This window comes from Heterodontus francisci, chromosome 26, assembly GCF_036365525.1.
Source record: "Heterodontus francisci isolate sHetFra1 chromosome 26, sHetFra1.hap1, whole genome shotgun sequence".
Lineage (NCBI taxonomy): Eukaryota > Metazoa > Chordata > Chondrichthyes > Heterodontiformes > Heterodontidae > Heterodontus > Heterodontus francisci.
In genome coordinates this window covers 75,942,926-76,084,651 of record NC_090396.1, presented here as the reverse complement: position 1 = coordinate 76,084,651, position 141,726 = coordinate 75,942,926, and the positions used below count along the sequence as shown (strand labels likewise).

The window sequence follows — 141,726 nt, the reverse complement described above, 5'->3', positions numbered from 1 at the left end:
TACATACATTACCCCTCTACTCCTGATAACACTGCATGTGTATAATACAGAATACATACATTACCCCTTTACTCCTGATAACACTGCAAGTGTATAATACAGAATACATACATTACCCCTCTACTCCTGATAGCACTGCATGTGTATAATACAGAATACATACATTACCCCTTTACTCCTGATAACACTGCATGTGTATAATACAGAATACATACATTACCCCTTTACTCCTGATAACACTGCATGTGTATAATACAGAATACATACATTACCCCTTTACTCCTGATAACACTGCATGTGTATAATACAGAATACATACATTACCCCTTTAATCCTGATAACACTGCATGTGTATCATACAGTATACATACATTACCCCTTTACTCCTGATAGCACTGCATGTGTATAATACAGAATACATACATTACCCCTTTACTCCTGATAGCACTGCATGTGTATAATACAGAATACATACATTACCCCTTTACTCCTGATAACACTGCATGTGTATAATACAGAATACATACATTACCCCTTTACTCCTGATAACACTGCATGTGTATAATACAGAATACATACATTACCCCTTTACTCCTGATAACACTGCATGTGTATAATACAGAATACATATATTACCCCTTTACTCCTGATAACACTGCATGTGTATAATACAGAATACATACATTACCCCTCTACTCCTGATAACACTGCATGTGTATAATACAGAATACATACATTACCCCTTTACTCCTGATAACAATGCATGTGTATAATACAGAATACATACATTACCCCTCTACTCCTGATAACACTGCATGTGTATAATACAGAATACATACATTACCCCTTTACTCCTGATAACACTGCATGTGTATAATACAGAATACATACATTACCCCTCTACTCCTGATAACACTGCATGTGTATAATACAGAATACATACATTACCCCTTTACTCCTGATAACACTGCATGTGTATAATACAGAATACATACATTACCCCTTTACTCCTGATAACACTGCATGTGTATAATACAGAATACATACATTACCCCTTTACTCCTGATAACACTGCATGTGTATCATACAGAATACATACATTACCCCTTTACTCCTGATAGCACTGCATGTGTATAATACAGAATACATACATTACCCCTTTACTCCTGATAGCACTGCATGTGTATAATACAGAATACATACATTACCCCTTTACTCCTGATAACACTTTTTTTCTTTTGGGCCTCCTTATCTCGAGAGACAATGGATACGCGCCTGGAGGTGGTCAGTGGTTTGTGAAGCAGCACCTGGAGTGGCTATAAAGGCCAATTCTGGAGTGACAGGCTCTTCCACAGGTGCTGCAGAGAAATTTGTTTGTTGGGGCTGTTGCACAGTTGGCTCTCCCCTTGCGCCTCTGTCTTTTTTCCTGCCAACTACTAAGTCTCTTCGACTCGCCACAATTTAGCCCTGTCTTTATGGCTGCCCGCCAGCTCTGGCGAATGCTGGCAACTGACTCCCACGACTTGTGATCAATGTCACACGATTTCATGTCGCGTTTGCAGACGTCTTTATAACGGAGACATGGACGGCCGGTGGGTCTGATACCAGTGGCGAGCTCGCTGTACAATGTGTCTTTGGGGATCCTGCCATCTTCCATGCGGCTCACATGGCCAAGCCATCTCAAGCGCCGCTGACTCAGTAGTGTGTATAAGCTGGGGATGTTGGCCGCTTCAAGGACTTCTGTGTTGGAGATATAGTCCTGCCACCTGATGCCAAGTATTCTCCGAAGGCAGCGAAGATGGAATGAATTGAGACGTCGCTCTTGGCTGGCATACGTTGTCCAGGCCTCGCTGCCGTAGAGCAAGGTACTGAGGACACAGGCCTGATACACTCGGACTTTTGTGTTCCGTGTCAGTGCGCCATTTTCCCACACTCTCTTGGCCAGTCTGAACATAGCAGTGGAAGCCTTACCCATGCGCTTGTTGATTTCTGCATCTAGAGACAGGTTACTGGTGATAGTTGAGCCTAGGTAGGTGAACTCTTGAACCACTTCCAGAGCGTGGTCGCCAATATTGATGGATGGAGCATTTCTGACATCCTGCCCCATGATGTTCGTTTTCTTGAGGCTGATGGTTAGGCCAAATTCATTGCAGGCAGACGCAAACCTGTCGATGAGACTCTGCAGGCATTCTTCAGTGTGAGATGTTAAAGCAGCATCGTCAGCAAAGAGGAGTTCTCTGATGAGGACTTTCCGTACTTTGGACTTCGCTCTTAGACGGGCAAGGTTGAACAACCTGCCCCCTGATCTTGTGTGGAGGAAAATTCCTTCTTCAGAGGATTTGAACGCATGTGAAAGCAGCAGGGAGAAGAAAATCCCAAAAAGTGTGGGTGCGAGAACACAGCCCTGTTTCACACCACTCAGGATAGGAAAGGGCTCTGATGAGGAGCCACCATGTTGAATTGTGCCTTTCATATTGTCATGGAATGAGGTGATGATACTTAGTAGCTTTGGTGGACATCCGATCTTTTCTAGTAGTCTGAAGAGACCACGTCTGCTGACGAGGTCAAAGGCTTTGGTGAGATCAATGAAAGCAATGTAGAGGGGCATCTGCATAACACTGCATGTGTATAATACAGAATACATACATTACCCCTTTACTCCTGATAACACTGCATGTGTATAATACAGAATACATACATTACCCCTTTACTCCTGATAACACTGCATGTGTATAATACAGAATACATACATTACCCCTTTACTCCTGATAACACTGCATGTGTATAATACAGAATACATACATTACCCCTTTACTCCTGATAACACTGCATGTGTATAATACAGAATACATACATTACCCCTTTACTCCTGATAACACTGCATGTGTATAATACAGAATACATACATTACCCCTCTACTCCTGATAACAATGCATGTGTATAATACAGAATACATACATTACCTCTTTACTCCTGATAACACTGCATGTGTATAATACAGAATACATACATTACCCCTTTACTCCTGATAACAATGCCCCTGTCTACCATATTGATGAGTATATCACCCTTTCATCTACATATTATTAATAATGTTAAGGAATTTATTGATTATACAATCCCCTGACTCAATAGCTTAATGATGGAGGGGAAAGTGAATCCTTTTCTCCATCTGTATTAGCAAGGGATCACAATAATAACAGACATCAACTGGAGGAGGCAGGATACAGTAGCAAGCTGCACTCATTCATTGAGACAGCTAAATGCTGTGTGCTAGCTGGTGCCAAGTGAATCATGCAGGGAATCTCACATTTAAATACCGCAAGAAATCAACAAACTTGTGACATGTCACAAGCAACATTCAGCTCCTCTCGTCTCCTCCTGGCACTTTCTGTCAATGGTGCCGCTAACATGCACAGCCATGCAGCAGCCTGGAAGCTACCCGGCAAGTTTCATTACGTTGAAATACTGCACGTGCTCCGCCACACAAAAAAAAATTTAAAGGACCATGCATTGAAAAACTAGCAGGAGGCAACTACAAAACTTTAAAGGGAACAGTGTTCTCTGTTCAGTGCTGACTTAACAAGTTATTCTTCATGGCTCAATACGACATTGAGTGGCATTGAGTATTTTGAAAACCCTCCAAATCTGCCACAAAAACCTTTTTCCATCTTAGGATTTTCCTTTGGCTGATGAGCTTTTCTGTGTCTCCCTTCAGAATTTAAATCTTTAATTTCTAGGTCTTCAGTCTGAATTTCCTCCCCAACCTGGGTCAGTTTCCTGGGACCTAGGCAGTAGGGATTTTGTTTTCTGGGAGGGGGTCTCTCCTACATCCACATCGTGTAGGGTTAGGGTTGTGCACCCTGGTTTGTCCCTGCAGATCCCTTTAAACACTGTGAACAGCCTTGTTCAGTCTCTTCTCTTCTGTGTTTAAATAGGAGAGTATAGTGTCTAATTTCCCTAACATTTCAATGTTAGCTAACCGGACAGTAGGGGGTTCGATTTAGGAATCCTCCTGGCCTCCCTCTAACTCATCCTTACTGTCCCTGTCGCCCTCCTCTTTCCTGACTGCCTGACAGACTTGTACTTCCTGGCTGTGATACCGTTTTAACATATTGATGTGGCACAGCCTTTGCTTTTTCCTATGATCTGCGGTGTCAGTTATATAATTCACCTTGCTAATTCTCTTGACTACTCTGTACAGACTACTGAACCAGGCCTCAGTGGTTCTCCCTGTATTGGTAATAGTACAATCACATCGTCTCCAGGATGAAATATTCTGGCCTTGGCATGTTTATCCGCTTGCCTTTTCATTGTTGTCTGGGAGGTTTTTAGGTGTTACTGAGCCACCACACAGGCTCTTGTGAACCATTCTCAAAACATGGAGATGTAAACATAGAAACATAGAAAATAGGAGCAGGAGTAGGCCATTCAGCCCTTCGAGCCTGCTCTGCCATTCATTATGATCATGGTTGATCATCCAACTCAGTAACCTGTTCCCACTTTCCCCCCATATCCTTTGACCCCTTTCATCCCAAGAGCTATATCTAACTCCTTCTTGAAAACATACAATGTTTTGGCCTCAACTGCTTTCTGTGGTAGCGAATTCCACAGGCTCACCACTCTCTGGATGAAGAAACTTCTCCTCATCTCAGTCCTGAAAGGTTTATCCCGTATCCTTAGACAATGACCCCTGGTTCTGGACTTCCCCACCATCGGGAACATCCTTCCTGCATCTACCCTATCAAGACCTGTTAGAATTTTATAGGTTTCTATGAGATCCCCCTCACTCTTCTGAACTCCAGCGAATATAATGCTAACCGACTCAATCTCTCCTCATACGTCAGTCCCGCCATCCCAGGAATCAGTCTGGTAAACCTTCGCTGCACTCCCTCTATAGCAAGAACATCCTTCCTCAGATAAGGAGACCAAAACTGCACACAATATTCCAGGTGTGGCCTCACCAAGGCCCTGTATAATTGCAGCAAGACATCCCTGCTCCTGTACTCGAATCCTCTCGCTATGAAGGCCAACATACCATTTGCCTTTTTTACCACCTGTTGCACCTGCATGCTTACCTTCAGCGACTGGTGTACGAGAGCACCCAGGTCTCGTTGTATATTCCCCTCTCTCAGTTTATAGCCGTTCAGATAATAATCTGCCGTCCTGTTTTTGCTACCAAAGTGGATAACCTCATATTTATCCACATTATACTGCATCTGCCATGCATTTGCCCACTCACTCAACTTGTCCTAATCACCCTGAAGCCTCTCTGCATCCTCCTCACAACTCACCCTACCACCCCGTTTTGTGTCATCTGCAAATTTGGATATATTACATTAAGTTCCCTCATCTAAATCATTAATATATATTGTGAATAGCTGGGGTCCTAGCACCGATCCCTGTGGTGCCCCACTAGTCACTGCCTGTCATTCGGAAAAAGACCCATTTATTCCTACTCTCTGTTTCCTTTCTGCCAACCAATTTTCTATCCATCGCAATACACTACCCCCAATCCCATGTGCTTTAATTTTATACGCTAATCTCTTATATGGGACTTTGTCGACAGCCTTCTGAAAGTCCAAATAAACCACAGCCACTGGCTCCCCCTCATCAACTCTACTAGTTACATCCTCAAAGAATTCTAGTAGATTTTTCAAGCATGATTTTCCTTTTGTAAATCCATGCTGACTCTGTCCGATTCTACCACTGTTCTCCAAGTGCTCTGCTATAAAATCTTTGATCATGGACTCTAGAATTTTCCCCACTATCGACGTCAGGCTGACTGGTCTATAATTTCCTGCTTTCTCTCTACCTCCCTTTTTAAATAGTGGGGTTACATTAGCTACCCTCCAATCTGTAGGAACTGTTCCAGAGTCTATAGAATCTTGGAAGGTGACCACCAATGCATCCACTATTTCTAGGGCCACTTCCTCAAGTACTCTGGGATGCAGACCATCAGGCCCTGGGGATTTATCGGCCTTCAGTTCCATCAATTTCCCCAACACCATTTCTCTACTAATACTGATTTCCTTCAGTTCCTCCCTCTCACTAAACCCTGTGTTCTACAACATTTCTGGTATGATATTTGTGTCCTCCTTTGTGAAGACAGAACCAAAGTATGCATTTAGTTGGTCAGCCATTTCTTTGTTCCCCATAATAAATTCCCCTGTTTCTGACTGTAAGGGACCTACATTTGTCTTCACCAATCTTTTTCTCTTCACATCCCTATGGAAACTTTTACAGTCAGTTTTTATGTTCCCTGCAAGCTTACTCTCATACTCTATTTTCCCCTTCTTAATCAATCCCTTGGTCCTCCTTTGCTGAATTCTAAACTGCTCCCAATCCTCAGGTCTGTTGTTTTTTCTGACGAATTTATATACCTCTTCCTTGGATCTAATGCTACCTCTAATTTCCCTTGTTAGCCATGGTTTGGCTACCTTTCCCATTTTACTTCTGCGCCAGACAGGAATAAACAATTGTTGTAGTTCATTCATGCACTCTTCGAATGTTTGCCATTGCCTATCCAACGTCATCTCTTTAAGTAACGTTTCCCAATCCATAGTCTATCAGGGAAGGTTTGTCCCTGGGTCCCAAAAACCTCTCCTTGATTAGTTTTAGAGGACCTCTCACCTCATATCCTTGAGCTAGTTCAAAAGGACTAAAGTCTGTGGACCCATTGGGTGAGTGTCTGGTAGCAAACAAAATAAATCCCAGCCCTTTGTCCCAGTCATGGGGGTACTCAGAGCAGTGTGCCCTGATCATTGTCTTTAGGGTCTGGTGGTACTGCTCCAAAGCCCCTTGTGACTGTGGGTGGTAGGCTGAGGACTTTAGCTGAGTTATGCCATGACCTTTTGAAAAATACAGGACATAAAATTTGTGCCCTGATCCGACTGGATCTTAGCAAGCAGCCCATATCAGGTGAAGAATTGGGTTAGCCCCTCCACCACTACCTAGGCAGAGATAGTTCTTAAGGGAATGGCCTCTGGAAATTGGGTAGCCTCATCCATAATGTGAGAAGATACTGGTAGCCCCTTTTTGTTTTCGGAAGGGGCCCCACACAATCTACCAACACTCTGCTGAACGGTTCCCCAAAAGCCGGTATGGGAATTAGGGGTGCAGGTTTTATTGCAGGTTGAGGCTTCCCCACAACTTGGCACTTGTGGCAAGTCTTACAGAACTCCACTACATCCTGTGGAGTTGCCAGTGAAAATGCTGTCTGATGCGGGCTTGGGTTTTTCTGATACCGACCTGTCCAGCCACTGGAATCTGGTGGGCTATTCTCAATATTTACCTACGGTAACTTGGCAGCACCACTACCTGGTGAACCACTGTCCACTCTTCATCTGCAAGTCTGTGATGTGGTCTCCATTTCCTCATCAGCACCTCATCCTTTAAATAGTAGCACTCTGAAACTAGTTCTGCTTCAGCTTCAGTCTGGGCAGTCTGTGCAAACTTTTTTAACCCTGGGTTGGCTTGCTGAGTCTCAAACAAGGAAGTCCTGTTTAACCCATCCCTTGGGTCCTCTAACTTCCCAAAGAAGGTTAAGATAACCAGACAGTACGGTCATCTGTTGGCAGTGCCAGTTCAGCCTCCTCTGACGGAACTTGTTTGGCCATGGACCGGGTCACCACGCAGTCAGGAAAAATTCCAGAGACCTTCTCCTGTAACTGCTGTCTCCCTGACCTCAATCAGTCTCTAAAACCACTGGGGAAGCTACCACCTTCGCCCCCACCAGATCATTACCCAGGTCAACCCTATCCGCTAGTAAACTAGGGACAATCCCCACAGTTACCGGTCCTGAAACATGGTCAGATTCCAGGTTCAAGGAGTATAGTAAATAAAGCCGATGAGCTGAGGGCACAGACAGACACATGGCGGCACAATATCATTGCTATAACGGAAACTTGGTTTAAAGAGGGGCAAGAATGGCAGCTCAACATCCCTGGATATAGAGTTTTCAGGCAGGATCGAGAGGGGGTTAAAAAAGGAGGGGGTGTAGCATTATTGGTTAAAGAATCAATAACAGCTGTGAGGAGGGATGATATGCAAAATGAATCATCAAATGAAGCCATATGGGTTGAGCTGAGAAATAAAAAAGGGGCAGCCACACTACTAGGTGTGTACTTTTGACCCCCAAATTGTGAGAGGGAGATAGAGGAACAAATATGTAGGCAAATTTCTGAGTGCAAAAACAATAGGGCAATAATAGTTAGGGATTTCAACTACGATACAAACAGTATGAAGAGCACAGAGGGCACAAAATTCCTGAACTGCATTCAAGAGAACTTTTTTAGCCAGCACGTATCAAACCCAATGAGAGGGGGCACAATTCTAGATTTAGTCTTCGGTAATGAAGCTGAGACAGTGGATGAAGTAACAGTGGGTGACCAATTTGGAAATAGTGACCTAAATACAGTTAGTTTTAGCATAATAGAGTCATAGACTCGTACAGCATAGAAACAGGCCCTTCGGCCCACAGCGTCCATGCCGACCATAATGCCTATCTATATTAATCCCACCTGCCTGCATTAATTCCATATCCCTCAATGCCTTGCTCATTCAAGTACCTGTCCAGATGCCTCTTAAATGTCGCTACTGTTCCTGCCTCCACCACCTCCTCAGGCAGCTCATTCCAGATACCCACTATTCTTTGTGTGAAAAATTTACCCCTTTGATCCCTTTTAAACCTCACCTTAAATCTATGCCCTCTAGTTTTAGTCACCCCTTCCATGGGAAACAGGCTATCTACCCTATCTATGCCTCTCATAATTTTATATACCTCTATCATGTCCCCTCTCAGCCTCCTTCACTCCAGGGAAAACAGACCCAGCCTATCCAATCTCTCTTTATAACTCAAGCCCTCCAAACCAGGCAATATCCTGGTGAATCTTTTCTGCACCCTCTCTAGCTTAATCACATCTTTCCTGTAGTGCGGCGACCAGAACTGCACACAGTACTCCAAATGCAGCCTAACCAACATCATGTACAACTGTAACATGACGTCCCAACTCTTGTACTCAATGCCTCGGCCGATGAAGGCAAGCATGCCATACGCCTTCTTCACCACCCTGTCTACCTGTGTTGCCACTTTCAGGGAACTATGTACTTGCACCCCAAGGTCTCTCTGCTCAACAACACTCCCCAGGGCCCTGCCATTCACTGTATATGTCCTGCCCTGGTTTAACTTCCCAAAATGCATCACTTCTCACTTGTCTGCGTTAAATTCCATTTGCCAATCCCTTGCCCACTTTCCCAGTTGATCTATATCCTGTTGTAACCTTAGACAACCTTCTTCACTGTCAACTATATCACCAATTTTGGTGTCATCTACAAACTTACTAATCATGCCCCTTACATTCACATCTAAGTCATTAATATATATGACAAACAACAGAGGGCCCAGCACCGATCCCTGCGGCATACCACTGGTCACGGCCTCCAATCTGAAAAACAACCCTCCACTACCACCCTCTGCCTCCTATCACCAAGCCAATTTTGTATCCAATTTGCTAGCTCACCCTGGATCCCATGTGTTCGAACCTTCTGGACCAGCCTACCATGTGGGACCTTGTCAAAGGCCTTGCTAAAGTCCATGTAGACAACGTCCATCGCCCTGCCCTCGTCAATCCTCTTGGTCACCTCCTCGAAAAACTCAATCAAATTCGTGAACATGATTTCCCATGCACAAAGCCATGCTGACTATCCCTAATCAGACCATGCCTTTCCAGATGCATATAAATCCTGACTCTCAGAATCCCTTCCAATCACTTTCCCACCACTGATGTAAGGCCTTTAGTTCCCTGGCTTATCCCTGCTGCCCTTCTTAAATAAAGGCACAACATTAGCTATCCTCCAGTCTTTTGGTACCTCACCCGTGGCGAACGATGATACAAAAATCTCTGCCAGGTCCCCAGCAATCTCCTCCCTTGCTTCCCATAACATCCTGGGATACACCTGGTCAGGCCCTGGCGATTTATCCACCTTAATGCACTTCAAAACCTCCAACACCTCCTCCTTTGTAATGTTGATATGCTCCAGGATATCGCTGTTCCCTCCCTTGAACTCACTAGCTTCCATGACCTTCTCCACGGTAAATATGACGAGAAATATTCATTTAAGACCTCGCCCATTTCCCGTGGCTCCACTCATAGATTGCCACACTGATCCTTAAGGGGACCTACTCTCTCCCTAGCTACCCTTTTACTCTTAATATACTTACAGAATCTTTTAGGATTTTCCTTTATCTTATCTGCCAGGGAAATCTCATGGCCCCTTTTCGCCCTCCTAATTTCCCTCTTAAGTGTAGTCCTACATCCCCTATACTCCTCAAGGGACTCACTCAATCCCAGCTGCCTATACCTGACATATGCCTCCTTCTTTGTCCTGACCAGACCTTCAATATCCCTCGTCAACCAAGGTTCCCTAAACTTGCCAGCCTGGCCCTTCCATCTTACAGGAACATGCCGGCCCTGAACTCTTCCTATCTCACTTTTAAAAGCCTCCCACTTGCCAGACGTCCCTTTACCTGTAAACAGCCTTTCCCATTCAACTTTTGAGAGTTCCTGTCTGATGCCATCGAAATTAGCCTTCCCCCAATTTAGGACTTCAACCTGAGGACCAGTCCTATCCTTTTCCATAACTATCTTGAAGCTAATAGAGTTATGGTTACTGGTCCCAAAGTGCTCCCCACTGACACAGCAACCACTTGCCCATCCTCATTTCCTAAGAGGAGGTCGAGTGTAGCCCCTTCTCTAGTGGGGCCATCCACATAATCATGGAAAAGGACAAAGATAAAACAGGAGTAAAAGTTCTAAATTGGGGGAAGGCAAATCTTATGAACCTGAGAGGTGATTACTTGAAGGAAAGTCAGTGGCAAACGAGTGGGAGGCATTCAAAAGCGAGAATCTACAGGCACAGTGTAGACAGGTCCCCACAAAGAATAAGAGTGATACTGCTAAATCTAGAGCCCCCTGGTTATCTAGAAGCTTACAGGATAAGATAAAGCAGAAAAAGAAAGCTTATGACAGTCACAAAAAACTTAATACTTTAGAAAGCCTAGAGGAGTATAGAAAGTGCAGGGGGGAGTAAAGAAGGAAATTAGGAAAGCAAAGAGAGGATATGAAAAATTATTGGCAGGTAAAATCAAGGAAAACCCAAAGATGTTTTATCAGTACATTAAGAGCAAGAAGATAACTAAGGAAAGGGTAGGGCCTATCAGAGATGTACAAGATAACTTATGCATGGATGCAGAAGCTGTGGGCAGGGTTCTTAATGAGTACTTTGTCTCGGTCTTCACAAAGGAGAGGGATGGTGAAGACATTGTAGTTAAAGAGAAGTGCGAAATATTAGATACGATAAGCATAATGAGAGAGGAAGTACTAGAGGGTCTGACAGCCTTGAAAGTGGATAAACCGCCAGGGCCGGATGGATTGCATCCCAGGTTGTTAAAGGAAGCTAGGGAGGAAATAGTGGATGTGCTGAGGATCATCTTCAAATCCTCACTAGATACAGGCGAGGTATCAGAAGATTGAAGGTCTGTGAACGTTGCACCATTGTTTAAAAAGAGTGTGAGGGATAGGCCAAATAATTATAGGCCAGTCAGTCTGACCTCGGTGGTGGGCAATTTATTAGAATCAATTCTGAGAGATAGGATAAACTGTCACTTAGAAAGACATGGATTAATCAGGGAGAGTCAGCATGGATTTGTTAAGGGAAGGTCATGTCTTACCAACGTAATTGAATATTTTGAGGAAGTAAAAAGGAAGATTGATGAGGGTAGGGCAGTGGATGTGATCTACATGGATTTTAGTAAGGCATTTGACAAGGTCCCACATGGCAGACTGGTCAGAAAAGTAAAAGCCCATGGGATACAGGGGAATATGGCGTGTTGGATCGAAAATTAGTTCAGTGATAGGAAACAAAGGGTAATGGTCAATGGATGTTTTTGTGAATGGAAAGCTGTTTCCAGTGGCATTCCACAGGGCTCAGTGTTGGGTCCCTTGCTGTTTGTGGTATATATTAATAATTTGGACTTAAATGTGGGAGGCATGATTGGGAAATTTGCTGATGACATACAAATTGGCCATGTAGTTTATAGTGAAGAGGATAGCTGTAGACTCCAGAATGATATCAATAGTTTGGTTGAGTTGGCAGAAAAGTGGCAAAAAGAATTCAACACGGAGAAGTGTGAGGTAATGCATTTGGGGAGGGCAAATAAAGCGAGGGACTATACAATAAGCGGGAGGATATTGAGAGGGGTAGAAGAAGTGAGAGACCTTGGAGTACATGTCCACAGGTCCCTGAAGGTGGCAGGACAGGTAGATAGAGTGGTGAAGAAGGCATATGGAATGCTTTCCTTTATTGGCCGAGGTATAGAATACAAAAGCAGGGATGTAATGCTGGAACTGTATAAAACACTGGTTAGGCCACAGCTGGAGTATTGTGTACAGTTCTGGTCACCACTTTACAGGAACGGCATAAGTGCTCTGGAGAGAGTACAGAGGAGATTTACGAGAATGTTGCCGCTATGAGGAAAGATTGGATAGGCTGGGGTTGTTTTCCTTAGAACGGAGGAGGCTGAGGGGCGACTTAATTGAGGTGTACAAAATTATGAGGGGCCTAGATAGAGTAGACAGGAAGGACCTGTTTCACCTAGCGGGGAGGTCAATTACCAGGGGGCACAAATTTAAGGTGATTGGTAGAAGGATTAGAGGGGACATGCGGAAAAACGTTTTCACTTAGAGGGCGGTGGGCATCTGGAATTCACTGCCAGGAACGGTGGTGGAGGCAGAAACCCTCAACTCATTTAAAAGGTACCTGGACATGCACCTGAAGTGCTGTAAACTGCAAGGCTATAGACCAGGTGCTGGAAAGTGGGATTAGATTGGTTGGCTAGTTTTTCAGCCAGCGCAGACATGATGGGCTGAATGGCCTCCTTCTGTGCTGTAACTTTTCTATGTTTCTGTGGTTCTATGGTAGGTTTATTCCAGCTGCTTTCAGAGGGTTCGGAATATTTGGCGGCCCGCCTCCGGTACTAGCTTGTATTCACTCAGGATAGTACTTTTAATCATCTCATAATCTGATGAACTCTCAGCAGGCAAAAATAAATAAACCTCGTGGGCTTTTCCTGTTAGTTTTCTCTGCAATAACAGCATCCAGCTCTCAACTGGTCACTTCAACTCTTTTGCAAGCTTTTCAAAAGAGATAAAAATGCTTCCACATCCCCCTCATTGGACTTTGGTATCAACTGGGAGAACTTTGAGAGCTCAGCACCCGATCCTGAGCTAGGGGTAACTCCCTCACTGGGTACATTGGGTCTTCCCCTATTCAATTCGAGCTGCCTTAACTCCCTTTGGACAGCTCTTTCTTTTTCCCTTTCCTAATACTCTCTCCTCTTTCTGCAAAGCTATTTCTTTCTCTCTTTCCTGGAATTCTAATCCTAGTCTCCTCTGTTCTAGTTGTACCTTAGCTAATGTGACTTTGTCTGTTTCAGATTCTATGCCCGTCTCCCGTTCTTCAATGTCAATTTTAAAATGGATGGCCACAAGTTTTAGGATTTTAGGCTTGCTAGCTTTTGGATGGATAGTAATCTCTAATTGCCCAGCTATATTCCTCAACTGACAGAAACCAGGTTTCTGATAAGGAGCTTAGTTTAGTTTAGAGATACAGCACTGAAACAGGCCCTTCGGCCCACCGAGTCTGTGCCGACCATCAACCACCCATTTATACTAATCCTACACTAATCCCATATTCCTACCACATCCCCACAATTCTCCTACCACCTACCTACACTAGGGGAAATTTACACATCCCCACCTGTCCCTATATTTCCCTACCACGTACCTATACTAGGGGCAATTGCTAATGGCCAATTTACCTATCAACCTGCAAGTCTTTGGCATGTGGGAGGAAACCGGAGCACCTGGAGGAAACCCACGCAAACACAGGGAGAACTTGCAAACTCCACACAGGCAGTACCTGGAATTGAACCCGGGTCACTGGAGCTGTGAGGCTGCAGTGCTAACCACTGTGCCACCCAAATAGCTTAATAGACGTATATACTGGGCAGACACAGGAAGAGACAGAGATTTCCAGTGAAGAAGGAAGACCCTACCTAGAATACCATCTAAAGTCGATCTGTAGGCAATATAATAAAACAGGATCTGGCCAAAGTGAACTGGGAGCAGCTACTTGTAGCAAAGTCTACATCAGGCCAGTGGGAGTCATTCAAAAAGGAAACAGTGAGAGTTCAGGGCCAACATGTTCCCGTAAAGGTGAAGGGTAGGACCAACAAGTCCAGGGAACTCTGGATGTCAAGGGATATAGAGGATTGGATAAGGAAAAAAAAGGAGACTTATGGCAGATTCAGAGTGCTAAAAACAGTGGAGGCTTTAGAGGAGTGTAGAAAGTGTAGGGGAGTACTTAAAAAAGTAATTAGGAAAGCAAAGACGGGGCATGAAGAAACACTGGCAGGCAAGAGAAAGGAAAATCCCAAGGCATTTTATACATATATTAAGGGCACGAGGATAACCAGGGAAAGAGTAGGGCCCATTAGGGACCAAAGAGGCAATCTGTGTGTGGAGCCGGAGGACACAGGTGAGGTTTTAAATTATGACTTTTCATTTGTGCTAACTATGGAGAAGGATGATGTAGATGCAGATATCAGGGAGGGGGATTGTGATCTCCTAGAACAAATTAGCATTGAAAGGGAGGAGGTATTAGCGGTTTTAACGGGCTTAAAAGTGGATAAACCCCCAGGCCCAGATGAGATGTATCCCAAGCTTTTATGTGAGGCAAGGGAGGAGATAGTAGGGGCTCTGACACAAATTTTCAAATCCTCTCTGGCCACAGGAGAGGTGCCAGAAGACTGGAGGACAGCGAATGTGGTACCGTTATTCAAGAAGGGAGCAGGATAAACCAGGTAATCACAGGCCAGTGAGTCTAACATCAGTAATAGGGAAACTATTGGAAAAATTCTGAAGGACAGGATTAATCTCCACTTGGAGAGGCAAGGATAAATCAAGGATAGTCAGCATGGCTTTGTCAGGGGAGATCATGTCTAACAAATTTGATTGAATTTTTTGAGGAGGTGACTAGGTGTGTAGATGAGGGTAAAGCAGTTGATGTCGTCTACATGGACTTCAGTAAGGCTTTTGATGAGGTCCCGCATGAGAGATTGGTCAAGAAGGAAAGAGCCCATGGGATCCAGGGCTATTTGGCAAATTGGATCCAAAATTGGGTTAGTGGCAGGAGGCAGAGGGTGAAGTTCGAGGGTTATTTTTGCGATTGGAAGCCTCTCACCCAGTGGTGTACCACAGGGATCGGTGCTGGGACCCTTGCTGTTTGCAGTGTACATTAATAATTTAGACGTGAATATAGGAGGTATGATCAGTAAGTTCGCAGATGACATGAAAATTGGTGGTGTTGTAAATAGTGAGGAGGAAAGCCTTAGGTTACAAGACGATATAGATGGGCTGGTAAGATGGGCGGAGCAGTGGCAAATGGAATTTAATCCTGAGAAGTGTGAGGTGATGCATTTTGGGAGGACTAACAAGGCAAGCTGTAGACCCAGTTTAGAGGGGATTTGAGGAAAAATCTTTTCACCCAGAGAGTGGTTGGAATCTGGAACACACTGTCTGAAGGTGTGGTAGAGGCAGGAACCCTCACAACATTTAAGAAGTATTTAGATGAGCACTTGAAACACCATAGCATACAAGGCTATGGGCCAAGTGCTGGAAAATGGGATTAGAATAGATAAGTGCTTGATGGCCTGCATAGACACGATGGGCCGAAGGGCCTGTTTCTGTGCTATATAACTCTATAACCCTTCAACAAATAGGGTTTTTAACCTGGCCCAAGTTACTTCACTCTGCTCTAGGAAGGTACTGGCCTCAAATGTGGACGTTTTAGTACTCTAGCACTGAAAACCACAAGAAAACCTGTACTGAAATTTTTAAATTATTGCTAGGGATCAATTTGGTTTTCTGCTTCCAATTTCTCATTTGTCTTTGGGTCAGATCCCAGATGTGAGCCCCCAAATTTCTGTTACGGTCAAATGAGGAGGAGTTGAAGGGCTTCCCTCTTTTCCCTCTCCTTGTTTGACAACAACAGGTTTAATTCTTTCTTAAAGTGGATGTACTGGCCAATTCAGTCGATGTTTGATTACTTACTTGTTATGATCATAACAAGAACCAAGCGGACAGGTTTTGTTGAGTTAACAAAGAAATAGGTTAATTTTACTGTACCTAAACCGAACTAACAAAATAATCAACAATGCACCAAATTTCACTCACATGCACACTCTGGAGGTTTACACACACACAAACAGGTTACAGAGTGGGGAAAGGTAGATTGATTGAGTTAGACTCCATGGGAAAAAAGGTATACAGTCTTTGGAGTTTGGTGATTTGGTTGGCTTCTAGCTGAATTCAGTGGTCTTGAGGCTTTTAGTTTGAAGAGGTAGATGACAGGTTTGGTGGGTCTCCTTGCAGACAGTGATGCGGATAATTTCCACCAATGGGGTTGCTGATTGTAGCCGGAGTATGCAAAGATGGTCAGTCAACAGGCAGGATTTGAAAGCTTTCAAGCTGGAATGGAAAGAGAGAGAGAGACCCCCGCTTAAGATCTGCTCATGGCAGAGTCCAGTTGCTTCTCCTCTGCTGCAGAGAAAAAACACCAGCTTAAAAATCACAGATGGGGAGGGGCTTGTCACATGACAGTCACTCAGTCATTCAAACATAGCAGTTAGCAGTATTTCTCTGCTTGCTGAAAAGAACAGATAGTTCCTTTAAACTTCCTGCGTCTTGGTACTTGCTGGAGACTGAGCAGACATTTTGTCTTCCTCCTCACAGTCCTTTGCAATGTAGGATACGGTGTAGCAAACGAGGTGATCATCTTAAGCTGCCAGCAGTCACCCTGTTTTAAATGTTCTTTCTAAATTTCTTCAAAAAAAAATTCAGATCTCCAGTCAGTGGACCAAAGAAAATTATCATTCAACAAAACACATTGGTGTAACTGTAGTAAGAGGCAGACTGGATCCTATTAGTGACAAAGAGGGTGATATATGCTTAGAAGCGCAGGGCAAGGCTAGAATCCTTAATGAGTACCTTGTATTGTTGTTTACTAAGGAAGAGGATGCTGACAAAATAACAGTAGAAGTAGAGATGGTAGCGGTAATGGATGGGGTGAAAATTTATAGGAAGGATGTAACTGGAAAGTCTGGCTATGCTTAGAGTAGATAAACCACCTGATCTGGATGGCTTGCATTCCAGATGCTAAAGGAAGTGGGGATGGAGGTAGCGGAAGGGCTTGCCATAATCTTCCAATCTTCCCTGGATACTGGGGTGATGCCAGAGGATTGAAGATTGGCAAATGTGACACCCTTATTCAAGAAAGCGTGTAAGGACCTTCCTAGTAATTACAGGCCAGTTAGTTTAATATCAGTGGTGTGTAAGGTTTTAGAAACAATAATCACAGAAAAAAATCAACAGGCAGTTGAAGAGCTTTAGCTAATAAAGGAGAGCCAGGCGGATTTGTAAAAGGCAGATTGTGCTTGACTAATCTAATTTTTGATGAAGGAACAGAGAAGGTTGATGAAGGGAATGCAAAGGATGTTATCGATATGGATTTTAAGAAAGCGTTTGATAAAGTATCCCCTAAAAAGCTGCTGAACAAAATTGAGGCTCATGGAATTGGAGGGTCAGTGTCTTGAGGACAGAAAACAGCGAGTCATGGTAAATGGTTGTTTTTCAGATTGGAGGATGGTAGACAGTGGGATTCCCCAAGGGTCAGTCCTGGGACCACTTCCTTTTTTTGATATATATCAATGATTTGGATATTGGAGTACAGAGTAAAATTTCAAAATTTGCCAATGATGGCAAACCTTTGGGTGTGGCAAACAGTGAGGATGATACGAATAAGGAGATAACAGCATAGATGGTGGTGTAGTGGCAACGTCATTGAACTAGGACTAGGCTAATACCTTGGGGACAAAGGTTCAAATCCCTCCATGGCAACTGGTGGAATTTAAATACAATTAATAAATTCAATTTAATAAAAATCTGGCATTGAAAGCTAGTTTCAGTAATGGTGTCATGAAACTATCATTGATTGTCACAAAAACCTATCTGGTTCACTAATGTCCTTCAGGGAAGGAAATCTGCTGTCCTTACCTGGTCTGGCCTACATGTGACTCCAGGCCCACAGCAATGTGGTTGACTCTTATATAAAAGCAAAATACTGCAGATGCTGGAAATCTGAAATAAAAACAAGAAATGCTGGAAATACTCAGCAGGTCTGGCAGCATCTGTGGAGAGAGAAGCAGAGTTAATGTTTCAGGTCAGTGACCCTTCTTCAGAATGTGGTTGACTCTTAATTGCCCTCTGAAATGGCCTAGCAAGCCACTCAGTTCAAGGGCAATTAGGGATGGGCAACAAATGCTGGATGTGCCAGTAACATCCACATCCCATGAAAGAATGAAAAAAAAATCAACTGCAACAGGACATAGATAAGCTAGCAGAATGGGCAGACAAGTAGCAGATGGAATTTAATACAAAGTGTGAGGTGATGTATTTTGGCAGAAGGGATAGGGAGAGTTAATATAGACTTAATGGAACAGTTTTAAAGTGTGTACAGGGTCCATGTGCACAGATCTTTGAAGGTGGCAAGACATATTGAGAGAGTGGTTAGCAAAGCATATGGGATCTCGGGCACCATCAATAGAGGCATTGAGTACAAATATCAGGGAAGTTATGCTGAACCTCTATAAATCTCTGATTAGGTCCCAACTGGAGTACTGTGTCCAGTTCTGGTCACCGCACTTTAGGAAGGATGTGAGGGTCCTTGTGAGGGTGCAGAGGCGATTTACCAGAATGGTTCCAGGGATGGAGGATTTTAGTTACAAGGTTAGGTTGGAGAAGCTGGGTTTGTTCTCCTTGGAGCAAAGGAGATTGAGGGGAGATTTGTTGGAGGTGTACAAGATTATGACAGGTTTAGCTAAGGTAGATAAAGAAAAGCTGTTCCCATTAGCTGATGGTACAAGGACTAGGGGACACAGATGTAAGTTTTTGGGCAAGAGATGCAGGGGGGAATGTGAGGAAGAACTTTTTTTTACGCAGCGAGTGGTAATGATCTGGAACTCACTGCATACGAGGGTGGTGCAAGCAGAGATGATGAATGATTTTGAAAGGAAATTGGATGGGCACTTGAGGGAAATGAATTTGCAGGGTTATGGGGATAGAACAGGGGAAAGGGACTGACTGGATCGCTCTACAGAGAGCTGGCATGGACTTGATGGGTCAAATGGCCTCCTTTTGTGTCATAATGTCTCTATGACTCTATCAAAGCTGCAGGCCAATAGACAGATTAATGTGGCTCCATTCTTGGATGGATGAAGTTAAGAACCTTGAACAACTACTAATATTAGAGATCCATCTACCTTATCATAGTTAGCCATTAGTAATATATGATTGAGATCCTATCCATAATCAAACTAATTAAAATCTGGCCTGTCTATTTAATAATATTATGGGAAAATGTTCATGGCCTAGAAAGAGTTTCACACCATGCCCATTTTACATGCATTAAATAGGCAATAAAGCATCAGATATGGCAGGCAGCATATTGTGCATATTCTCCACTAAAAGTCCACCGTATTGGTAAACACAGAAAAAGAGACATCCAGGAACTGCACCTAAAACAAGCGTCAGGCCCTTTGCATGAGTAAATATGGAATCTAATGCCTGCTTGAGGCACCCTTTGCAAGATTAGTCTGTCCTGGCTGTGTTCAGGAAAACACAATTTACATGTGATCTAACCAGCAGGCCCTCTAAGGAGGCCACCATCAAAAAGGTAAGTTTGTTAAAAAAAAATACTTACCCGAATGAGAGCTGGCAGGAGCAGGCGTACTCCACTGCTTGAATACAGTGCTGAGAACTGGTGCCAGCTCCTCCCTCTTACTCAGCTTCCCCGATCCCCCCAACCCATAGAGTCCCACTGGAATATTTCATCCATTTTGGGCAAGATTAGGCAGAAATTGAGCACCCAGGGACAGCCATTGGTGCCAGGCCACTGCAATACTATGTGCCTTAGTCAGTCTCTGGGCTGAAGGAAAGTAGGCCCAGGGGATTTGATATTGGGAGTGGGTGGAACCCAGAGTGACAGTGGCCCAGGCTGGGCTTTGTGAAGCCTGGAGAAGTACTCTTGTTCCTCCCTGTCCCAAAAAGAAATAATACCCCATCTGCTGGCTTCTCTCCTCCTGGACCACTAGCTGATTCTGGATACAAAATGCATAGCATGTTATACTCCAGAAGCCAAGTTGGTGCAGGATAAAACTGGACTAATCTTTACACACTGTTATAAGCAAGTACGTCCTAACCCCAACAATCACAGTTTCAGATGAGTCCATTTGTAGGACCCAAGTGAATCCCCAGTTAATGCCCATCAACTGCACACAATTAAACACAATTAATATACATAAAGTATAGCACAGCCTCTGACCAGAACGGTCCTAAAGTGACATACAGGGTCCTATGTCATTGAACCTTGATTTGTATTTTAAACGTGTCTACTGCCTGACCCAGATGGGTGCTCCAGTCACCCAGCAGTAAGCCCAGCATTAATGCCCAGGGGTAAACCCAGTGGTAAGCCCAGTGGTAGGTCCAGTGGTAAACCCAGTGGTAAGTCCAGTGGTAAATCAAGCGGTAAGTCCAGTGGTAAGCCCAGGGTTAAGCCCAGCCGTAAGCCCAGCAGTAAGTCCAATGTTAAGTCTAACATTAAGTCCAGTGGTAAGTCCAGCGGTAAGTCCAGCGGTAAACCCAGCGGTAAACCCAGTGGTAAGTCCAGTGTTAAGTCCAGTGGCAAGTCCAGCGTTAAGTCCAGTGGTAAGTCCTGTGTTAAGTCCAGTGGCAAGTCCAGCGTTAAGTCCTGTGTTAAGTCCAGTGGCAAGTCCAGCGTTAAGTCCTGTGTTAAGTCCAATGGCAAGTCCAGCGTTAAGTCCAGTGGTAAGTCCTGTGTTAAGTCCAGCGGTAAGTCCAGCGGTAAGTCCAGCGGTAAGTCCAGCGGTAAGTCCAGCGGTAAGTCCAGCGGTAAGTCCAGCGGTAAGTCCAGTGGTAAGTCCAGTGTTAAGTCCAGTGACAAGTCCAGCGTTAAGTCCAGCGTTAAGTCCAGTGGTAAGTCCTGTGTTAAGTCCAGTGGCAAGTCCAGCGTTAAGTCCTGTGTTAAGTCCAGTGGCAAGTCCAGTGGCAAGTCCAGTGGCAAGTCCAGTGGCAAGTCCAGTGGCAAGTCCAGCATGAAGTCCAGTGGTAAATCCTGTGTTAAGTCCAGTGGGAAGTCCTGTGGGAAGTCCTGTGTTAAGTCCTGTGTTAAGTCCTGTGTTAAGTCCAGTGGCAAGTCCAGCGTTAAGTCCAGTGGTAAGTCCTGTGTTAAGTCCAGTGGCAAGTCCAGTGGCAAGTCCAGTGGCAAGTCCAGTGGCAAGTCCAGTGGCAAGTCCAGTGGCAAGTCCAGCGTTAAGTCCAGCGTTAAGTCCAGTGGTAAGTCCAGTGGTAAGTCCAGTGGTAAGTCCAGCGATAAGTCCAGCGATAAGTCCAGCGTTAAGTCCAGCGGTAAGTCCAGCGGTAAGTCCAGCGGTAAGTCCAGCGGTAAGCCCAATGGGAAGTCCAGCAGTAAGCCCAGCATTAAGTCCAGTAGTAAGTCTAGCTGTAAGCCCAAGTGGTAACTCCAGCGGTAAGCTCAGCATTAAGTCCAGCATTAAGTCCAGTGGCAAGCCCAGCGTTAAGTCCAGCATTAAATCCAGCGGTAAGCTCAGCATTAAGTCCAGCATTAAGTCCAGTGGCAAGCCCAGCGTTAAGTCCAGCATTAAATCCAGCGGTAAGCCCAGCATTAAGTCCAGTGGTAAACCAAGTGGTAACTCCAGCGGTAAGCCAAGCGTTAGGTCCAGTGGTAAACCAAGTGGTAAGCCCAGTGGTAAGCCAAGCTGTAAGTCCAGTGGTAAACCTGGCAGTATGCCCAGCATTAAGCCCAGGTGAGGGCAACTTGCTACTGTGATGGTAGGGACCAGGAATTAAGTCACTCCCCACCATTTTTGGCTCTCTACCGCTCCAAGTCTGCCTCAAAATCTAACCCATAATCTTCAACTAATATAAGTCACATATTGCAAATTCCAATATAACATTTGTTAACTATTATTATGGAGTTAGCGACATCAATCCAACGTACTGCACTTCATACCTCGAAGATTCCTCCTTTCTCTCAATATCTCCAAGATCCCACCTGCTCTTTAATGTCCATCATATCATCCTCTACCCCTATCCCATATCTCCCGTGTGCTTCAATCTTCTGCAACTTAGCCAAAATCAGCTTCAACCCAAAAATCCAACACATAAATTATTATAAATAAAAACAGAAAATGCTGGAAATACTCAGCAGATCAGGCAGCAGAGAGAGAAACAGAGTTAGTGGGCTGCATTTTCGCCACAGAGGTTGGAAATATGGGATGGGTTTATTTTCGGTCAGAAAACTGCCTCTGGTGGGAAATTGATTAAGGTTCAGATTTTCCTGTGGGGAAGCCCTTATTTGGTATGGAGATGGGTTTCCTGGCCACTTAGAGCCAGTGGGGGGTGGCAACGGAGGCTGGTCAGATGAAGTATGGGACTCATTTAAACTTCCCAAAGCAGCTATCACTGAGGCTGCTGGTCGCCCTGAGGGAGAGACATGCGCTTTGTACCAAAGCCTTGCACAGCACCAGAGGGAAGTGAGATGTCAGAAGAGAGCAGGAAGCCTGGCACCCATGGCAGGCCTAATCCTCGCTTCATCGATGCCGACCTGGATCTAACGCTGGAGGCTGTGAGGGAGAGGAGGGAGGTCCTCTTCCTTGAGGATGGCAGGAGGAGGCCACCTTGTTATGCAGGAGGGACACCTCTCTGTTCAGTGCTAGCTCCCTGCACCTTCTCTTCTTCCTCCTCTAACCTCCTGCTCCTGTGCTAATGAAATGTTTCCTTCCAGGGCCTCACCATCCTCAAGATCCACAACTCTCTGGAGGGCCATGTAATGGAGGGTGGAGCAGACCACCACAATGACCAAGAACTTTGCAGGAGGGTATTGGAGGGCACCACCCAAACAGTCCAGGCACTGGAATCACATCTTCAGAAACCCGATAACCGACTCAATAGTTGTCCCAATGAAAAGGTGGCATTGGTTGTATCGCCTCAGTGTCTCTGTTTGGGGCTCCCGTAGAGGGGTCAGTAGCCATGTTTTCAAAGGATATCCCTTGTCCCCTAGCATCCATCCACGCACTTTGGGGGTGGGAGTGAAGATCTGAGGCACCCTGGACTGCCAGAGGATGAAGGAGTCCTGGCAACTGCCAGGAAAGTGAGTGCACACATGGAGGAAGCTCTTGTTGTGGTCACAGACCAGTTGGACATTGAAGGAGTGGAAGGCCTTCCTCTTGATTAAATCTGTGTGGGCAGTTGCTGGGTGCCTTGACAGCCAAATGGGTGCAATTGATGATGCTCGTCACCTAGGGAATCCAGCAATGGTGATGAAATCCACCATTGCACTCTGTTCCCGCAAGGCCATGTCAGTCATGAAATGAATGCAGCTGATCCTTGAAAAGAGCCAGAAGTGAAGATGTTCAGGACCACAATAAGTTTGACAGCTACTGGCATGGCACGGCAAGCAGTTCTGCGAGGTGTGAGGCCTTTGGCAACGAGGGCCCAGATGTCAGTGACCATCTGCCTGGAGAGTTGCCATCTCACTGGGTTTTAGGCATCTCCAGGTAGTTCCATCTTCGACGGTGGAACCTGTGGTTAGGATATGGCCTCCGTTGCCTTCCTGCCCCTCTTTCCTCTTCTGTGCCCTCCTTACGCTCGGGGTTCCACCTTTGAGGGTGTTGTCCTTCATCGCCACTGGACCCAAGATCTGACAGTTGTCATGCAGGCCCCCACCTACCAAGAATGAGGCATATTAATTTCGTCACATGGACATAAATTTCAAATTGTTGCTGGGAAGAAGAGAAAGCCTGTTACAAGGACTGCCAGACCTTGGCTGGAAAAAACATTTACATACTAACAGACATTGAAGGCAGTGAAGCGCATTCCATTCCCTGCTAAGATGATACAATACACAGAGCCAAGACGTTGTCAGACCAGTTAGTCACATGACTAACCTGCTTGGCAATCTGGGTGTTTTCTGAATTGTACAGTTTGAACTGAGAGTCTGCAGAAAGCAGAATGGTCCTGGACTGAGAAGAACTCTCCTGGCTGGCTCACCACAGCCTCTCTCTCCTGTCTGCTCCCGTCTCTTTCTCACCAGCTTCTGAATCCACTGAAGACACATGACCCCCACGACAGAAAAGTCTCCTACGTCGAACAAGGTTTAAGAAGAATACTGGACCCCAACAAAAAGTAAGATCTACCTACAATCAAGGACTCTACAGTGAGCTCGAAGAACCAAATCAAAAACTCTTCAGATATTGCCTCAAACCTTTCCACTTTATTTCTTCTATTTTCTTTCTGTCTCTATCTGCATGTGTTTATCGCATATGCATGCTAGCGTGGGCGCGTCATGCATCCATAGACGTTAACCGAATTAGAGTTTAAGTTTAAGTTCAATAAAATTTCACTTTTCTTTTTTAAACCTGAGAAAACCTGTTGTGCTGGTGGTGATGAGCTGCCTTCTTGAACCGCTGCAGTCCATGTGGGGTAGGTACACCCACAGTGCTGTTAGGAAGGGAGTTCCAGGATTTTGACCCAGCGACAGTGAAGGAACGGCGATATAGTTCCAAGTCAGGATGGTGTGTGACTTGGAGGGGAACTTGCAGGTGGTGTTCCCATGCATTTGCTGCCCTTTCCTTCTAGTTGGTAGAGGTCGCGGGTTTGGAAGGTGCTGTCTAAGGAGCCTTGGTGCATTGCTGCAGTGCATCTTGTAGATGGTACACACTGCTGCCACTGTGCGTCAGTGGTGGGGGGAGTGATTATTTGTAGATGGGGCGCCAATCAAGTGGGCTGCTTTGTCCTGGATGGTGTCGAGCTTCTTGAGTATTGTTGGAGCTGCACCCATCCAGGCAAGTGGAGAGTATTCCATCACACTCTTGACTTGTGCCTTGTAGATGGTGGACAGGCTTTGGGGAGTCAGGAGGTGAGTTACTCGCCGCAGGACTCCTCGCCTCTGACCTGGTCTTGTAGCCACGGTATTTATATGGCTACTCCAGTTCAGTTTCTGGTCAATGATAGCCCCTAGGATGTTGATCGTGGGGGATTCAGCGATGGTAATGCCATTGAATGTCATGGGGAGATGGCTAGATTCTCTCTTGTTGGAGATGGTCATTGCCTGGCACTTGTGTGGCGCAAATGTTACTTGCCACTTATCAGCCCAAACCTGGATATTGTCCAGGTCTTGCTGCACTTCTACACGGACTGCTTCAGTATCTGAGGAGTCATGAATGGTACTGAACATTGTGCAATCATCAGTGAACATCCCCACTTCTGACCTTATGATTGAAGGAAGGTCATTGATGAAGCAGCTGAAGATGGTTGGGCCTAGGACACTACCCTGAGGAACTCCTGCAGTGATGTTCTGGAGCTCAGTTGATTGACCTCCAACAACCACAACCATCCTCCTTTGCGCTAGGTATGACTCCAACCAGCCGAGGGTTTTCCCCCTGATTCCCACTGACTCCAGTTTTGCTAGGGCTCCTTGATGCCATACTCGGTCAAATACTGCCTTGATGTCAAGGGCAGTCACTCTTACCTCACCTCTTGAGTTCAGCTCTTTTGTCCATGTTTGAACCAAGGCTGTAATGAGGTCAGGAGCAGAGTGGCCCTGGTGGAACCCAAACTGAGCGTCACTGAGCAGGTTATTGCTAAGCAAGTGCCGCTTGATAGCACTGTTGATGACACCTTCCATCACTTTACTGATGATTGAGAGTAGGCTGATGGGGCGGTAATTGATGGGGCTTTTTGTGTACAGGACATGCCTGGGCAATTTTCCACATTGCAGGGTAGATGCCAGTATTGTAGCTGTACTGGAACAGCTTGGCTAGGGGCGCGGCAAGTTCTGGAGCACAGGTCTTCAGTACTATTGCCGGAATATTGTCAGGACCCATAGCTTTTGCAGTATCCAGTGCTTTCAGTTGTTTCTTGACATCACGTGCAGTGAATCGAATTGGCTGAAGTCAGGCATCTGTGATGCTGGGGACTTCAGGAGGAAGTCGAGATGGATCATCAACTCGGCACTTCTGGCTGAAGATTGTTGCAAATGCTTCAGCCTTATCTTTCGCACTGATGTGCTGGGCTCCCCCATCATTGGGGATATTTGTGGAGCCACCTCCTCCAGTTAGTTGTTTAATTGTCCACCACCATTCACGGTTGGATGCGGTAGGACTGCAAAGCTTAGATCTGATCCGTTGGTCATTGGATCACTTAGCTCTGTCTATCGCATGCTGCTTACGCAGTTTGGCACGCAGATAGTCCTGTGTTGTAGCTTCACCAGGTTGACACCTCATTTTGAGGTATGCCTGGTGCTGCTCCTGGCATGCCCTCCAGCACTCTTCATTGAACCAGGGTTGGTCTCCTGGCTTGATGGTAATGATAGAGTGGGGGATATGCCGGGCCATGAGGTTACAGATTGTGGCTGAGTACAGTTCTGCTGCTGCTGATGGCCCACAGCGTCTCATGGATGCCCAGTTTTGCATTGCTAGATCTGTTTGAAATCTATCCCACACAAACGATGGAGGGTATCCTCAATGCGAAGGTGGGACTTCGTCTCCACAACGACTGTGCGGTGGTCACTCCTACCAACACTGTCATGGACAGATGCATCTGCGGCAGGCAGATTGGTGAAAACGAGGTCAAGTATGTTTTCCCCTCTTGTTTGTTCCCTCACCACCTGCTGCATACCCAGTCTAGCAGATATGTCCTTTAGGACTCGGCCAGCTCGGTCAGTAGTGGTGCTACCAAGCCACTCTTGGTGATGGACATTGAAGTCCCTCACCCAGAGTACATTCTGTGCCCTCACCACCCTTAGTGCTTCCTCCAAGTGCTGTTAAACATGGAGGAGTACTGACTCATCAGCTGAGGGAGGGCAGTATTTGAGAGATACAGCACTGAAACAGGCCCTTCGGCCCTCCGAGTCTGTGCCGACCAAGAACCACCCATTTATACTAACCCTTCAGTAATCCCATATTCCCTACCACCTACCTACACTAGGGGCAATTTACAATGGCCAATTTACCTATCACCCTGCAAGTCTTTGGCGGTGGGAGGAAACCGGAGCACCCGGCGAAAACCCACGCGGTCACAGGGAGAACTTGCAAACTCCGCACAGGCAGTACCCAGAATTGAACCCGGGTCCCTGGAGCTGTGAGGCTGCGGTGCTAACCACTGCGCCACTGTGCCGCCCACCGTAGGTGGTAATCAGCAGGAGGCTTCCTTGCCCATGTTTGACCTGATGCCATGAGACTTCATGGGGTCCAGAGTCAATGTTGAGGACTCCCAGGGCAACTCCCTCCCTACTGTATACCACTGTGCCACCACCGCTGCTGGGTCTGTCCTGTCAGTGGGACAGGACATACGCGGGGATGGTGATGGCAGTGTCTGGGACATTGTCTGTCAGGTATGATTCTGTGAGTATGACTATGTCAGGCTGTTACTTGACTAGTCTGTGGGACAGCTCTCCCAACTTTGGCACAAGCCCCCAGATGTTAGTAAGGAGGACTTTGCAGGGTCAACAGGGCTGGGTTTGCCGTTGTTGTTTCCGGTGCCTAAGTCGATGCCGCGTGGTCCGTCCGGTTTCATTCCTTTTTATTGACTTTGTAGCAGTTTGATACAACTGAGTGGCTTGCTAGGCGATTTCAGAGGGCATGTAAGAGTTAACCACATTGCTGTGGGTCTGCAGTCACATGTAGGCCAGACCAGGTAAGGACAGTAGATTTCCTTCAAAGGACATTAGTGAACCAGATGGGTTTTTACAACAATCGACAATGGTTTCATGGCCATCATTAGACTAGCTTTTTTTAATTCCAGATTTATTAATTGAATTCAAATTCCACCTTCTGCTGTGGTGGGATTCGAACCCATGTCCCCAGAGAAATACCCTGGGTCTCTGGGTTACTAGTCCAGTGACAATACCACTATGCCATCGCCTCAGTGTATCTGAGTCACTGAGCAGTGCTGCTTCTGTCAAACAAGTTAGACATAGACATTTCGCAACAGATGGAGCCCACTCAATCCATTGTAGCTGTGCTGATGCTAGTTCCATATCAGAGCTATCTAGATTAGATTAGAGATACAGCACTGAAACAGGCCCTTCGGCCCACCGAGTCTGTGCCGAACATCAACCACCCATTTATACTAATCCTACACTAATCCCATATTCCTACCAAACATCCCCACCTGTCCCTATATTTCCCTACCACCTACCTATACTAGTGACAATTTATAATGGCCAATTTACCTATCAACCTGCAAGTCTTTTGGCTTGTGGGAGGAAACCGGAGCACCCGGAGAAAACCCACGCAGACACAGGGAGAACTTGCAAACTCCACACAGGCAGTACCCGGAATCGAACCCGGGTCCCTGGAGCTGTGAGGCTGCGGTGCTAACCACTGCGCCACTGTGCCGCATCTACTTCAATGCTAGTTCCCTACATCTTTTATATTTGACTCTTTCAACAATTTGTCCAATTTTGTCTTAAATGTCACAATTCACTGAGCTTCAATATTGCTTGCAGTAATATATTCCAAATTCTAACACTTCCTTGCATGAAAAAGTCTTAATCTCTCACTTTATACTTTTAATTCTAAATATCAATACAGCTTTTGGTCTGGAAGCAGTGGAAATCATGTTTTGCACACAAACAAAAAGGAACAGGAGCAGCAAGTCGGCTTCTTAGATATAGTCAAAGGAAAAGAGCTTTCTACATAAAGATTTCATGAATCGTTGGATTGTACAATGTTAAACGGAGGAGCCTTTTATTCTAGGAAATATATTGCCCAGCAAAGATACTGCTGCATATGAATGCTTCAGGAAGCTGATCCAGAGCAACTAACTGCATCCCAAGTGCTGACTACTGTGTGTTATTGGCCCAATTACCCTTTCAAGCTAAGCACAGTTATTTTTGAGTCTCGACCAGTTTGAACTGCAGCTGCTCCTTTCCGCAATTCAGGAATTTTCTCCTCTGTCATCCCCACTTCTTCAACAGCCCTTGTGTAATTAAATCTCCAACATTTTCATTGAGAGCCTGGGGTGAAAGATCCATAATGCAGAACACCACCAAGGTTGAGAATAATAGGAGAGAAAATGAGGCAAATCAGGAAATTATGTGTATATATATATTCACATATTCAGTCCTGAGTACCGATGAGAGAGAGGGTCCCTCTGGAAAATACACCGAGAGTCATGACCGGAATGTCCTGGCTGACTCAGCTGTGCTGGGATGGAGAAAAAGGGAAAAGACGGCAATAGTGGTAGGGGAGTCTATGTTTAGAGGAACAGATAGGTGTTTCTGTGGTCGCAGACGTGATTCCAGGATGGTATGTTGCCTCCCTGGTGCAAGGGTCTTGGATATCACTGAGTGGCTACAAAGTATTCTGGAGGGTGAGGGTGCACAGCCGGAGGTCATGGTCCACGTTGGTACCAATGACATAGGTAGAAAGAGGGATAAGGTCCTGCAAAAAGAATTTAGGGAGCTAGGCAGAAGATTAAAAAGTAGGACCTCAAAGGTTGTAATCTCTGGGTTTCTTCCAGTGCCACGGGCTAGTGAGTATATGAATAGGAGGTTAGAGCAGATGAATGCATGGTTGGGGAGATGGTGCAGGAGGGAGAGCTTTAGCTTCCTAGATCATTGGGCCTGTTTCTGGCGAAGGTGGGATCTGTAGAAGATGGATGGGTTGCACCTGAACGGGAATGGGACCAACATCCTTGCTGAGGGTTTGCTAGTGCTGTTGTGGGGGGGGAGGGGGCGCAGTTTAAACTAATTTGGCAGGGGGATGGGATACAGAGTGGAGGTACAGTAAGGGGTGATGTACAATCAAATATAAGCGTGAAGCTAAGTCAGTCTGCAGGGCAGAGTAAATGTAGACTTGTTAAGTCTCAAGCGAATAATGCAAGGCTGGATTGTATCTATTTTAAGGCAAGGAGTCTTACTAGTAAGGCAGATGAATTGAGGGCATTGATTAACGTATGGGAATATGACATTATTGTTATCACTGAGACATGGTTGAGGGAAGGGCAGGACTGGCAGCTCAATATTCCAGGATATAGAATCTTCAGATGTGATAGAGGAGGGGATAAAAGTGGAGGTGGCAGTGCACTGTTGATCAAGGAGTCAATTACTGCAGTAAGGAGGGATAATATCTTAGAAAGTTCCTCAAATGAGGCCATATGGGTAGAACTTAAAAACAAAAATGAGGCTATCACTTGGCTGGGGGTGTACTACAGGCCTCCAAACAGTCAGGCAGTGATAGAGGAGCAGATATGCAGGCAAGTCTCAGAGAGATGCATAAGTAATAGGGTAATAATAGTAGGGGATCTCAACTTCCCCTATATTAAAGGGGATAGTATTAGTGCAAAAAGCTTAAAGGGGGCGGAATTTTTCAAGTGCATTCAGGAGAGCTTTTTGAGCCAGTACGTAGAGAGTCCTACAAGAGGAGGGGCGGTACTGGACTTAACCCTTGGGAATGAAGCCAGACAAGTGGTAGAAGTGTCAGTGGGGGGGCATTTTGGGGATAGTGACCATAACTCTAAGATTTAAGGTTGTTATGGAAAAGGACATAGAGGGACTGTAAATAAGAGAACTGAATTGGGGAAGGCAGATTTCAATATGATAAAACAGGATCTGGCCAAAGTGAACTGGGAGCAGCTTCTTATAGGAAAGTCTATATCAGACCAGTGATAGTCATTTAGAGGGGAAATTGTGAGGGTTCAGGTGCAGCATGTTCCTGTAAAGGTGAAGAGTAGGAGCAACAGGTCAAGGGAACCCTGGATGTCAAGGGATATAGAGAATTGGATAAGAAAAAAAAGGAGGCGTATGGCAGATTCAGAGTGCTGAAAACAGCGGAGGCCCTAGAGGAGTATAGAAAGTATAGGGGGGTACTTAGAAAAGTAATTAGGAGAGCGAAGAAGGGGCATGAAAAAACACTGGCAGACAAGATAAAGGAAAATCCCAAGGTGTTTTATAAGTATGTTAGGGGCAAGAAGATAACCAGGGAAAAAGTGGGGCCCATTAGGGATCAAAGAGGCAATCTGTGTGTGGAGCTGGAGGACAGAGGGGAGGTTTTGAACGATTACTTTTCATCTGTGTTCACTATGGAGAGGGACAATGTAGGTGTAGTGATCAGGGAGGGGGATTGTGATATACTTGATCAAATTAGCATTGAAAAGGGGGAAGTATTAGCTGTATTAGCGAGCTTAAAGGTGGATAAATCCCCAGGCCCAGATGAGATATATCCCAGGCTGCTACGTGAGGCAAGGGAGGAGATAGCGGGGGCTCTGATACAGATGTTTAGATCCTCTCTGGCCACAGGAGATGTACCTGAGGACTGGAGGACAGCGAATGCGGTACCATTATTCAAGAAGGATAGCAGGGATAAACCAGTTAATTATAGACCAGTGAGTCTAATGTCAGTGGTAGGGAAACTATTGGAAAAAATTCTGAGGGACAGGATTAATCTCCACTTGGAGAGGCAGGGATTAATCAGGGATAGTCAGCATGGCTTTGTCGGGGGAGATCGTGTCTAACAAATTTTATTCTATTTTTTGAGGGGGTGACTAGAGGTGTAAATGAGGGTAAAGCAATTGATGTAGTCTACATGGACGTCAGTAAGGCTTTTGATAAGGTCCCGCACGGGAGATTGGTTAAGAAAGTAAGAGCCCATGGGATCCAGGGTAATTTGGCAAATTGTATTCAAAATTGGCTTAGTGGCAGAAGGCAGAGGGTGATGGTCGAGGGTTGTTTTTGTGAGTGGAAGCCTGTGACCAGTGGGGTACCGCAGTGATCGGTGCTGGGACCCTTACTGTTTGTAGTGTACATTAATGCTTTAGATGTGAATATAGGAGGTTCAGTAAGTTTGCAGACAACACTAAAATTGGTGGTGTTGTAAATAGTGAGGAGGAAAGCCTTAGATTACAGGATGATATAGATGGGCTGGTAAGATGGGCAGAGCTGTGGCAAATGGAGTTTAATCCTGAGAAGTGTGAGGTGATACACTTTGGGAGGTCTAACAAGGCAATGGAATATACGATGGATGGTAGGATCCTAGGGAGAACAGAGGGTCAGAGGGACCTTGGGGTGCTTGTCCATAGATCACTGAAGGCAGCAGCACAGGTAAATAAGGTGGTTAGGAAGGCATATGGGATACTTGTCTTTATTAGCCGAGGCATAGAATATAAGAGCAGGGAGGTTATGATGGAGCTGTATAAAACACTAGTTAGGCCACAGCTGGAGTACTGTGTACAGTTCTGGGCACCACACTATAGGAAGGATGTGATTGCAATGGAGAGGGTGCAGAGGAGATTCACCAGGATGTGGGAAGGTCGGCACAGACTCGGTGGGCCAAAGGGCCTGTTTCAGTGCTGTATCTCTAAACTAAACTAAACCAAACTAAACATGTTGCCTGGACTAGAGCTTTTCAGTTATGAAGAGAGACTGGATAGGCTGGGGTTGTTTTCCTTGGAGCGGAGAAGGCTGAGGGGGAACCTGATTGAGGTATACAAAATTATGAGGGGCATTGATAGGATAGACAGGAAGAAACTTTTTCCCTTAGCAGAGAGGTCAATAACCAGGGTATATAGATTTATGGTAAGGGGCAGAAGGTTTAGAGGGGATTTGAGGAAGAATTGTTTTCACCCAGAGGGTGGTTGGAATCTGGAACACACTGTTGTAAGTGGTGGTAGAGGCAGGAACACTCACGACATTTAAGAAGTATTTAGATGAACACTCTAACGCCAAAGCATATAAGGCTACGGGCCAAGTGCGGGGAAATAGGATTAGTTTGGACGGGTGCTTTATGGTCGGCGCAGGCACTTTGGGCCGAAGGGCCTGTTTCTATGCTGTAAAACTCTATGTCTCTATGATTCTATATCTCTTGGCATTTCTTCACGGATGAAGATTTTGGGAAGGTTGCAGTCATCGGTTGCAGACCTGCTGGTGGCTAGTCAGGCCTATCCGTGACCGGCAGATTCTCCCACAATGGGTACAAGTGAAGGTGTCGTCACTTCTGGGGGCAAATGAATCTATCCATCTCCTCCTTTTCTCTTTCATGCTGGTTCTTCGCTCAGTCTCAAAGATGTCTGTAGCCCTCCTAATGTAGCATCTCCAGGCATCATGATCTATGGCCTGCGCTTCCCACTGGCGATGGTCGAGTCCTTGAAACGTTTGCATGGGACCCTTCTGTTCCTTTTACCAGTGGTCAGCTCTCCATACAACACGATCTTTGGCAGGCGACCGTCGCCCATCCGGGCAACGTGACCCGCCCAACACAGTTGGCTTTGCAGGAGGGTGGCCTCGAAGCTGGTGATGTTGGCTGTTTCCAGGACTTCAATGTTTGTGATGCGGTCCTGCCAGCAGATCTTGAGGATGCTGCGGAGGCAGCGCTGTAGAAGGCGTACATGACTGCTGTATAGGACCCATGACTCGATGCCATACAGAAGGGTGGTGAGGACGATGGCTTTGTACATTTTGAGTTTGGTCTGTGTTCTGAGGCTGTGATTGCTCCACACTCGTTTGTGGAGTCTGCCGAATGTACTGTTTGCTTTCGAGAGCCCGTTGTCCATTTCCTTGTCTATGGTGGCATCAAATAAGATGACACCCCCCAAATAAGTAAATTGCTTGGCAGTATTCAGCTCGGTTCCCTCGCTGCCAATGCTTGGTGGCCTATATTCTTCTTGGGGTGCAGCCTGATGCAGGACTTCAGTTTTATTTAAACTGATTTTTAGTCCGAAGAGTTGTGCTGCCTTGGAAAAATGTGTCATTATATGTTGCAAATCTGACTGACTGTGGGCCAGGAGAGCATAGTCATCGGCGAAAAGAACGAAAAGAAGTTCACAGATGAGTTTTATTTGTGTCTTTGTGTGAACCTGAAGACGCCCGAGGTTGAAAAGGCCTCCCTCAGTGCGGAAGCATACGTAAACTCCCTCCTTAAGGTCTTACGTTGCCTGCTGCAGCATCATGCTGAAAGGGATGGTGAATAAGGTCAGGGCCAGCACACATCTCTGCTTCACGCCATTGGAGATACGGAAGGGACTTGAGAGGTCGCTGTTTTGTTTGACTTGTCTGTACTGATTTTCATGAAACTGCTTCACCAGGAACCTGGGTGGGCATCCAAGTTTTTCAAGGATTTTCCAAAGTCCATCTCTGCTCACAGTGTCGAATGCCTTGGTGAGATCTAAGGAAGTGACATACAGGCCTTTGTTTTGCTCACAACATTTTTCTTGTAATTGCCTGAGTGCAAATACCATGCCTGTGATGTCTCTGTTTGCTCTGAAACCACACTGGCTCTCTGGGAGGTTTTCTTCCGCAATGGTAGGCACAAGCCTGTTCAGAAGTATTCTAGCCAGGATCTTCCCAGCAATAGAAAGGAGGGTGATCCCATGATAGTTAGAGCAGTCTGATTTTTCTCCTTTGTTTTTGTACAAACTGATGATAACAGCATCACAAAGATCCCGTGGAATGCTGTCCTGGTCCCAGCAGGCTGTGAAAAACTCATGGAGCTTGGTGTATGGGGCAGGGCCACCATGCTTCAAGGCTTCGCGTGGAATTCCATCGACTTCGGAGACTTTGTTGTTCTTCATCTGGTTGATGGCGGTCGCAGTTTCCCGCCCATAGTTGGATTCTCATCCAGTTGTTCTTTGACAGGCCGTTGTGGGATGCGATTGATAGCAGTATCATGCACTGTGCACTTGGCACTGTAGAGAGTTTCAAAGTGCTCCGACCAGCAATCCAGGACTGACTCCTTATCGGTGTGGAGGGTCTTACCATCGGTGCTCTTCAAGGGGTTTTGGATTTGATGTGCTGGTCCATAGACAAATTTTAGTGCTTCATACAAACTTCTTATGTCGCCAGTATCAGCGTACAGTTGAGTTTTATTCCCACAAGTGTGATCCACCAGTCGTTTTGGATGTTCCTCAGTTTACATTGAAGGGTGCTGCACGCTTGACAGTAGGCTGTCTTTTTCTCTTGGCTGGCCAGGTGAGCCTGATGAGCTGACCTTTTTATTTTTAGCAGATCTCGAATTTCCTTGTCATTTTCATCAAACCAGTCCCTATTCTTCTTGGTGCTGGGTCCAATGACCTTGTTGGAAGTATCCAGTACTGCAGCTTTGATGTGTGTTCCCAGAGTTCTTCTGGAATGGAATGTATATATATATATATATATTTATATATAATACCACCTTACCACCTTTCACAGCCTTAGGACATCCCAAAACACTTTACAGCAATTGAAGTACATTTTTTGATGTGCAGTCACTGTTGTAATGTAGGAAACACAGCAGCCAATTTGAACACAGCAAGTAACAATGTGATAACGACCAGATAATCTGTTTTTGTGATTGAGAGATAAATATTGGCCAATATTGGCCAGGAGAACTCCCCTGCTGTCCAACAAAAGCAACTTGTATTTATATAGCATCTTTAATGTAATAAAACATTCCAAGGCATTGCACAGGAGCGTAATCAAGAAAATAGAGTAAGTTTTGATTTTAAAAATCCGTGGTTTGTAAGAGGATAAGAAAACTGAAGGAGTGTTAGTTTTTCACTTCGATGACGAGTAAAACCAGACGGGGTGTAAAATGAATGTCCAACCTGAACCTGATTAATTCCTACCTGGTTGAGTAGGTTAAAATAGGGGCTAAAGAAAAGATAGAAGAGTAGGAGATGACGCAGTGAGCTCAGAGATGAAAAGGCGGCCATGAAGTGGGAAATTCATGATCTACACAATAAGAGATGAAGACTCAAGTTCATGCACATGTTTTTATTCAAGTAATGAACACTCAAATTCATCTCCCTCTTGCCTTAGTATCAAGTCTGTATCCCCCCAACATTCCATCCACTTCTATTCCAAGCCAATGTTCTTATGCTTCCTTTCATTTGTATATTAACAGTTAAGTACAGCTAGGGTAACTGTGACCATGTGCCTCATGAAACTGACCCTGTGAAACACAAAAAACCTGCAGATCCTGTGCTGCTGAGCCACGGAGTCAAGGCCAAAGCCTTCTCATAACACACCACATTCTCCAGCAACAAAAAGCAATAAACTGCAGATGTTGAAATTAAAACCAAAACAAAAAATACTGGAAATGTTCAGCAGGTCAGTGAGTGTCTGTGAGTCGAGTCCATTCCAAGTGGTTGCTTCTTAGTGCCCTCTAAAATGGGCAAGCAGAACAGTGACCAACACCACCTTCTCACGGCATCACACATGGGTAATAAACGTGGCCTTACCAGAATTGCCCACATCTTCAGGGTGACGCAGTTAGACTCATGGCTTAGCTTTTATCATCAGGTTCAGTCGCGTAAGAATTGGGCTCTGATATTAAGGACTACCACAGCAACCTGTGAAGTTAATAAATCAGGCAATTTGTAAAAGTGACCATATGGTTTGTTAATGTCTGTCCAGGAAGAGAACCTGTCACCGCACAACTAACCCCTTCCCCCTCCCCCGTCCTCCCCGCTCTCCCTCTCCCCCTCCCACCCCTCCCCCATCCTCCCCCTCCCCTCCCCTCCCCCATCCTCCTCCTCCTCCTCCATCCTCCCCCTACCTCCTCTCCCCTCCCCCCCTCCCCTCCCAGGTTTCCCTTGATTTCCAGGGCAGCTATTCCCAACTCTCCTCCGGCACTCAGCATTTATATCTTTTTCTGGATTAAGGCTGTGTTAAGGTCTGGCGCTAAGTGGTTTTGGCAGAGCATCAATGAGCTGAGATTGCCTTAATCGTATATGAAAAAGAAAAGATTTATAGTACTGCAACAGTAGTAGACTCGCCAACTTTAAGGGCATTTAAGTGGTCATTGGATAGACATATGGATGAAAATGGAATAGTGTAGGTCAGATGGTTTCACAGGTCGGCGCAACATCGAGGGCCGAAGGGCCTGTACTGCGCTGTAATGTTCTAATTCTAATATTTATATAGTGCCTTCCAGCTAATTAGGAATTTTGGAAATGTAGTCACTTTGGAAGTGTAGTCACTGTTGTACTGTTGGAAATGTGGCCACCAATTTGCACACAAAGGTTTCACAAACAGCAATGTGATGATGAATGATGAACAGATTTAGTGATGTTGGTTGAGAGATAAAACTTGGCCAGGACACAGGGGAGCAAGGTTCCGTGTAACCAGCGTGAGCATGCAGTTGTGTAAGCAGCTCACAAGTTGTCCCCTTTAAGATACTATGCATGCACAACTGTGCAAATAATGTAAAGGTGCTGTGAAGAGGCCAGGCACAATGAAAAAAATTTAGATGGGCTGTTGCCCAGGAGAATTCTCCTGCACTTCTTCGAAAAGTGCTGTGACATTTGTTTACATCCACCTGAGGAGGGCAGATGGGGCCTGGGTTTAACATCTCATCCAAAAGAGAGCACCCCCAACTGTGCAGCATTCCCTTAGTACTGCACTGGGAGTGTCAGCCTGGATTATGGGCGAAAGTCTCACAGTGGGACTTGAATCCATAACCTTCTGATTCAAAGGTGAGTGCTACCTAATGAGCCACAGCTGACACCTAGGTCTATACAATGCCTAAGTCATTACCAATGGGCCCATCGATTTTCTGTTTATTATTGAACTTTTACAGTAATTGTTTAAGACTGGGTGGCTCTAAGGGCATGACGTGTCAACCATGTAATGGGGGACTGCAGTTACATGTAGGCCAGACTGTGTAGAGGAAGTATGGGGTTGCAGGCCCCTACCCTGAAGTACATTAGTGAATCAACTGGTCCTGGGATGCTATTCCAGTACCTCAATCACAAGACTCCTGTACCTCCAAGTTACTGACCTTCACTGAAAACCTAAAAGCAAATGGGCTTCTTTCCTGACCAGTTCTACAAAAGTGTAGCAAAATCAGTAAACTGCTAATATTGAAAGGGATTGCATAGGGAAGGAGCAGAAAGGCGTGAAATGGAGTAGAGCAGGACCAGCCTCCCACCTTCCTGTCCTTGCATCGTTCTCGAAAAGTAGCATGAAGTTAACAGCATCCCCTCACCTTAAATGCTCATGAGTTCTCATCCTACCCGACTCCAGCCTACATTATTGTCAGTTGATGGAGCAAATAATATCACAGAGTGGTGGGATCAGGTTTAACGCCCCTACTCTCCTGCACTGTTATTGTAGGCTTCTGCTGAGTGTTAACTGTTACTTTAGCAAGGTGAAGTTAACTGTTTAACTGTAGAGAATTGCTATTTATTCAGCAGAGCATAGGTTAATAAGGTATTTACGAGATTCTAAATGCGAATCTGTAGATCTGACAGACTGGTTTCTGTGTAATAGGGACAGTTTACTCCTGTGCGGTCTGGAATTTAAATAACTAAATACCAGCTGAGCTCTTCAATCCCCTCAAGCTATATGTGGCATTCTGTAATTACACAGGGGAGGCCAATCACTAAACAGACTTCCTACAATTGCTTAATGATCCCTCCCAGTTGGGATCATTAAAATGATACAGCACAGAAACAAGCCGTTCTGTCAATCAAGTCGGCACCAGTGTTTTTCTCGACATATAATTCCACTCTCTCGCTCACTCCCCATAAAACTCTTTTACAGTCCTCTTTTTCAAGCAAATATCTAATCCCTTTTCAAATAATCTATGGGCTGTGTTTCAACAATAGTTTGTGGCAAAGAATTCTTATCTTGCTGTTAGGTATCAGCCTTGGCTCAGTTGTCACCGAGCTAGAAGAACATAGGTGCAAATTTCACCCCAGAGGCTGAGTATATAATCTAGGTTGATACTTCAATCCAGCTCTGAGAGAATGAATGGTGAGAGAATGCCTTATTTCAGATGAGACTTTCAACCATGTGCCACCTCAGATGAATGTGAAAGATTCCACGGCACTATTTGAAGAAGAGCAAGGGATTTCTCCCAGTGCCCTGCTAAATAGTTATCACTTAACCAACATCAGGAGAGCAGATTATCTGATCATTTATCTAATTGCTGTTTGTGGAACCTTGCAGATTGTCTGCTGTGTTTCCTACAACAGAGTTACTTCATAAATGCTTCATTAGCTGTAGAGCACTTTAGGACATCCTGAGATCATGTAAGGCAATGTACAAGTGCAAGTTATTTCCTTTAAATCCATTAATGGCCTTGCTCAACAAAAACTTTAGCATAACTTTAACAATAGCATCTTTAATGTCATAAAAATTCCAAAGCACTTCAAAAGAGCATTATCAAACAAAATTTGACACCAAGCTACATAAGGAGATATTAGGACAGATGATCAAACATTTGGTCAAACAGGCAGCCCTGTTTTGCCATGTTTCCAACTGTTTATGCACCACACTCTGAAATTCCATTCTAAACCTCTTCCTTGTCATTTAAGACCCTCCTTTATACCTACCACTTTGACCAGCTATTGGTCACTGTTCCCAATATCTTTTTTTGTCTGATTACACACCTGTGAAGATCCTTGGAACATTTTTCTACATTAAAGGCACCTTTTATGTATTTATTCAATCACGGGATGTGAGTGTTGCTAGAAAGGCCAGCATTTATTGCCAAGCCCTAATTGCCTTTGAGAAGGTGAACCGCTGCAGTCCATGTGGTGTAGATACAAACATATGAATTAGGAGCAGGAGTAGGCCACTCAGTAAGTTTATGGCTGAACTGATTACTCCACATTTCCACCTACCCCTGATAACTTTCCACCCCCTTGCTTATCAAGAATCTATCTACAGAATCTATCTACAATCTAAGGGTCAGTGACCCTTCTTCGGAACTGACAAATATTAAAAATGTCACAGGTTATAAGCAACTATTGCTTATAACCTGTGACATTTTTAATATTTGTCAGTTCCGAAGAAGGGTCACTGACCTGAAACGTTAACTCTGCTTCTCTTTCCACAGATGCTGCCAGACCTGCTGAGTGGTTCCAGCATTTCTTGTTTTTATTTTAAAATTATAATCCTTGTTTTCAGATCCCTCCATTGCCTCACCCCCTCCCTATCTCTGTAATCTCCTCCAGCCCCACAACCCTCTGAGATATCTGAACTCATTTAATTCTGGCCAATAGTGCATCCCCCATTTTACTATCTTCACCACTGATGGTTGCCTAGGTTCTAAGTTTTGGAATACCCTCCTTACAACTCCCACCTCACTTTACTCCATTAAGACACTCCTTAAAACCTAACTCTTTGACCAAGCTTTTGGTTTTCTGACCTAATGAGTGGCTAGGTGTCATATTTTGTTTCATAATGCTTCTGTGAAGCACCTTGGGACGTTTTATTATGTTAAAGGTGCTGTATAAATATAAGTTGCTTTTGCTTACAAGACAGTGAGATGAATTAAAAGAGAACAGATAAATAAAGGGAAGCAGTGAGTGAGTTGATACCTGAGTCCTCCAACAGCAATGGCTCCATCACCAAGATGGCGGCAGCACAGACTGGCTGTTGCTGGCGCGCATGCTCGGTACTGCCGCCGCCGCCGCGGCGCAGGCGCGCCCGGTGCCCGATCTGGACATGCGCAGTGCCGGTGGAACAGCTACCGAAGCCGGGGAGCCGTGTCTGGATGGGTCTCATCTTCAGAAGGTGGGCAGGCGGGGCGTCCGGGCCTGGAGTCGCCATGGGACATTTCAACCCCATCTCTCCGATCAGGTAGGAGTTTCCGATCGTCCGCGCGAACCCCGGCAAGCGGCTGTTCCCGCTCGCTGCCTCCTCAGAGTGGCGGTTAGGAGAGGGAGGGGAGTGGGATGGGATGGGATGGGGGAGGGGAGGAGAGGAGGGGGGTGGGATGGAGAGGGAGAGGGGGGGGTGAGAGGGGGAGGGGGGTGGGATGGAGAGGGAGAGGGGGGGGGATGGAGAGGGAGAGGGGGGGTGAGAGGGGGAGGGGGGTGGGATGGAGAGGGAGAGGGGGGGTGAGAGGGGGAGGGGGGTGGGATTGAGAGGGGGAGGGGGGTGGGATGGAGAGGGAGAGGGGGGGTGAGAGGGGGAGGGGGGTGGGATGGAGAGGGAGAGGGGGGGTGAGAGGGGGAGGGGGGTGAGAGGGGGAGGGGGGTGGGATGGAGAGGGAGAGGGGGGGTGAGAGGGGGAGGGGGGTGGGATGGAGAGGGAGAGGGGGGGTGAGAGGGGGAGGGGGGTGAGAGGGGGAGGGGGGTGGGATGGAGAGGGAGAGGGGGGGTGAGAGGGGGAGGGGGGTGGGATGGAGAGGGAGAGGGGGGGTGAGAGGGGGAGGGGGGTGGGATGGAGAGGGAGAGGGGGGGTGAGAGGGGGAGGGGGGTGGGATGGAGAGGGAGAGGGGGGGTGAGAGGGGGAGGGGGGTGGGATGGAGAGGGAGAGGGGGGGTGAGAGGGGGAGGGGGGTGAGAGGGGGAGGGGGGTGGGATGGAGAGGGAGAGGGGGGGTGAGAGGGGGAGGGGGGTGGGATGGAGAGGGAGAGGGGGGGTGAGAGGGGGAGGGGGGTGGGATGGAGAGGGAGAGGGGGGGTGAGAGGGGGAGGGGGGTGGGATGGAGAGGGAGAGGGGGGGTGAGAGGGGGAGGGGGGTGGGATGGAGAGGGAGAGGGGGGGTGAGAGGGGGAGGGGGGTGGGATGGAGAGGGAGAGGGGGGGTGAGAGGGGGAGGGGGGTGGGATGGAGAGGGAGAGGGGGGGTGAGAGGGGGAGGGGGGTGGGATGGAGAGGGAGAGGGGGGGTGAGAGGGGGAGGGGGGTGGGATGGAGAGGGAGAGGGGGGGTGAGAGGGGGAGGGGGGTGGGATGGAGAGGGAGAGGGGGGGTGAGAGGGGGAGGGGGGTGGGATGGAGAGGGAGAGGGGGGGTGAGAGGGGGAGGGGGGTGGGATGGAGAGGGAGAGGGGGGGTGAGAGGGGGAGGGGGGTGAGAGGGGGAGGGGGGTGGGATGGAGAGGGAGAGGGGGGGTGAGAGGGGGAGGGGGGTGGGATGGAGAGGGAGAGGGGGGGTGAGAGGGGGAGGGGGGTGGGATGGAGAGGGAGAGGGGGGGTGAGAGGGGGAGGGGGGTGGGATGGAGAGGGAGGAGGGGGGTGAGAGGGAGAGGGGGGGTGAGAGGGAGAGGGGGGGTGAGAGGGGGAGGGGGGTGAGAGGGGGAGGGGGGTGGGATGGAGAGGGAGGGGGGTGGGATGGAGAGGGGGAGGGGGGTGGGATGGAGAGGGAGAGGGGGGGTGGGATGGAGAGGGAGAGGGGGGGTGGGATGGAGAGGGAGAGGGGGGTGGGATGGAGAGGGAGAGGGGGGGTGAGAGGGGGGTGAGAGGGAGAGGGGGGGTGAGAGGGAGAGGGGGAGGGGGGTGAGAGGGGGAGGGGGGTGAGAGGGGGAGGGGGGTGAGAGGGGGAGGGGGGTGGGATGGAGAGGGAGAGGGGGGGTGGGATGGAGAGGGAGAGGGGGGGTGAGAGGGGGAGGGGGGTGGGATGGAGAGGGAGAGGGGGGGTGGGATGGAGAGGGAGAGGGGGGTGGGATGGAGAGGGGGGGAGAGGGGAGGGGGGGAGAGGAGAGGGGGGAGGGATGGAGAGGGGGAGGGGGGTGAGAGGGGGAGGGGGAGGGGGGTGAGAGGGGGAGGGAGAGGGGGGGTGAGAGGGGGAGGGAGAGGGGGGGTGAGAGGGGGAGGGAGAGGGGGGGTGGGATGGAGAGGGAGAGGGGGGGTGGGATGGAGGGAGAGGGGGGGTGGGATGGAGAGGGAGAGGGGGGGTGAGAGGGAGAGGGAGAGGGGGGGTGGGATGGAGAGGGAGAGGGGGGGTGGGATGGAGAGGGAGAGGGGGGTGGGATGGAGAGGGGGGGAGAGGGGGGTGGGATGGAGAGGGGGGGAGAGGGGGGTGGGATGGAGAGGGGGGGAGAGGGGGGTGGGATGGAGAGGGGGGGAGAGGGGGGTGGGATGGAGAGGGGGGTGGGATGGAGAGGGGGAGGGATGGAGAGGGAGAGGGGGGGTGGGATGGAGAGGGGGGGAGAGGAGAGGGGGGTGGGATGGAGAGGGGGAGGGATGGAGAGGGGATGATGGGATGGAGAGGGGATGATGGGATGGAGAGGGGATGATGGGATGGAGAGGGGATGATGGGATGGAGAGGGGATGATGGGATGGAGAGGGGATGATGGGATGGAGAGGGGATGATGGGATGGAGAGGGGGATGATGGGATGGAGAGGGGGAGGGGATGATGGGATGGAGAGGGGGAGGGGATGATGGGATGGAGAGGGGGAGGGGATGATGGGATGGAGAGGGGGAGGGGAGGAGGAGAGGAGAGGGGGGTGGGATGGAGAGGGGGGTGGGAAGGGGAGGAGGAGAGGGGGGGTGGGAGGAGGAGAGGGGGGGTGGGAGGAGGAGAGGGGGGGTGGGAGGAGGAGAGGGGGGGTGGGAGGAGGAGAGGGAGGAGGAGTGGGAGGAGGAGAGGGAGAGGAGAGGGGGGGTGGGAGGAGGAGAGGGGGAGGAGAGGGGGGAAGGGAGAGAGGGGGGACGGTGGGGAGAGAGGAGGGAGGGGAAGGTGAAGGTGAAGGTGATAAATTTTGAACAGAGCTAGCAACTCAAAGCTGTGAGGTGCTGTGGGTCATCAGCAGCAGCAGAATTGTATTCAGCCACAATTTGTAACCTCATGGCCCAGCATATCCCCCACTCTACCATTACCATCAAGCTAGGTGATCAATCCCGGTTCAATGAAGAGTGCAGGAGGGCATGCCAGGACCAAGCATTCCGAAACGAGAGATGTCAGCCTTGTGAAGCTACAAGATAAGTACTTGCATGCTAAACAGAGGAAGCAGCATGCTATAGACAGATCTAAGCAATCCCACAACCATCGGGTCAGATCTAAGCTCTGCGGTCCTGCCACATCCAGTCGCGAATATTGGTGGACAATTAAACAACTAACAGGAGGAGGAGGCTCCACAAATATCCCATCCATAATGATGGGGGAGCCCAGCACATCCATGCAAAAGACAAGGCTGTAGCATTTGCATCCATCTTCAGATAGAAGTGCCGAGTGGATGATCCACCTCAGCCTCCTCCTGAGGTTCCTTGCATGACAGATGCCAGTCTTCAGTCAATCCAATTCACTCCACGTGATATCAAGAAACAGCTTAAGACACTGGATACTGGCAAAGTCTATGGCCACTGACAACATTCTGGCAATAGCACTGAAGACTTGTTTTTTTTTTATTATTCATTCATGAATGTGGGCATCTCTGGCTAGCATTTATTGCCCATCCCTAATTGCCCTTAAGGGGTGGTGAGGAGCTTTCTTGAACAGCAGCATTTGGAGTAGGTACACCCACAGTGCTGTTAGGGAGGGAGTTCCAGGATTTTGGCCCAGTGACAATGAAGGAACAGCGATATGGTTCCAAGTCAGGATGGTGTGTGGCTTGGAGGGGAACTTGCAAGTAGTGGTGTTCCCATGCATTTGCTAACCTTGTCCTTCTAGGTGGTAGAGGTGGTGGGTTTGGAGCCTTGGTGCGTTACTGCAGTGCATCTTGCAGATGGTACACATTGTGCTTTGGTGGTGGAGGGAGTGAATGTTTGTGGATGGGGCGTCAATCAAGCGGGCTGCTTTGTCCTGGATGGTGTCGAGCTTGATGTTCAATGCCATTACTGTCACTGAATCCCCCATACCATTGACCAGAAACTGAACTGGACCAGCCACATAATGCAGGTCAGAGGCTGGGAATTCTACGGAGTAACACACCTCCTGACTCCCCAAAGCCTGTTCATCATCTACAAGTCAGGAGTGTGATGGAATAATCTCCACTTGCCTGGATGGGTGCAGCTCCAACAACACTCAAGAAGCTCGACACCATCCAGGACAAAGCAGTCCGCTTGATTGGCACCCTCTCCACCAGCTTCAGCATTCACTCCCTCCACCACTGCAGCAGCAGTGTGTACCATCTACAAGATGCACAACAGCAACGCAGCAAGGCTCCATATACAGCACCTTCCAAACCCACAATCTCCACCAACTAGGACAAGGGCAGCAGATGCATGGGAACATCACCACCTGCAAGTTCCCCTCCAAGTCACACACCATCCTGACTTGGAACTATATCGCCGTTCCTTCACTGTCGCTGGGTTAAAATCCTGGAACTCCCTAACAGCACTATTGATGTATCTACACCTCAACGACTGCAGCGGTTCAAGAAGGCAGCTCACCACCACCTTCTCAAGGGCAATTAGGGATGGGAAATAAATACTGGCCTTGCCAGCAACACCCACATCCCACGAATAGATAAAAAATGAATGAATAAAAAAAAAGTATAGATTCTTCAGTGAAACATGTTAAAGCCATGTGATTAGATGATATCACCTCCCAAAGTTTGAAGTAATTTATGGAACATTGAGCTTCATTTTTCAATTAATTTACGGCCCTTTTTCATTTATGATACAAGGCATCTGCAAACAGAAGCTAAGCACGCTTTCCATTTGCTACGTGTTACGTGACAGTACTACTGGTGTTTGTGGGCGTGCTTTAAGTGTGTGGTATCCTGCTGAGGCCTGTTTTCATCACCTAAAGAGGAACTGTACTCATTCAATTTACAATCTTAAATGTTGGAGGCAGAGAGTGGTTAACATTACTGACGCTTTGCAATCCATTCACTTTTATAGTCTGGGAGCTTATGTTTCATGTAGAATTGATCCCTTGTGTCCCAGTATGCTGAAGAGGGAATTCCTCAAAAGATATCTGCATCAATTTATATTTTATATGTTATATACACACGTGTACACATGTATTGTGTGTCCAGAATAAAACCTTTTTTACCTGTGAAAATTTCTCTGCAGTTACCTGAATGTGTGACTTATCCTCAGTTTTTTTTTTACAGGATATCAGTATGAAGGCAAATAATTACCTTTACCTGCTCGAAGGAGAACAGAGAAGGTTAATTAGTTTCAGAAACCACCTCTCTTATGCTCACCATTGGTCTACTTTGGAACCATTTGTATATTTCTTTAGGAATGATGAAGGAGTTACTGTTTTGGTTGTTACCTTAGTGTCTCCTACAGAGCAAATCGTCGCAGGGGCAGGCAATGGTCTAGCGATGAGGTCACTGCACTAGTAATCTGGAGGCCCAGGTTAATGCCTTGTGTGTGGGTTCAAATCCCACCATGGCAGCTATGGAATTTAAATTCAATTAATTAATAAAAATCTGGAATTGACAGCTAACCTCCGAAATAGTTTCATGGCACCATGTCATTAAAAACCCATTATGTAAGGAAGGAAATCTGCCGTCCTTACCTGGTCTGCCCTATATGTGACTTCAGACCCATGGCAATGTGGTTGAGTTTTAACTGCCCTCTGAAATGGCCTAGCAAGCCACTCAATTGTAAAGGGCAGTTAGGGATGGGTGACCAATACTGGCCTTGGCAGTGAAGCCCACGTCCCATGAAAAGAATTTTTAAAAACTGTATTTGTCCAACTGACTGCGATTGGTTGCAATGTGTTCAGTTGCCTCGTTCCTACTCTAGAATTGCTGATCTAAATCCCTCCTTTTTTGAAAAAAAAACCCCCCACTCAAGGACAGAGGAGGGAATCTATGTGTGGAGCCAGAGGAAATGGGCGAGGTACTAAATGAGTACTTTGCATCAGTATTCACCAAAGAGGACTTGGTGGATGATGAGCCTAGGGAAGGGAGTGTAGATAGTCTGTCATCTCATTATCAAAAAGGAGGAGGCGTTGGGTGTCTTGCAAAGCATTAAGGTAGATAAGTCCCCAGGGCCTGATGGGATCTACCCCAGAATACTAAGGGAGGCAAGAGAAGAAATTGCTGGGGCCTTGACAGAAATCTTTACATCCTCATTGGCTACAGGTGAGGTCCCAGAGGACTGGAGAATAGTCAATGTTGTTCCTTTGTTTAAGAAGGGTAGCAAAGATAATCCAGGAAATTATAGGCCAGTGAACCTTACATCAGTGGTAGGGAAATTATTAGAGAGGATTCTTCGGGACAGGATTTACTCCCATTTGGAAACAAACAAACTTATTAGCGAGAGGCAGCATGGTTTTGTGAAGGGGAGGTCGTGTCTCACTAATTTGATTGTGATTTTTGAGGAAGTGACAAAGATGATTGATGAAGGAAGGGCAGTGGATGTTATCAATATGGACTTCAGTAAAGCTTTGACAAGGTCCCTCATGGCAGACTGGTACAAAAGGTGAAGTCACACGGGATCAGAGGTGAGCTGGCAAGATGGATACAGAACTGGCTGAGTCACAGAAGACAGAGGGTAGCAGTGGAAGGGTGCTTTTCTGAATGGAGGGCTGTGACTAGTGGTGTTCCGCAGGGATCAGTGCTGGCACCTTTGCTCTTTGTAGTATATATAAATGATTTGGAGGAAAATGTAGCTGGTCTGATTAATATGTTTGCGGATGACACAAAGGTTGGCGGAGTTGCGGATAATGATGAGGATTGTCAGAGGATACAGCAGGATATAGATCGGTTAGAGACTTGGGCGGAGAAATGGCAGATGGAGTTTAATCCGGACAAATGTGAGGTAATGCATTTTGGAAGATCTAATGCAGGTGGGAAGTATACAGTAAATGGCAGAATCCTTAGGAGTATTGACAGGCAGAGAGATCTGGGCGTACAGGTCCACAGGTCACTGAAAGTGGCAACACAGGTGGATAAGGTAGTCAAGAAGGCATACGGCATGCTTGCCTTCATCGGTCGGGGCATAGAGTATAAAAATTGGCAAGTCATGCTGCAGCCGTACAGAACTTTAGTTAGGCCACACTTAGAATATTGTGTGCAATTCTGGTCGCCACACTGCCAGAAGGACATGGAGGCTTTGGAGAGGGTACAGAAGAGGTTTACCAGGATGTTGCCTGGTCTGGAGGGCATTAGCTATGAGGAGAGGTTGGATAAACTCGGATTGTTTTCACTGGAACGACGGAGGTGGAGGGGTGACATGATAGAGGTTTACAAAGTTATGAGCGGCATGGACAGAGTGGATAGTCAGAAGCTTTTTCACAGGGTGGAAGAGTCAGTTACTGGGGGACATAGGTTTAAGGTGAGGGGGGCAAAGTTTAGAGGGGATGTGCGAGGCAAGTTCTTTACACAGAGGGTGGTGAGTGCCTGGAACCTGCTGCCGGGGGAGGTGGTGGAAGCAGGTACGGCAATGACGTTTAAGAGGCATCTTGACAAATGCATGAATAGGAAGGGAATAGAGGGATACGGTCCCCGGAAATGCAGAAGGTTTTAGTTTAGGCAGGCATCAAGATCGGCGCAGGCTTGGAGGGCCGAATGGCCTGTTCCTGTGCTGTACTCTTCTTTGTTCCGACACACCTCTTTCACCAAACTCGTGGTTGCCCTCCTCATTTCTCTCTTTCTGACCTAGTGTCAATGTTCCTTATACATATTTGTGAAATGCTTTGTGGCGTTTCTTTACATTAAAAGTTTATAAAATATAGGTTCATAGCGGTGTTGTTGGGGATGGGGTTGGGATGAGAATAAGAATGTGCATGGGGGAAGAGGGCATCAAGGTTTCAGTGCTATGGTGGCATGCAAATGCAATTTAACGAATTGGGAGTTGCGGGAAAGATGAGCACAAGATTGGAAAGTAACACCGTTCAAAGACGTTGGAGAGGAAAGGGCGATTAGAGATGGGATAGCATTTGCAAGGATAGGCTGAGGGAGATTGAAGGATGGGTATTTTGAGGTAGTGGTGCTAGTGAGGGTACTATTAGAAAGTTTAAGGTGGTATTGCACTAAGGCCCGGCGCTCTGGAATGGTGAGATGCCGAATTGTTACCAGTGTCGCCCCCCCCCCCCCCCCCCCATTAAGCTCCTGTGTTTCCTGATCTCTCGGGGTGATGGGGTGTGGAGACAGTGGCAGCTTTGTGTCTAGACCCTCACTGCCACTACCACTATGACAGGCTGACCCAGTCAGAAAAAAAAACACATGAATCTTGTCCAAGAATGTTATTGTGCAATTAAATATTTACTTTTAAAAATCAAGGGGAGGGAATATGTTCAGAAAACCCTGTTCTTCAGTTTGGTAACATTCAGTGATGATGAGTGGAAAAATCACAACATAGCACTTAATAGTTTTTGCAAAAAAGGGAGTGTATTGCCAGTATTCGCTTTGTGCCACAAAGGTTAATTCCCTCATGGAAAGGTTGTTTCTGTCAACAAATAAGCTTAATGAATGCAAGAGGGATGTGTTAATTAATTGTTACAAGGTGGATATCACACAGATCACAAAAGCGCATCTCATTAACAAGTTGCAAAGCAGTTGGCATCGATTCCTGTAAATGAGCCTCGGTGATTACTGGTGCCATTTGGAAGGGGAGGGTGAAAATCTTGTGAGCTGTTGGCTGTTGTCTCGGGGATTTGGTTGTCTTCACTTGAGCAAAGCTGGTACCAATGATGGGTTTAAATACAGGGCATGTACAGCACGGGGTTAGATACAGAGTAAGGGCGGCGCAGTGGTTAACACCGCAGCCTCACAGCTCCACCGACCCAGGTTCGGTTCTGGCTACTGCATGTGTGGAGTTTGCAAGTTCTCCCTGTGACCACGTGGGTTTCCGTCGGGTGCTTCGGTTTCCTCCAACAGTCAAAGACTTACAGGTTGATAGGTAAATTGGCCATTGTTAATTGCTGCTAGTATAGGTAGGTGGTAGGAGAATGATGGGGATGTGGTAGGGAATATGGGATTAATGTAGGATTAATATAAATGGGTGGTTGTTGGTCGGCACAGACTCAGTGGGCCGAAGGGCCTGTTTCAGTGCTGTATCTCTCTCTGACTCTAAAGCTCCCTCTGCACTGTCCCATCAAACACTCCCAGGTCAGGTGCAGCACGGGGTTAGTTACAGAGTTGGTGGGCAGCCATAAAGGCGGGGCTCAAGAGTGACGAGTCGAAGAGACTTAGCTGTTGGCAGGAAAAAAGACAGAAGAGCAAGGAGAGAACCAACTGTGTAACAGCCCTGACAACCAATTTTATCTGCAGCGCCTGTGAAAGAGTCTGCCACTCTAGAATTGGCCTTTAAAACCACTCCAGGCGCTGCTTCACAAACCACTGACCACCTCCAGGTGCTTATCCATTGTCTCGCGAGACAAGGAGGCCAAAGAAAAAGAAGAAAGCTCTCTCCACTATTCTCCTCATCTCTCTAGATCTTGTGCTGATGATCTTAAATCCACAATGTAACTTTTTATGCAAAATTGTCAGTACACAGCAAGTTCTAAAATCAGTGTGATGATCAGTTGAAGTGTGTGGTGTTGGTTGAGAGTAATGTTAGCCAAGATATCACCTCTTACAATAATGCCATGAGATTTTAAACACCGCCTGAGCAGGCAGATGGAGCTTCAGTTTAACATCTCATCTGATAGCCTCGACGATGCAGGTGTATCCGGACTTCACCGAAGAGCTCGGGTCCTGGAGAGGGGCTCCCAATCTTCTAACTTGGACATGAGAGTGCTACCAAATGAACTAAGCTGACTCTGACAGAAATAGAAATAAAAATGGAGTTGAGCAGACAAGCTAAGAGGATGGCAAAACAAGCTTGAGGGGCTGGATGGCCTGCTCTTATCTGACTGTACACAGTAGGTCAATTAGTACATGTAGTACAAAATAGGTTGATGTTACTGGTCGGACTCTTCAGAACTCTATACATAGAGAAGTATTTGGACATTGAAGGTGTCTCTACTGTGTGAGAGAAGGGTTAATAAGCAGGTGGAACTTTGGTATTTGGATTTTAAGATTAAAGATCTAGTGGTTAATCCTTGTTTTAATATGTTCATGAAATTACACTTTGAATATCAGACTCTGTTTGTCAGTTTCTATTCACAGGGCAGTTGCATTAGTTTGAAGAGAAGAGGATAATTCTTGATGCATATCTTGGCTTTGCGGGCAGCTGAAGGGAGATTTGTTTCTTTTATCAAATCATGGGTGAGGGAGGTTTGAGTTTTTTGAATGAATGTTTGTCACTGTGACAGTTGGACTGAATAGACATTCAGCATGTGAGCTTATTGTTTCACTCAGGGTAACACGGGTCCATGGCCTTCAGTCTGACAGGAACACCTTTCTGCAGAGAGGAGGGTGGTTGGAAAAGATTATTCCTTGGTTACAGGATTGGGACGAGCTGAGACCTGGCTGAAGCAGTTACCCACCCCCTCCACTGTGGGTTGTTTCATGGCAGGAGGGAGCCTCTGGGTGTTAATGAAACCCTATAGAATGATATAGTAGAATGCCCGCACACATCCTCTCTGATTTCTTGAGAGGTTTTTAAAAGATTGTGTAATTCCTGACTTGATATTGAGTAGAACTTGTCTGAATTTGGGATGGGAGGGGGAGGAGAGGGTGAAAGAGTTCAGAAAGGCTATGTTTGATTGTTTATAGGCTCAGCATTGCTTTTTGGGACAGTCTGACCACACTACCATACTGATACATGTAGGGTGTGGTGGTGAGTTCCTCCCATGAACTGTTCCTCTGCACCTGGGCCTGGCTTGTTAACTGTCAAATTATTTTATCCTAGATGAATGGGTGACCTTGCTGAATACATTTTCTTTATTTGAAATTACATTTTGAATAATTTGCCTATAGATGGGTGATGTCTTTCTGAAGCTTCTGTGGGCTTTCATTGCAAAGTGCATGAGGGGGGATAGTAAATACATTTTTATTCTTTCATGGGATGTGAGCATTGCTGGCAATTTGTTTCTTATCCCTAATTTCCCATGAGAAGTGAGAAGGTGGTAGTGATCTGTCTTGAATCGCTGCAGTCTACATTGTGTAGGTACATCCACAGTGCTGTTAGTTCCAGAATTCTGACCCAGTGACAGTGAAGGAACGGCGATTATAGTTCCAAGTCAGGATGGCGTGTGGGTTGGAGGGGAACTTGCAGGCGGTGGTGTTGGGTAGTTGTTGTAGTTATGTGTACATAGAGAGTAACACCTCTTGAATAGTCGAAGCAATTTGATTAAGGTTGGGCAGGAGGGGGAAGAGGGGTGTCCTGCCCATATTAAACCCTGGTCCTGTTAATTTGGAGTTGCTGTCTTTGGCTATGTCGCTTTGACCTATCTCCCTCATCCATTGTCCTAGGAGGTGATTTGAGTGGTGGGTTCCAGGGAGAGGCCATGCATCCTGATTCTCATAGGGACGTGTCCCATTGATGTATAATTCTTGATTGTTGTGAGAAGTACTGTAAATAGCCCACACAGTGTAGCTATTGTCCTCCATTTACAGCAGCGACTGAGCTGCAGCTTTGTGAATTAGCTGCTTTGTCTACTAATCAATAGGGCCCCATCGTTCTTTAACAGTTGATTCAAATAAACACTTTTTTTAAAAAGCATTTAAAGAAGAAAGTTCTGGCAGTTGCTGCTGCTTTTCCAGTTTGAAAGAAACTCTCTGCTGTTCACTGGTTTTTACTCTGTGGAAGTGTGGAATCATAGAATTTCTACTTCTCTCCTTGACACCCATTCTGGTGGTTGCAATGTTATACTGTTGAGCTTCAATAAGCATTAATGTTGGTGGCACAATCTAGAATGTAGCACAGTCACTGCAGTTCAGAGACACTTTCATGTTGTGCCGATCATGGCAATGGTAAACACCCTCTTGGCATTTCTTCGTGGATGAAGATTTTGGGAAGGTTGTACTCATCGGTTGCAGACCTGCTGATGGCTAGTCAGGCCTATCTGTGACCTGCAGATTCTCCCACAGCGGGTACAAATGAAGGTGTAGCCGTTGCTGGGGGCAATTGGAACTATCCTTCTCCTTTTCTCTTTCATGCTGGTTCTTCGCTCAGTCTCAAAGGTGTCTGTAGCCCTCTTGATGTGACACCTCCAGGCATAACGATCTATGGCCTGCGCTTCCCACTGGTGATGGTCGATGTGGCACACAGAGAGGGACTTCTTCAGGGAGTCCTTGAAAGTTTGCATGGGGGCCCTCTGTTCCTTTTACCCATGGTCAGCTCCATACAGCACGATCTTGGGAAGGCGACTGTCGTAAATGGTAAAACACCAAGCTCTACATTACCATCATACACTCTGTCCTCCCAAACGTGGCTCTGACCTTTCAAGCTCTATAATATAAGGGTGAAGTATTGGTGAGTAAGGGCTCAGTGGCAGTGGAAATACTTTGCAGTGAGGAATGAATCCCAACCCTTGTCCCCAAACCCTACTCTTTGGAAGAAATGGACCAACACAGGAGGCATATAAGCTAATGACAGTGCCTTAACTGAAGCCAGGCAGCAACGGCTAGCACGTCCAAAAGGGTAATGAAGGTGACCCCCACCAATCCACTCACCAAATCTACACAACCATGATAAAATGCATCTGATCCACCATGCATCTCTCTCAAACATTGGTGCTGCATCACAATAGATTGACTCATGAGAACTTTATAATGCTGATAATATTTGAGCAGTCCAAGGATCTTACGAAAATGGCACTTGAAACCCATAAAAGTTTAGGTAACACCTCGATTATAAACTTATCATCCTTTATTTTCAAATCGCTCCATGGCTTTACCCCTCCTTATCTCTAACTTACGACAACCCTCTGCGCTCCTCCAATTCTAGGCTTGTATGCATCCCTGATATTATTCACTACACCATTGGTGGCTGCACCTTCAGCTGCCTAGGCCTGAAGCTTTGGAATTCCCTCCCTAAATCTCTCCACCTCTACTTCTCCTTTAAGATGCTGCTTTAAACTTACCTCTTTGACCAAATTTTTGGTCATTTGTCCTCGTATCTTCTAATGAAGAAGCATCTATGAAGTATCTTGGAAAGTTCTACTATGTAAATGCTAAGCTATATAAAATGCTACATGTGCAATATAAATACAAGTAGTTGGTGTAACTGTTTGCAGTTGTACTGTGGTTTTCTACCTTCTACAAATTCCTATGTAAGGAGCATGGTTCATAGTTTGAGGTCAGAGTAATTGGTTTTATCTGATAAAATTTACAGGAAACACTCAGTTATTGCCTCCGTATTCAAGGATAACAGAGTATGTGAGCAGAAATTATAACTTTTTAAAAATAGTAACTCAAACAGAGCGATAAGATTGCAGTCGAGAGTCGTGACAACCCTGTGATATACTGACCGATACTCAACGATCACAAGTGAGTTTTCACAGAGAGCTGAATAGAACTGTGGAATGCAATTCTTCAAAACATTGGTTAAAAATCCCATGTTGATAAAGCAGAATTTAATTTATTCCATCATCATAAATCAATGGCCCTGGATGTGTTTTGCTTCAGTAAAGCTCCAACTTTAACTGAATGCATGTAGCATTCATAACAAGATAGTTGAATTGATGGTACAAATAGAAATAAATGGTATGGTAGCCATTACAGAGACGTTGTAAGGTGACCAAGGCTGGGAACTGAATGTTCAGGGGTACTTGATGTTTCAGAAGGATAGGCAGAAAGGAAAAGGTGATGGGGTAGCTTTGTTATTAAAAGATGAGAGGTCAGTACAGTAGTGAGAAATGATCTTGGCTTAAATGTTCCATCCCAGGCAACATCCTGGTGAATCGCCTCTGCACCCCCTCCAGTGCAATCACATCCTTCCTATAATGTGGCGACCAGAATTGCACACAGTACTCCTGCTGTGGCCTTACCAAAGTTCTATACAACTCCAACATGACCTCCCTGCTTTTGTAATCTATGCCTCGATTGATAAAGGCAAGTGTCCCATATGCCTTTTTCACCACCCTATTAACCTGCCCTTCTGCCTTCAGAGATCTATGGACAAACACGCCAAGGTCCCTTTGTTCCTCGGAACTTCCCAGTGTCAGGCCATGCATTGAATACTTCTGTGTCACATTACTCCTTCCAAAGTGTATCACCTCACACTTTTCAGCGTTAAATTCCATCTGCCACTTTTCTGCCCATTTGACCATCCCATCTACATCTTCCTGTAACCTAAGACACTCAACCACACTGTTAACCACTCGGCCAATCTTTGTGTCATCCGCGAACTTACTGATCCTACCCCCCACATAGTCATCTATGTCGTTTATCTAAACGACAAACAATAGGGGACCCAGCACAGATCCCTGTGGTACGCCACTGGACACTGGCTTCCAGTCACTAAAACAGCCGTCTGTCATCACTCTCTGTCTCCTACAGCTAAGCCAATTTTGAATCCACCTTATCAAGCTACCTTGTATCACATGTGCATTTGCTTTCTTGATAAGTCTCCCATGTGGGACCTTGTCAAAGGCTTTGCTGAAATCCGTGTAAACTACATCAACTGCACTACCCTCATCTGCACACCTGATCACATGCTCAAAAAATTCAATCAAATTTGTTAGGCATGACGAGGACACCCAGGTCCCTTTGTACATCTACACTTTCTAATTGCTTACCATTTAAGAAATAGTCTGCACATCTATTCCTCCTACCAAAGTGGATAACCTCACGTTTTTCCGCATTATATTTCATCAGTCACGTTCTTGGCCACACACTAAGTCTGTCCAAATCCCCCTGAAGCCGCTTTGCATCTTCCTCACAACGCATATTCCCACCTAGTTTTGTGTCATCCGCGAACTTGGACATATTACATTTGGTCCCCACATTCAAATCATTGATCTATATTGTGAGCAGCTGGGGCCCAAGCACAGATCCCTGTGGTACCCCACTAGTCACAGCCTGTTAATGCGAGAATGACCAGTTTATTCCTACACTCTGCTTTCTGCCTGTTAACCAATCCTTAATATATGCCAGTATATTACCCACTATCCCATGTGCTTTAATTTTGCTTACCAACTTCCTGTGGGAGACTTTATCAAAAGCCTTCTGAAAATCCAACTTTACTATGTCCACGACTCCCCTTTATCAATTCTGTTAGTAATGTTCGCAAAAAACTCCCAACAGGTCCGTCAAACATGATTTCCCATTCATAAATCCATGTTGACTATGTCCAATCAGATCATTATTATCAAAGTGTCCATTTATCATATCCTTTAGAATAGATTCTAGCATTTTCCCAATGACTGATGTAAGGCTAACAGGTCTGTAATTCCCTGTTTTCTCTCTCCCTCCCTTATTAAATCGTGGTGCGACATTTTCCTTAAGGAAGTTAAGGATGGTATCAAATTGGGCATACAATGTTGTGAAGATTAGGGATAGGCCAGAAGAGTGGGAAAATTTTAGAAACCAGCAAAAAAGGACTAAAAAAAGAGGGGGAAAATAGATAAACTAACAAGAAATATATAAATAGACAGTAAGAGCTACTATAAGTTTATAAAAAGGAAGCGAGTAGCTAAAGTAAGTATTGGTCCATTACAGAATGGACTGGAGAATTAATAAGAAACAAGAAAATGTCAGAGACTTTGAATTTATTTAGTATCTGTCTTCATGGTAGAAACACTAAAAGCATCCCAAGAATAGAAGATTGGAGGGCAAAAGGGAGGGTGGAACTTGAAACAGTCACAATCACTAGAGAAAAAGTACTTGGAAAACTAATGGGACTAAAGGGTGACAAGTCCCATGGACCTGATGAGCTGCATCCTAGGATCTTAAAAGAAGTGCTACATTGTTTGTAATCTTTCAAAATGCCCTAGATTCTGTAAAGGTCCCTGCGGATTGGAAAATCACAAATGTAATGCCCCTATTCAAGAAAGGAGGGAGACAGAAAGCAGGCAACTATAGACCAGTTAGTCTAACATCTGTCATTTGGATAATGCTGGAATCCATTATTAAGGAAGTAATAGGACATTTAGAAAATCGTAAACAAGCAGCATCAGCATGGTTTTATGAAAGGGAAATAGCATTTGACAAATTAGAGGTCTTGGGTCATTTTTAGTTTGGGAAACTGCAACTAGTGGGGTGCCTTAGGGATCGGTGCTGGAGCTTCAAATATTTGCAAGGTATACGAGGTCAATCATCTGAGCTCCAGGACATCTCTGCAGGAGTTCCTCAGGGTAGTGTCCTAGGCCCAACCATTTTCAGCTGCTTCATCAATGACCTTCCTTCAATCATAAGGTCAGAAGTGGGGATGTTCGCGGATGATTGCACAATGTTCAGCACCATTCGCGACTCCTCAGATACTGAAGCAGTCCGTGTAGAAATACAGCAAGACCTGGACAATATCCAGGCTTGGGCTGATAAGTGACAAGTAACATTCGCACCACACAAGTGCCAGGCAATGACCATCTCCAACAAGAGAGAAGCTAACCATCTCCCCTTGACATTCAATGGCATTACCATCGCTGAATCCCCCACTATCAACATCCTAGGGGTTACCATTGACCAGAAACTGAACTGTGGAGTAGCCATATAAATACCGTGGCTACAAGAGCAGGTCAGAGGCTAGGAATCCTGCGGCGAGTAACTCACCTCCTGACTCCCCAAAGCCTGTACACCATCTACAAGGCTCAAGTCAGGAGTGTGATGGAATACTCTCCACTTGCCTGGATGGGTGCAGCTCCAACAACACTCAAGAACCTCGACACCATCCAGGACAAAGCTGACCGCTTGATTGGCACCCCATCCACAAACATTCACTCCCTCCACCACCGATGCACAGTGGCAGCAGTGTGTACCATCTACAAGATGCACTGCAGCAATGCACCAAGGCTCCTTAGACAGCACCTTCCAAACCCGCGACCTCTACCAACTAGAAGGACAAGGGCAGCAAATACATGGGAACACCACCACCTGCAAGTTCCCCTCCAAGTCACACACCATCCTGACTTGGAACTATATCGCCATTCCTTCACTGTCGCTGGGTCAAAATCCTGGAACTTCCTTCCTAACAGCACTGTGGGTGTACCTACACCACATGGACTGCAGCGGTTCAAGAAGACAGCTCACCACCACCTTCTCAAGGGCAATTAGGGATGGTCAATAAATGCTGGCCTGGCCAGCGACGCCCACATCCCATGAATGAATAAAAAAAAACGAATGACTTGGAAGAAGGGACCGAGTTTATTGTCGCCAAATCTGCTGATAATATGGGACAGGTGGGAAAACAAGTTGTGAGGAGAACAGAGCCTGTAAAGCAATATAGATAGGTTGTGAGTGGGTAAAAATTTGGAAAATGGTATATAATGTGGGAAAAATGTGAGGTTATCCACTTTGGTAGAAAGAATAGAAAAGCAAAATATTTAAATAGAGAGAGACTACAGAACACTGTGGTACAGAGGGATCTGGGTGTCATACACAAAATATTAGCATACAGGTGCAGCAAGTAATTAGGAAGACAAATGAAATGTTGGCCTTTATTGCAAGGGGTTTGGAGTATAAAAGTAGGGAACTTGAACTGCAACTTTACAGGGCGTTGGTGAGACAGCACCTAGAGTATTGCGTAGTTTTGGTTTGCTTATTGTTACGACAGGTGGGAGATGACTAGGTTGTTTTCCCCTTTTTTCACCTCTCAACTGACCGAAGACAGCGTTTTTCTTTTGGGGAAAAAAAAAGTATAAACCCCCTAAGTGTTTTAATGGTCAACAACAGACAAATGACAGGTTTTCTTGTGAGTTTCTCAGGAAGATAAATGTTTATTATGCAATACCCGAAAAATATATGCAACTTCCCTCTCCCTCTTTCACACATACACAAGCTGAGGTAGAGATTCATAAAAGTGCTTCCAATTTTTTGTTAAATGTTTTTTGAGGGCTCTTTTTAAAGTGTGGAAATGGATTTATTTTGGAAGACTGAAGATTTCATAGATGCTGGACTTTGTTTTTTTTTGTTGCAAGTTAAGTGAAAGAGCACTGAGAGGAGTTGTTTGAAAACAATCTTTACTGGATGTCATATGCCTTAAGCTCAATAAACAACAGAAACCTTGGTGATTTGGGGGAGATGTTTACAGACAAGTGACATGTCAAGATTTATGAGGGTCAGGAGTTGGTTTGGCTTCTGAGATATTGTTTTGGTTCAGTTGGGGTGTGGACAGTGTTGAAAAGCAGTTGGTTTTTGAACCCCTCTCAGTACTGTAGAAACCCAGTGTGTCAACTCTTTCTCTCCCTCTTTGAAAAAACCCTGCAAATCCAGAGTGTGATAACTGAAACCCCTGATGTCACATTTCTCCTGGAAAGCCTATCAGACTATTTTTTGATATCCCTAGAACGAACTGCTTTTGAAGAGATCCTGGTGACCCATCTCTGTATTCCCGGATGCCAGACCAAAAGGGATAACTGACATCCTTACATATTTTTTCTTCAAGAATAAGCAAGTATTTGGCCAAAGTATTCCTTTTTTATGTATATTTGTTTTGTAAAATAACTCTGCAGAGAAAACGTCTTCATTTTTCTTTAATCAGTGTGAGTGTGGCATTTAAAAAAGGAACTTTCATATTACAGTCTGTTATGCTTTGCTTCGTTAATAGATAAGTCTTATTTTATAATCTGATAATTTTGCTGCTTATTAAAGAAACCTGATTGGTGTATTGTATTCTGGGATAAAGAGTATGATTGACCGTAACTGGGTAAATATTTAAAATAGATGTTGTTACTTGTGGAGAAGTGGAACTAGAAAAGACAGTGCACTCTTTCTGCCTCGGTCGTAACAAGAGATAAAAAGATAATGTGCATTAGAGTTCGCTGTAAAACTTGCTTGAAGAGAAACGGAAACTCAGAAGATTCAGGGGAACAATGTGCTGTTGTAATCTTCTCTGGTTATCTTTCAGTTATAGTTCAATTGTGAAAGCCTGGTTCAATTTCTCAGGTAGGGAAATGATGATCTTAGGTCAACTCCGGTCTCTGTCTACATGTAGTCTTAGATGGAGATCTTAAACAGTATCCTTCCTCTTCGTTGGTAAAAGATAGAATTCTCAATTTTGAACTGAACTGAATTAAAAGCAACATTGATTCTGAAATGAATTAGACTGACAGATTCCGCTCTGATTCTTCCATGCCATGCTGCTGCTACACTCTTGCGCCTCAAGTCTGTTTGGGATCCATTTTTGTTTACAATTTTGTTTTCCTGCGTGAGCATGACACCTCAGTGTTATGACCTTGGTAGAGACTGTTTACTTTAAAACGAGATATGAACTCCCCAAACTAATTAAAGAATTACATGATGAGATTTTACGTTTTAAGACTTTACTATAACTAAACAGTACTTAGTAGGTAGCTAATACACTAAATTACAGAGGAAGGTATTTCCCATTAATTTATTAACACAGTCGAAAACCCCACACCACATTTATACTTTTCACAATGTTCTCAGCACAAAGGTACCCTTGCAGTTAAAAGTCCCAAACTCCTCCCAATTGCAATAAGTTGGATCTTCCAGTGTCCTTAACAAAGCCAGTGCCCTCCTCGCTCACTTCTTGAGAGGACACTCGACTGGTCTTTTGTTAATAAGGCAATCTCTCGTGACCCTGTTGGTCTTTTCTCCTCTGCAAACCACGAGCCTTTGAACTGGGTTAAAATCTTAGCCTTTCGCTCTCTGTGTTCTGAGGGCAGTTGTTTTCTCTTTTTCTCTCTCTCTCTCTCTCTGTCTCAGGTTGTGCAGCTCCTGCTCGTTTCTTCAAGTCTTCCCCTCTTCCTTACAGTCCACAGACTTAGGAAAGCCTGTTGAATTGTCCAGAATCAAAATAGTCACTTGCCTTTTACAATATTCAGAGTCCGTAAGTCTGGCCATAGCAAAACCACCTGGGCCTTCCTTTGTTTCCAGGTGTTAGTAATTAAAACTCGAACTTGCATTTTGAGCTCCTGGCTTCCAGTTTACGATCTGAGAATCTGGGAGAGTGAAACCCATTGTCAAGCAGGTGTTACAACTTTGTAATAAAAGCAAAATACTGCAGATGTTGGAAATCTGAAATAAAAACAAGAAATGCTGGAACCACTCAGCAGGTCTGGCAGCATCTGTGGAAAGAGAAGCAGAGTTAACGTTTCGGTCAGTGACCCTTCTTCGGAACTTTGTACTTTGCTTTCAAAAGGGTCTTTGATCTGGGTTCCTTGTTTGCATGGTAACCAAGATCCTTGGCTTGTTTCTGGGCAGACTTGGTGTGAAGTCACATGCTTCCTCTGACTCCATTTTACAATGCATTAAAAATCGCAGTTTTTAAAAACATACTCATTCTACAAAGTCCAGCATTCATAACATTATTTAAAGAGAGATGTACTTGCATTGAAGGCAGTTCAGAGAAGGTTGAGGAGGTTTGGCCTTTACTCATTGGAGTTTAGAAGAATGAGAGGTGATCTTATTGAAACATATAAGATTCTGAGGGGACTTGACAGGGTGGATGCTGAGAGGATGTTTCCCCTAGTGGGGGAATGTAGAACTAGGGGGCACAGTTTCAGAATAAGGGGTTTCCCATTGAAGATGCAGATGCGGAGGAATTTTTTCTAAGCGTCGTGAATCTTTTGAATTCTCTACCCCAGCGAGCAGTGAAGGCTGGATCATTGAATAAGTTCAAGGCTGAGATAGACAGATTTTTGAACAATGGGGGGTCAAGGGTTATGGGAACAGGCAGGAAAGTGGAGTTGAAACCGAGATTAGATGGGCCATGATCTTATCGAATGACCAATCAGGTTCGAGGGGTCAAATGGCCTACTTTTCCTATTTCTTATGTTCTTACGAACGTTCAGAAGTACTGCGCATATGCAAATCTTCAGCGGTCCCTGTGATAGAATAGGTTGATAGCTCGGTTTATGCTGTACTGTTGAAGGTTGGTAGGAAGAAGGATGATTTGATTTTTCAGAGCAGTGTAACTCTCTCTAATTTAAGCACATTATACTTTTGGGCAAAACTTGTATTTTCTGTGTGTCTGTTGCACTCTTGTTCTTGATGCCTTGTCTTAATTTTTTGATATAAGATGACAGATTGTGTAACATGCTGTATCGCACCAATTCATATAAAACCAGGTGGCATTGATCATGGACAAGGACAATTTTAGAATTTTTTTCTTTCTGTGACTATCTACTCTCCTAATTCTTTGTTTCCCTTTTTCCTCCTTTATTCCCATTCTTTTTATTTTGTGTTCTCGTTCTCTCTCTTTCTCTCATTCACTCAATCCTTCATCTTCAATTACAGTCCTCAACTCACCTCTTACAATGCCTGTGTTCATGTGAATGCCTGTCACCCACTACTAAATTTAAAAAAAAAATTCTAAAGTAATTTTCCCATACAGTCCTTTTGAATTTAGATTATTTGATTTCTATTCAAGTACTGTTTTGTAAGGCATTTCTTAATGTCAATTCTTAACCTGCCTTGGAACTGCAGGTGACTACAAGAAAGTTGATTAGGATTGGAGGACTGACCTTTCTGTAGTTGGAGCTTTGACTTCACTTCATTTAAAACCAATTTTATTTTTTTAAATGCACCTAAAAGAGATTCCTGCATTTATATAATACCTTGTCCCATAATCAAACATCTCAAAGTGCTTTACGCAGTGAATTTGCTTCAATACGGCTCATATCTGGACTATTCCAGAAGAAATGGGAATCTATGGGAAGGCTCTTTTATTACATTCAGTGCACCTTAAGGAAATGAGAACTCCTGAGTAAACACAGCTGTTTCTGTCCGAAACACATGGAGTGTTTAACATACTGCGACCAGCAACTTTGAAATTGGGTGTTAATGCAAATAGATAATGATTTTCACTTTTTGACTGACAGAAGTGACTACCTCTTTTAAAGGTGGACGTTTTAAATTGTGGGGACTGTCACTCTTCCCCACCCCACCAACTCTCCATCACCCCCCCGCCCCCCCCCCCCGCCCCACCTTATCTGATTTTCCACTCTCTCCCAATACTTGTTTCAGTTTCTTTCTCAATCTCAATCTCTCTCTCTCCTTTTTTCCTTTAGTTCTAATTGCTCTCCCAACCAAGATCAACTAACAGATTGGTAATCAAACTGGGATCGTCCTGCACTTTTTGACTGAATTCCATGATTAGGGGCGTATTTAGCCACTGGTCCATAGCCTGTGGTACTTGTTGACCATTCGGGGATTTAGTTCCTGGCTGTCTAATAATTTCACCCAGATGAAAATTTCATAAGTGTGTATTGTTGCAGTGGAAGCTAAAATACAGCCAGTCAGATTTATTTATAAAAATTCAGTGTTTGATGTTAGGCTGATCTTGTGACTTACAGGTTAGGCATGCGGAACCGGTATCCAGGCAACATCACTGTGTACTGTGTGAGCCTGGGCTTGTTCCTCTAAATGAGCTTGGACGTATTGTTGCCCAAGATGATCATCCCACAGTCACGCAACTGCTGCAACACATAAATACTTTACAAAAACTGACACCAATGTGAAACCGCCTCTGTTTCCAGTAAGAACACTAATCAGCGACCAATTGAGCGTGATGCAGAAAGAGGCAGGCAACACCTGACTACCGGGCATCTATTCTATATATAAACCTCCTGAACTCCTCGATTAGATTCCAGCCTGTAACTTACTCCCGGGTATCTGTTGTTCTATGTATTAACCCCTGAATCTCTCAATTAAATTGCAGTCTAGAGGGCAGCTCCTGTTGCAGAAGTTTATGCTTTATTCACAAACGGTAATAAAGTCTCAGTAGTTTATTAACCGTGAGCAGGCACTTTTAGTTTCCGAAGAAGGGTCACTGACCCGAAACGTTAACTCTGCTTCTCTTTCCACAGATGCTGCCAGACCTGCTGAGTGATTCCAGCATTTCTTGTTTTTGTCTTAGTTTCACTGTTTGGCTGGTTCTGATTCTGCAATGCTCTTTGGCGCTGATTACTGTAGGATAAGGAGGTGAAGATTAGCCCGTGAAAGAAAACCCATACTTTCAGAAAGAATTTGCATTTATATATTGCCTTTTACGGTATCCAAAAATACTTTTTGAAGTGAAATCGCTGTTGTAACGCAGGGAAATGGGACAGCTTCCTTTCACACACAACAGCATTGAGATAATGACCAGATTTTTTCTTAGTGATGTTGGTTGAAGGGAGCAGTTTGGTCCATTGGGATTTGTACAGTGCCACTGAGTAGGAATTGTTGGGATATTCTGCTTGGGTTAGATCGGGATTTTAACTCGAGTTGATGGTGCACTAAATGCAGAGTTTACTCATCAACATGTTGAAAGATTTGTTTGGTAACAAAATAGTTCTGAATGGAAGGACTGTTGTGGGTGGTGGTGATCATCTAGATTTACCTTCAATGGGCGTTGACTTTTTTAAAAAAAAAATAGATATCTAACCAGGAAGTCGTCTTTTAATTCTCATGCATTTACATCCTAACCCTACCAGTTTAACAGCTAACTGGATAGAAGTGCAGTTTAACTGGTAAATTAGAAGTGGGACAAGGCCTGAGATTGTGTGTTCCTGCATTTTAAAGGGACTAGATTGCAGTGTAGGCAGAGCAGCTGCTTTCTTGCGGAAAGGTTCTCTCCAGTTCCAGCATAGATCGTTATGGGGAGGAAACCTGTATGGTCGAAGTAAGATATCTAGCCATTAACTTGGCTTGTGCAAGTCGCTCACTGGTTTGAGTGAGGTATCGAACTCTGTCTATCGGTACACATTAGATGTGTAATTTCAGTACAGTTTTTGATTCCAGTTTGTATTTTTGTGAGGGAGCTTTATGATGATGAATTCAAACTTAACAATCTAAGCTACACCTGAGAATTCAGTACTTGTTTGACTGTTTTAATTCCTGGACTAATAAACTCTCTTTCTTTCTTTGTAGGTTTATGAATAACCGACCTCCAGCTAATTCCCGGTACCAGCCCACTGCCTATGAACATGCTGCAAACTGTTACACACATGCAGTAAGTTTTCCTACTCTTTTTTGCAGGGTGGTGGGGATGGAATGGGGTGGGTGGGGGAGAGGTGGTTGGCGGAATCTCGCAGGCACCAAGACAATGATTCGTCAACCTGATGAAAGGTCATAGACCTGAAAAGTTCACTCTGCTTCTCTCTCCACAGATGTTGCCTGACCTGCTGAATATTTCCATCACTTTGTTTTTATTTCAGATTCATCAGCTTTTTCTATTTGAGGTCATTGAATGCTATGAATTTTTTTCTTCCCCTTCCCCCTTGAAAGCATGTCTCTGGCTGGGCTACAGTTCCATGGGCACTGCCCACCCCACCCCCCAACCCCAGTATCTCATGGAAGTGGCCGTTTTGTTACATGTGTTGCTAGAATCTGGGTGTTAGTGAACCACTCAGCTTGAAGAAACATTCTTAGCCCTTTACACTGTCAAGTTTAGAAGAATGAGAGGTGATTTCATTGAAGCATAAAATTCTTCAAGGGCTTGAGTTTGTAAATGCTGGGAATCTGTCTGCCCTGGCTGGAAAGTCTAGAACACGGGGGGCATTGTCTCAAGATAAGCAGCCGGCCATTTAGGACTGAGATGAGGAGAAGTTTCTTTGCTCTGAGAGTTGTGAATTTATGTAATTGGCTACCCCAGAAAGCTGTGGCTGCTCAGTCATTGAGTATATTCAAGACTGAGGCAGATTGATTTTTGGAATCTGAGAATCAAGGGATATGGAGATAGGATGAGAAAGTGGAGTTAAGGTAGATCAGCTGTGATCTTATTGAATGGCCCACTCCTGCTCCTATTTCTTTTGTTCTTAGTCTGACGCATTTCCTCTTTGCACTGTAGTTGCAATATGGATTACTGGCAAAAATTGTAACTCAGTACTTCATACCTTTCGCGTTATCTTTTTTGTCATTATTACACTCTGTATAAAAAAAATTTATATACCAATTTCCACAAAGCATTTTATAGCTAATTAAATATTTTTGAAGTGTAGTTGCTATTTTAATGTAGTACATGTGAACAGCAACTGCAGTGTGATGATAAAATTCATTTGTTTTAGTGATGTTGATTAAGGGGATGTACGAGGACTGGGGAGAACGCCTTTGCTGTTCTTCGAAAAGTGCCATAGGGATCTTTCACATTCATCTGAGAGGGCTGGCAGAGTCTTGGTTTCACGTCTCATCCAAAACACGACACCTCCAACAGTTTCAGCACTACCTCAGAACTGTACTGGCAGCATCAGCCTGGCTTTAGTGCTGAAGTCTCTGCGGTGCAGCTTCTCATCTAGAGGTGTAAGTGCTACCCACAGAGCCATGGTTGGTGCTTTGTTCTTTGGATATAATACCCGAAATGCAGCAGTCAAAACTAAGTAAAGCTGATGCTAGATTTCAACAAAGTGTTAAGCTATTGGCATGCACTCCTAAATTGTTTAATGATGGCTGTGTTTTTGGCCAGGCACTGCTAATTTCCCCAATATTGTGTAGAATCAGTTCTGACAGGTGTAATATCATTTCACTGGCTGGTGTGTGTTTGGCACAAACACTTGAGCTAACCACAACCAAAACAGGGATTGGTTCCGACCCCTGGTGTTATTGTAGGAGACAGGCAAGCTGTTTGAGGTGCAGGTCGACGGTCCCTTTTTTATGGTGTTGTGTATTGCCTGCGAGTGCACTAGCGCCACTTTGCTTGGCCAATGACTTTATAGTTGTCAAGGGATCTAAAGTAAAGGAAGCATGTAGGGAGCAGGGCTACGACAGTGATTCAGTCTCAGTTCTACTGACACTCCTGAATAGACACATGTTCAGGCTTGTGATATTGCCCAAGCTGTGAATCTGAGCTGAACAGAAAATGCTGGAAACAGTCAGGAGGTCTGGCACAGACCTTCTGTGGAGAGAGACAGTTAACATTTCAGGTCGATGGCCTTTCACCAGGACTGGAAGAAGATAGCGATTTAGCAGAGCCAGGAAAAAGGGGACAAACAACAAAAGGGAGAGGCCTGTGATAAGGTGGCGGCAGGGGTGATTCAGTAACAAAACTGCTGATGTTGCGAGGCAAAAGATGATCGAGGCAAGTACAAAAACAAAAGTTGGATCCAGGGAAGGTATAAATGCTTACAGCAGAGGGGGAAGGAAGCCTGGAAAATCTCCCAAAGCTCCTGCCATGTAGCTGACTATCAAGTGCCTGTTATCCTATAATGAATCAATGAGAAACCTGAAGCCTTTTGAGAGTTTTGGGGCAATACTGGTGACTCCTAATAACGTCCCTGTGAAATTCTGCCTTTAACTACCCAATTCGATTCACTCCGCGTGATATCAAGAAACGACTGAAGGCACTGGATACTGCAAAAGCTATGGGCCCTGACAACATTCTGGCAATAGTACTGAAGACCTGTGCTCCAGAACTAGCCACGCCCCTAGCCAAGCTGTTCCAGTACAGCTACAACACTGGCATCTACCCAGCAATGTGGAAAATTGCCCAGGTATGTCCAAAAAGCAGGACGTATATCGTTGTGGAGGCTCAGTCGTTGAGTATGTTCAAGACTGAGATCAATAGATTTCGACATATAAAAAACATCAAGGGATATGGGGGTAGTGCAGGAAAATGGTGTTGAGGTAGAAGATCAGCCATGATGTCATTGAATGGAGGAGCAGGCTCGAAGGGCTGAATTGGCTACTCCTGCTCCTGTTTCTTATGAATGCAACCCGGCCAATTAATGCCCCATCAGCCTACTGTTGATCATCAGTAAAGTGATGGAAGGTGTCGCGACAGTGCTATCAAGCTGCACTTGCTTAGCAGTAACCTGCTCAGTGACACTCAGTTTGGGTTCCGCCAGGGCCACTCAGCTCCAGACCTCATTACAGCCTTGGTTCCAACGTGGACAAAAAAGCTGAACTCAAGAGGTGAGGTGAGAGTGACTGCCCTAGACATTAAGGCAGCATTTGACCAAGTATGGCATCAAGGAGCCCTAGCAAAACTGGAGTCAATGGGAATCAGGGGGAAAGCTCTCCACTGGTTGGAGTCATACTTAGCGCAAAGGAAGATGTTTGTGGTTGTTGGAGGTCAATCATCTCAGTCCCAGGATATCACTGCAGGAGTTCCTCAGGGTAGTGTCCTCGGCCCAAACATCTTCAGCTGCTTCATCAATGACCTTCCTGCAATCATAAGGTCAGAAGTGGGGATGTTCGCTGATGGTTTCACAATGTTCAACACCATTCGCGATTCCTCAAATACTGAAGCAGTCCATGTAGAAATGCAGCAAGACCTGGACAATATCCAGGCTTTGGGCTGATAAGTGGCAAGTAACGTTCGTGCCACACAGGTGCCAGGCAATGACCATCTCCAACAAGAGAGAATCTAACCATCTCCCATTTGACATTTAATGGCATTACCATTGCTGAATCCCCCACGATCAACATCCTGGGGGTTACCATTGACCAGAAACTGAACTGGAGTAGCCATATAAATACCATGGCTACAAGAGCAGGTCAGAGGCTGAGGTGAATAACTCACCTCCTGACTTTCCAAAGCCTGTCCACCATCTACAAGGCACAAGTCAGGAGTGTGATGGAACACTCTCCACTTGCCTGGATGGGTGCAGCTCCAACAACACTCAAGAAGCTTGACACCGTCTAGGACAAAGCAGCCCGCTTGATCGGCACACCATCCACAAACAATCACTCCCTCCACCACCGACGCACACTGGCAGCAGTGTGTACCATCTGCAAGATGCATTGCAGCAACACACCAAGGCTCCTTAGAGAGCACCTTCTAAATCCGTGACCTCTACCACCTAGAATAACAAGGGCAGCAAATGCATGGGAACACCACCACCTGCGAGTTCCCCTCCAAGTCACACACCATCCTGACTTGGAACTATATCGCCGTTCCTTCACTGTTGCTGAGTCAAAATCCTGGAACTCCCTCCCTAACAGCACTGTGGGTGTACCTACCCCACATTGACTGCAGCAGTTTAAGAAGGCAGCTCACCACCACCTTCTCAAGGGCAATTAGGGATGGGCAATAAATGCTGGCCTGGCCAGCGACGCCCACATCCCATGAATGACATTTTTTAAAAAACCTTGAAGGTGGCAGGACCATTTCTGTTTCAAGAAAGTTTATTGAAGTAAATCTCTCCATTGCACTATGCACCGCACTCCCATCCCCCAACAACGACTCCTTCAAAACCCTCCTTTAAAAACCCCCCTGTTTGACCAAGATTTCCGTCACTGTTCCTAATGTCGTCTCCTTTGGCTCGTTGCTGGTTTTTGTCTGCTTGAGTCTTGGGATGTTTTCCCATATTAATGGTGCTATATAAATGCAGTTCTTGTAAGTGTTCTCTGTGAGGTCCAGTGGCTGGAACAGGTAAATGTGACACTGACCCATGCAGACAGCAGCTTCCAACCCTGCTCTCTCTAAATCCTCAATCAACATCACCTAAAACAGATTATCTGGTCATTGACATTGCTGTTTGTGGGATCATGCTGTGTACAAATTGGCTGCCACGTTTCCTACGTAATAGTGATTACACTTCAAAAAGCACTTCACTGGCTGTAAAACGCTTTGGAAATCCTGAAGTTGTGAAAGACACTATATAAAAGCAAGTCTTCCTTTTCATTATTCAAGCTGAGTGTTTGTAGCTCAATCGATCGATCAAGCTGAGCTGAATTTTGTCTACACCTCATATCCACACATTGTGCACCTTCCAACAGGGGTTACCAAACGGTGATTAGCCAAGTCCCTGACTCTTTATGCTTCTCTGATGCCCACCCCCAACTCTAACCATGATACACCAAGGCCAATCACTGCACCCCCCCCCCCCCCCCCCTTCTATTCTGGTTAATATCAACTAACTTAGCATGGACCATGGCTTGGGTCTTTCTGCCCTCCCAAATTCAGGTGGTTTATGCAGTAGCACAGTCCCTGGTCGTGTAACTCAGTAGCATAGTCACACACTATGCTGTGTCACACAGGTCCCCTGACATTCTCAAATGCAGTCAAGTGTAGGTTCCTTAGTGGGTTCCTGTTGGAGATTCCCATTTCTGAAGGAGAAAGAATTGCAGATGTCAAGGAATGTGTGTGTGTTTCTGCCACAGGGGCATCAGCATGTTGGGCTGGGTGGGGGAAAAGAAGCCGTGAGAGATGTTGGAAAAAGGCTAAGGAGCCACTGAATTGGAGTGTGTTTCTTCCCAGTTCCTCATTTTTCCAGCAATTGTCGGCAGCACGCTACTTCATCGATTGTCGGATGACCGGTGGAAAAAGATCACAGCCTGGATGTATGGCGTGGGTCTGTGTGCATTGTTCATCGTTTCCACTGTTTTCCACATCATTGCATGGAAGAAGAGCCACCTGAGGTAATACGTAGTAACATTTTACTCCCCTCTCCTGCAGGGGTTGGCTTTTGCATGGGGTGAAGTTTCATGGTCACAGACCATCCTGCAGTATCTCCTGTAGATGTCTTGAGTTCAGAAAGTCAACAAGCCGTTTGGCTGAGAATGTGACAACTGAGCCTGATCTAGTCCTCAACTGAGGCTCTCACTCCTAGCAGGAGTCCCAGATAGTGATCAAAAGGAGGGAGCCTGTCTGATTTCTCCCTCCCTAACTCGGGTGCTGAGATGAATTTGAAGTGTCCCATCTGTTGCCCTGACTGGCATGTGCTAAATCACCACAGTAGGGTAGGGCATGGAACTGCTAACATTTTTAATACTAATTGGGATGGTCAATGTAACTGATCTGATTAATGTACTGGGGCCCTTTAAACAACGGACTTTTAAAAATCTGGGCACAATTCAATATCAAGAGGGAAATAATGAATTGTGCAACTCACCTCTACAAACCTGGGTAGGCGTCTGCTTCTGGTGACTGCACTAAATGTTAGTTGCAATAATTCTGTTTTGTAAGTTGAATGCTTGTGTATCATCTCAAACCCATTCCCCCCTCCCTCCTATCTATATGTGTGTGTGTGTGTCCTCTTTCTCACACTCTCTCTCTCTCTCTCTCTCTCTCTCTCTCTCTCTCTCTCTCATATTTATTTGCAACTCAAATGGGTTGGACCAGATTTCTGGTTGGTTTCCTTGGAGGACAAGATGCACCCAACAGTTTGTCTGAAATGTGTAAGCTGATCCTGCCTGCTGTAGAGTGATTCAGTGTTCTCTGCAAGGTGTAATTTGATCCAACCATTGTCAGACAGGCAGGCTTCAGAACTCCCAGTGCTGCTCTGATGTGATTGAACGGTGTGACTGAGGAAGGTGTGAAAATGGTGGTATCAGCAATCCATCGTACCGAGGGTGATTCTTCTTTGTGGATGGCTGGGTGGAAGTGAGATGTCAGTGTTGGAACCATAGAAAAATTATGGCACAGAAGGAGGCCATTCAGCCCGTCATGTCCGTGCCGGCCAAGAAAACTAGCCACCCAATCTAATCCCACTTTCCAGCATAGCCTTGCCGGTTACAGCACTTTAGGTGCAGGTCCAGGTACCTTTATAAAAAAATTTTAAAAATTGAGGGTTTCTGCCTCCACCACCGATCCGGGCAGTGAATTCCAGACACCCATCACCCTCTGGGTGAAAAAGTTTTTCCTCATGTCCCCTCTAATCCTTCTACCAATCACCTTAAATCTGTGCCCCCTGGTAATTGACCTCTCTGCTAGGGGAAACAGGTCCTTCCTGTCTACTCTATCTAGGCCCCTCATAATTTTGTACACCTCAATTAAGTCACCCCTCGGCCTCCTCTGTTCTTAAAAAAAAAACAACCCCAGCCGATCCAATCATACCTCGTAGCTGCAACTTTCAAGCCCTGGCAACGTTCTTGTAAATCTCCTCTGTACTCTCTCCAGAGCAATGATGCCCTTTCTGTAATGTGGTGACCAGAACTGTACACAATACTCCAGCTGTGGCCTAACCATCACCAGGTGGCTAGCTCTCCCGCAGTGAGGGCATCAGTTGTTGGCCAGCAAAGGTGGTGGTGGATTATTGGCTCAAGCAGCTGCCCTCTCTTTCCGTCTCTTTCATGGTTCCTTCTCAGTAGCTGCTCTTGTTGGTTGAAAGGTCTTGACTCTATTTTCGATAATTGATCACCATTTTGATCACGATTGGACATCATCTTCCCATGTGTTCATGTTAATAGAGGAGGCCTTCATGGAGCCTTTGAGATTGTCTTTGAAGTGTTTCCTTTAGCACCCATGTGAACAGTCTCATTAGTGTAGCTCTGATTAGAGTACCTGTTTGGGCAGTCTTGAGTTGGGCATTCTGATGACATGTTCCATCCACCTCAGCTGATGTAAGATTATCATGACCTCGATACGTGGCATATCTGTGTTTTGGAGGATGCTCATGTTGTTCTTCTGTCCTCCCACTTGATTGGCAAAATTCTTCTACATCAGCGTTGATGTTCTAAGGCCCTGATATGGCGTCTGTAAGTTGTCCCAGTTTCAGCACCTTAGAGAAGCATGGGGCGAACCACTGCCCGATAGACTTTAATTTTAGTGTCAGGTCTGATATCATGATTCTCAAAAACTCAATTTACATAATTTACCATAGCCTGAGCTAGGACATTGGATTTGCTGGTGTACCTCTTCATCAATGTCAGCTTTTTGGGATAGATAGCTTCCAAGATATGGAAAGTGAGGGACATTTTCCATTATTTCACCATGAATCTCAGTTGAAGGCATTGGATTTGATACATTTGGTGTGGGTTGGTCGAGGACTTTGGTCTTCCTGGTGTTTAGGGTAAGTCCCATGTTCTCGTAGGCTTTGGTGAATATGGCAACTATCTGTTATAGTTCCTCAGAGTGAGCACTAAATTGTCTGTCTTCAGCATACTGTAGTTCTATTACAGAACTGGTTGTTGTCTTGGTTTTGGCCTTTAGCTAGTTGACATTGGAGTTTACCTTCAGTGCGATAAGTTATTACCACATTTGGCTATGGGGGAGAGTGTGGCAGGAACCTGTCACTAGTAAACTGCTGTGTTGCTGCAATGAATGGTACATGGTAGAAAGTATAAAGTGGAGCTGTAGTTAGCTGTTTGAAAATCCTCTGTTACCTAATGTCCTGCAGCTATACTTCGAGTTGTCCTTGTCTGGTAAAATAAAAGAGTTATACCCTAATTAGAGGGATCATTACTTCTTTGGAGTTTCATGTTTTTCCTTCTGGAAATGATGATTTAATTAGAATGAAGGGACCAAGGTCAAGGCTCTAACTTTTAAAGCAGAAACGTTAATTAAAATCCAACATCATGGTGTGACCAAGGCACAGCCACAGCAGCGAGCAGTGTTTCTAGTCTGGCATATGCAGCAAGGCCTTCCATCGCCCTCCACCACAGCCTGACCAGCCACCAGTGCATTCCCAGGCGAGAATCCGTTCCTTCCATGCCTGGCCTACAGGAAGGGTTTCTCCAGGTCAGGCGGCCAGCGCAAGTACCAGCACATACCTCACTCCAACCACGTGGCATCCACCAAGGCATGCATCCAGGCCCTGCTGCTTCATCTGAGAGGCCTGCACGAGCCTGACCAAGCACAGAGGAGTCTGCACCGGCCAGCAACCCTTCCACTCTGAGGAATTCGGCAGGCTCTTCCACTTGTCTATCCACCAACAACACATGTGCCTACTCAGGACAGGGAACAAGCAGCTCCAGGCTCACCATTCCAGTGTACTTTGGCAGTGCCTGCGCCCTGTTTCCTCTCCAGTCAGCTTATTGGAATCAGAGCTCATGCACAACCAATTGAATGTGCTTGTGCAGTCCCAAAATAGTCTTCAGAGTCCCCCATATGGGAGCACGCAAGCAAACAAGTACTCTGCTGTCTCTGTCGCGCGCCCCGTCTCTCTGTCGCGCGCCCCGTCTCTCTGTCGCGCGCCCCGTCTCTCTGTCGCGCGCCCCGTCTCTCTGTCGCGCGCCCCGTCTCTCTGTCGCGCGCCCCGTCTCTCTGTCGCGCGCCCCGTCTCTCTGTCGCGCGCCCCGTCTCTCTGTCGCGCGCCCCGTCTCTCTGTCGCGCGCCCCGTCTCTCTGTCGCGCGCCCCGTCTCTCTGTCGCGCGCCCCGTCTCTCTGTCGCGCGCCCCGTCTCTCTGTCGCGCGCCCCGTCTCTCTGTCGCGCGCCCCGTCTCTCTGTCGCGCGCCCCGTCTCTCTGTCGCGCGCCCCGTCTCTCTGTCGCGCGCCCCGTCTCTCTGTCGCGCGCCCCGTCTCTCTGTCGCGCGCCCCGTCTCTCTGTCGCGCGCCCCGTCTCTCTGTCGCGCGCCCCGTCTCTCTGTCGCGCGCCCCGTCTCTCTGTCGCGCGCCCCGTCTCTCTGTCGCGCGCCCCGTCTCTCTGTCGCGCGCCCCGTCTCTCTGTCGCGCGCCCCGTCTCTCTGTCGCGCGCCCCGTCTCTCTGTCGCGCGCCCCGTCTCTCTGTCGCGCGCCCCGTCTCTCTGTCGCGCGCCCCGTCTCTCTGTCGCGCGCCCCGTCTCTCTGTCATTGTTCTACAAAGAACAAAGAAAATTACAGCAGAGGAACAGGCCCTTCGGCCCTCCAAGCCTGCGCCGATCCAGATCCTCTATCTAAACATGACGCCTATTTTCTAAGGGTCTGTATCTCTTTACTTCCTGCCCATTCATGTATCTGTTTAGATACATCTTAAAAGACGCTATCATGCCCGTGTCTACCACCTCCGCTGGCAATGCGTTCCATGCACCCACCACCCTCTGCGTAAAGAACTTTCCACGCATATCCCCCCCTAAACTTTTCCCCTCTCACTTTGAACTCGTGACCCCTAGTAATTGAATCCCCCACTCTGGGGGAAAAAGCTTCTTGCTATCCACCCTGTCTATACCTCTCATGATTTTGTACACCTCAATCAGGTCCCCCCTCAACCTCCGTCTTTCTAATGAAAATAATCCTAATCTACTCGACCTCTCTTCATAGCTAGCACCCTCCATACCAGGCAACATCCTGGTGAACCTCCTCTGCACCCTCTCCAAAGCATCCACATCCTTTTGGTAATGTGGCGACCAGAACTGCACGCAGTATTCCAAATGTGGCCGAACCACAGTCCTATACAACTGTAACATGACCTGCCAACTCTTGTACTCAATACCCCGTCCGATGAAGGAAAGCATGCCGTATGCCTTCTTGACCACTCTATTGACCTGCGTTGCCACCTTCAGGGAACAATGGACCTGGACACCCAAATCTCTCTGGACATCAATTTTCCCCTGGACTTTTCCATTTACTGTATAGTTCACTCTTGAATTGGATCTTCCAAAATGCATCACCTCGCATTTTCCCTGATTGAACTCCATCTGCCATTTCTCTGCCCAACTCTCCAGTCTATCTATATTCTGCTGTATTCTCTGACAGTCCCCTTCACTATCTGCTACTCCACCAATCTTAGTGTTGTCTGCAAACTTGCTAATCAGACCACCTATACTTTCCTCCAAATCATTTATGTATATCACAAACAACAGTGGTCCCAGCACGGATCCCTGTGGAACACCACTGGTCACACGTCTCCATTTTGAGAAACTCCCTTCTACTGCTACTCTGTCTCTTGTTGCCCAGCCAGTTCTTTATCCATCTAGCTAGTACACCTTGGACCCCATGCCCCTTCACTTTCTCCATCAGCCTGCCATGGGGAACCTTATCAAACGCCTTACTGAAGTCCATGTATATGACATCTATAGCCCTTCCCTCATCAATCAACTTTGTCACTTCCTCAAAGAATTCTATTAAGTTGGTTCTTCTGAACTTTCCTCTCCAGTTCCTTCTAAAGTCTAAACGCTCTTAATTTAACAACTTTTCTTCCTTCCTTACATGTTTTAAGACTTTCTCATTCTTACGTAGACCCTCAAAACTAAATTTCCTTACCTCCTCTCTTTCTCCTACAATCTACAGATTTCTAAAACCCAAACTTGACCACCTGATTATTACTTGCTGATTTACCTCGTCTTCTGGTCTCTAACTTTGCTGTGTCCTGCACTCTGACTGTAGCCCATTTACTATAGTTTCCACACTATATTAAATCAAAATTGTTAATGATTTACTTTGCAAGCTGATGCATTCAAATTTATGAAACTTATTTGTTTCCATTCTGATTGCCCTGCCTGGTGTGCAAGATTGTGCTTGGCTTGTGTTTGCGTGGCTGGTGTGGGAATGATTGTGGATGTTAATCTTTTTGTCCCATTTGACAGAACAATGGAGCAGTGCTTCCACATGTGTGACCGAATTGTCATCTACTTCTTCATCGCATCTTCCTATGCACCGTGGTGAGTATCTTAACCTCTTTTGCAATGAATAAAGATTGATTTTCCATCCAGGTCCAGAACATGGGGAGACAGCACAGAAATGACTAGTCAGTGAAAAATGCAGAGGAGTTGGCCCACATCACATTCAGCCCCCATAGAACTGGATTGATCCAGCAGTCCACAGACTCCTGTGGAATGGTTGAGGCATCTTTCTAGCAGCAAGTGTTACTTTGCTGCTGGTGATAATTGTGATTAAAAAGGCACAAACTATACTGAACTCTTCACTAACCATGCTGGACACTTGGCCAGTGTTAGTGCTGAAATCAAGAGGGAGATGTGTGTCCAACCAGAAAACTCATTGGTGTCGATTTTGTTCCCCTTAGTTCGAGCTCTCACGGTGCTGTCAGCCTGTCATACCCTGTCTGACACAGTGGCTAACAGCTGACTTGAAGTGCGGCAGGATTCATACTGGTTCACTTTCCAGTTGCATCGAGTTAGCCGTGTGGCAGTCTGGGTGCTTCATTTTACCTCAGTGCCCCTAGATCAGAGAGTGAAATCTGCCAGGCTGCCAGTTCCTGAGGGATTTCCTGTCTCTGCGCCCAGTGAGGATAGGAATGGACTTAGCTCTGGTCTGCACAGATGGAAAGCAAGCTGGCAATGCTGAAGGTCAAAAGAGAAGAATAGACATGAGGGTAAAGTACTGGAGGACAGCCAGCAACAGTGGAACCTCAACAAGAGACAATGCTTTAAGGAGAGGAAGTGAACAGTGAACCTTCACATGCTGTATGTTATTGAACACATCCTCGATCTGAAATCCCTCTAACATCTTTTTTTTTTTGCAGGTTAAATCTCCGAGAGCTTGGGCCCTTGGCGTCTCACATGCGTTGGTTTATTTGGATCATGGCAGCTGCTGGTACCATCTATGTCTTTTTATACCATGAACAGTAAGCAATTTCTCAGGAAGCTCGACTCCATTCAGGACAAAGCAACCCACTTGATCAGCACCCAATCTGCCATCTTCAACATTCACTCCCTCCACCACTGGCGTACTGTGGCTGCACTGTCTACCATCTACAAGAGACACTGCAGCAACTTGCCAAGGTTTCTTTGACAGCATCTCCCAAACCTATGACCTTCATCGCTTAGAAGGATAAAGGCAGCAGGGATATGGGAACATCTCAAAGTTCCCCTCCAAGTCACACACAACCCTGACTTGGAACTATATCGCCGTTCCTTCACTGTCGTTGGGTCAAAATCCTGGAATTCCCTCCCTAACAGCACTGTGGGTCAACCCGCACCAGATGGACTGCAGTGGCTCACCACCGTCTTCTCAGACGCAGTTACGGATGGGCAACAAATGCTGGCATTGCCAGCAATTCTCACACCCAAAGAATAACTATTTTAATAAAAAGCCGCCCTCTTTATCTGCTTAGTTTAAAATTGTGTTAGTGATAAACTGAAAACGTGAACCAACGTTTAATTGAAGTATATTTTATTCAAACATTTGTGTTTTTTTTACACAGGTATAAGATTATTGAGCTGCTGTTTTACTTGACAATGGGATTTTCTCCAGCTGTGGTGGTTGCATCTATGGTAGGTGACTTGAATAATTCTCTCCATTCCCCAGTGTTTAACTCGCCAACTCAAACATTTCAAGATTATTGAACCTCCACAGAAGTAAAAATGTTTGAATCTTTACAAACTATAAAATCACTACGCCAACAAGCTTGATCCATTTTGATTAATGTGAATCCCACCTACCCACCTCTTCCTGCTCTCTTTCCTGAGGGAAATCTAATTGTCCCATGAATCCAGATGTTCTCTATTCTGTTCCCTTCAGTGAATTTCCCACGTAACAGCACGATTTAATCAATTCTGTACAGTTACGCAGTGGGTAGTCTTTATCCTGAATAAACAGTGACTCTGTACAGTTACACAGTGAGTGATCCTAACTCTGAATAAACAGTGACTCTGTACAGTTACACAGTGAGTGATCCTAACTCTGAATAAACAGTGACTCTGTACAGTTACACAGTGAGTGATCCTCACCCTGAATAAACAGTGACTCTGTACAGTTACACAGTGAGTGATCCTAACTCTGAATAAACAGTGACTCTGTACAGTTACACAGTGAGTGATCCTAACTCTGAATAAACAGTGACTCTGTACAGTTACACAGTGAGTGATCCTCACCCTGAATAAACAGTGACTCTGTACAGTTACACAGTGAGTGATCCTAACTCTGAATAAACAGTGACTCTGTACAGTTACACAGTGAGTGATCCTCACCCTGAATAAACAGTGACTCTGTACAGTTACACAGTGAGTGATCCTAACTCTGAATAAACAGTGACTCTGTACAGTTACACAGTGAGTGATCCTCACCCTGAATAAACAGTGACTCTGTACAGTTACACAGTGAGTGACCCTCACCCTGAATAAACAATGACTCTGTACAGTTACACAGTGAGTGACCCTCACCCTGAATAAACAGTGACTCTGTACAGTTACACAGTGAGTGATCCTCACCCTGAATAAACAGTGACTCTGTACAGTTACACAGTGAGTGATCCTAACTCTGAATAAACAGTGACTCTGTACAGTTACACAGTGAGTGATCCTCACCCTGAATAAACAGTGACTCTGTACAGTTACACAGTGAGTGATCCTAACTCTGAATAAATAGTGACTCTGTACAGTTACACAGTGAGTGATCCTAACTCTGAATAAACAGTGACTCTGTACAGTTACACAGTGAGTGATCCTCACCCTGAATAAACAGTGACTCTGTACAGTTACACAGTGAGTGATCCTAACTCTGAATAAACAGTGACTCTGTACAGTTACACAGTGAGTGATCCTCACCCTGAATAAACAGTGACTCTGTACAGTTACACAGTGAGTGATCCTAACTCTGAATAAACAGTGACTCTGTACAGTTACACAGTGAGTGATCCTCACCCTGAATAAACAGTGACTCTGTACAGTTACACAGTGAGTGATCCTAACTCTGAATAAATAGTGACTCTGTACAGTTACACAGTGAGTGATCCTCACCCTGAATAAACAGTGACTCTGTACAGTTACACAGTGAGTGATCCTAACTCTGAATAAACAGTGACTCTGTACAGTTACACAGTGAGTGATCCTCACCCTGAATAAACAGTGACTCTGTACAGTTACACAGTGAGTGATCCTAACTCTGAATAAACAGTGACTCTGTACAGTTACACAGTGAGTGATCCTAACTCTGAATAAATAGTGACTCTGTACAGTTACACAGTGAGTGATCCTAACTCTGAATAAACAGTGACTCTGTACAGTTACACAGTGAGTGATCCTAACTCTGAATAAACAGTGACTCTGTACAGTTACACAGTGAGTGATCCTCACCCTGAATAAACAGTGACTCTGTACAGTTACACAGTGAGTGATCCTAACTCTGAATAAACAGTGACTCTGTACAGTTACACAGTGAGTGACCCTCACCCTGAATAAACAGTGACCCTGTACAGTTACACAGTGAGTGACCCTCACCCTGAATAAACAGCGACTCTGTACAGTTACACAGTGAGTGATCCTCACCCTGAATAAACAGTGACTCTGTACAGTTACACAGTGAGCGATCCTCACCCTGAATAGACAGTGACTCTGTACAGTTACACAGTGAGTGACCCTCACCCTGAATAAACAGTGACTCTGTACAGTTACACAGTGAGTGATCCTCACCCTGAATAAACAGTGACTCTGTACAGTTACACAGTGAGCGATCCTCACCCTGAATAGACAGTGACTCTGTACAGTTACACAGTGAGTGACCCTCACCCTGAATAAACAGTGACTCTGTACAGTTACACAGTGAGTGACCCTTACCTTGAATAAACAGTGACTCTGTACAGTTACACAGTGAGTGACCCTCACCCTGAATAAACAGTGACCCTGTACAGTTACACAGTGAGTGACCCTTACCTTGAATAAACAGTGACTCTGTACAGTTACAGTGAGTGACCCTCACCTTGAATAAACAGACACTCTGTACAGTTACAGTGAGTGACCCTCACCTTGAATAAACAGACACTCTGTACAGTTACACAGTGAGTGATCCTCACCCTGAATAAACAGTGACTCTGTACAGTTACACAGTGAGTGATCCTAACTCTGAATAAACAGTGACTCTGTACAGTTACACAGTGAGTGATCCTCACCCTGAATAAACAGTGACTCTGTACAGTTACACAGTGAGTGATCCTAACTCTGAATAAACAGTGACTCTGTACAGTTACACAGTGAGTGATCCTCACCCTGAATAAACAGTGACTCTGTACAGTTACACAGTGAGTGACCCTCACCCTGAATAAACAATGACTCTGTACAGTTACACAGTGAGTGACCCTCACCCTGAATAAACAGTGACTCTGTACAGTTACACAGTGAGTGATCCTCACCCTGAATAAACAGTGACTCTGTACAGTTACACAGTGAGTGATCCTAACTCTGAATAAACAGTGACTCTGTACAGTTACACAGTGAGTGATCCTCACCCTGAATAAACAGTGACTCTGTACAGTTACACAGTGAGTGATCCTAACTCTGAATAAATAGTGACTCTGTACAGTTACACAGTGAGTGATCCTAACTCTGAATAAACAGTGACTCTGTACAGTTACACAGTGAGTGATCCTCACCCTGAATAAACAGTGACTCTGTACAGTTACACAGTGAGTGATCCTAACTCTGAATAAACAGTGACTCTGTACAGTTACACAGTGAGTGATCCTCACCCTGAATAAACAGTGACTCTGTACAGTTACACAGTGAGTGATCCTAACTCTGAATAAACAGTGACTCTGTACAGTTACACAGTGAGTGATCCTCACCCTGAATAAACAGTGACTCTGTACAGTTACACAGTGAGTGATCCTAACTCTGAATAAATAGTGACTCTGTACAGTTACACAGTGAGTGATCCTCACCCTGAATAAACAGTGACTCTGTACAGTTACACAGTGAGTGATCCTAACTCTGAATAAACAGTGACTCTGTACAGTTACACAGTGAGTGATCCTCACCCTGAATAAACAGTGACTCTGTACAGTTACACAGTGAGTGATCCTAACTCTGAATAAACAGTGACTCTGTACAGTTACACAGTGAGTGATCCTAACTCTGAATAAATAGTGACTCTGTACAGTTACACAGTGAGTGATCCTAACTCTGAATAAACAGTGACTCTGTACAGTTACACAGTGAGTGATCCTAACTCTGAATAAACAGTGACTCTGTACAGTTACACAGTGAGTGATCCTCACCCTGAATAAACAGTGACTCTGTACAGTTACACAGTGAGTGATCCTAACTCTGAATAAACAGTGACTCTGTACAGTTACACAGTGAGTGATCCTAACTCTGAATAAATAGTGACTCTGTACAGTTACACAGTGAGTGATCCTAACTCTGAATAAACAGTGACTCTGTACAGTTACACAGTGAGTGATCCTCACCCTGAATAAACAGTGACTCTGTACAGTTACACAGTGAGTGATCCTAACTCTGAATAAACAGTGACTCTGTACAGTTACACAGTGAGTGATCCTCACCCTGAATAAACAGTGACTCTGTACAGTTACACAGTGAGTGACCCTCACCCTGAATAAACAGTGACTCTGTACAGTTACACAGTGAGTGACCCTCACCCTGAATAAACAGTGACTCTGTACAGTTACACAGTGAGTGACCCTCACCCTGAATAAACAGTGACTCTGTACAGTTACACAGTGAGTGATCCTCACCCTGAATAAACAGTGACTCTGTACAGTTACACAGTGAGTGATCCTAACTCTTAATAAACAGTGACTCTGTACAGTTACACAGTGAGTGATCCTCACCCTGAATAAACAGTGACTCTGTACAGTTACACAGTGAGTGATCCTAACTCTGAATAAATAGTGACTCTGTACAGTTACACAGTGAGTGATCCTAACTCTGAATAAATAGTGACTCTGTGCAGTTACACAGTGAGTGATCCTAACTCTGAATAAACAGTGACTCTGTACAGTTACACAGTGAGTGATCCTCACCCTGAATAAACAGTGACTCTGTACAGTTACACAGTGAGTGATCCTAACTCTGAATAAATAGTGACTCTGTACAGTTACACAGTGAGTGATCCTCACTCTGAATAAACAGTGACTCTGTACAGTTACACAGTGAGTGACCCTCACCCTGAATAAACAGTGACCCTGTACAGTTACACAGTGAGTGACCCTCACCCTGAATAAACAGTGACTCTGTACAGTTACACAGTGAGTGATCCTCACCCTGAATAAACAGTGACTCTGTACAGTTACACAGTGAGTGATCCTAACTCTGAATAAACAGTGACTCTGTACAGTTACAGAGTGAGTGATCCTCACCCTGAATAAACAGTGACTCTGTACAGTTACACAGTGAGTGATCCTAACTCTGAATAAATAGTGACTCTGTACAGTTACACAGTGAGTGATCCTCACTCTGAATAAACAGTGACTCTGTACAGTTACACAGTGAGTGACCCTCACCCTGAATAAACAGTGACCCTGTACAGTTACACAGTGAGTGACCCTCACCCTGAATAAACAGCGACTCTGTACAGTTACACAGTGAGTGATCCTCACCCTGAATAAACAGTGACTCTGTACAGTTACACAGTGAGCGATCCTCACCCTGAATAGACAGTGACTCTGTACAGTTACACAGTGAGTGACCCTCACCTTGAATAAACAGACACTCTGTACAGTTACACAGTGAGTGACCCTCACCCTGAATAAACAGTGACTCTGTACAGTTACACAGTGAGTGACCCTCACCCTGAATAAACAGTGACCCTGTACAGTTACACAGTGAGTGACCCTCACCTTGAATAAACAGACACTCTGTACAGTTACAGTGAGTGACCCTTAATTTGGCTTTCTTACTGAACTAGTTCTAAATTCACTCTTGCTCCCTGAAACCTCATCTACTCAAAAGTATTGTTGAACCAAGTCATTAACAAAGGAATCTTCGCTCCCTCCCTGCAGTTGTTTTTCCTTTAACAGGCGTTGTAACCAGATTGTCTCAATGGAAGTAGTTAACTGAATAAATCTAGGAGTGTGTTTGATTTTGGTCTAATAATCCTGCTGTTCTGATGCAGCCGAACACTGACGGGATCCAGGAGCTAGTGTGGGGTGGAATGCTGTACTGTCTGGGAGTGGTGTTCTTCAAAAGTGATGGGATCATTCCTTTTGCCCATGCCATCTGGCACATCTTTGTGGCTTTGGCCGCAGCGGTACACTACTACGCCATCTGGAAATACTTGTACCGGAGCTCAGTGACACCTGTGTGGAAGGACTTCTGACCTGCAGGCCAGCACCATTGGTTACAGTGTTAATCGCTTATTTCAACAATTATGTTCACACATGGTGAGGACTGCCTACAAAAACGGATGTGATGCACTGACTTTGCAGATGACCCTCAACTGTGAATGAAGACAGTCACGTTCTCGAGAGACTGGCGTGAACATTTAACAGATCCTCAGGGTGGCTGCTGTCCGTTTACTTTTCAGGTGTTTTTTGAGTTCACTTTTTTTAAACTGCCTCTTTGCTCTTCCTCTGGCCCGCCCGCTTCAAATGTCTTGGCTTCTCCAATGAAATTTCAAGGACTTCAATTTGACCTGATAACGTTGAAGTGATTTCCAGATTTTGACCGTACTCTGGTTTTTACATTTTGAAAAAGAGACTGAGATTGGAATACGTGCCAGGATGAGTGTGGCCAGCTTCAGAACAAATCTGCAGGCTACTTTTCTGCTATAAAGTGACTTGAGGCCTTTAGCATTATACGGTTTGACATGAACACGCACTGCAAACTGAACTAATACATTCCAATCGAGGTGGCATTTTATACCTCGGCTTTAGCCGCCAAATTTTTGACTTACTCTGGGTGGTGCTTTGGGTGGGCTGGTAGATTCCTTTCACGTTTGCAGCTAAAGAATTAATTGACAGTTACTGTATTTCTGCATAGCACTGCTTCGAGTGTGCTGTCAGCCAGGTGTGAGGTTAGTGAACAGAACCATTTCTAAGAATCTGTTGTACATACTCTTACCGCCTTGCAAAGGGAGTGCACGAGAATATCCCAACAATATTGGAGGTCAGGTTCTGTCTACTCCAGCAGCAGGCCAATAGTGAGGAAAGCAACAAAAAGCACTTTATGTTTGATCGTTGCAACACAGCAGCCAGCGAACTGCACCTCAAGAAAAATGCTTAAGCACGTTTTTCTAAATCATCACTGATCAGGCAGTGAACTACCTGAAGTGATCATTGGAGAGATCCTGATTACCTCATTTTTGTAAATGAGAGGCAACTGTTCTCTCTTGTTCTGCTCTGTCATGCACTCTAAAGTTCACAGCTTCTGCACTTTCCTTTTCAACTAAGTTCATCAGTCCAGCAGCTCTTGCAGCTCCTGTGCTCTGCAACTACTCCCACCATTTTAAGACTGTGATTTAAACTTAAACAATAAAAGGTTTACATTTTGTGAAGATTTTGCCCAACTACGTACAAAGTTCTTTTTATGCACAACCAATACAGTCTTACAAAGTGACCCTGTTCAGTTTAATCTCTCTTTGCCATCCCATTTCCTAACAACAAAAAGACACTTTTTCCAGCCTGCATTGCAGTTCGCACCATGTGGAAAGGGCAGGAGACCATTTCAAATCTACCTGTAACAGGCAGCTATTGTACAAGGGGAATGAGAGACTGGTCATTCACTCTGGGAGTGGGGACACTCCATTAGAATTCCACACTGCTGCAGATTGTCCTCAGTGCAGGATCAATGTCTAACTTGGTGCTACTGACCAGCGAGATTGAACCTGATTCGGTATTACTGTTAACAATATGGGCGGCGCAGTGGTTAGCACCGCAGCCTCACAGCTCCAGCGACCCGGGTTCGATTCCGGGTACTGCCTGTGTGGAGTTTGCAAGTTCTCCCTGTGTCTGCGTGGGTTTTCTCCGGGTGCTCCGGTTTCCTCCCACAAGCCAAAGACTTGCAGGTTGACAGGTAAATTGGCCATTATAAATTGTCCCTAGTATAGGTAGGTGGTAGGGAAATATAGAGACAGGTGGGGATGTTTGGTAGGAATATGGAATTAGTGTAGGATTAGTATAAATGGGTGGTTGATGTTCGGCACAGACTCGGTGGGCCGAAGGGCCTGTTTCAGTGCTGTATCTCTAAAAAAAAAAAAAATACTCTGTAGATGGGTAAATTACCTCAGTGGTCATGTATGGATTTCATAGGTGCTTTTATGTCAATTAGAACAGAAATCCAGGTGATATTTGTAGTAAACTAGTTGAGAAATAACCTTAAGCTCAACTCCAATCCAACTCTGAGGGGTTGGGGTGGGGAAGGGAAGTGATGTACCAGTAGGCTGGGAGCAGTCAGTATGGCTCGGGTACCAGAGTTTACACCTATTTCCAGAACAGGTCGTCTCTCTTCGACACTGTCTGATGCAGACAATGGGCGACATTGACTTAATATCCCCATGCGCTCTCAGTTCTATGATAGATTTCAGCTATAGAACAGGGTACAAGTCGTGGTACACACTGGGTAAAATGTGACTTATAGCTGCATAGAGCAGAGCTGTACATTCATTGTGTGTTATACTGGGCCTCTATGTGGATTGCTGGATCATCACCATCACAGCTTATCCTGCTCTCTGCTATTAGTTTATCTGTTGTGTGTGAGATACATATACAAACATATGAATTAGGAGCAGGAGTAATGGCTTTTCCCATTGTGTGCTGTTGATGTACAAAAGCTGAAACTGAGCTGTACACCAGCCAGAGGAGAGAATCATTCCCCCTTTACCAGGCTTGTATTGCCCATCACTGTTCATCAGGAGTTAGACCATTGACACTGGAGATTGTTCCCTTAGTGCTTGCTAGGCCAGGGTTTACTGTGCGACTACTGTTTTGGGGTGTAGTCCAGATGTTCACTCCTGAACAAATTTGGTTATACATCAGAGTAAGAGAGGGGTCACTAATAACTTGAGATATAGGCTGCTGATTTGTGTTGTTGCATTGACCAGGATTGTGTGTATATACATTTTTATTTTCTACAAGGCTGTGACTCACTGCAATTTTCAATTATTTGGGGATTTAAATTGGTACATGCCCAGTTTTGTGGCCAGGGTATTTACAATTTATTTTTATATTCCTGATCCAAATGCTGCAATCCCCAAGTGTGAAATGTTTACTAAGTTTACAAGCAATGAATGCTGCAACCCAGTGGTTGTCTCCAGCATGCTATTTGTGCTACTTTACACTTTCCCGACCTAATACATTCATGCACCTATATTGAGGAACGCCTGCCAATCACTTTTATACGTGTGCAGGTGCCAGACCATGTGTGCCCTCACACTTTGTCAAGAGCTTTGCTTTTGTCACGAGCTTGAGAATTGAAGGGTCTATGGAGTCAGTAATGGGCATTCAGTACATCAACACTAATACTGGAGTGAACAGAGAGAACTGTGGTTCCTGGTCACTCCCATTGGAGGATTCCAGGGTAATCGATTTTCCTCTTGGCTCTGGATTACTGATTGATCTGGTTTCCCATTTCATTCTATAATTGGAGGACTGTTTAACCCAGTAGTTTGGGAAAGTACATGACTTGAATAATGGGTCTTGCCTGAATTTAAATCTATTGTATTTAGCAGTAGAGGTTATAATTTGTGTGTATGTAACACACACCATGTGATGCAACTGCTGTGCACACAGGGCACACCAGAAGCTCCAAATAGTAGAGATAAGGAGCTAATTCGGACAAGTGTTCATGTTGAACATTGTCTGATATTTTTCTATCTATTCTCTGCCTTCCCACCTGCTGAGTGCCTGCCCCATCCTGCAAAGGGCAAGAGGAGCTTGCAGTTCCAGGCCAGCTGCAATGCTGAGAACAAAACTCTTGCTCTCCTTCTGGAGGAGCCTGTGATGCAGCAGATGAGATGGGGCAGCCAGTGTCCTGAGGTTAACCAGTTGCAACAGCCCTCGATCCTAACCTCAAGTCAGAGCAGGTGCAGGCAGTTCATCTCTCTGCTCCACTCGGACTGTCCAGCTGTCTCTCTTCCTGAGATCCTCCTGGGAAAGTCTGCAGCACTCCTGACTCTTACTATAACGCAATGTGGCCCAGTCCTGAGACTTGGGGAATTCAGACCCCAAATTACTCACTCGATCAGCAACTGGACTGCAAATATTTTTACTGAACTGTATTGTAAATCAAACCACTGATAGAGAAAGGCTAAGGTCAAGGAAGTGTGTCCTTGAAGCATCTCTGTCTACTGTACTGCTGAGAGTTTTGAACTTTCTGCTTTGAAGCTCATTCTGTCTTGAAATATTTCATCCATCTAAATGTATTCCAAATACTCTTTTTTTTAAATTTAGACAATGTTGATGTGACAGAAATTGGTGTATGGAGCTTTTTGCTGGGACTAATTGTACATTTTCAACATGACTGTACTGTGTAACTGAATGAACCAGTCTGCAGCTAAATAAAGGATGCATTTTGTGTATTTCCGGTTTTTACATGGTGTAGGTACAGAGCGAGTCAGGAAACTGTGTTTATGGCTCCTGCCTACAGCAGCGTGTTAGCACCCAACTAACCACTGCTGGAACAGGCAAGGTCATAGAGCTCAACGATCCCTTGCTAACCTCTCAGCTGCTCTGATCTCTTGCATTTGACACAAACTGCTCACAGAAAAACACAGGAGCTAACACGTTCTACAGAGTTTGCAAGTTCTCCCTGTGACCATGTCGGTTTCCGCCGGGTGCTCCGGTTTCCTCCCACAGCCAAAGACTTGCAAGTTGATAGGTAAATTGGCCATTGTAAATTGCCCCTAGTGTAGGTAGGTGGTAGGAGAATTGTGGGGATGTGGTAGGAAATATGAGATTAATGTAGGATTAGTATAAATGGGTGGTTGATGGTCGGCACAGACTCGGTGGGCCGAAGGGCCTGTTTCAGTGCTGTATCACTCCATGAGTATCATCAACTCCCTGTCTAGCTTCGTCCTCCTTCAGAACAAAATCTTAACTTGTGATTTCTTTCCTCCTAGAGTGTGACTCTTGCTAGGATCTGGTTCGGTGGGCTCCCTCCAATCTTTTAATCTCCCTCTACACAGTCCCATCAAACACTCTCAGGACAGGGACAGCATGGGGTTAGATACAGAGTAAAGCTCTCTCTACACAGTCCCATCAAACACTCTCAGGACAGGGACAGCATGGGGGTTAGATACAGAGTAAAGCTCTCTCTACACTGTCCCCATCAAACACTCCCAGGACAGGGACAGCATGGGGTTAGATACAGAGTAAAGCTCTCTCTACACTGTCCCCATCAAACACTCCCAGGACAGGGACAGCATGGGGTTAGATACAGAGTAAAGCTCTCTCTACACTGTCCCCATCAAACACTCCCAGGACAGGGACAGCATGGGGTTAGATACAGAGTAAAGCTCCCTCTACACTGTCCCCATCAAACACTCCCAGGACAGGGACAGCACGGGGGTTAGATACAGAGTAAAGCTCTCTCTACACTGTCCCCATCAAACACTCCCAGGACAGGGACAGCACGGAGGTTAGATACAGAGTAAAGCTCCCTCTACACTGTTCCCATCAAACACTCCCAGGACAGGTCTGCACTTTGGCGTTTCACTTATGATATTTGGAGCTGAAAGTATATGGAGATGTTTAATTCATCACTCTGCACAGGTATTAGATGGGTCGGTGTCACTACACCACGCAGCCATTGGTAGGGTTACATTGTTTATTTTTAATCTTTAATTAAGTGATTGCCTCATTCTTCAGCAATAACATTTCAAACAGTACTGGAATGGGAGATGACTCCTGTATCCTGAGATCTAAAACTAAAGATAGGACATCCTTAAATAAAAGATAAATGCTATTTGGTCACAGAATCATACAACACAGGATCAACGTACACAGCAGAACGTTCCAGATCACAACTACTGAAAATGTACAGCATTGGAAGGATAAATGGCAGTTTAATATTCCAAGCCAATGACCCTGTCATCTTTTTTCAGTTTTTATTTTCAAATCTTTGTTTTTGATTGTGAGGGTTAAGGAGGATTGAGGTCAGATTGATGGCATAACCAGTGACCACACCTGATGCATCGACACAATCTGACAGACAGGTTTCTGGTCTAGGTTTGCCCTGGGAATGAGCCTGTTTACAGTCTGTTTGCCACACCTTGTGTGGGTAGTGTCAGAATGAAAGCTGATTGATTTGGTATGAGAGAACAAGAGGTGAGGCTTTGCTGTCAAATGCTAAAGAATTATATTTTAGAGTTAGAAAACGTGTTTACCCTCCAATTTGAATTTGTTGTGTTCCTATTGTTAAGATTACCAATCCTCCAGGATTGGACTGCAGGCTCCAGAAATAAAAGATTAATATCCAGGGCATCCCAGGAGGAAAACCAGAGGGCCTGTGTGTGTCTTTTTAAATTTTCTTTGTAACTAATAAACAAAAGCATTCAAAGAATATCAGAGCAAGGAATAAACTATACATAATAAAAGAAAAATACTGTGGAGGTGGGAAATCTGAAACAAAAACCTGCTGGAAATACTCAGCAGGTCTGGCAGCATCTGTGGAGAGAGAAGCAGAGTTAACGTTTCAGGTCAGTGACCTTTCATCAGAATAAACAATACAGTTTAATTAGGTTAATGCGCCAAAAGCAAACGATGGGGATGACCTCAGTGCAAAAGAGGCTGAAGGATGTTGATAAACAGAGAGACCCTGGGCTTGCAAGTGCAGGTAGATAAAGCCACAAAAAGGGCCAGCAATGTAACTGGGGCGAAGTACACCGTGTAGAAAAATTCGGTGGAATATGACATGAATTATTCATGTTCAGTGTGTGCTCCTGGCCTAGATGGGTTTTTAGAACAATCGATGATGGTTTTATGGTCATATGAATTAGGAACAGGAGTCGGCCACTCGACCCTGCTCCGCCAATCAATAAGTTCACAGCTGAACTGATTACTCCACATTTCCACCTACCCCCATAAACTTCCACCCCCTTGCTTATCAAGGTCATCATTGGACTAGCTTTTTAATTGCAGATTTATTAATTGTATTCAAATTGGTGGGATTGGAACCCATGTCCTCACAGCATTAGCTTGGGCTCTGGATTACTAGTCCTGTGACATTGCCACTATGCCACTGCCTCCCCAGTTTTCATCACTGAAAACTGTCCAGAAATGTTCAGATTTTTATCCTGGCAACATCCTCGTAAGCCTCCTCTGTACCCTCTTTATTGCAATTACATCCTTTCTGTAATGGTCTAACCAATGAGTTATACAGTTTCAGCATAACCTCCCTGCTCTTGTATTCTATACCTCTGCTAATAAAGGAAAGGATTCCATATACCTTCTTAACCATCTTATCAAACTATTCTGCTACCTTCAGGGATCTGTGGACATTCACTCCAAGGTCCCTCACTTCCTCCACACCTCTCAGTATTTTCCCATTAATCGTGTATTCCTTTGCCTTGTTTGACCACCTCAAATGCATCACCTCACACTTCTCCAGGTTGAATTCCATTTGCCACTTTTCTGCCCATCTGACCAGACCATCAATATCTTTCTGCAGCCTACAGCTATCCTCCTCGCTATCTACTACATGGCCACTCTTTGTATTGTTTGCAAGCTTCTTGATCATGGTCCTTACATTTATGTCAAAATCGTTAATATATAACACAAAAAGCAGGGGACCAAGTTCAGTGCCCTGCGGAACGCCACTGGAAACAGCCCCCGGTTGCAAAAACAGCCGTCAACAATTACCCTTTGTTTCCTGCCACTGAGCCAATTTTGTTTCCACCTTGCTGCATTTCCCTGGATCCCATGGGATTTTATTTTTTTAACCAGTCTGCCATGTGGGACCTTGTCAAAAGCCTTGCTAAAATCCATGCAGACAACATCAACTGCACTACTCTCACCTACCTTCCTTGTTACTTCAAAAAATTCGATCAAGTTGGTCAAACAAGATCTTCCCTTAATAAATCCATGCTGACTATCCTTGATTAACCTGTGCCTTTCTAAGTGACAGTTTATCCTGTCTCTCAGAATAGATTCCAATAATTTGCCCACTACTGAGGTTAGACTGACTGGCCTGTAATTATCCAGTCTATCCCTCGCTCCCTTCTTAAACAGAGGTACAATGTTAGCAGTTCTCCAATCCTCCGGCACCACACCTGTATCCAGTGAGGACTAGGAAATGATGGTCTGACCTTCCATTATTTCCTCTCTTGTTTCCTTTAACAGCCTAGGTACATTTCATCTGGACCCGGTGATTTATCAACTTTCACGGTAGCTAAAAATTCCATTAATACTTCCTCTCTCCCTATGTTTAAAACATCCAATGCTTAACCCCCCCCCCCCCCCCCCCTTTTCCTTAACTGCAATATCTGCATCGTTACCCTGTTTTGTGAAGACAGATGCAAAGTATTCATCAAGAACAATACCAACATCTTCCTACACATAGGTTACCTTTTTGGTCTTTTATGGGTCCTTAGTTACTCTTTCCTTAGTTATCCTCTCACTCTTAATAGAACATAGAACAGTACAGCACAGTACAGGCCCTTCGGCCCACGATGTTGTGCCGAACCTTTAACCTACTCGAAGATCAAACTAACTACCTACCCTTCATGTATTGATAAAACATCTTTGGGTTCACCTTGATTTTGCTTGCCAATATTCTTTCATGCCCTCTCTTTGCTTTCCTAATTTCCTTTTTGATTTCAAGCCTCCACTTTCTATACTCCTCTCAGCTTTTTGTAGTATTGAGTTCTCTGTGTCGGACATAAGCTTTCCTTTTCTGCCTTATCTTACCCTGTAAGCTCCTTGACATCCATGGGGCTCTAGATTTGGCCATCTCACCCTTTTTCTTCGTGGGAACATGTTTACTCTTAGTCCCTTCAATCTCCTCTTTGAATGCCTCCCACTGCTCTGACATTGATTTACCTTCAAGTAGCTGTTTCCAGTCCACATTCCCTAAATCACTCCTCAGTTTAGTAAAATTGGCCTTGCCCCAATTGAGAACTCTAACTCCTGACCTATCTCTGTCCTTTTCCATAATTATGTTAAAACTGACTGAATTAAGATCACTACCACCAAAATGTTCTCCCACTGCCACTCCTTCCACCTGCCCATCTTCATTTCCTAAAACTAAATCTAAAACTGCACCCTCTCTTGTGGAACTTGCTACATACTGGGAAAAAGGTTCTCCTGAATGCACCTCAAGAATTCTGCTCCCTCAATTCCTTTCATCTAAAACTATCCCAGTTAATATTGGGGTAGTTAAAAGCCCCTACTATTATGGCTCTATTGTTCTTGCACCTCTCAGAGATCTGCCTACATATCTGCTCTTCTATCTCCCTCTGAGCAGTGTGATTGCCCCTTTTTTGTTCCTTAGCTCAATCTATGTGGCCTCATTTGATAAGCCTTCCAACATATAATCCCTCCACACAGCTGTAATAGTTTCCTTGACCAAAATTGCCACTCACCTCCCACCCCACCCCCACCCCTACTTTCTTATCCCCCTCCCTATTGCGTCGGAAAACCGTGGAGCCAGGAACGTTGAGCTGCCATTCCTGTCCCTCCCTAAAGCCATGTTTCTGTAATAGCTATGATATCATACTGCCACGTGTCTCTGTGCCCTCAGCTCATCTGCTTTATTTGCTATACGCCTTGCATTGAAATAGATACCCTTGAGTACTGCCAAACTCTTTTTTATTTTCTAACCTTTGTTATACAGCGACTCCAGTTCAAATTCTGGTCAATGATAACCCCCAGGATGTTGATAATGGGGGCTTCAGTGATGGTAATGCTGTTGAATGTCATGGGGAGATGGTTAAATTCTCTCTTGTTGGAGATGGTCATTGCCTGGCACTTGTGTGGCGCGAATGTTACTTGCCACTTATCAGCCCAAGCCTGGATGTTGTCCAGGTCTTGCTGCATTTCTACACGGACTGCTTCAGTATCTGAGGAGTCACGAATGGTGCTGAACATTGTGCAATCATCAGTGAACATCCCCACTTCTGACCTTATGATTGAAGGAAGGTCATTGATGAAGCAGCTGAAGATGGTTGGGCCTAGGACACTATCCTGAGGAACTTCTGCAGTGATGTCCTGGAGCTCAGATGATTGACCTCCAACAACCACAACCATCTTCCTTTGTGCTAGGTATGATTCCAACCAGCAGAGAGTTTTCCCCCTGATTCCCATTGACTCCAGTTTTGCTAGGGCTCCTTGATGCCATACTCGGTCAAATGCTGCCTTAATGTCAAGGGCAGTCACTCTCACCTCACCTCTTGAGTTCAGCTTTTTTGTCCACGTTTGAACCAAGGCTGTAATGAGGTCAGGAGCAGAGTGGCCCAGACAGAACCCAAACTGAGCAGGGTATTGCGAAGCAAGTGCCTGAGAGGTAGATAGGACCTTGGTTTAACATCTCATCTGAAAGAAGGCACTTCTGACAGAGCGGCACTCCAACAGTACTGCCCCTCCGACAGTGCGGCGCTCCTTCAGTACTGACCCTCCCACAGTGCAGCACTCGCTCATTACTGACCTTCCGACAGTGCAGCACTCCCTCAGTACTGACCCTCCGACAGTGCAGCACTCCCTCAGTACTGACCTTCCGACAGTGCAGCACTCCCTCAGTACTGACCTTCCGACAGTGCAGCACTGCCTTAGGACTGACCCTCCGACAGTGCAGCACTCCCGCAGTACTGACCCTCCGACAGTGCAGCACTCCCTCAGTACTGACCCTCCGACAGTACAGCACTCCCTCAGGACTGACCCTCCGACAGTGCAGCACTCCCTCAGTACTGATCCTCCGACAGTGCAGCACTCCCTCAGTACTGACCCTCCGACAGTACAGCACTCCCTCAGGACTGACCCTCCGACAGTGCAGCACTCTCTCAGTATTGACCCTCAGACACTGCAGAACTCCCACAATACTGACCCTCTGTGAGTGCAGCACTCCCTCAGTACTCGCCCTGCGACAGTGCAGCACTCCCTCAGTACTGACCCTCCGAAAATGCAGCACTCACTCAGTACTGACCCTCCGACAGTGCAGCACTCCCTCAGTACTGACCCTCCGACAGTACAGCACTCCCTCAGTACTGACCCTCCGACAGTGCAGCACTCCCTCAGTACTGACCCTCCGACAGTGCAGTGTTCCCTCATTACTGAACCTCTGACAGTGCAGCAGTCCCTCAGTACTCACCCTCTGACAGTGCAGCACTCCCTCAGTACTGACCCTCCGACAGTGCAGCACTCCCTCAGTACTGACCCTCCGAAAATGCAGCACTCCCTCAGTACTGACCCTCTGACAGTGCAGCACTCACTCAGTACTGACCCTCCGACAGTGCAGCACTCCCTCAGTACTGACCCTCCGACAGTGCAGTGTTCCCTCATTACTGAACCTCTGACAGTGCAGCAGTCCCTCAGTACTGACCCTCCGACAGTGCAGCAGTCCCTCAGTACTGACCCTCCGACAGTGCAGCGCTCCCTCAGTACTGACCCTCCGACAGTGCAGCACTCCATCAGTACTGACCCTCCGACAGTGCAGCACTCCCTCAGTACTGACCCTCCGACAGTGCAGCACTCCCTCAGTACTGACCCTCCGACAGTGCAGCACTCCCTCAGTACTGCACTGGACTGTAAGCCTGCATTTTGTTTACAATACTTTGGATTGAGGCTGAAACCCATGACCTTCTGACTCAGATGCAGGAGAGTTACTGAGCCAAGGATGAGAGTTAAATTAATAGCAATTCAATTCTGGACTTGTATTCGGTGACCCCTGAAGAATAATTAAACACCATGTAAAATGTTTGGCTGATTGGGCCGGTGGGTATGAGGTTTCCCAGCAGTGCTTGTGGGTGTAGGGCCCGTGATTGATGCTGAGGATGGGACCCCATGTCCAGAGACCACCATGTCCAGAGACCACCATGTCCAGAGACCCCCATGTCCTGACCCTCCTTGTCCCCAGGTTTGCAACTAAACAGCAGCTTTCTCAGTGTGCTTCTGCCACCTGCTGGTACAATAATCAGCTGCAACTGTCACCGCACTGCTCAGACAGTTTCCACTGCTAAACTTTGAGTCTGTCCTTTCTGACATTTTGATATGAAAATGGAATTTTCAATCCGCGTCTCGAGCACAAAATGCAGACCGACTCTCCAGTGTAATACTGAGGGAGTGCCGCACTGTCGGAGGGTCAGTACTGAGGGAGTGCTGCACTGTCGGAGGGTTAGTACTGAGGGAGTGCTGCACTGTCGGAGGGTCAGTACTGAGGGAGTGCTGCACTGTCGGAGGGTCAGTACTGAGGGAGTGCTGCACTGTCAGAGGGTCAGTACTGAGGGACTGCTGCACTGTCGGAGGGTTAGTACTGAGGGAGTGCTGCACTGTCGGAGGGTCAGTACTGAGGGAGTGCTGCACTGTCGGAGGGTTAGTGCTGAGGGAGTGCTGCACTGTCGGAGGGTCAGTACTGAGTGAGTGCTGCACTGTCAGAGGGTCAGTACTGAGGGAGTGCTGCACTGTCGGAGGGTCAGTACTGAGGGAGTGCTGTACTGTCGGAGGGTCAGTACTGAGAGAGTGCTGCACTGTCGGAGGGTCAGTACTGGGTGAGTGCTGCACTGTCGGAGGGTCAGTACTGAGGGAGTGCCGCACTGTCGGAGGGTCAGTACTGAGGGAGTGCTGCACTGTCGGAGGGTCAGTACTGAGGGAGTGCTGCACTGTCGGAGGGTCAGTACTGGGGGAGTGCTGCACTGTTGGAGGGTCAGTACTGAGGGAGTGCTGCACTGTAGGAGGGTTAGTACTGAGGGAGTGCTGCACTGTCGGAGGGTCAGTACTGAGAGAGTGCTGCACTGTCGGAGGGTTAGTGCTGAGGGAGTGCTGCACTGTCGGAGGGTCAGTACTGAGTGAGTGCTGCACTGTCAGAGGGTCAGTACTGAGGGAGTGCTGCACTGTCGGAGGGTCAGTACTGAGAGAGTGCTGCACTGTCGGTGGGTCAGTACTGGGTGAGTGCCGCACTGTCGGAGGGTCAGTACTGAGAGAGTGCTGCACTGTCAGAGGGTCAGTACTGAGGGAGTGCTGTACTGTCGGAGGGTCAGTACTGAGAGAGTGCTGCACTGTCGGAGGGTCAGTACTGGGTGAGTGCTGCACTGTCGGAGGGTCAGTACTGAGGGAGTGCCGCACTGTCGGAGGGTCAGTACTGAGGGAGTGCTGCACTGTCGGAGGGTCAGTACTGAGGGAGTGCTGCACTGTCGGAGGGTCAGTACTGAGGGAGTGCTGCACTGTCGGAGGGTCAATACTGAGGGACTGCTGCACTGTCGGAGGGTCAGTACTGAGAGAGTGCTGCACTGTCGGAGGGTCAGTACTGGGGGAGTGCTGCACTGTTGGAGGGTCAGTACTGAGGGAGTGCTGCACTGTCGGAGGGTTAGTACTGAGGGAGTGCTGCACTGTCGGAGGGTTAGTGCTGAGGGAGTGCTGCACTGTCGGAGGGTCGGTACTGAGTGAGTGCTGCACTGTCGGAGGGTCAGTACTGAGGGAGTGCTGCACTGTCGGAGGGTCAGTACTGAGAGAGTGCTGCACTGTCGGTGGGTCAGTACTGGGTGAGTGCCGCACTGTCGGAGGGTCAGTACTGAGGGAGTGCTGCAATGTCAGAGGGTCAGTACTGAGGGAGTGCTGCACTGTCGGAGGGTCAGTACTGAGAGAGTGCTGCACTGTCAGAGGGTCAGTACTGAGGGAGTGCTGCACTGTCGGAGGGTCAGTACTGAGAGAGTGCTGCACTGTCGGAGGGTCAGTACTGGGTGAGTGCTGCACTGTCGGAGGGTCAGTACTGAGGGAGTGCCGCACTGTCGGAGGGTCAGTACTGAGAGAGTGCTGCACTGTCGGAGGGTCAGTACTGAGGGAGTGCTGCACTGTCGGAGGGTCAGTACTGAGAGAGTGCTGCACTGTCGGAGGGTCAGTACTGAGGGAGTGCCACACTGTCGGAGGGTCAGTACTGAGAGAGTGCTGCACTGTCAGAGGGTCAGTACTGAGGGAGTGCCGCACTGTCGGAGGGTCAGTACTGAGGGAGTGCCGCACTGTCGGAGGGTCAGTACTGAGAGAGTGCTGCACTGTCAGAGGGTCAGTACTGAGGGAGTGCTGCACTGTCGGAGGGTCAGTACTGAGAGAGTGCTGCACTGTCGGAGGGTCAGTACTGGGTGAGTGCTGCACTGTCGGAGGGTCAGTACTGAGGGAGCGCTGCACTGTCAGAGGGTCAGTACTGAGGGAGTGCTGCACTGTCGGAGGGTTAGTGCTGAGGGAGTGCTGCACTGTCAGAGGGTCAGTACTGAGGGAGTGCTGCACTGTCGGAGGGTTAGTGCTGAGGGAGTGCTGCACTGTCAGAGGGTTGGTACTGAGGGAGTGCTGCACTGTCGGAGGGTCAGTACTGAGGGAGTGCTGCACTGTCAGAGGGTCAGTACTGAGAGAGTGCTGCACTGTCAGAGGGTCAGTACTGAGGGAGTGCTGCACTGTCGGAGGGTCAGTACTGAGAGAGTGCTGCACTGTCGGAGGGTCAGTACTGGGTGAGTGCTGCACTGTCGGAGGGTTAGTACTGAGGGAGCGCTGCACTGTCAGAGGGTCAGTACTGAGGGAGTGCTGCACTGTCGGAGGGTTAGTGCTGAGGGAGTGCTGCACTGTCAGAGGGTCAGTACTGAGGGAGTGCTGCACTGTCAGAGGGTTTGTACTGAGGGAGTGTTGCACTGTCAGAGGGTCAGTACTGAGGGAGTGCTGCACTGTCGGAGGGTTAGTGCTGAGGGAGTGCTGCACTGTCGGAGGGTCAGTACTGAGGGAGTGCTGCACTGTCGGAGGGTTAGTGCTGAGGGAGTGCTGCACTGTCGGAGGGTCAGTACTGAGAGAGTGCTGCATGTCAGAGGGTCAGTACTGAGGGAGTGCTGCACTGTCGGAGGGTTAGTGCTGAGGGAGTGCTGCACTGTCGGAGGGTCAGTACTGAGGGAGTGCTGCACTGTCGGAGGGTTAGTGCTGAGGGAGTGCTGCACTGTCGGAGGGTTAGTGCTGAGGGAGTGCTGCACTGTCAGAGGGTTGGTACTGAGGGAGTGCTGCACTGTCAGAGGGTCAGTGCTGAGGGAGTGCTGCACTGTCGGAGGGTTAGTGCTGAGGGAGTGCTGCACTGTCAGAGGGTCAGTACTGAGGGAGTGCTGCACTGTCGGAGGGTCAGTACTGAGGGAGTGCTGCACTGTCGGAGGGTCAGTACTGAGGGAGTGCTGCACTGTCGGAGGGTTAGTCCTGAGGGAGTGCTGCACTGTCGGAGGGTTAGTCCTGAGGGAGTGCTGCACTGTCGGAGGGTTAGTCCTGAGGGAGTGCTGCACTGTCGGAGGGTTCGTCTTGAGGGATTGCTGCACTGTCGGAGGGTTAGTCCTGAGGGAGTGCTGCACTGTCGGAGGGTTAGTCCTGAGGGAGTGCTGCACTGTCGGAGGGTCAGTACTGAGGGGGTGCTGCACTGTCGGAGGGTTAGTCCTGAGGGAGTGCTGCACTGTCGGAGGGTCAGTACTGAGGGGGTGCTGCACTGTCGGAGGGTTAGTCCTGAGGGAGTGCTGCACTGTCGGAGGGTTAGTCCTGAGGGAGTGCTGCACTGTCGGAGGGTTAGTCCTGAGGGAGTGCTGCACTGTCGGAGGGTTAGTCCTGAGGGAGTGCTGCACTGTCGGAGGGTCAGTCCTGAGGGAGTGCTGCACTGTCGGAGAGTTAGTACTGTGGGAGTGCTGCATCATCGAAGATGCTGTCTTTCGGACAAGACATTCGTCCGAGGCTGCATTTGCCCTCTCAGGTGGGTAAATTTGACCCCATGTCACTATTGAAAGAAGAGTGGGTGAGGTGTTCAAGGTTTCCTGGTCCTGGTCAATATTTATCCCTGCACCAGTTTCAGTGAAACTGATTCACTGGTTATTTATCTGATTGCTGTTTATTAAGTACAAATTAGCTGTTATGTTTGTCTGTGTTACAGCATTTAATAAGTTCAAAATGTACGTAATTAGCTGTAAAGCACTTGGTGAGTTCCAGAAATTGTGAAGGCTGCTTTATTAATGTGAGTTTGCTCTTTGTAACAACCTCCCAGTGAGGGAAATATTATTCCTTCTTCTGACCCTTCCTTTTCTCCCTTATAGTTGGCAGTCTCTGGGTTAATCACTGTGCTCACTTCAGTGAGGAGAGGATATTTCCATCAGCACTGTGTTCTTCTCCTCTTTCACTTGTATCTCCCAGCAATATCGTTCCTCTCCTACGTTCACTCCCATCTCCCTCATGCCCTCTCTCAGCTCATCTTGTCCAGGAGACCCACCTCCTGTTCCTTCGACCCTATTCCCACTAAACTGCTGATCCCCCCCACTTCCCCTCCTGGTCCCCATGTTAGTCGATATTGTTAATGATTCTCTCTCTCCAGGTGTTGGCCCTTTCTCCTTCAAATCTGCCCTCATCACCCTTTCCTGAAAAAATTAACCCTTGACCCCACCGTCCTTGCAAACTACTGCTCCATCTCTAATCTCCCTTTCCTCTCAGTTCCTTAAACATGCTGTCATTTCCCAAATCCATGCCCATCTTTCTCGGAACTCCACGTTTGAATCCCTCCAATCGGGTTTCTGGCCCTACCACAGTACCGAAACTGCTGTTATCAAATTCACAAATGACAACTTTATATGATTGTGACAAAGGTAAGCTACACCTTCTCGACCTGTCTTCAGGTTGACCACACCATTTCCTTGAATACCTCTCCACTGTCGTCTAGCTGGGTGGGACTGCTCTCACCTGGTTCCATTCTTATCCATTTAATTGTAGCCAGAGTATCACTTGCAATGGCTTCTCCCTTCCTGCACTGTTAATTCTGGTTTTCCCCAAGGATCTATTTTTGGCCCTCTCCTACTTGCCATTTATATGCTGCCCCTTGGTGACGTAGTGCAAAAGCACAGCATTAGCTTTCACGTGTATGTTGACGACACCCAGCTTTACCTCACCACCACATCTCTTGACTCCTCCACTGTTGCTGTGTTATTGAATCTGTTTATCTGACATCCAGTACTGGATGAGCAGAAATTTCCTTCAATTAAATATTGGGAAGTCTGAAGCCATTCTTTTCAGTCCCCACTTAAAATTCTGTTCCTCAGCGACTGACTCCATCCCTCTGCCTGGCAACAGGCTGAGGTTAAACTAGTCTGTTCGCGACCTTGGTAATATATTTAACCTCGAGATGAGCTTCTGACCTCATGTTCACACCATCACAAAGACATTGCCCGACTTCACCCCCTGTCTCAGCTCATCTGCTGCTGAAACCCTCATTCATGCCTTTGTTACCTCCAGACTTGACTATTCCAACACAATCCTAGCTCTTCTCCCACATTCTACCCTCCATAAACATGAAGTCATTCAAAATATTGTTGCCCATATCTTAACACACACCGAGTCCCGTTCCCCTATCACCCCTGTACTCACTGACCCACATTAACACACACCAAGTCCCATTCCCCTATCACCCCTGCACTCACTGACCGACATGAACACACACCAAGTCCCATTCCCCTATCACCCCTGTACTCACTGACCCACATTAACACACACCAAGTCCCATTCCCCTATCACCCCTGTACTCACTGACCTACATTAACACACACCAAGTCCCATTCCCCTATCACCCCTGCACTCACTGACCGACATGAACACACACCAAGTCCCATTCCCCTATCACCCCTGTACTCACTGACCTACATTAACACACACCAAGTCCCATTCCCCTATCACCCCTGTACTCACTGACCGACATTAACACACACCAATTCCCATTCCCCTATCACCCCTGTACTCACTGACCTACATTAACACACACCAAGTCCCATTCCCCTATCACCCCTGTACTCACTGACCTACATTAACACACACCCTGTCCCATTCCCCTATCACCCCTGTACTCACTGACCTACATTAACACACACCAAGTCCCATTCCCCTATCACCCCTGTACTCTCTACATTAACACACACCAAGTCCCATTCCCCTATCAACCCTGTACTCACTGACCTACATTAACACACACCCTGTCCCATTCCCCTATCACCCCTGTACTCTCTACATTAACACACACCAAGTCCCATTCCCCTATCACCCCTGTACTCACTGACCTACATTAACACACACCCTGTCCCATTCCCCTATCACCCCTGTACTCACTGACCTACATTAACACACACCAAGTCCCATTCCCCTATCACCCCTGTACTCTCTACATTAACACACACCAAGTCCCATTCCCCTATCACCCCTGTACTCACTGACCTACATTAACACACACCCTGTCCCATTCCCCTATCACCCCTGTACTCACTGACCTACATTAACACACACCAAGTCCCATTCCCCTATCACCCCTGTACTCTCTACATTAACACACACCAAGTCCCATTCCCCTATCACCCCTGTACTCACTGACCTACATTAACACACACCAAGTCCCATTCCCCTATCACCCCTGTACTCACTGACCTACATTAACACACATCACGTCCCATTCCCCCATCACCCCTGTACTCACTGACCTACATTAACACACATCACGTCCCATTCCCCTATCACCCCTGCACTCACTGACCTACATTAACACACACCAAGTCCCGTTCCCCTATCACCCCTGCACTCACTGACCTACATTAACAGAGGAAGAGCCCTCCCCTAACTGGAAGATTGAACTGTAGACTCTGCAGGAAGGTGCTCCAACCACCAATTGAACTGTAACATCCTTGCAGCTGTTCTCTCTCTTCCATCACTCGGCCACCTATCCTCTCCTCTCCTTGTCCTTTTCAACCCTACCCTCCTCTACTCCCATCCGCACCTCCCCCATCATATTGTTTGTGTTAAAGAAAACTGTCGTGTGCTTTGTTTCTTGGGGGTGGGCGTAGCTCTGCGACCCCATGGCAAGCCCCTCTTCGCCGGTGGCGGGGCCTTCCCGTTCATATGCTGCTGCGGCTGCTGCAGCTGCACCTGTTGCCCCGTCACCGTTTGCTTTATTAACATCGAAGCATGGGGTCAAGAGCTACGTCCACCCGAACATGACTATCGAGGCATGTGTGAAAGCAATGGCCGAGGTTGTCGGCCCTTCGGCCATTGTTGCAGCCTCTAAAATGTATGGGAAGGCAGTGTTATTCCTGAGGACTGAGCTGGCGGTGTCCCTGGCTCTGAGCAAGGGGCTCACCGTGGGTGGGACCTTTCTGCCAGTGGACCCCCTGGAGGCCACTGCGCAAAGGCTCATTCTATCCAATGTCCCGCCTTTCATTCCTGGTGAGCTCCTCCTTCCCCACCTGCACCATCTGGGGGAGGTAAAGACGGGGCTCACCCCAGTCCCGCTCGGTCTTCGGGAGAACAGCCTCCGACACGTGTACTCCTTCCGCCGCCAGTTATTCATGCAGCTGGCGCGGGAGGAGGTGACAGAGGGCCACTTTTATGCAGAATTCCAGGGGACGGCACTCCCTCAGTGCTGACCCTCCGACAGTGCGGCCCTCCCTCAGTGCCGGCCCTCCGACCGTGCGGCCCTCCCTCAGTGCCGGCCCTCCGACCGTGCGGCCCTCCCGCAGTGCCGGCCCTCCGACCGTGCGGCCCCCCCGCAGTGCCGGCCCTCCGACCGTGCGGCCCTCCCGCAGTGCCGGCCCTCCGACCGTGCGGCCCTCCCTCAGTGCCGGCCCTCCGACCGTGCGGCCCTCCCTCAGTGCCGACACCTCCGACCGTGCGGCCCTCCCTCTGTGCCGACACCTCCGACCGTGCGGCCCTCCCTCTGTGCCGACACCTCCGACCGTGCGGCCCTCCCTCTGTGCCGACACCTCCGACCGTGCGGCCCTCCCTCTGTGCCGACACCTCCGACCGTGCGGCCCTCCCTCTGTGCCGACACCTCCGACCGTGCGGCCCTCCCTCTGTGCCGACACCTCCGACCGTGCGGCCCTCCCTCTGTGCCGACACCTCCGACCGTGCGGCCCTCCCTCTGTGCCGACACCTCCGACCGTGCGGCCCTCCCTCTGTGCCGACACCTCCGACCGTGCGGCCCTCCCTCTGTGCCGACACCTCCGACCGTGCGGCCCTCCCTCTGTGCCGACACCTCCGACCGTGCGGCCCTCCCTCTGTGCCGACCCTCTGATAGTGTTAGCCTGGAATCTGTGCTTCAGTCACTGGAGTGGGATCTGAACCCACAGGCTTCCGTTTTCGGGGTAGTTGTGCTTCACACTGAGCTATAACTGGCATTTATTTGTTAATATAATTCAGTCTTTCTCTGTATCCATGTTTTTTGTTCCCATTCTGAGACATCAGCTGGTGACTCTGATATTATTCAGTTGTTGCAGCCACATGGGTCATCCCACTGTTCATCTCCCCAGTTGCCTTCAGCAAGGGTATCTGTATTGGAGTTTAGCCTCTTGGTGTTTTATTTTTCAAATAAACCGACAGTGACAGGTTTTCTTGCAGGCTCTAAAAACAGAAAGTCAATTCTTTATTGATCAATACACCTTCGCCTGAAAATGTCACAACCGCATTCACTCACACACACAACAGACACACAGACATACAAACACACACACACACACAGACATACAAACACACAAACACACACACACATACAAACACACACACACACATACAAACACACACACACACATACAAACACACACACACACAGACATACAAACACACACATACAAACACACACACACACACATACAAACACACACACACACATACAAACACACACACACACACAAACACACAAACACACACACACACATACAAACACACACACACACAAACACACACACACACACACAGGCATACAAACACACACACACACAGACATACATACAAACACACACACAAACACACACACACACACACAGGCATACAAACACACACACACACAGACATACAAACACACACACACTCACAGACATACAAACACACACACACAGACATACAAACACACACACAGACATACACACACACAGACATACAAACACACACACACAGACATACAAACACACACACACACAGACATACACACACACACACACACACAGACATACACACACACACATACATACAAACACACACACACAGACATACACACACACACAGACATACAAACACACACACACAGACATACACACACACACAGACATACAAACAGACATACACACACACACACACACAGACATACACACACACACACACACACAGACATACAAACACACACACACACAGACATACAAACACACACACACACAGACATACACACACACACACACAGACATACACACACACACAGATATACAAACACACACACACACATACATACAAACACACACACACAGACATACAAACACACACACACAGACATACAAACACACACACACAGACATACAAACACACACAGACACACAGACATACACACACACAGACATACACACACACACACATACATACACACACACAGACATACAAACACACACAGACATACACACACACACACATACATACAAACACACACACACAGACATACAAACACACACATACACACACACAGACATACAAACACACACACACACAGACATACACACACAGACATACACACACACATACATACAAACACACACACACAGACATACACACACACACAGACATACAAACACACACACACAGACATACACACACACACAGACATACAAACACACACACACAGACATGCAAACACACACACACACACACAGACATACAAACACACACACACAGACATACAAACACAGACATACACACACACACACACAGACATACAAACACAGACATACACACACACACACAGACATACAAACACACACACAGACATACAAACACAGACAGACAGACAGACACACACACACACAGACATACAAACACACACACAGACATACAAACACAGACATACACACACAAACAAACAGACATACAAACACACACACAAACAGACATACAAACACACACACACACAAACACACACACACAGACATACATACAAACACACACACACAGACATACATACAAACACACACACACAGACATACAAACACACACACACACAGACATACACATACAAACACACACACACACACACAGACATACAAACAGACATACAAACACAGACATACAAACAGACATACAAACACAGACATACAAACAGACATACAAACACACACACACACAGACATACAAACACACACACACACAGACATACAAACACACACACAGACATACAAACACACACACAGACAAACACAGACATACACACACACACACACACACACAGACATACAAACACAGACATACACACACACACACACACACAGACACACACACACACAGACATACACACACTCACACACACACACAATAGAAGAAACAGATAAGAAACGGAAGGATGTCGGGTTTTCGTGGGGGAGAAGGGTTGTGATAAACTTGTTGAATTCTCCTAAGTTCTCGAGTTATAGAGGGTGGCAGGTCTGTAGTGATTGTGGATTTCTCTCTTGATTGAAGGTTCTGTTGAAGATGGTCGGTCACTTCTAGCTCGCTCTACTGTATGATGTTGATGTTGCATTTTTTCCAGCAGCACATGTGCTTTCTGGCTTGTTGGAATGCAGCTGTTACAAGTAGCTTCCCCTTGTGGCTCTGTCTCTCTCTCTGTCTTTTTTTTAAGGTAAATCTGTGTTACCTCTCACCTCTTGTTTGGAGACATTCGGCTTCTTACCCATGGTGATCGCACAATGGCCCAGGACGTGGCTACTTCACACCTCCTTCGTTTTAGAAGACGACATTCAATTCTGGAATGTTTCTTTGCTTGGCGAGAGATGGGTTTCATTAACACTTTTTGGCTTTGAAGATTTGTCCTTTGTCTTTGTCAGACTATTTGAATGTACAAAAGGCTAATCCCCTTTCCTTCGGCAGCCATTTTGGACCATTGTTCACTTTTTAAAAATAAAGGTTCATTTTTTTAAAGAAAAAGTCAGTTTTTTCATAACTCTTCAGAGCTACTCCGTGAATGTTGTATCATTGCACCTCTGATGGTTGTGTCAATGTGCTTGGTCCAAGGGTCCAATTAACTGGCAGAGACAACCCTCACCCCTTGACCCCTGAGTCACGACATCCGATCCCTGACCCCCGAGCCATGTTAAAACTCTGTGATGATGCAAATAGTTTCATTTCATCTGTGTCCACATTTCACAATTTACAAAGAGAATTGGGAAAAGTTTCTCATTCTGTTTGAGAAATAATTCAAATCCCAGGAGATATGTTTAGAATGAGGAAACTGAGGTTTGGGGAATTTTTAACATTTACTCTTGGGATGAGAATTCGATGGGGCCTAAATAAAGTCCCAAACTACATTTAACCCTTTTAGTGCTGAACGACTCTGCCTTTTTATAACAATAATAACATTGTAGATTCTTCTAGCTCAATGTTTACATGTTAGGCTTTGATCTGATGGACTCCTGCCATTTGACATTGATTTTAATCCAATAGAAAGCCAGCTTCTCTACAATAGGAGTCAGAGGCCAAATCCCAACATCTCCGGAGGAAACACCGAGAGTTTCCTGCCATTCACCAGTTTCAATGGGGCTGAACTGATGAATGGGCAGTTCCCACTCCAAGGCTATCTCAAAAAGATAGAGGGACAGAATAGCCTCTGTCATTTCTACATAATATTCAGCCATCCCGAGTTTACGATAATTACAAGACTTTCTTTATCCAGTGCTGGTGTGATGTCTCCACTCATCTTCCCAGAGAGTCAGTAGGCAAAGACTATTCATTCAGGAACTCCAGCACAGGCCAGCAGGTGAATGGGGAACGGCTAAATATGCTGGGACACCATCCACTCCCCTCCCCTCCCCTCCCCTCGCCTCTCCTCCCGTCGCCACGCCTCGCCTTACCGTGTAACCTGGATCCTGACAGTGGGGATGTTGTTGTGATTGCTCCTTGTTTGATCGTCTATCTGTGACACACACACACAGGCAGCGGAAGCATTAAGGCCGCTGGTTGCGAGACAGTGAGGTCAGTGAGATTGTCAGTGTGCCTCACTTAGATAAGATTTTGTCACAAAGAAAGCACTTTACATTCTAATTGGACAGAGTGTGATGACTGATGCAGTAAATGAATTCAATAACAATATTGTATTTTGCTGCTTTCCACAGGCTCCCATTATAAACCACGTCCTGTTTATTCCCCAGCTAATGAGTGCTCAGTGATTCTAAGTGGATGTGACAGGAGGTCTCATTACACACAGCTTGATATCCACCTTGGTTCCGGGCCAGGCATTTTCTCTCGTCCATTCCAGAGTTATGGTGGGACAGTGATTTCACGCAAGTGTAATGTCGGAAACACAGCAAACAATTGACACACAGCAAGATCCCACGGACAGCAATGTGCTAATGACCAGATCATCTGTTTTGGTGATATTCATTGAGGGATAAACATTGGCCAAGACAATATATTCAAAATATTAACGTGGAATCTTTTACATCCACCTGAGAGGGCGGACAGGCCTTGGTTTGTGTAGAGGGAGCTTTACTCTGTAACCCCATTTCTTTTTGTTATATAAGGTGGCCTTTATTCCTCAGGCCCCCTTTATATACATTTTAAAATAACTTTATTAAAAACAGATAAATAAACAAAAAACTCAAATTAAAATGCCATTCTCAGCGTCGACGATGCACTCCAGTCCCTGCGGTGCCCACCGGTCGCGGAAGGCCTCAAGCGTACCAGCGGACACCGCATGCTCCTTTTCCAGGGACACCCGGGCGCGAACGTAACCGCGGAAGAGGGGCAGGCAATCGGGGAGGACGGACCCCCCGATGGCCCGCAGCCTGGACCTGTGAATTGCCACCTTGGCCAGGCCCAGGAGCAGACCGACGAGGAGATCCTCCTCCCGGCCCAAGCCCCTCCGCACCGGGTGCCCAAAGATCAGGAGCGTGGGACTGAAGTGCAGCCAAACCTTGAGGTGCAGCCCCTTCAAATACTCAAATAGGGGCTGCAATCTCGCACACTCCATATATACGTGGGACACGGACTCGTCCAGGCCACAGAAAGTACAGGTGGCCTGGGAGTCCGTGAACCTACTGAAAAGTCTATTGCACGGGACTGCTCTGTGCAGCACCCTCCACCCCAGGTCCCCGATGTAAAGGGGGAGGAGTCCCGCATAGAGAGACCTCCATCGGGGTTTCCCCTCGCCGCCAGATGGCAACGCGGACCGCCAGGGCGTGTCCGGCCGGCTGACGAGGGCGAAGAAGTGGAGAGTGTACAGGAGCAGCCCGTACAGGAAACCCCTCCGCACGATTGGAATGGCACAGAGGGCATTTCCGAGAGGCGGCTCGGGTAGTGCGGGACCGGCTCCTGAGGAGGGTTTTGGGGCCTGGGTCCGATGAGTAGTTCTGGCCAAGCGGGGGTCAGCTCGGCCGGGAGCACGGAACGCACCCAAGCCCCCTCGTCACCCGCAGTGAGGGGCGTCCCAGGGGCTTCGGCTACTCCGCCGCCCACCGGTCCGTCCCTGGAGTCGGCTGCCCGGCAGCCGAGGCGCTCACCTCCGCCGGCGTGGGAGCACCCTGACTGGAGACGACCATGTTCCAGACTCGGAATAGATCCCGGTAAAAGACAGGCAACTCCCTCAGAGAGGCGCGGCTAACGGACTCCACCGGGAGCTGCGTGTCATCTTGAAGGCAGTGACACTGGCGGAAAAAATACATCACCAGCGCACACCATCTGGGAGGACGTTCGACGTACAGGTATCGCTGCAGGGTCCGAAGGCAGAGAGTTGCAGCCTGGGTGCGGACGCACACCAGCGACTGGCCGCCCTCCTCAATCGGGAGACTCGGGACCGCGACAGAGACCCAGTGTTTCCTCTTGCCCCAGAAGAAATCGACCAGTTTCTTCTGGATCTTGGTAGCAAATACAGGGGGCGGGGCCAAAATGACCAACCGGTACCACAACATGGAGGCCACCAGTTGGTTTATGACCAGCGCTCAGCCCCTGTAGGAAAGCACTCGGAGCAGTCCTGTCCAGCGCCCCAGCTGAGTGGTGACTTTCACCTCCAGCTCCTGCCAGTTTGCCGGCCAGGCTTCCTCAGCGGGGCTAAGGTGGACTCCCAGATAGAGGAGGTGCGTGGTGCTCCACGCAAAAGGTGTCATCTCCTCCGGCAGGGAGTCCGCCCACCACTGACCCAACAGGAGACCGGAACATTTATCCCAATTGATCCTTGCGGAGGATGCAGCAGAAAAGGTCTGCTGGCAGTCGCGCATCCTCCGCAAGTCAACGGGATCTGTGACCGCGAGGAGCACGTCGTCGGCGTAAGCCGAGAGGACGACCCGCATGGCCCACTCACGCAGAACCAATCCCGTCAACCTCCTGCGAAGCAGGCACAGGAACAGCTCCACGCAGACGGTATACAATTGGCCGGACATGGGGCATCCCTGATGCACTCCTCTCCCAAAGCGAAGGGGCGCCGTCAAGGACCCGTTAACTTTGACTAGACACTCTGCGGCAGCGTATAAAAGTCAGACCTGGGCCACAAAATGCAGCCATGACTGAATGCAGGCAGAGTCCCGAAAAATATTCATGATCCACCCTGTCGAATGACTTCTCCTGATCGAGGGAGAGAAAAGGCGACCGACTGACCAGTCCTCTGGGAAAGATGGATCAGGGCGGCACAGCGGTGCAGTGGTTAGCACCGCAGCCTCACAGCTCCAGCGACCCGGGTTCAATTCTGGGTACTGCCTGTGTGGAGTTTGCAAGTTCTCCCTGTGTTTGCGTGGGTTTTCTCCGGGTGCTCCAGTTTCCTCCCACATGCCAAAGACTTGCAGGTTGATAGGTAAATTGGCCATTATAAATTGCCCCTAGTATAGGTAGGTGGTAGGGAAATATAGGGACAGGTGGGGATGTAGTAGGAATATGGAATTAGTGTAGGATTAGTATAAATGGGTGGTTGATGGTCGGCACAGACTCGGTGGGCTGAAGGGCCTGTTTCAGTGCTGTATCTCTAAACTAAAGGTCCCGGACCAGGTGGATGTTGTCCTGGATGGACCGGCCCGGGACCGTGTAGGACTGGTCGGGGTGGATCATCTGGGCCAGATCGGAGCCCAGGTGGGTAGACGGAGCCCGGGCAAAGATCTTTTAGCCTATGCTGAGGACGGAGACCGGACACCAGTTTTTAAGCAGGCGGAGATCGCCCCTCTTCAGCAGCAGGATGATGACCGCCATGAGAGGGGCATCTCCCCCGTCGCTAGGCTTTCCCTCAGGACCCAGGTGTAATCGTCCCCCAGGATGTCCCAGAACACCCTGAGGAACTCCACGGTCAGCCCGTCCAGCCCCGGGGATTTTCCCCTCGAGAGCTGGTGGAGGGCGCCGGTCAGCTCCGCCAAATTGAGCGGAGCCTCCAATCCTTCAATACCCTCCGGGCTGACCTTCGGCAGGTCCTCCCACAAAACTCTGCGCGCGTCCTCGCCGGACGGATCAGGAGAGAACAACGCACCATAATAAATACAGACCAGGAGGCCCATTCCCTCCGGATCCGTGATGGAGGATCCGTCGTCGGCCAGCAGCTCAATCAGCTGCTTACGGACCCCCCACCATTTTTCCAGCGAGTAGAAGAAGGGTGAGGCGCGGTCCAAATCTTCCAGGATCTGGATCCGCGACCTCACGTATGTGCCTCGGGACCCAATGAGCTGCAGGTCCCTCAGCACGCCCTTCTTCTCTTTGTACGCCTGCCACAGGGCCGGGTCCGTAACGGCATGACCGAGGCGGGACTCCAAGTCGAGCACCTCCCTCTCTCAACACCCGATCTCGGCTTCCCGCCTCTTGGTCGACCCCTTCGCGTTCTCTTGACCAAAGACGCGGATGTGAGTCTTGCCCACATCCCACCATAGCCTCAAGGAGGGGAAGCCCCCCTGCTTCCTTCTCCAGTCGGCCCAGAATCGACAGAACGAGACCTGGAATCGTTTGACCTTCAGCAGCCGGTTGTTAAAGTGCCAGTACGCGGACCCCGCCCGCATGCGAATTGTAGAGGCAGTCGATTCAGTACCCCCCTCCTCCAGACCTCCACTTGAAGGCGCTGGAGTCGGGATGGAGATTCCGCCAGATGTCCACCAAGTTAAGGGAGCTGATCAGTCCCCTCAACTTCTCCACCGACACTTGGCTGCGCTGGAGACTGGAGCGATCCCCCACCTCGAGGGTGCAGTTAAAATCCCCCCCGAAGATGATGCACTCGCCGCTATCGATGGAGCTCAAGAGAGTGGACACTTCTTCAAAGAAGCGCGCTTGCAACGCGCCGGGCCTGGGCGCGTACACGTTCACAAAGTGGAGCGGCACGCTACCCAGGCGAACGGCGAGGTGGAGCAAGCGGCCCGGCACTAGCTCCTTGACCCCAAGATCTCCAACTGAAAAGTTGGGGCCAACAAGATAGCCACCCCACTAGAAATAGGAGTGAAGTGACTCACGTAGATTTCACCCTGCCACTCCAGGAGCCAGGTAGCTTCGTCTCCCGGAACGGTGTGGGTTTCCTGCAGAAAGCTCACTGCGTATCTCCCTTCCCTAAGCACTGAGAGATTGTGAAATCTGCGGTGAGACCCCCTGCTGCCATTGATGTTGAGGCTGGCTATGGTTATCTTCATGTCAAAGGTATTTAAAACCCGTCACCAACAACTCACTGTGAGGAGGGAGTGGAAGTGCACCTGGCCCTCCACTCCCCCAGCAACCCATTGAGGAACGCATTAAACCGGCGCCTCTCAACCAGTTATACGCCCGCACCCTTCCCCACTTTCTTGAGGGCGGCACGGACAGACTGGATGATTAGTGCCAGACTCGACGAATGGCCGAGGGCCAGCTGAACTTTATTGCGGCAACCCCTGCAAACCGCGAGGAAGTCTCAGAGCTCCGCCGTGCGGATGAGGGGAGATTCGGTGGGAGGTAGAAGGGACTCCACCACCTCACTGGTGATGGAATCAAGGTCATCCTCCGTGCCCCACACCGAGTCCCCATCCTCTTCCGGATCGTCACCACCAGCGGCCGACACACCCACCACACACTGTGAGGCAGGCGTCCTGGCCGCGCCAGCTGCTCCCGCCTCCGTCACGATCCCACCCCCAGGATCGATGGCGGAGGAGTCCTCTCTGCGTTCAGCCATTGGGCTGCAGCCAATGGGCGCCAGCGGTTCAGGACCCCCCCCCCCCCCCCCCCCCCACTCCACCTCCGGCCCCAGGCCAGTGAGCTGTCCAGGGGTGATGGAAGTGCCCGACTCCGGAAATCCAGCCGGAGCTGGGACCGGAAGTGGAGAGAGGAGGCCATCTCATGCCCTGCCAGCACCCACAGGCCCAGCAGACAGGGAATTACAAAATTGGCCTCTGGGTCGGGTACATCCTGGGCAGCAACGTCAGGCTGTTGGGAGGGCGGACCCTCACAGGTCTCACCCCCACCAAGGACACCCGACCCATCAGCCAAAGGAACGATTTCTCCTGTGGGGTCCACAGGCTCCCCTACCATGGGTGGGCCCCCCCCCCCCCCCCCCCACTTCAGGGGCATCTCCCCCACCCGCACATCTACGTGGCTGCAACAATGGTCAATGGGCAAACAACCTCGGCCATTGCCTTTACACAGGCCTCAACGGACATGTTGGGGTGGGGATAGCTCTTCACCCCATGGCTGGATGTTATTAAATTAAAAGGTGACGGGACCACGTGGGCAGCCACAGAGGCTGCAGCTGCATAGGTAGTAGAGGGCCCCGCCACTGGTGACGAAGGGCTTGTCATGGGTCCAAGAGCTAAACCCACCCCGAATTGTAGGCTTGCAAATCGAACAAAATGAAAGGTTCACAAGAGATACTGAAAAAACAAACAAACAAATAACAGATTAGGGGAGAGGCTGAAGGTATAGAGGAAGGGAAAGACAAGCTGTAAGGGATGACTTGCTTCACAGAGGTGGTGCACTTAAAACAGTCTTTGCCAGCACTCTTGGTCTTCTGGTTGGGAGAGGTGTCTTCACCTGGGTCAGCTGAAGTTACCAAGGCACTAGCTATCCCCTTCTGTCTCTTTAGCTGGGCAGCTTCAGCTGACCCAGGCTGGACAATTGGGGTGGGGATGGAGCTTCCCTGTGTGCTTGTTGCAGAATTGGCAGCCCCACCCCTTGTTATTCCAGCCACTTGTTCCTCCCCCAACAGTCCAAAGCCAAGCAACCTCTGGTGTTCAGCACCCACCTCCAAACAAAGCCTTGTTTCCAAAATAAAGTCTCTTTCTTCACTGTAAAGGTAATTGTTTTCCAAGCTTTCCCTCTGCTCAGTGTAGTTCCTCTCTCCACCTCTGCAACATCCAACTGCCACCAGCACTGTCAGCTGAGGCTCGTAGCTGCAATCAGCACTCAGCACCTCCAATCAAGCAACAGCCAATCCCATGTTGTACCTGCCGTAGGAGTGTTTGATGGGACAGTGCAGAGGGAGCTTTACTCTATCTATCTCCGTGTTGTACCTGCCGTGGGAGTGTTTGATGGGGACAGTGTGGGAGGATAGTGACAGAAGGTTCACACGCTGACAGTAACATCTGAAGAGACCCAGATGTTTGGGAAGCAGGAGAGAATTGTCAGTCAGTGTTTGAATTGTGGAGCCCTAGTTGGTCTGGTGTTTACAGGTCATTGTCCTGTCTCACAGACTGAGCTGGTCTGTGTTTCCAGCACATTCTGTTTTTGTTTCTGATTTTGAAGTATTTGTTTCTCTTCCTGTTTCTCAGTAATGTTTGCTGACTGCATTGAAAGGGCCTTTGTTCTAATTCACAGCAACTGCTAATTCTTTATCACAAAATATTCAGCTCTCTGAGCGATAATGACGAGTTCAGGGAACACAATCATATCAGAATTCACAGAAACAACAGAAACATTGGCCAGGAGGAACGATTCAGTAAAAATGTTGCTCAGAATGTAAAGTTTTTGATTATCAGTCTGATCTCCTGCAATTCTGGTCATCGATTCTGCTCTCAATATACTGTCCATCTGGAAACTGGGCTCAGTTCTGGGCACCGCACCCCAAGGAGGATAGATTGGCCTTGGAGGGGGTGCAGTGCAGATTCACCAGAATGATACTGGGATTAAAAGGGTTAAATTATGAAGACAGGCTGCCCTGACTCGGCTTGTATTCCCTCGAGTGTAGAAGATTAAGGGGTGATCTAATCGAGGCGTTTGAGATGATTAAAGGAGTTGATCGGGTCAGTAGAGAGAAACTATTTCCCCTGGTGTGGGTGGTGGGGGGGGGTTGGTGGGGGGAGTCCAGAACAAGGGGGCAGAATCTTCAAATTGGAGCCAGGCCATTCAGGGGTGATGTGAGGAAGCACTTCTTCACATAAAGGGGACGGAAATCTGGAACTCTCTCCCCTAAAGCCGATGTGGACGGGGGGGAGGGGGGGGTCAACTGAACATTTCCAACCCAAGATTGATAGCAGTTTAATAGCTAAATAGGGATTAAGAGAAATGGAACCAAGATGGGTGAATGGAGTTGACATAATGGTCAGTTATAATACCATTGAAAGCTCGAGGGCCGAATGGCCTCTTCCTGTTCCTGTCATTCTCTACTCTCAGTCTCGTGTTCTCCCAATGCTTTGTTAATGGGGAGGGAGGTAATGAGCTCGGTACCCCTGGGGGACCACTCGTCAGTTCCCTGTCAATTTTAATCCATGCTATTGACTGAGATGAGAGCATTGTTTAGCAAACAGCACATATAAATGCAGCTGCCAATTTGTGCATAAACTGCTCTTTTTAGTAAGTGCTGGTTGAGGGATAAACATTGGCCAGGACAAGGGGGAAACTGCCCTGATTTTTCCTGAATACTGCCATGGGATCATTTACGACCACCTGAGAGGGCAAATGGGGTTGCAGTTTAAAAGACAGCACCTCTGATAGTGCAGCGCTCCCACAGTACTGGCCCTCCAACAGATCAACGATCCCTCGGTACTGAACAAGAAAAAAAGAACTAGGAACAGGAGTAGACCATTCGACCCATCGAGCCTGCTCCACCATTCAATACCATCATGGCTGATCTTGGGCTTCAATTCCACTTTCCCGCCCGCTCCCCATATCCTTTCATTCCCTGCGAGACTAAAAATCTATCGATCCCAGCCTTAAATGTATTCAATGATGGAGCATCCACAACCCTCTGGGGTAGAGAATTCCAAAGATTCACAACCCTCTGAGTGAAGTAATTTCTCCTCATCTCAGTCCTGAATGATTGACCTCTTATCCTGAGACTGTGTCCCCGTGTTCTAGATTCCTCGACCAGGGGAAACAATCTCTCAGTGTCCACCCTATCCAGCCCTTTCAGAATCTTGTATATTTCAACGAGATCTCCTCTCATTCTTCTAAACTCCAGAGAAAAAAGGCCCAATTTACTCAGCCTCTCATCATAGGACAGCCCTCACATCCCAGGGACCAATCTAGTGAACCTTCGCTGAACTGTCTCCAATGCAAGTAGATATTCCTTAAATATGGAGACCAAAACCGCACACAGTATTCCAGATGTGGTCTCACCAAAACCCTGTACAATTGTAGCCAGACTTCCTTATTCCTGTACTGTAATCCCCTTGCAATAAAGGCCAACATGCCATTTGCCTTCCTAATTGCTTGCAGTACCTGCATGTTAACTTATAGTCATAGAGTTATACAGCACAGAAACAGGCCCTTCAGCCCATCGTGTCTGTGCTGGCCATGATGCACCTATCTATTCTAATCCCATTTTCCAGCAGTTGGCCCGTAGCCTTGTATGCTATGGCATTTCAAGTGCTGATCTAAATACTTCTTAAATGTTGTGAGGTTACTGTCTCTACCACCTCTTCAGTCAGTGCATTCCAGATTCCAACCACCCTCTGGGTGAAAAACATTTTCCTCAAATCCCCTCTAAACCTCCTGCCCCTTACATTAAATCTCTGCCCCCGGTTATCGACACCTCCGCTAACGGAAAAAAAATTTCTTGTTATCTACCCTATCTATGCCCTTCATAATTTTGTATACCTCAATCATGTCCCCCCTCAGCCTTCTCTGGCTCTAAGGAAAACAACCCTCGCCTTTTCAGTCTCTCTTCATAGCTGAAATGCTCCAGGCAACATCCTGGTGAATCTCCTCTGCACCCTCTCCAGTGCAATCACATCCTTTCTGCATTCCTTGTACGAGCACACCCAAGTCTTTTTGAACATCGACACTTGCAAGTTTCACACCTTTTAAAAAATATTCTGCTTTTCTATTCTTATGACCAAAGTGAATAACTTCACACTTCCCTACATTATACTCCATTTGCCATCTTGTTGCCCACTCACTTAACCAGTCTATATCTCTTTGCAGCCTCTCTGTGTCCTCCCCATGGATTACCTTTCCATCTACCTTTGTATCATCAGCAAACTTAGATACATTACTCTCTGTCTCTTCATATATAATATAGAGTGTAAATAGCTGAGGCCCCAGCACTGATCCTTGCGGCACCCCACTATTCACTGCCTGCCAACTTGAAAATGCCCCATTTATGCTCACTCTCTGCTTCCTGTCTGTTAACCAATCATCTATCCATGCTAATATATTACCCCCAACACCATGAGCCCTTATCTTGCCTATTAATCTTTTATGTGCCACCTTATTGAATGTCTTTTGTTAATCCAGGTATACGACATCTACTTGTTCCCCTTTATCTACCCTACTAGTTACATCCTCAAAAAACTCTAATAAATTTGTCAAACCGGATCTCCCTTTAGTAAAACCATGCTGACTTGTTCTAATCAGACTATGTTTTTCTAAGTGCAATGTTAAGACTTCTTTAATAATGGTTTCCAGCATTTTCCCAGTGACTGATGTTAGGCTAACTGGCCTGAAGTTCCCTGTTTTGTCTTTCCCTCCTTTCTTGAAAAACGGTGTAACTTTTGCCAATTTTCAATCTGATGGGACCATTCCTGAATCTAAGGAATTTTGGAAAATCATAGCCAATGCATCCACTATCTCTGCAGCTATCTCTTTTAGAACCCTAGGGTGCAGGATATCAGGTCCTGGAGATTTGTCAGATTTTAGTCCCTTAAGTTTCTCCAATACATTTTCTTGACTGATATGAATTTCCTTAATTTTCTCACTCTTTTTAGCCCCTAGGTGACTGCCTATTTCTGGTATGTAACTTGTCTCTTCTACTGTGAAGACAGACACAAAATATTTGTTCAATGCCTCTGCCATTTCCTCATTCCCCATGATAATTTCTCCTGTCTGTTTCCAAAGCACCAAGGTTTACTTTAGCTACTCTCTTCCTTTTTATATACCTATAAAAGCTCTTACAATGTGTTGTTATGTTACTGGCTAATTTACTCTCATTCTATTTTTTCCTTTTTTTATTAAACTTTTTGGTGGCCCTTTGCTGGTTTCTAAAACACCCCCAATCCTCAGACTTACTACTCTTTTTTGCAACATTGTAAGCCTTTTTGTTTAATCCAATACTATCCTTAACTTTCTGAGTGAGCCACAGATGGGTCTTTCTGGCTGAGTTTTTGTTTTTCAAAGGAATGTATTTTTGTTGAACATTTTGAATTGTTTATTTAAAGGTTTCCCACTGTTCATTTTCCGCCATACCTTTTAGTCTATTTACCCCATTTACCTTCACCAGTTCTCCCCTCATGTCTACATAATTAGCTTTGTTTAAATTTAAGATTTTTGTTTGTGATTGGAGCATGTCACTTTCAAACTTAACCTGAAATTCAATGGTAATATGATCACTGTTTCCCAGTGGATCTTTTACTATGACATTGCTTATGAACCCTGCTTCAATACACAATAATACATCTAAGATAGCTTTATCCCTAGTTGGCTCCACAATATATTGCTCCAAGAAACTGTCCCAAAAACATTCTACAAACTCATCTTCGAGACTGCTCCTGCCAATTTCATTGTCCCAGTCTACATGAAGATTAAAGTCCCCCACAATTATTACACTGCCTTCGTTACAAGTTCTAATAATTTCTTGTTTAATGCTCTGTCCAATGGTACAACTATTGTCAGGGGGTCTATAAACTACTCCCACCAGTGTTTTCTGGTTCTTGCTATTCCTTATTTCCACCCATACTGATTCTACTTCCTGATTTTCCGAGGCCAGATCCTTTCTCACTAATGCCATATATTACCCTTTACCATCAGTGCTAACCTTCCTCCTTTGCTATTCTGTTTGTCTTTCTGTAATATTGTATACCCTGGAATATTTATTTCCTAATCTTCATCACCATGTAACCATGTCTCTGTAATGATGATCAGATCTAAACCATGTACCTCTATTTGTGCCACCCCTTCATCTATCTTATTGCAGATGCTTTGTGCATTCACATATAGAACCTTTAATTTCACTTTTTTGCTTCTATTCCCTTCAATGACCTTATTTCCTGATGTACAATTTCTATTAAACTCTCTGTCCTTTCCTGTCCCATTCTGCTTGTCTTTACCCACAATGCTGCACTATTCTGATGCCTTGTCCTTTCTCTTTAGATTTCTAAATCTCATCTCTGCCGAACCCTCCCCACACTCTGTTAGTTCACAACCTCGAGTCTTATCTGCTGGCTCACTCGAGTTTGTACACACTGTCCCTTACTGTCACACCCTAACCTTTATTATCCTATTGCTATCTCTCTGTACTGACCCTGTGACAGTGCAGCACTCCCTTAGTACTGACCCACTGACAGTGCAGCACTCCCTCAGTACTGATCCTCTGACAGTACAGCACTCCTTCAGTACTGATTCTCTGACAGTACAGCACTCCCTCAGTACTGATTCTCTGACAGTACAGCACTCCCTCAGTACTGATCCTCTGACAGTACAGCACTACCTCAGTACTGACCCTCGGACAGTGCAGCACTCCCACAGTATTGACCCTTCGACAGTGCAGCACTCCCTCAGTACTGACCCTCCGACAGTGCAGCACTCCCTCAGTACTGACCCTCTGACAGTGCAGCACTCCCTCAGTACTGACCCTCCGACAGTGCAGCACTCCCTCAGTACTGACCCTCCGACAGTGCAGCACTCCCTCAGTACTGACCCTCCGACAGTACAGCACTACCTCAGTACTGACCCTCGGACAGTGCAGCACTCCCACAGTATTGACCCTTCGACAGTGCAGCACTCCCTCAGTACTGACCCTCCGACAGTGCAGCACTCCCTCAGTACTGACCCTCCGACAGTGCAGCACTCCCTCAGTACTGACCCTCCGACAGTGCAGCACTCCCTCAGTACTGCATTGGGAATGTCAGCCTGGATTATGTACTCAAGTCCCATGACCTTCTGCCTTAGTTTAAAAAATATTCAGTGCTGTATCTCTAAATAAATCAATAATTATTCCTCTGCTGCCATTTAATGGATTGTTTCTCTTTTGATTTTGGCCAACAAATTCCTTTTTCTGCTGCTGGGGGTGTCGAGGACAAGAAATCATAACCTTAAAAATCAGGAATTCAGGAGAGAGTTTAGAAAGCATTTCTTCACACAAAGGTTGTGAGTAGATACTCTGTTAATCACTTTAAATCTGAGATCCATATATTTTTGCTGGACATGTGTATCAAAGCATATGGAGCTAAGGTGTGTGCATGGAGCTAGGGATTAGCTGTGATCTCACTGAATCGAGGGGCTGAATGGCCTTCTCCTGTTCCTGTGTGACAGGGCCGAGGGGCTGAATGGCCTTCTCCTGTTCCTGTGTGACAGGGCCGAGGGGCTGAATGGCCTTCTCCTGTTCCTGTGTGACAGGGCCGAGGGGTTGAATGGCCTCTTCCTGTTCCTGTGTGACAGGATCGAGGGGCTGAATGGCCTCTTCCTGTACCTGTGTGACAGGATCGAGGGGCTGAATGGCCTCTTCCTGTTCCTGTGTGACAGGATCGAGGGGCTGAATGGCCTCTTCCTGTTCTTGTGTGACAGGATCGAGGGGCTGAATGGCCTCTTCCTGTTCCTGTGTGACAGGGTCGAGGGGATGAATGGTCTCCTCCCGTTATTCAGCTTTTGTTACTTTCCAATGTACCACCAGGTGGCAACAATGAGACTTTGTTCACATCACTCGGCCTCAAATCCACTCAGAATTCCTGCTGATTCTGATGGTTGGAAATGCAGCTTTAAATACGCCACAGCTTGGGATTTGGTGCACAGTCATTGATCCTTCAGAAACATCCTCAGACCATCCTTTCAAATGCAAAATCACACAAAAAAAATCTTTGTTTTTCAACAAAGTGGAATCATATTCCAAGCATTAGCTTGAATTCACGATTAACAGTGGCTCTCAATCCTCCCGATGTCTCCCGGAATCTCCCAGAGTCTCCAGGAGTCTTCCAATGTCTCCCGGATTTGCCTGGAGTCGCCTGGAATCATCCGGAGTCACCAGGAGTCTCCCAATGTCTCCCAAAGGCTCGCCGAATCTCCCAAAGTCACGAGAAGTCTCCCAATGTCTCCTGGAATCTTCAGGATTCTCCAGGAGTCTGCCGGAATCACTCGGAGTCTCCAGGAGTCTCACAAAGTCTCCCAGAATCTCCTGAATTCTCTGATTTATGATCCCTTAGCCTGAACTCCCCTAGCAGCAGAAAAAGGAATTTGATGGGGCAAAATCAAAAGAGAAACAATCAATAAAATGGCAACAGAGGAATAATTATATAAAAAAATATTGAAAAAACCAAGTGAGAAGCTCAAGGGACTTGAGCATATAATCCAAGCTGATATTCCCAGTGCAGTACTGAGGGAGTGCTGCACTGTCGGAGGGTCAGTGCTGAGGGAATGCTGCATTGTCGGAGGGTCAGTACTGAGGGAGTGCTGCGCTGTCGGAGGGTCAGTGCTGAGGGAGTGCTGCGCTGTCGGAGGGTCAGTGCTGAGGGAATGCTGCATTGTCGGAGGGTCAGTGCTGAGGGAATGCTGCATTGTCGGAGGGTCAGTACTGAGGGAGTGCTGCATTGTCGGAGGGTCAGTACTGAGCGAGTGCTGCACTGTCGGAGGGTCAGTACTGAGGGAGTGCTGCACTGTCGGAGGGTCAGTACTGAGGGAGTGCTGCACTGTCGGAGGGTCAGTCCTGAGGGAGTGCTGCACTGTCGGAGGGTCAGTCCTGAGGGAGTGCTGCACTGTCGGAGGGTCAGTCCTGAGGGAGTGCTGCACTGTCGGAGGGTCAGTCCTGAGGGAGTGCTGCACTGTCGGAGGGTCAGTCCTGAGGGAGTGCTGCACTTTCGGAGGGTCAGTCCTGAGGGAGTGCTGCACTGTCGGAGGGTCAGTCCTGAGGGAGTGCTGCACTGTCGGAGGGTCAGTCCTGAGGGAGTGCTGCACTGTCGGAGGGTCAGTCCTGAGGGAGTGCTGCACTGTCGGAGGGTCAGTCCTGAGGGAGTGCTGCACTGTCGGAGGGTCAGTCCTGAGGGAGTGCTGCACTGTCGGAGGGTCAGTCCTGAGGGAGTGCTGCACTGTCGGAGGGTCAGTCCTGAGGGAGTGCTGCACTGTCGGAGGGTCAGTCCTGAGGGAGTGCTGCACTGTCGGAGGGTCAGTCCTGAGGGAGTGCTGCACTGTCGGAGGGTCAGTACTGAGGGAGTGCTGCACTGTCGGAGGGTCAGTCCTGAGGGAGTGCTGCACTGTCGGAGGGTCAGTCCTGAGGGAGTGCTGCACTGTCGGAGGGTCAGTACTGAGGGAGTGTTGCACTGTCGGAGGGTCAGTCCTGAGGGAGTGCTGCACTGTCGGTCAGTCCTGAGGGAGTGCCGCACTGTCGGAGGGTCAGTCCTGAGGGAGTGCTGCACTGTCGGAGGGTCAGTCCTGAGGGAGTGCTGCACTGTCGGAGGGTCAGTCCTGAGGGAGTGCTGCACTGTCGGAGGGTCAGTCCTGAGGGAGTGCTGCACTGTTGGAGATGATCTCTTTGGAATGAGAAATGAAACGGAGGCCTGTTTACCCTCTAAGGGGGCTATAAACTATCCCATGAGCACTATACAAAGAACAGTGGGGTTTTTCTCCCTGGTGTCTTGGTCCTATATTTTCCTTCATTCAACATCACTGAAAGCAGTTTATCTGGTCATTATCATGTTGCTGTCTGTGGGATCTTGCTGTACAGAAATTGCTGAGCTTCCTACATCACAACAGTGATTACATTTTTAAAGTATTTCATTGGCTGTAAAGTGCTTAGGGATATCCTGAGAAAGTGAAAGGTGCTATAGAAATGCAAGCCATCTCTTGTTGCACTCAGCCGATTCTCCGTTTTCTCTGTTGGTTTGATAATAATGGTCACAACCTTTCCGAATGATATGATTCATGGAACTGTGCTGCTGGCAAACCCACTCACATTCCCCAATTGCTGAATTTACAGAAAGAATCTTGCAGAATTGCTGATTGTTCTGTGGGAGAGGAGCAGCCCGGAGGAGGGAATATCAGAGGCTTCACTCGTCTCAACTTCAACCAGCATTTTCAGAGAAGTCGGTCACAGGGAAAATGATCAGAGCTTCGGAATCTGAGGGAATTGTAATGAGGAGAGGCTGTTATATAGAATATGAAATAAACCTCAAACAATACTGTCAGAGGGCAGGGGTCAGGGTGGAGAAGGGTGTGGGTTAGGGAGTGAAGGGCACGGGTCAGGGTGTGAAGGGCACGGGTCAAGGTGGGAAGGGCGTGGGTTAGGGAGTGAAGGTCGCGGGGTCAGGGTGTGAAGGGCACGGGTTAGGGAGTGAAGGGCACGGGATCGGGGTGTGAAGGGCGGGGGTCAGGGTGTGAAGGGCACGGGTCAGGGAGTGAAGGGCACGGGTCAGGGAGTGAAGGGCACGGGTCAGGGTAGGAAGGGTGCGGGGTCAGAGTGGGAAGGGCGCGGGGGTCAGAGTGGGAAGGGCGCGGGGGTCAGAGTGGGAAGGGCGCGGGTTACGGAGTGAAGGTCGCGGGGTCAGAGTGGGAAGGGCGTGGGGTCAGGGTGGGAAGGGCGCAGGTTAGGGAGTGAAGGCGCGGGGTCAGGGTGGGCAGGGCGCGGGTTAGGGAGTGAAGGGCGCGGGGTCAGGGTGGGAAGGACGCGGGGTCAGGGTGGGAAGGGCGCGTGTTAGGGAGTGAAGGTCGCGGGGTCAGGGTGTGAAGGGCACGGGTTAGGGAGTGAAGGGCACGGGATCGGGGTGTGAAGGGCGGGGGTCAGGGTGTGAAGGGCACGGGTCAGGGAGTGAAGGGCACGGGTCAGGGAGTGAAGGGCACGGGTCAGGGTAGGAAGGGTGCGGGGTCAGAGTGGGAAGGGCGCGGGGGTCAGAGTGGGAAGGGCGCGGGGGTCAGAGTGGGAAGGGCGCGGGGTTCAGAGTGGGAAGGGCGCGGGTTACGGAGTGAAGGTCACGGGGTCAGAGTGGGAAGGGCGTGGGGTCAGGGTGGGAAGGGCGCAGGTTAGGGAGTGAAGGCGCGGGGTCAGGGTGGGCAGGGCGCGGGTTAGGGAGTGAAGGGCGCAGGGTCAGGGTGGGAAGGACGCGGGGTCAGGGTGGGAAGGGCGCGTGTTAGGGAGTGAAGGGCGCGGGGTCAGGGTGGGAAGGGCCAGTTTTGGACAGGTAGCAGGAAGTGTTTGTTTACACAGGGTGATCACCGGCTGGAGTGGTCAGCAGGAAGGGTGAGTGGGGTCGCAGTGTGGATAGTGTGATGGGGAGAAGGTGGATTGGGGATTCTGGAAGGGTAGGATCGAGCTGCCTGCAGGAATTTACCCGAGATTGGGTGTGAATGATGCTGCATCAATAAACAGACAGTAAGGTGCCACTCTGACAGAACATACAATAAGATTCTAGTCGGCTGATGGAATCAAAACAAGTGTGGGAAAAGGCAGTGTCAGTCTCACAGATAAAGGGCTCCTGTCTGATGTTAATTGACTATTGGAGTCTCTCGTTTCATTCACTGACCATCGAGCCTGGCTCAACTCAGCAAACTCCACAACAACATCTGCTAAACTCTTAAAGGGCCAGCGCTGCCCTTTCGGGAATCAATGGAGCCAGCTGACATCCTGGAGCTTGCCCAAATTTCCAATCGGGATCGCCATGGTTTTCCAGATGATGGTGGCAGGAAGGGGTGCTGGGCGATTGTGGCTTGACCTATATCAGACATGACACTGCCAGCCCGTCACTATTCACACACACACACACCGCCAGCCTGTCACTATTAACACACACTCACTGCCAGCCTGTCACTATACACACACACTCACTGCCAGCCTGTCACTATACACACACACACAGCCAGCCTGTCACTATACACACACACACACACTGCCAGCCTGTCACTATTCACACACTCAGTGCCAGCCTGTCACTATTCACACACACATTGCCAGCCTGTCACTATTTATACACACACTCAGTGCCAGCCTGTCACTATTCACACACACACTGCCAGCCTGTCACTATTCACGCACTCAGTGCCAGCCTGTCACTATACATGCACTCAGTGCCAGCCTGTCACTATTCACACACACTCACTGCCAGCCTGTCACTATTCACATACTCACTGCCAGCCTGTCACTATTCACATACTCACTGCCAGCCTGTCACTATTAATACACACTCACTGCCAGCCTGTCACTATTAATACACACTCACTGCCAGCCTGTCACTATTCACACACTCAGTGCCAGCATGCCTCTATTTACACACACACTGCCAGCCTGTCACTATTCACACACACTCAGTGCCAGCCTGTCACTATTCACACACACTCAGTGCCAGCATGCCTCTATTTACACACACACTGCCAGCCTGTCACTATTCACACACACTCAGTGCCAGCCTGTCACTGTTCACACATACTCAGTGCCAGCCTGTCACTATTCACACACTCAGTGCCAGCCTGTCACTATTCACACACACTGTGCCAGCCTGTCACTATACACACATTCAGTGCCAGCCTGTCACTATTCACACACTCAGTGCCAGCCTGTCACTATTCACACACACAGCCAGCCTGTCACTATACACACACTCAGTGCCAGCCTTTCACTATTCACACACACTCAGTGCCAGCCTGGAACTATTCACACACATTGCCAGCCTGTTACTATACACACACTCAGTGCCAGACTGTCACTATTCACACACACTCAGTGCCAGCCTGTTACTATTCACACACACAGCCAGCCTGTCACTATACACACACTCAGTGCCAGCCTGTCACTATACACACACTCAGTGCCAGACTGTCACTATTCACACACACTCAGTGCCAGCCTGTTACTATTCACACACACAGCCAGCCTGTCACTATACACACACTCAGTGCCAGCCTGTCACTATTCCCACACACACTACCAGCCCGTCACTATTCACACACTCAGAGCCAGCCTGTTACTGTTCACACACTCAGTGCCAGCCTGTCACTATACACACACTCAGTGCCAGCCTTTCACTATTCACACACATTGCCAGCCTGTCACTATTCACACACTCAGTGCCAGCCTGTCACTATTCACACACTCAGTGCCAGCCTGTCTCTATTTATACACTCAGTGCCAGCCTGTCACTATTCTCACACACTCAGTGCCAGCCTGTCACTATTCACACACACTCAGTGCCAGCCTGTCACTATTAATACACACTCACTGCCAGCCTGTCACTATTCACACACACACACATTGCCATCCTGTCACTATTCACACACACTCAGTGCCAGCCTGTCACTATTCACACACACTCAGTGCCAGCCTGTCTCTATTTACACACACACTGCCAGCCTGTCACTATTCACACACACTCAGTGCCAGCCTGTCACTATTCACACACACTGTGCCAGCCTGTCACTATTCACACAGACTGTGCCAGCCTGTCACTATACACACACTCAGTGCCAGCCTGTCACTATACACACACTCAGTGCCAGCCTGTCACTATTCACACACACTGTGCCAGCCTGTCACTATACACACACTCAGTGCCAGCCTGTCACTATTCACACACTCAGTGCCAGCCTGTCACTATTCACGCACTCAGTGCCAGCCTGTCACTATTCACACACTCAGTGCCAGCCTGTTACTATTCACACACACAGCCAGCCTGTCACTATACACACACTCAGTGCCAGCCTGTCACTATTCACACACTCAGTGCCAGCCTGTTACTATTCACACACACAGCCAGCCTGTCACTATACACACACTCAGTGCCAGCCTGTCACTATTCACACACACACACTGCCAGCCTGTCACTATTCACACACACACACTGCCAGCCTGTCACTATACACACACACTCAGTGCCAGCCTGTCACTATACACACACACTCAGTGCCAGCCTGTCACTATTCACACACTCACTGCCAGCCTGTCACTATTCACGCACTCAGTGCCAGTCTGTCACTATTCACGCACACAGCCAGCCTGTCACTATACACACACTCAGTGCCAGCCTGTCACTATTCACACACTCAATGCCAGCCTGTCACTATTCACACACACTCCGTGCCAGCCTGTCACTATTCACACACACTCCGTGCCAGCCTGTCACTATTCAGACTCAGAGCCAACCTGTCACTATTCACACACACAGCCAACCTGTTATTGTTCACACACTCAGTGCCAGCCTGTCACTATTCACACACACTCAGTGCCAGCCTGTCACTATTCACACACATTGCCAGCCTGTCACTATACACACACTCAGTGCCAGCCTACTATTAACACACACTCAGTGCCAGCCTACTATTAACACACACTCAGTGCCAGCCTGTCACTATTCACACACACAGTGCCAGCCTGTCACTATTCACACACACTCCGTGCCAGCCTGTCACTATTCCCACACACACTACCAGCCCGTCACTACTCACACACACAGCCAGCCCGTCACTATTCACACACACAGCCAGCCCGTCACTATTCACACACACTCAGTGCCAGCCTGTCACTATTCACACACACTCAGTGCCAGCCTGTCACTATTCACACACACTCAGTGCCAGCCTGTCACTAATCACACTCAGTGCCAGCCTGTCACTATACACACACTCAGTGCCAGCCTGTCACTATTAACACACACTCAGTGCCAGCCTGTCACTATTCACACACACAGTGCCAGCCTGTCACTATTCACACACACTCCGTGCCAGCCTGTCACTATTCCCACACACACTACCAGCCCGTCACTACTCACACACACAGCCAGCCCGTCACTATTCACACACACAGCCAGCCTGTCACTATTCACACACACAGCCAGCCTGTCACTATTCACACACTCAGAGCCAACCTGTCACTATTCACACACACAGCCAGCCTGTTACTGTTCACACACTCAGTGCCAGCCTGTCACTATACACACACTCAGTGCCAGCCTTTCACTATTCACACACACTCAGTGCCAGCCTTTCACTATTCACACACTCAGTGCCAGCCTGTCACTATTCACACACTCAGTGCCAGCCTGTCACTATTCACACACTCAGTGCCAGCCTGTCTCTATTTATACACACACTGCCAGCCTGTCACTATTCACACACTCAGTGCCAGCCTGGCACTATTCACACACACTCAGTGCCAGCCTGGCACTATTCACACACACTCAGTGCCAGCCTGGCACTATTCACACACACTCAGTGCCAGCCTGTCACTATTAATACACACTCACTGCCAGCCTGGCACTATTCACACACACTCACTGCCAGCCTGTCACTATTCACACACACTCAGTGCCAGCCTGTCACGATTCACACACTCAGTGCCAGCATGTCTCTATTTACACACACACTGCCAGCCTGTCACTATTCACACACACTCAGTGCCAGCCTGTCACTATTCACACACACTCAGTGCCAGCCTGTCACTATTCACACACACTCAGTGCCAGCCTGTCACTATTCACACACACACTACCAGCCTGTCACTATTCACACACACTCAGTGCCAGCCTGTCACTATACACACACTCAGTGCCAGCCTGTCACTATTCACACACACACTACCAGCCTGCCACTATTCACACACACTGCCAGCCTGTCACTATTCACACACTCAGTGCCAGCCTGTCACTATTCACACACTCAGTGCCAACCTGTCACTATTCACACACTCAGTGCCAACCTGTCACTATTCACACACACTGCCAGCCTGTCACTATTCACACACTCAGTGCCAACCTGTCACTATTCACACACACTGCCAGCCTGTTACTATTCACACACTCAGTGCCAGCCTCTCACTATACACTGCAGAGGGTTGCAGACTGAAGTATATGGTGGGTTTTGTGGTGTTTTGCTGGGGATTGCTTGGCCTGTGAGCAGGGCACTGCCACTGACGCCGAGTTCTCGAAGCTTCGCAGTGACATTACGCAGTTCAGTGAAGACAGAAAAATCAGCAGTTTCGAAAGTTCGAAAGCAGATAGAAAGGGAGAATGTCTTCTCTTTAATGGTTTGAGTCACCCATAGTCCTTGTGGGAAACAGGAGGAAGTCGTACGCTGGAAGGCGAAGTTAAAAGGGCCTCGACAGTAATTAGGGTGAAATATGTTGGAACAATGAGTCACACAAATGAACTGTGTGCAAATTATGAGACTGAAGTCATCGGAATATAGTCCATCACACCAGTTGTTATGGAAACCGGACTCTGCATTCAGAGCTTTACTATGTTGCAAAGGGGAATGAAGACGTGTGTACAGATGCAGCTTACACTCGGTGTGATTTATACTCAGGTGCAGTTTATACCCAGTGTGACTTATACTCAGGTGCAGTTTATACCCAGTGTGACTTATACTCGGAGGTGGCTTATACACAGTGCAGTTTATCCTTGGGTGCAGTTTATACGTGGGTACAGATATATGCTGCTGTGCTCTATACGCGGGGTGTTGTGGGGATTGATTGTCAGACACCCCACAATGTGACAATAACACTTTATTATAATTCATGCCGGACAGGAACTGGGGAATGTTCGGACTCTATGCCCATGTTAAACAACAACAACAACAACAACGATGGTCAGTAACAAACTTTTGAAACAAAGCAAAATAAATGTCAACTTTAGAAATGGTTGAGAAGCAGAGACTGTGACAATGTGCACTGAGAGTGTCCAATCAAACTCACATCACACTGACTCCGAGCACCTTCCACAGTCTCAACATTCACCTTGCCTCCTCCTTTAATACTCACTGAAATCAGAACATCAGACCCCATCCCTCAGCAGAGGAGCAGAGGAGGTAATGGGAGCTGGCGGGGTGGGGGTAACAGGGGAGGGGGTGACGGGGAAGGAGTGACGGGGAAGGGGGGGCGACGGGGAAGGGGGGGGCGACGGGGAAGGGGGGGCGACGGGGAAGGGGGTCGTTGCCGTTGGAAACCAAAGCCTCTGTTTTCCCGACAGGCCTGGGCGTTGGTACAAAACCCGCTGGTGACATCATCGCAGTGGGAGGGCTGCTGAATATCAGCTGTTCTTCCGATCGGGAATTCCGGAAACTGGCCCCCCACCGAGCAGCCGACCTCTGCACGGGGAGACCGGTAACTAGGAGTGATTTCTAAGGGAGGGAGCATGTGCTGTCATGGCAACAACACGGAAACGCTGTGATGTGGCTCTGGGAGCTGATTGGCTGCTCCCCCTAATTAAATAATAGAAATATATATTTATAAGGAGCTCTCAGCAAACATCCTCACACAGTCACAGGGTCCGTGCTGACACTCAGCTCAGGGCCGCCACACCGAGTTTGACATTTGACCTCCATGCTCCCGCTCAAACTAGCAGCTCGACGTTAACACTTTCATTGCCATCTGCGAATTGGACTTTGCCACCAGGAGCCACAGCTTGTTCCCAGACGATCGGAGTAGCTCACGGCCTCTGAGTTCACAAGGAAAGATAATAAACGTGAATTGGGATGAAACAGACTGATTGAATCAGTATTCACATTCCCTGATTTTCACAATCTGCCTTCCTTCCCTCAAACTTTACCCGGGGACTCTTACTCTCCTGAAGCTGTTGATTTCTGCTCTGCTATGGCTTCCTGAATTAGGGCCCATTCTGATAAAAGAGCCCAGAGTGTTAGCAGCTACTTAACCACAAAGCAAACACTCCCAGGACAGGTACAGCATGGGGCGGCGAGGGGAAACCCCGATGGAGGTCTCTCTACGCGGGAGTCTTCCCCCTTTACATCGGGGACCTGGGGTGGAGGGTGCTGCACAAAGCAGTCCCGTGCAATAGGCTTTTAAGTAGGTTCACGGACTCCCAGGCCACCTGTACTTTCTGCGGCCTGGACGAGTCCGTGTTCCACATTTATACGGAGTGTGCGAGGTTGCAGCCCCTATTTGAGTATCTGAAGGGGCTGCTCCTCAAATTCTGGCTGCACTTCAGTCCCACGCTCCTGATCTTTGGGCACCCGGTGCGGAGGGGCTCGGGCCGGGAGGAGGATCTCCTCGTCGGTCTGCTCCTGGGCCTGGCCAAGGTGGCAATTCACAGGTCCAGGTTGCGGGCCGTCGGGGGGTCCGTCCTCCCCGATTGCCTGCCCCTCTTCCGCGGTTACGTTCGCGCCCGGGTGTCCCTGGAAAAGGAGCATGTGGTGTCCGCCGGTACGCTTGAGGCCTTCCGCGACCGGTGGGCACCGCAGGGACTGGAGTGCATCGTCGACGCCGAGAATGGCATTTTAATTTGAGTTTTTTGTTTATTTATCTGGTTTTAATAAAGTTATTTTAAAAATATAAGTGTGTATATAAAGGGGGCCTGAGGAATAAAGGCCCCCTCGACATAAAAAATATATAAAAGGGGCCTGGGGTATAAAGGTCACCTTAAAAAAAACAAAAAAAAAAAAAAACGGGGTTAGATACAGAGTAAAAAAAAAATGGGGGTTAGAGACAAAGTAAAGCTCCCTCTACACAGTTCCATCAAACACTCCCAGGACAGGGACAGACTGGAGTGCATCGTTGACGCAGAGAATGGCATTTTAATTTGAGTTTTTTTTGTTATTTATCTGGTTTTAATAAAGTTATTTTAAAACTGTAAATATTTACATAAAGGGGGCTTGAGGAATAAAGGCCCCCACGATGTGAAAAATAGAAAAGGGGCCTGGGGTATAAAGGTCACCAAAAAAAAAAAACGGGGATTGGCTGGTCAATTTGGAGCACTTCCTGCCAGCAATCAGGGGGAGCAGCTGCACCTGTGCTGCAGCAAGTGGAGAGAGGAGACTGGAGACACTGCTGAGAGGTAACTAGAGTGGAGACAGCTGTATTTACTGTGGAACTGTTGCACTTTTTCAAGGATTAAGAAGACCTGAGAGTCATTTTGGAGAGGTGGGTGTTGGAGCACCAGAGAACTGTTGGTTGTTTGGACTGTTGGGGGAGGGAGGAGGCACCAGAAGATCCAGGGGTGGGGCTGCCAAATTCTATAGGGAGCCCCTGTACTAGCTCTTGTGTTTATCTGCCATCCTGCACAAAAGGGGCTCCCTCCCCACCCCCAACTGGGTGGCTCGGGACGGCTGGAGCTGCCTGGCTGAAGACTATCTTTATACAACAACAGAAAAGGGAGAGAACCGGGCGGCTCTAGCCGACCCGGGCGAAGAGCCCTCCCCGAACTGGAAGAGTGGACTGTTGACTCTGCAGGAAGGTGCTCCAACCACCAAGTGAACTGTAACATCCTCGCAGCTGTTCTCTCTCTTCCATCACTCGGCCACCTATCCTCTCCTCTCCTTGTCCTTTTCAACCCTACCCTCCTCTACTCCCATCCGCACCTCCCCCATCATATTGTTTGTGTTAAAGAAAACTGTCGTGTGCTTTGTTTCTTGGGGGTGGGCGTAGCTCTGCAACCCCATGGCAAGCCCCTCTTCGCCGGTGGTGGGGCCTTCCCGTTCATATGCTGCTGCACCTGTTGCCCCGTCACCGTTTGCTTTATTAACATCGAAGCATGGGGTCAAGAGCTACGTCCACCCGAACATTATCGAGGCATGTGTGAAAGCAATGGCCGAGGTTGTCGGCCCTTCGGCCATTGTTGCAGCCTCTAAAGTATATGGGAAGGCAGTGTTATTCCTGAGGACCGAGCGGGCGGTGTCCCTGGCTCTGAGCAACGGGCTCACCGTGGGCGGGACCTTTCTGCCAGTGGACCCCATGGAGGCCACTGCGCAAAGGCTCATTCTATCCAATGTCCCGCCTTTCATTCCTGGTGAGCTCCTCCTTCCCCACCTGCACCATCTGGGGGAGGTAAAGACGGGGCTCACCCCAGTCCCGCTCGGTCTTCGGGAGAACAGCCTCCGACACGTGTACTCCTTCCACCGCCAGTTATTCATGCAGCTGGCGCGGGAGGAGGTGACAGAGGGCCACTTTAATGTCGAGTTCCAGGGGACGGCCTACCGCGTCTTCTGGACCTTGGACGGGGTGCGGTGCCATGTCTGTAAGGGGGTGGGGCATGTTCGTAAGAACTGACCCAACCTCCCGGCTGCCAACTCCAACCCGGCGGCCCAGGGTGGTGACGCTGCACCTCCTCCCACCCCCCCTACACCACCACCAGATACCATTCAGTCGGTACCGGAGGCTGTGGTTTTCACGGCCTCCGGCAGGGACGGGGGTGACCATCCAAGTGGAAGGAAGGCGCGGAGGAGAAATAAACATAGAGAGGCGCGTCCCCTGGACACCATGATACTACCCGAGTCTGAGCTCAGCACAAAGCCCGATCTCGGGAAGTCAACTTGCCCCAGGGCTGGGCTCAGGCCCAGGGTGAATAAAAAAAAAGGAGAGTGTGGAGATGGAGGCCTCTGATGATATGGAGGTCTCTGAGCCCTGGTGGGAAAAAGAGGAGAAGGCACCCCTCCACAGAGGTAATGAGGGGCCCTGAGGCGCAGGGCCCATCTTTTGGAGGGGAGCTGTCTCCTGTCTCGGGTCCCCAGGTTTCCCCTACCGCTACCACCAAGGCTACAAAGTCCGGGCAGGAGCTCCCTATTCCTCAGGATGGAGGGGAGGGGAAGGCCCCGGTACATGAGGCCCCTCCTGAAGGAGTAAGTGGGGCCCTGCTTGTGGTGGGGGAGCCTGGGGACTCCGCCCATTCTGCCACTGCTACTGGGTCGGGTGCCCTGAGTGAAGGGGAGGGCGAGGCCCCAGAGGGTCGGCTGGTTTTCCGGAGTCGGGAACTTCTGACTCCCCTGGACCACTCATTGGCCTGGGGACGGAGGTGGAGAGGGGTCCTGAACCGCTGGTGCCTACAGGCTCCAGTTTCACAATAGAACCCAGAGAGGACTCCTCCGCCATCGATCCTGGGGGTGGGATCGCGACGGAGGCGGGACCAGCTGGCGCGGCCGGGACGTCCGCCCCACAGTGTGCGGTGGGCGTGTCGGCCGCTGGTGGTGACGACCCGGAGGAGGATGGGGATTCGGTGGGGGGCACGGAGGATGATCTGGATTCCATCGCCAGTGAGGTGGTGGAGTCCCTCGTGCCTCCCACCAAATCTCCTCTCATCCCCATGGCGGAACTCCGGGATTTCCTCGCGGTTTGCAGGGGCTGCCGCAATAAAGTTCAGCTGGCCCTCGACCGCTGGTCGAATCTGGCGCTGATCATCCAGTCCGTCCGTGCTGCCCTGAAGATAACGGGCAAGCGCGCGGGCGTGAAACTGGTTGAGAGGCGCCGGTTTAATGTGTTCCTCAATGGGTTGCTGGGGGAGTGGAAGGCCAGGTGCACTTCCACTACCTCCTCACAGTGAGCTGTTGGTGACGGGTTTTAAGTACCTTTGACATGAAGATAACCTTAGCCAGCCTCAACATCAACGGCAGCAGGGGGTCTCACCGCAGATTTCACAATCTCTCAGTCCTTAGGGAAGGGAGATACGCGGTGAGCTTTCTGCAGGAAACCCACACCGTTCCGGGAGATGAAGCCACCTGGCTCCTGGAGTGGCAGGGTGGGGTCTACATGAGTCACCTCACCCCTATTTCTAGTGGGGTGGCTATCATGTTGGCCCCGACTTTTCAGTCGGAGATCTTGGGGGTCAAGGAGCTAGTGCCGGGCCGCTTGCTCCACCTCGCCATTCGCCTGGGTAGCGTGCCGCTCCACTTTGTGAACGTGTACGTGCCCAGGCCCGGCGCGTTGCAAGCGCGCTTCTTTGAAGAAGTGTCCGCTCTCTTGAGCTCCATCGATAGCGGCGAGTGCATCATCCTCGGGGGGGATTTTAACTGCACCCTCGAGGTGGGGGATCGCTCCGGTCCCCAGCGCGGCCAAGCGTCGGTGGAGAAGTTGAGGGGACTGATCAGCTCCCTTAACTTGGTGGACGTCTGGCGGAATCTCCATCCCGACTCCAGCGCCTTCACGTGGAGGTCTGGAGGAGGAGGGTCCCGAATCGACTGCCTCTACAATTCGCATGCGGGCGGGGTCCGCGTACTGGCACTTTGACAACCGGGTGCTGGAGGACGAGCGATTTCGGGACTCGTTCTGTCGATTCTGGGCCGACTGGAGAAGGAAGCGGGGGGGCTTCCCCTCCTTGAGGCTATGGTGGGATGTGGGCAAGACTCACATCCGCGTCTTCTGTCAGGAGTACGCGAAGGGGTCGACCAAGAGGCGGGAAGCCGAGATCGGGCGCCTTGAGAGGGAGGTGCTCGACTTAGAGTCCCGCCTCGGTCATGCCGTCGCGGACCCGGCCCTGTGGCAGGCGTACAGAGAGAAGAAGGGCGCGCTGAGGGACCTGCAGCTCATAGGGTTCCGAGGCGTGTACGTGAGGTCGCGGATCCAGATCCTGGAAGATTTGGACCGCGCCTCACCCTTCTTCTACTCGCTGGAAAAATGGCGGGGGGTCCGTAAGCAGCTCGTTGAGCTGCTGGCCGACGACGGATCCTCCATCACGGATCCGGAGGGAATGGGCCTCCTGGTCCGGACGTATTACAGTGCGTTGTTCTCTCCGGATCCGTCCAGCGAGGATGCGCGCAGAGTTTTGTGGGAGGACCTGCCGCAGGTCAGCCCGGAGGGCGCCGAAGGATCAGAGGCTCCGCTCACGTTGGCGGAGCTGACTGGCGCCCTCCACCAGCTCTCAAGGGGCAAATCTCCAGGGCTGGATGGGTTGACCGTGGAGTTCCTCAGGGCGTTCTGGGACGTCTTGGGGGACGATTACGCGCGGGTCCTGGGGGAAAGCCTGGCGACCGGGGAGATGCCCCTCTCGTGGTGCAGGGCGGTCATCGTCCTGCTGCCGAAGTGGGACGATCTCCACCTGCTTAAAAACTGGCGTCTGGTCTCCCTCCTCAGCACGGATTATAAGATCTTTGCCCGGGCTATGTCTACCCGCCTGGGCTCCGTGCTGGCCCACATGATCCACCCCGACCAGTCCTACACTGTCCCGGGCCGGTCCATCCAGGACAACATCCACCTGGTCCGGGACCTGATCCATCTTTCCCAGAGGACCGGTCAGTCGGTCGCCTTTCTCTCCCTCGATCAGGAGAAGGCGTTCGACAGGGTGGATCACGACTACCTTTTCGGGACTCTGCGCGCTTTCGGACTCGGGCCGCATTTTGTGGCCCGGATCCGACTTTTATACGCCGCCGCAGAGTGTCTAGTCAAAGTTAATGGGTCCTTGACGGCGCCCCTTCGCTTTGGGAGAGGAGTGCGTCAGGGATGCCCCATGTCCGGCCAATTGTATACCATCTGCGTGGAGCCATTTCTGTGCCTGCTTCGCAGGAGGTTGACGGGATTGGCTCTGCGCGAGCTGGCCATGCGGGTCGTCCTCTCGGCTTACGCCGACGACGTGCTCCTCGCAATCACAGATCCCGTTGACTTGCGGAGGATGCGCGACTGCCAGCAGACCTTTTCTGCCGCGTCCTCCACGAGGATCAATTGGGAGAAATGTTCCGGACTCCTGGTTGGTCAGTGGCGGGTGGACTCCCTGCCGGAGGAGATGACACCTTTTGCGTGGAGCACCACGCACCTCCTCTATCTGGGAGTCCACCTTAGCCCCGCTGAGGAAGCCTGCCTGGCAAACTGGCAGGAGTTGGAGGCGAAAGTCACTGCTCGGCTGGGGCGCTGGACAGGACTGCTCCGAGTGCTTTCCTACAGAGGTTCGAGCGTTGGTCATAAACCAACTGGTGGCCTCCATGTTGTGGTGCCGGTTGGTTACTTTGGCCCCGCCCCCTGTATTTGCCACCAAGATCCAGAAGAAACTCGTCGATTTCTTCTGGGGCAAGAGGAAACACTGGGTCTCTGCCGCGGTCCTGAGTCTCCCGATCGAGGAGGGCGGTCAGTCGCTGGTGTGCGTCCGCACCCAGGCTGCGACTCTCCGCCTTCGGATCCTGCAGAGAAACCTGTACGTCGAGTGTCCTCCCAGATGGTGTGCGCTGGCGACGTATTTTTTCCGCCAGTGTCACTGCCTTCAAGACGACACGCAGCTCCCGGTGGAGTCCGTTAGCCGCACCTCTCTGAGGGAGTTGCCTGTCTTTTACCGGGATCTTTTCCGAGTCTGGAACATGGTCGCCTCCAGTCAGGGCGCTCCCCCGCCGGCGGAGGAGAGCGCCTCGGCTGTCCGGGCGGCCGACTCCGGGGACGGTCCGGCGGGCGGAGGAGTAGCCGAAACCCCCGGGACGCCCCTCACTGCGGGTGGCGAGGGGGCTCGGGAGTGCGGAGCGATCCCGGCCGAGCCGACCCCCGCTGGGCCGGAACTGCTCATCGGACCCAGGCCCCGAAACCCTCCTCGGGAGCCGGTCCCGCACAACCCGAGCCGCCTCTCGGGAATGCCCTCCGTGCCATTCCAATCGGCGCGGAGGGGTTTCCTGTACGGGCTGCTCCTGCACACTCTCCACTTCCTCGCCCTCGTCAAAAAAACGGGGATTGGCTGCCCACTGATTTGGGAGCCTGAGTGCATCAACGAGGTGCAGCTGACAGTGCTGGTGGCAGTTGGAGGTTGAAAAAAAAAACGGGGTTAGATACAGAGTAAAGCTCTCTCTACAGTGTCCCCATCAAACACTCCCAGGACAGGTACAGCACGGGGGTTAGATACAGAGTAAAGCTCTCTCTACAGTGTCCCCATCAAACACTCCCAGGACAGGTACAGCACGGGGTTAGATACAGAGTAATGCTCCCTCTACACTGTCCCATCTAACATTCCCAGGGCAGGAAGATCATGGGGTGGATACAGAAAGAATCTCACTCTACACTGTCAGAAACAGACACAGTGAGAGACAGAAAGTGAGAAACAGAGAGACATAGACTGATAAAAAAAAAAGAAAAAAAAAAAAAAACGGGGTTAGATACAGAGTAAAGCTCCCTCTACACTGTCCCCATCGAACACTCCCAGGACAGGTACAGCACAGGATTGGCTGGGCAGTTTGGAGCACTTCCTGTGTGCAATTAGTCAAACCAGCTGCACCTGAGCAGCCTGTGGGAGCTGGAACTGGAGAGGAGACAGCAGAGTGGAGAAGGCTGCATTTACAACTTTAACTGTGCAACTGTTGTACTTTATTCAAGGACAAAGGTGACCTGCAAGTCATTTTGGAGAGGTGGGTGTTGGAGCACCAGAGAACTGTTTGTTCTTTGGACTGTTGGGGGAGGGAGGTGGCACCGGAAGATCCAGGGGTGGGGCTGCCAAATTCTATAGGGAGCCCCTCTACTTGCTCTTGTGTTTATCTTCCATCCTGCACAAAAGGGCCTCCCTCCCCACCCCCAACTGTGTGGCTCGGGACGGCTGGAGCTGCCCGGCTGAAGACAATCTTTATACAACAGCAGGAAAGGGAGAGAACCGGGCAGCTCTAGCCGACCCGGGCGAAGAGCCCTCCCCTAACTGGAAGAGTGGACTGTCGACTCTGCAAGAAGGTGCTCCAACCACCAATTGAAGTGTAACATCCTTGCAGCTGTTCTCTCTCTTCCATCACTCGGCCACCTATCCTCTCCTCTCCTTGTCCTTTTCAGCCCCATCCTCCTCTATTCCCATCCCCCCCTCCCCCATCATATTGCTTGTGCTAAAGAGAAAACTGTCGTGTGCTTTGTTTCTCGGGGGGTGGGCGTGGCTCTGCGACCCCATGACAATCCCCTCTTCGCCGGTGGCAGGGCCTTTACGAACGTATGCTGCTGCAGCTGCACCTGTTGCCCCGTCACCATTTGCACTGACAACATCGAAGCATGGGGTCAAGAGCTATGTCCACCCAAACATGTCAATAGAGGTATGCGTGAAGGCAATGGCCGAGGTTGTTGGCTCTTCGGCCAATGTTGCTGCCTCAAAAATGTACGGGAAGGCGGTGTTTTTCCTGAAGACCGAGCGGGCGGTGTCCCTGGCTCTGAACCAAGGGCTCACAGTGGGCGGGACCTTTCTGCCCAGTGGACCCCCTGGAGGCCACTGCACAATGGGTCATTCTGTCGAATGTCCCGCCCTTCATTCCTGGTGAGCTCCTCCTTCCCCCACCTGCACCATCTGGGGGAGGTGAAGACGGGGCTCACCCCAGTCCCGCTCAGTCTTCAGGAGAACAGCCTCCGGCATGTTGTACTCCTTCCGCCGCCAGCTATTCATGCAGCTGGCACGGGAGGAGGTCACGGATGGCCATTTCAATGTAGAGTTCCAGGGGACGGCCTACTGTGTCTTCTGGACCTTGGACGGGGCACGGTGCCATGTTCTTAAGAACTGCCCCAACCTCCTGGCCGCCAACTCCAACTCAGCGGCCCAGAGTGGCGCCGCTGCACCTCCTCCCACCCCCCCCTACACCTCCACCAGATACCATTCAGTCGGTGCCGGAGGCTGTGGTTTTCACAGCCTCCGGTGGGGAGGAGTGTGCCCATCTGAGTGGAAGGAAGGCGCGGAGGAAAAATAAACATCGAGAGGCCCATCCCCTGGACACCGTGGCACAACCTGAGTCTGAACTCTGCCCAAGACCCGCCCCTGGGGATTCCACCTGCCCCAGGGCTGGGCTCAGGCCCAGGGTGACCAGGCAAAAGGTGGGTTAGAAGGCAGAGGCCCCTGATGACATGGAGGTCTCTGAGCCTCTGCGCCCCTCCCGAAATAAGAGGAGGCGGCGTCCCTCCTCTGAATAAGGCCCTGAACCACGGGATCCATCTCCTGGCATTTGTCCCCGGGCTCCCTCTGCCACCAGCACGATCAGGGCCTCAAGCCCTGGACAGGAACCCTCCACCCCTCGGAACGGACGTGGGGGAGATGCTCCAGTAATAGAGTTATAGAGTCATAGAGAGATACAGCACTGAAACAGGCCCTTCGGCCCACCAAGTCTGTGCTGACCAACAACCACCCATTTATACTAATCCTACATTAATCCCATATTCCCTCCCACATCCCCACCATTCTCCTACCACCTATCTACACTAGGGGCAATTTACAATGGCCAAATTATCTATCAACCTGCAAGTCTTTGGCTGTGGGAGGAAACCGGAGCACCCGGTGGAAACCCACGCGGTCTATCTTGCCAACTCCTAAGGTGGGGGACCCGCCCTTGGTAGGGGAGTCTGTGGACCCCACGGGAGAAATCATTCCTTTGGCTGATGGGTCGGGTGTCCTGGGTGAGAGCGAGACCTGTGAGGGGCCGCCCTCCCAACAACAAGACTCTCATCCGTGTCTTCTGTCAGGCGTACGTGAAGGGGTCGGCCAAGAGGCTGCGGAGATGCCCCATTTGACTCTCGGATTAAAATAAACAGTCAGTGACTGAAGCCACGAACTGAATGGATCGATTGTGTGGGGTGTGTCACAGGCTCCTCACCCCCAGACCTGCATCTCCGCACCACTGCTCATCCCCCATTACTGCTCATCACTTTCTTAATGTACTGAGAAAGAGCTAGAGACTGTCGACACGGTCACCCTGAAGAAACAGTGTGAATGTCCTTTATGGGGTTTCTCCAGAATTCTCCGTTACGGCATGATGGGACGATCGTGAAAACTCCAGCGAATATTTTGTCCTAGAGTCCCCAACACTAAGACAGCAGATCAAAGAACTACTCACCCCCCTGACCCCCGCATCCCCCACCACTGCCCCCGCCCCCTGACCGCCAGCCCCCTGCCTCCATCCGCCCTGCACTCACCCACTCCTCCAGATTAAACAACTACTCACTCCCCCCTCCCCACTTCATTCCGTAAACTCCAGACCAACTGCCCTCTGACCCCATCCCACATTCCCTGAAGCACTAACCTCTGGTAATCCAGGCCAACCAGACTGGTTCCATTAACAGCCAGAATGCGATCACCCAGATTCAACTTTTCACACCCAGCAGCCGGAGAGTCAGGAACCAATGACTTAATATAAATCCCACTCAGATTTAACGCAGTTCTCTGAGAGGAGAAAGAAAATACAGTCAAATTCCTCAGATTATTCAGCAATGTCAGCACCCTTATTGGCTCAGCTAGACACTATGTGGGCCGGTGCAGTTTGGCACAGTCGGACGCTGTGTGGGCCGGTGCAGTTTGGCACAGTCGGACACACTGTGGGACAGTGCAGTCGGACACTCTGTGGGGCGGTGAAGTTTCGTACAGTTGGACACTCTGTAGGCCCTTGCAGTTTTGTACAGTCAGACACTCTGTGGAATGGTGCAGTCGAACACTCTGTGGAACAGTGCAGTTTGGCACAGTCAGACACTCTGTGGGACGGTGCAGTTTGGTACAGTCGGACACTGTGTGGGACGGTGCAGTTTGGTACAGTCGGACACTGTGTGGGACGGTGCAGTTTGGTACAGTCGGACACTGTGTGGGACGGTGCAGTTTGGTACAGTCGGACACTGTGTGGGACGGTGCTGTTTGGTACAGTCGGACACTGTGTGGGACGGTGCTGTTTGGTACAGTCAGACACTCGGACGGTGCAGTTTCCTACAGTCAGACATTGTGTGGGGTGGTGCCGTTTAGTACAGTTGGACACTATGTGGGACACTGTTCTTTGGTACAGTCGGACACTCTGTGGGATGGTGCAGTTTTGTACAGTCGGACACACTGTGGGACAGTGCAGTCGGACACTCTGTGGGGCGATGAAGTTTCGTACAGTTGGACACTCTGTAGGCCCTTGCAATTTGGCACAGTCGGACACCGTGTGGGCCGGTGCAGATTGGCACAGTCGGACACCCTGTGGGCCGGTGCAGATTGGCACAGTCGGACACCCTGTGGGCCGGTGCAGATTGGCACAGTCGGACACCCTGTGGGCCGGTGCAGATTGGCACAGTCGGACACCCTGTGGGCCGGTGCAGATTGGCACAGTCGGACACCCTGTGGGACGGTGCAGATTGGCACAGTCGGACACCCTGTGGGACGGTGCAGATTGGCACAGTCGGACACCCTGTGGGACGGTGCAGATTGGCACAGTCGGACACCCTGTGGGACGGTGCAGATTGGCACAGTCGGACACCCTGTGGGACGGTGCAGATTGGCACAGTCGGACACCCTGTGGGACGGTGCAGATTGGCACAGTCGGACACCCTGTGGGCCGGTGCAGATTGGCACAGTCGGACACCCTGTGGGCCGGTGCAGATTGGCACAGTCGGACACCCTGTGGGCCGGTGCAGATTGGCACAGTCGGACACCCTGTGGGCCGGTGCAGATTGGCACAGTCGGACACCCTGTGGGACGGTGCAGATTGGCACAGTCGGACACCCTGTGGGACGGTGCAGATTGGCACAGTCGGACACCCTGTGGGACGGTGCAGATTGGCACAGTCGGACACCCTGTGGGACGGTGCAGTTTGGCACAGTCGGACACCCTGTGGGACGGTGCAGTTTGGCACAGTCGGACACCCTGTGGGACGGTGCAGTTTGGCACAGTCGGACACCCTGTGGGACGGTGCAGTTTGGCACAGTCGGACACCGTGTGGGACGGTGCAGTTTGGTACAGTCGGACACCGTGTGGGACGGTGCAGTTTGGTACAG

General features: G+C 48.1%; 2 protein-coding genes across 4 annotated transcripts in view; one reads left to right on the top strand and one right to left on the bottom strand.

The window, feature by feature from the left end:
• The first annotated feature begins 40,664 nt into the window (after nucleotides 1–40,664).
• Nucleotides 40,665–87,469, top strand: LOC137384479 (monocyte to macrophage differentiation factor-like). Of its 3 annotated transcripts, none has more exons than XM_068058616.1 (7): nucleotides 40,665–40,782; nucleotides 64,632–64,713; nucleotides 69,898–70,058; nucleotides 75,862–75,936; nucleotides 76,758–76,859; nucleotides 77,439–77,508; nucleotides 83,084–87,469. In XM_068058616.1, the coding sequence occupies exons 1-7, from the start codon at nucleotides 40,697–40,699 to the stop codon at nucleotides 83,285–83,287; spliced, it is 780 nt and encodes a 259-aa protein (XP_067914717.1). In that variant the 5' UTR covers nucleotides 40,665–40,696; the 3' UTR covers nucleotides 83,288–87,469. The 3 variants fall into 3 exon arrangements, with proteins under 3 accessions (XP_067914717.1, XP_067914719.1, XP_067914718.1); XM_068058618.1 differs by lacking the exon at nucleotides 40,665–40,782 and adding an exon at nucleotides 63,317–63,388; XM_068058617.1 differs by lacking the exon at nucleotides 40,665–40,782 and adding an exon at nucleotides 63,405–63,486.
• Nucleotides 87,470–128,838: 41,369 nt separating this feature from the next.
• The window catches only part of LOC137384478 (ras-associating and dilute domain-containing protein-like), a 215,555-nt gene continuing 202,667 nt past the window's right edge, over nucleotides 128,839–141,726 (bottom strand). Inside the window, exons 16-17 of the mRNA XM_068058615.1 lie at nucleotides 140,010–140,149; nucleotides 128,839–129,784 (exon numbers count right to left, since the gene is read on the bottom strand). Of these exons, the coding sequence (XP_067914716.1) occupies nucleotides 129,685–129,784; nucleotides 140,010–140,149 (240 nt within the window). The 3' untranslated portion in view covers nucleotides 128,839–129,684. The remainder of the gene's footprint in view (nucleotides 129,785–140,009; nucleotides 140,150–141,726) is intronic.

Coding starts and splice junctions, on each gene's coding strand:
- LOC137384479 (XM_068058616.1), top strand. CDS start 40,697: ATGGGTCTCATCTTCAGAAGGTGGGCAGGCGGGGCGTCCGGGCCTGGA. Junction 75,937..76,757: donor GCATCTTCCTATGCACCGTG/GTGAGTATCTTA, acceptor TTTTTTTTGCAG/GTTAAATCTCCGAGAGCTTG. Junction 77,509..83,083: donor CTGTGGTGGTTGCATCTATG/GTAGGTGACTTG, acceptor GTTCTGATGCAG/CCGAACACTGACGGGATCCA.